Source organism: Pseudonaja textilis, chromosome 3, assembly GCF_049901715.1.
Source record: "Pseudonaja textilis isolate UNSWEBS1 chromosome 3, rPseTex1.2, whole genome shotgun sequence".
NCBI classification, from domain to species: domain Eukaryota; kingdom Metazoa; phylum Chordata; class Lepidosauria; order Squamata; family Elapidae; genus Pseudonaja; species Pseudonaja textilis.
The window spans coordinates 91,065,718-91,188,698 of NC_141992.1; the positions used below are offsets into that span (position 1 = coordinate 91,065,718).

General features: G+C 35.3%; 3 protein-coding genes across 6 annotated transcripts; 2 read left to right on the plus strand and 1 right to left on the minus strand.

The window, feature by feature from the left end:
- Positions 1-6,459: 6,459 nt before the first annotated feature.
- Positions 6,460-114,161, minus strand: CDC73 (cell division cycle 73). Its single transcript, XM_026703223.2, has 17 exons — positions 113,800-114,161; positions 104,147-104,252; positions 97,252-97,321; positions 95,813-95,875; positions 95,672-95,724; positions 94,988-95,076; positions 93,818-94,034; positions 85,855-85,953; positions 85,125-85,203; positions 71,927-71,991; positions 31,757-31,814; positions 28,581-28,616; positions 28,300-28,387; positions 13,692-13,853; positions 13,263-13,363; positions 9,710-9,851; positions 6,460-8,033 (listed from the first exon to the last, which is right to left on the minus strand). Exons 1-17 carry the CDS (start codon positions 113,928-113,930, stop codon positions 7,997-7,999), a joined length of 1,596 nt encoding a protein of 531 aa, XP_026559008.1. The 5' UTR covers positions 113,931-114,161; the 3' UTR covers positions 6,460-7,996.
- On the plus strand, positions 42,511-58,531 carry B3GALT2 (beta-1,3-galactosyltransferase 2). Of its 2 annotated transcripts, XM_087930345.1 has the most exons (3): positions 42,533-42,677; positions 51,500-52,273; positions 56,537-58,531. In XM_087930345.1, exon 3 carries the CDS (start codon positions 56,662-56,664, stop codon positions 57,928-57,930), a length of 1,269 nt encoding a protein of 422 aa, XP_087786471.1. In that variant the 5' UTR covers positions 42,533-42,677; positions 51,500-52,273; positions 56,537-56,661; the 3' UTR covers positions 57,931-58,531. The 2 variants fall into 2 exon arrangements, with proteins under 2 accessions (XP_026559010.1, XP_087786471.1); XM_026703225.2 differs by lacking the exon at positions 51,500-52,273 and having other exon boundaries at positions 42,511-42,677.
- Positions 114,162-114,535: 374 nt separating the features above from the next.
- GLRX2 (glutaredoxin 2) lies at positions 114,536-121,531 on the plus strand. Of its 3 annotated transcripts, none has more exons than XM_026703227.2 (4): positions 114,536-114,675; positions 117,054-117,117; positions 118,140-118,316; positions 119,799-121,531. In XM_026703227.2, the coding sequence occupies exons 1-4, from the start codon at positions 114,671-114,673 to the stop codon at positions 119,943-119,945; spliced, it is 393 nt and encodes a 130-aa protein (XP_026559012.1). In that variant the 5' UTR covers positions 114,536-114,670; the 3' UTR covers positions 119,946-121,531. The 3 variants fall into 3 exon arrangements, with proteins under 3 accessions (XP_026559012.1, XP_026559011.1, XP_087786472.1); XM_026703226.2 differs by having other exon boundaries at positions 114,536-114,599; XM_087930346.1 differs by lacking the exon at positions 114,536-114,675 and adding an exon at positions 114,818-114,841.
- The last annotated feature ends 1,450 nt before the right edge of the window (positions 121,532-122,981 follow it).

Below are 122,981 nucleotides of genomic sequence, written 5' to 3' on the forward strand. Positions count from 1 at the left end.
CTTATACTACTGTCAGTGGCTTTATAGCAGCCACTCTAGAAGTGTGCATTGTGCAGATGCAGTTTTAAGCTTCAGGATGAAAGGCAGAATATATATGTACTGAATATCTTAACTTTAACAAAAGGAAAGATATCTCTTCTGTTTATTGGAATAACCAGTCAAGGCTTTTAGCCCAAACAGAAAAAAATAGCAATAAAAAAAGCAATAAAATGAAGTCTGATAATTGCATATTCTCCTTGGAATATGAATAATTTCTCTTCCATTTATAGATTAAAATATTATTTGAACTGATTTGTAAGCATTATTTTGATGAATTTAAACTACTGTTATCATGGAACTATTTGCTTGACAAACAGGCACTTTTTACTCGCATTGTTTCCTGTATACTGTATATGTTCCATTTCTTTACAATTTCTTTACAACTTGTTATAGGAGGAAAACCAACCTTACACAATATGTTCAGAAGTTTCACTTCTGTTTCTGGTTCTTGCTACTTTTGGAAAAACTTTGTCTTTTGTGGCAAAGTAAATAGCCATGGGAAGGAAAAAAATTCTAATCACTGCTCATGACTGCAATTTTTAATGAAATCTGTGTTCATTATAAGGGCATTAGAATAGCCAGAATTTGAAATCTACCGAATCTGATTTACATGGTATATTGCACCATTGACAATTGCTGCCAGCATGCTGGGTGAACTTTAACCTGCTAGGCCAACAATTCCTCCAAGCAGGGGTATTTAATTTTTCATGAACACATTGCCTTAATAAAGTGCTTGGCATTAGTTATAGCTTCTGAATTAAAACGAGCACAGCCCCACAACATTAAATTTTAAGATCATCATCTAAGCCATTAATTTTAGCCAGCTTCTGTTTTGTGTACAGAGTACTAGCAAGTGGAGGCATATTTCACTGTGCAAGAGCCTGAGAAGCTGTACCATAAAATTTGGTTTTTGGTTGCCAGAGAGAACAATCCGTGTGTTTTATGCATTGATTGAACTGAAAACAAAGATCAAAGACAAAATTGCTATTTTTGTGAACTGACAATGACATAATTATTGAACTCACATTTGTAATTCTTCATTCTACATTCCTATAAGAATATTAAAAAATCAAAATAAAGACAGGTATCTAGACTCAAAAGAGTTCTTTACAAATATGGATAAATGGTGCTTGGAGACTAGAGTGTTTGAGTATTATATAGTTCAATTGATTATGTCATCAAGTCAGCATCACTTCTTAGGTTACCTCCATGTTGATTGATTTCTAACCTGATCCTTCAGATCTCTCAACAGAAGCTCAACTAAAGCCTATGATATGTTACAGAAGTCTTCCCAAGCTGTGCAAAGAAATATTGCTTGACTCATATACAGGTAATCCTCAGGTTACAATGGCAATTTGGGATCGGGATTGTGGTCACTAAGCAATGAGGTCACAAAGCATGCCATGTGATCTCATCACCTAGTGATGACAATTCCAGTAGTCCCAATTGCTATGGCTATTTGTTAAATTTATTTGCTGCCTATCTCGCCATGGGGCTACCCTAGGCGGCTTATAGTAAATAATAATAGAATAATAAAATGACCAAGGGACACAATGAGAATACATCAATATGATAAGCAAAAAGATGGATAGGTGAAGAGCAGAAATCGGGGTGGGTGGGTAAATGGGGAAGGTAGAGTCTACCATCAATCTAGCTAGCCACATCCAGCATGGAATTCCTCCCTCTAGTCCCCAGGCCAATTGGCAGAACCAGGTCTTTAGGCTCTTGCAGAACCCCAAGATGGTACATTTTACCATTTTACATAATCTCAAGATGCACATTTGAATTTTTGTGCATTATTGGGTTGGGTGCACATTTTGCTACATATTGTTTTGATACTGGTCTGTCATTCCTTCCTTCCTTGTGTTATAGATGGTGGAAGCCATCAGCTGATCTCCTAATTTTGCTGAGGCAAATTTAATGTGACTTATGTATTCTACTAACTCAAATACTTTGGCCACCTTATAAGGAGAAGAGCCTAATACTAGGAACGGATGAGGGCAAAAGAACAGGGATGGCAGAGAATGAAGTGGCTGGATGGGAGTCACTGAAGCAGTTGGCGTGAGCTTAAATGGACTCTAGGGGATGGTAGAGGACAGGAAGATCTGGAGGAACGTTGTCCATGGGATTGCAATGGGTCGGACATGACTTCGCGACTAACAACATGTTCTACTAAAGTGATCTATATTTCATTTACATTGATCAGTGGTGGTATGCTACTGGTTTGGACGAGCTGGTAGTAAAAAAACTACTGGTACGGCCGAACCGGTTTCTCTGATGATCAGCTGAAAGGATAAAAGAAGTGACAAGTGCATGGGTGGGTGGAAGGATTGCTCTGAGCTTTTCGTTTCTTCATCCTGTCAGCTGATTGGAACATTAGGGCCTGTGCACATGTACATTAGGGGCACCCACCGAACTGGTAATGATCAAGATCTACCCACTACTACATAAAATACCTTTCAGGTAAATCTCTAAAATATCCATAAAGCTGAATTCCATAGCACACCATGGAGCCCTTTTTTTCTTTCAACCTAGTGGAATGCTGGAAAGAAATGATGTAGAGAAAATTGTGTGACTTGACTGTTGATTAGCTAACTTTCCAAAAACATAGAACAAAATGGAAACAAAAGTGGTATGATGGGAGAAGTTAGCAAAACAAAAGCTAAATTAAAAAATGAGACTTGGGATTATAGAGAAAAACACAGGCAGGGACTCGGAAAGTTACTGACTGTTCCAGTCTAAGCTTACCTACCTCACCAAATCCTGGTGATGTGACTCCCAGTGAGGGATTTCAGCTTGCCTTTTGCTTCCAAGTGCTCATACATAGACCAATATATCAGATACATCACAAGGGGAAAGCAGAAACACACAAACACACACACACACACACACTTATTAAACATAACATTGCTAGGCAAAAGTTAAAAAAAGAATTTCATAATGTTTTTTGTGTTTTCCCCACCTTGTTGAATTTTTACAGAATGTTGATCCATAGAGAGATTTCTGTGAAAATCAATTGCATCCTACCACTTATAAGTGAAACAAAATCAGATTAGAATGTGTAAAATTCTAGTGTAAAATTGAACATGGGATTAAGATTGGAAATTTTGCCGCTCAACTATTGATAGGTGTTATTATCAATCTGTAAGCTGAAATTTAAATAAAAACAAGTTTGTCATTGATAGTCATATTAGAATTTGAAATATTTTTAAATTGGAGGGGATGAGTGGGACCTTTATGAGTTCATATGAAGAAAAGGCTTGAATGTGGATTTTATACGTACAACCAGTTTGTCCTTTTGCACCTGTTGAAATATTATACATTTGCCGTGATGGTACAGTGGTGAGAATGCAGTATTGCAGGCAAGTTCTGCCCACAGCCAGTAGCTTGAATCTGACCAATTCAAGGTTGACTCAGCCTTCCATCCTTCTGAGGTTGATAAAATGAGGACCCAGATTGTTGGGAGCAATATGCTGACATTTGTAAACAGCCAAGAAAGTGCTTTAAAGCAGGGGTTGCCAACCTTTTGGATCCCAGGGACCACCAAATTTATACTTTTAAATCCCCAGGACCACTAATATGTTTTTTAAAAAGCTAATATATTTAATATTAAAAATGTTTGTATTAAATATAAATTTAGTTTATATTCCAAGCTCCAAGGGCTTCTCAGCAGGCATCTGCCTACAGAAGGACTCCTGCCCTTGGTGATTAATTGGGGGAAGGGAGGGGGAGAAAGTGGGCACTCCTTTCAGATGCCAGGTGGAGGATTGAGAGAGTTCAGATCTGCAGCCAAGGAAACATTGGGGGGGGGGACTCTTCCAGCCTCACCTGGAGACAGGCAAGGAAAGGTGTCCCTGGGGGCACTTTGCTCGCTTTCGCATTTCGCTGCCAAACTCAGCCACAGCCAGTGATTATTTGGGGGCGGGGGAGGGGAGAGAGAGAGAGAGAAAAAGCATCTCTCGCATTACCAGGGGAAGAAAGGTGAAACAAAACTCACTCTTTCACCAAGACCTACAAAACACCAATCTACTGTGTTCCAGTTCTTCAAAACCACCAAACACTCTCACTTGCAGTTCCCGCGCCTCCCGGCTCAGTCCCTGATGCACGCTTCCACACACTTGTTGGTGGCAACAACAGTCCCCTCCCCCAGCGCCCACCATCAGCTCTCTCCATTAGTTCTCTACCTTTGAATGGCTCCCGGCTCTCTTTCTTTCCTTCCCCCTGCCCACGCCCACATGCAGGCAGGCAAGGAAAGGGAGACAGAGCCGTGCGCAGCTCTCAGCTCTTCCAGCTCTTGCTGCCTCTCCCCCAACATCGAATCCTCAGAGACACAGGCAAAGCCACCACAGCGGTAGCGCCCTGAGTTGTTTGCTTCTCCACTACTGCTTCTTCTTCCGCCAGCATCACCTCTCTGGGTAGGGCAATTCTTAACTAACCAAGCATGCTAAGACAACTTGGGATGCTACCGTTGTGGCGGCTTTGCCTGCATCTCCAAGGCTTCGATGTTGGGAGAGGCAGCGAGGGCTAGAAGAGCTGAGAGCTGCACACGTCTCCATCTCCCTTGTCTGCCTGCATGTGGGCACGGGGGGGGGGGGGAAAGAAAGAGAGGCAGGAGCAATTCAAAGTTAGAGAACTAATGGGGAGAGCTAACAGTGGGCACTGCAGTGGGATTGTTGCCACCGCCACTGCCGTGTGTGGGAGCTGGTTGGCGCGTGCATCACAGGGACCTGACTCCGGGGTCCCTTGAAGAGCTGGGAGGTGCAAGAATTACACAGCCCAGATTAATTGCTTTGGGGGGGGGGGCATTTCTTCTGCGGCTCACCAAAATTCTTCCAAGGCCCACCGGTTGGCGACCGCTGCTTTAAAGGACTATGGAGTAGTATATAAGTCTATTGGCAGTTTGCATTAAGAACCTCTTCCAATGTATCAAAATATTGGTACTGATTGCAACTGCACATTGTTTCATGTGATCACATGGCCACCACCACACACACACACACCACACACACATTTCAGTGAGTGGCAAAGGCTATCACTCATTCTCAAAAGAAACTAAAGAAGGAATGGATAAGACGATAGCCTGATCTGAATCAGCTATCTGTCCCATACTAACTGAAATAATAGGAAAAAGTAACACAACTCTTAAATGGGGGTCTATTAGCAAATTCAGTTGTAAGCAGGCTTCTCCCATCATGGTTCATATTAGGAGAAAAAGCCCTTTACTGTGCACATGCAGACATTTATTTGCTATCTATTTATGGTCCTGCTGAGAGGTGTTTCTATCAGTTCTGTCCATCTCTGTAGAACCAGTAGCTCTGAAGAGCAGCAGACAAAGAACTGGTTCTATGTCTGCTGATGTTTTTGCTCACCCACCCTCCCGGGCTCTTACCTGATCTTTATTTCCTGATTTTTCAACTTCAGCTGCCAAATGAGGCACAGCTGCAGTTAAAAAAACAAGAAAAGAGGGCTGTTTCAAAGGCTGCTTCTCGGCAGGCAGCGTGCTAATGACGATTTATAACGATTTATAATGATTTATAGGCACGCGGCTCACAGCGGGCAGGGAAGCTTGTAAATCCCGAACCGGTAGTTAACCCTTTCGTATCCCACCCCTGGTTCTGCTGTATTAAATTAAGGGTTCATCCACTGCAGCATTCAGTTTCTGACTAGGAGTAGTCGGACTTCTCTTAAGAAATTCATACTGTATAAAGGTTTCTAGCTTTCAGAATCAGATCAAGGCTGAATTATAATATCTCTTTCTAGATACAATAATTAATTGAACTATGCTATCACCTCATCTTCCAATACTGATTCCTATGTGCGTATTACAGCTTGTATTATATGAAACAGGACTTTGCACTTGAGTAGTTTTGCATAGGGTCTTAGGAGTTATAGCTGCCACTTCTTTCTCAAAAACAATGAGTTTAAATGACTCATGTATATGTACGGTTTACCCTATTCATTCTGATCACAAGCTGTAGAAGTAGAAGTGATTCTTAGATGGATCTGCCTTTCCAATGAAGTAACACACTACTTCATATGTTAAGCTCCAATAGCACTCTGAAAAATAACATCTTTAAACTATGGTCTTTTGGATTTCTATCCACAGGAGTGACAGTTTTTCAAATTACAGTTGTATAAAATGTTAAAACCATCACATTGTAGTTGTTTCTACATTTGTATAAACTTTACTATGTAAAACAACTATTTTTATTGTACTCCAACATTTAAAGGTAAGAACAATTTTAGTTCTTCATAGTGCTAAATGAAAGTGCTGGAAAATTCAATATTAAATTTGATTTCTGAAACCCCTTTTTATTTTGAAGACATGTTGCATCCCTGTTTAGTACACCTACCTAGTTTTGTAGTGATTTTCTTTCAAAAATACTATTACTGTGTATTCTCGTAACAGAAAAACCTTCCTGAAAAGCTGAAAACTTTTATTCTTGCCGTAACTACAATAAAATTGAAATCACAGTCTCATTGTACCAGAAATAAATATGAAAAGAATTCAAAGTATCCTAAAAATCATTAGGAGAAACTTTAAAAAGTTCACATTCCATTAGGAAATGTTACATGATAAACCAGTTAGAGAATGATCTAAAGCAAAACTAAAGAAGGATATATAGAATATTTTACTTTAGTCAAATGCTCAGCATTAAAAAAAAAACATGGTTCTGGATTCAGCACCCCCAGATTATTTCATTCCCCCAAATTCCAGGTCAAAATAATTAGGCTAATTCTGTCTGTGCACTGGTATGCAGCATTCAGCAACTATATTATAAAATACAAACACACAGAAATAACACTTCCTTGCTTTCTTGTGCTCCTTTTTTGATCAAGTAAAACACGTTCTTTGGTTATTAATTTTTTTAAATGGAAATGCTGAGCAGTCATTATTGTAACGGGTGAGAATCTACATTTTCCCAGCTATTGAGATATTACACTGAGCAGGATCCTGCCTTATAATCAGATTTTCAACCCGAGAAGGAAAGTTCCTGCTGCATCTCCTTTTTATACCAGTGCTAAGTCTGGAAAAAAACAAGTTGATAATGATTGGTATACAGTAAAATGTGCTCCTTCTATGGAGTCAAGTCTGGTTCTCATGTAGTGAAAATAATATAGTAATATCAATGGTAAAAACCACATTTAACTACTGGGATTAGGAGAATAGATTTTGCCAATTCTGATTTTTAAAAATCCCAGTTGCCCCAAATATAATATAGTTCTGTATACAGCATTTCAAATATACTTCAATATGCTGGTCATAAGACAACACAATTTTAAAGGAAATATTTGCATGGAAAATGTTGCATTTCAAATGTATTCATAATGACTCTTTTTACAGTTTTGGTAAATTATTATAAGAAAAGAAAAGGTTTTTTCCCTCCCTTTTTTCAAAGACAGAAAGAATATACAATACATATACAGGTTGACAATCTGATTAAGCTAAAGCAATCTTCACTTAGCTCAGTTCCTAGAGTTCTTTAGGCTATAATACCAATCAAAACAAAAAGTTTTTCACGAATGAAACAATAAATCAAAGAACCAAGAACTATGCTTATTTAGAACATCCATCTCTATTTCTATATATACATACACACATAAGTTTATAACTTTCCATGAAAATCAACCTATATTCTATTGAACAAAAAAGTAATTGTAAAAAGTTTGCTAATTTAACAAAATGGGAAAGAAATGGCTGCTATCAAAATATACAATTTGAATTGCAGGCTAAAAGGCGTATGTTATTAAAAAATAGTTTTAAGCAAAATCCCTTGCTTGTTATAGAGAAGAACTGTTGGCCTTTCATTGTAACGTGGTGATCCAACAATGTTTTATAAAAGGTTGAATTATGACTTCTTCTTTATCTGTAATAATGTTCTTCACAAATGCTGACAGGATTTTTTTTTCCTTTCTGGATCACAATAGTTTTCAAAATGAAATGGCAGTCTAGAATTCAGAATCTCAAGTGGGATTTATGCTTGACCATATACCTGCAACATAAAGGGGAGAGAACCCATATTACCAGAGCTGCTACCTACATAAATTTGCAAATTAAGGCATGAATTCTTAAAAGGTAAAAATGATATATACAATTCAAAATACAACAATTCAATTAAAAAGGTAAAATCAAGGAAGTATATATCCATTTGTGAGAGGGAAGAAGAATTATAATTACATTTAGGTATCATCCATCCTAAAAACCAGTTTAGCATAGTGGCTAAGGTCAATTTGGCTAGAAGCCAAAAGAGCATAAGTTCTAATATAACTTCCATTCTTAGATATAGTTGGGTGACCTAGTACCAGTCACTTTCTCTAAGAAAACAAGGAAACCGCTTCTGAAAAACCTTGCCCAGAAAATTGCAGGGACTCATCCAAGCAGTCTCTAAGAATCAGACACAATTGAAGAGAAGAAAAAAGAATCATTCTACTTGCTTCTTAGCATATTGTTTAGAAATGCTTTGTTGAACTTTCTACAACAGAAGACTTTTATTTCCAAACAAATTTATTATCGATTTCCATGTAACTGCATAACTTCTATTATTTTTACCGGTGGTTTGAAAACAATGATAAAGAGGGCAGATAAGATGAACTGGAGTAGTAGTTTAATAGATCTATTTATTTAATAATATTTGTACAGTTTTTCATCCAAAAATCTCAAAGCGACTATTAAACTAGAGGTCAATTGTAATTCTTCAATCAAAAATCTTAAAGTGGTTAATAAACTAAAGTTCAACCACAATTACCGAGCACAAAAACAATGTTTCCATTTTTCACTTAAATGAAATTACACATGGGTCTCTAGTTAGGGACATCAAAAAACAGTATTCTAAAATAGAAAATTCAACTTACACCTTTCTGAAACCAATCTTAATGGCTAAACAAATTCATTAAAGAAGAGATACTGATAGGCTGGGACTCTGTGGACTAAAATTATTTTTGGAAAGGGACGGGGAGCTAGTATTGTTTTCCAAAACTAGTGAAACTTAGATAACATAGACTGCTAAGTGTAAGTGTATATTTATTTTTAATATGAAAATTTGTATATTAAGGGAAAAAAAACCTAGCAGAGTTTTGTATATAGAGTATATTTGGGATCTGGTATATGATGGAGATGAATTTTTTTTTCCAGATCCACTATTTTTAAAAATAGTAACTCAATGTAATGCATGTGAAACTAACCTGATAAAGCATACAGCATCCTAAAGCAGTCCTTATGCTATACTAGTTTATTTATGAAATGTATACACATATAGTGAATAAATTCATAACAGGTATTGCAAATAACATAAAAACAAGAACAAAAACATTTAAAGTGGAGTATTAGAAGTTATAAAATATTCAAAAATATTGACATTTATTTCTTTATTACATTGGTACATCACCCATCTCGCTCTGCAAAATGACTCTGGGAGGTTAATATACTGTATTACATTAAATATATAATAATTTATATAATTTAAATTTATATCAGATTCCAAAATCCAATATGTCATTTTTATTTTATAAATGTATAAAGTCACCTGACTCCATTATGAATCTGGGTTGCAATAAAACACAGTTTTTGTACAAAATATATAGTTTATAAAGATTTTTTTTATCTGTACAGTGATTCCTGATCTTTAGATAACAATACAGTTGTAGCTTTCCCTTTCAGATGGATATTTACCTGTCCAATGTTTCCCAGAATCGCAGGAACACTGGTCTGTCCAAGTGCCGTTTATGATAACTGAGTTCTAAAAGTGTTACATCCCATTTCTGGACATTTGGATCTAGACGAACCTCATCATACTTAAGATGAAAGGCTTTAACTATATAAAATGAGAGAGAAGGCAGAAAAATGAACCAATAATTTCCCAAACCCAAATACATTTTGAAGAATTATGACAGAGAAAATAGAACCTAGGGGAAAGAATATTGTCTAAGCTACTGCTATGGGAGACTGTTCTGATGTCATTTGAGAATGCAACAAGATTTGAATAGAAGTTCCATTTATGTAACAAGGAAATTTCTGACTATCTCAATGTCTGTGAGGGTAGAAGCATTCTCACTTCCATTTCACTTGAATCTAGATGTTCATTACAGCCCACAGAGGAATAGCTTTTCACACAAATGAATTGTTCCAAAGGCCAGCATTATACAAAGAGTGCCACAGGGGAATAAGACTGGAGATATGCAACATACCTTAAGCTTACTGGTCAAGCCATTCATTTCTGACGAGAAATTAATTAAATTTGTCTCTACAGATTAAAAATAAAACAAAAGGCCCTTCCAAGGATTTCAACTCTTTTGTGAAATAGTCCCAACTCCAATTCCTACATCTGGGTTTTTAGAATTCTCTGTTTGCTTCTTACAGGATTATTAGTGGGGCTTATTTTTATTTCATCTTTTCATAAAGCAGTATTCCTTTGTTTTTTGGACTGTCTTTTATCATGGAATTTGTTACAGACAGTTGAGATTCTTACCTAAAGTAGAAGTTACCTAACATCACTTGCCCAATTGGGGACAACATTTTAGTTAATCAAATTCTGAACTGTTTTATTAACTGAATAATATTAACCGAATAATTAACTGATGACTCAAACATAATCAGAGGTTGTGTGCCTCTGCTGCTTCCAAACATATTCCTTCCTCTATACCCTTTAGATTTATGTTAAAAGTCAAAATATTATTTAATATTAAATCCTATAGAAAACCATCCCCAAAAAGTATCATGTAATTTCTTCAGTTTCATTAATTATCAATTACACGATCAATTCCTTTGTTTCCCTTGGTAGTTTAGCAACTAAGAGCAGGAGGAACAAGGATGAAGTCTACCCTCAGCTATGCAAATTTATTAACTGACTTTGAGCTCTCAGCTCAACATGTGTCATAGGATTGTTTTGATGAAAATTTGGGGATACATACTATGAATGCAACCTTGAGCATCTGGCAGGATAAAAATCTAAGGGAAAAAAACCTAACACTAATATACATCAACAGTATATAGACTCCTAATTTACATGGCTACATTTCACATTCTTATATAACCAATGAAGAACTGATGGTACAGAAAGCAGCAATGTCGATCAGGAAACATATGAATAATATTTGAATACTATGGTTATAATCCAAAGGTGGAGGAAAAAATAGCCAAAGATTGCCAGCTTCCTCCTTCCAATAATGGGAATGTTCTAAGTAGTATTGCGCTTAGAAAGCTCCCACAATTGATATTCAAACACTGGTTCCAATCCACATTTGTAAGATGGATCCTACCCACATGGAAAAATGTATTAAATGGCAAGACTCCCTAGAGTGTATTACCTGTGAATTGGATATTCAAATCATCAAGATAAAATATTTGATTATATATAGTGTACGTGTGTATACATACACACACACACACATACACACCTAAGAGCATAACATCTGGTAGCAAATATAGGAAAAGTGGTATATCAACGTTATATATTAAGAATATTCTTAGCATTTTTTTAAAAAGAAGTTTAATCTCATATTCTAGACACCAATTTTCCTTTAGAAAGGAAGTACATTAAATATACTTAAAGTATATTACCTATATCTAAACTAAGAAAGTATGCACCTAACAAATAAATTTATGAATATCAAACTGATATTCTCAGTAGGGAAAGTTTTGTGAATAAGAATCTGTCCACAAAAAGTGATCTTCAAGTTCAATAGGCTTGCATTAACATGTGATTGTGACTAGACCTTTAAAATGGCATTCAAATAAAACATTTATGTTGGTTAAAATGCCAAAATATAAAAGTTTCCACTCCAAATATTAACTTCCTCATAAACATCTGTGAACTGATGAGATAAAGTAAATTATTTTTATAGGAGCACACAATGCAGTCCACAAATAGAAGGATTAAAGATCAAACTTTGCAGACCTATGGCCTAGGATAAGATTTTGGCAAGCATAAAAGCTGATGTGAGATACTGCAGATGAAATCTAATGAAAGAGTTGTACAATACATTTAGACTTCTTGCATCTCTCTGTAATCCTTGTGAAGTTAAAAGACTTTAAGAGCATATTTTCACAGTTAAGAATTTATAATTTATGTTTAAATCATGTTTCCTGGGGCAAATAGAAGATTTTACAGAGAACTAAGAAAGCTGTTGGGATTCAGGATGCCCTTTGATACTGTAATTGAGTTTAAAATGACCCTGAAGAATAAAGCAGAAGGCAGGTCACAAGGTAGAGACTGGCATTTTGTGAACAAATATGAACAAAATCTATTATAATTAAGAAGAATGTCAACTGTTGGGTTAAAAAACATAGATTAGTTATTGACAGAAAACCTGAATACAGCCTCAAGGTTAGATTTGATAATTTTTTCATCACTGATATAGAGTAGGGGTTCTTCATGATTGCACATGCACCTTTTCTATCTACTGTATAATTCTTTGGCCATCTACTGTTGGGGTTCTTCTGTTTGTCTCTTTTAGGTATTTCATTGAAGAAATTTTGTTTCAGATCTCCATTGCTTTGGTTCATCTTTCAGGGGATTGCTTTTTTCAATGATTGCTGCTTCTTCTTTTTCTTATTTTTTAAAGATGCCAGTCTACAATAAATTTTGTAATTTAATATAGGTAAACATGCTTTAAAACCCTGTTAGTCTTCATATTAGAAAGAAGCTGTTTACCTTTGCTAACATTTGATTTCATTTTTGAAGGTCAAGAGCTACACATTTCTAGCAGCAAGAATTGGTTTGGAGATAATATTTACATTATTATTATTTCAACCTTCTCTGTCTTCCTGTTTTCTAAGGATGACTACTTGCTTTATGGTAACACAATGGGAAGACGTCACAGAGATCAATTACATCTTGGTTCTTTTTCAGTTCTTAACCTGACTTCTCAATTCTCAATCTGACTGGTTCTATTGTATTCAATAGCTAGGTTAAAATTTAGGGTCAGCCATAGACGCTTCCCAGATGGCTCTTGGCCAGTTAGTCTCTCTGAGCCCAATTTACCTCACAGTATTTTTTTTAAAGGAGTGTTATGTATATTTCCTTGTACTCATAGAAGAAAAATATAATATAAACACAATAAAAAAATTAATAGAAGCTGGACAGCAAGCTGGGTTTGCTAACTAACTGAATCTTTAATGAGACCACAACAGCTTTGATAGTGCCACCAGACTTTAAGATCAAGACATAACAAAGATAATTTATGAATGAATACAGTGCATAAAATACATCTAAGTAAAACCTTACTTTTTGCAAAAATATCAACAGGTGATCCATCAGGTAGTAACCATGGCCAGCCCTTGAATTGCCAGGCAGGACCTTGGACAAACACAGCCACAACACGATCCCTAAAATATACATATAAAAAGAGAGAGAAACACTCAGATTTCAGTCACAAAAAGTTCAATAATGGATTAAGAGCTCTCAATTAGCTGAGAATGACCACAGTGACCACAGGGGTGCTGTGATGGTTATATATGTTAGGACTGATTGCAAATGACCTTTCCGCACCATCGTAACTTTGAACAAATTATGCATGTAAGGAGGTAGCAGATGGCTCTGTATCAAAAGTAAAATATTCAGGATAATGACTAAAAATACATTATTTATAACTATATTGATTTTAGATTTGGTTGAGAAAAGCAATACCAATTGCAACAAAACACTCTCTCTTACCAATCTTGAGGCATGAGTTTAAGAGGCTGATCAACTACACGATATGGCACTGTAACACTGACTGTAGTTCCACCAGGCTGCATTTGGTCTTTCCTTCTTTGTATTAAAGTTTCATTCTCTCGCTGACAGCCTTGCTTTTTCTTTTCATCAGATGGTACAAACCTTAAAAGTAGAGGTGGTGAAAGAATTAATACTGTAGACTGGTACTGACTTTATATAGTCAAAGTAAAAATAAGCGAGTATCTACTATGGAAACAATTCAGGAGGTGTATTGTACTGGACTATAAAAATGACTTTCTGATTTCTTTTTTAAATATTCCTTGATCAGTATTGAACAAATCAAGTAACATCATTTCAATTATCTACAAGTAGATATGTTAAGTCTCCTGGAGCATAAACGATGAAGAAACTAAACAGATAGTCTTCAATTTGTGACCATTCGTTTAGTAACTATTCAAAGTTACAACAGTACTCAAAAAAAAACCTGGCTTACAACTGGTCCTCGCACTTACAGCCATACAGCCATAGAGTATCTCCATGGTTCCATGATCATAATTTGGATTCTTGGCAATGGGTATGTATTTATGATGGTTGCAGGGTCCCAAGATCATGTGATTGCCATTTGCAGCCTTCCTAGCCACCTTCTGACAAGCCAGATTTGCACAACACTAGGATGATTTACCTAACAATTGCAGTGATTCACTTAACAATTGTGGCACAAAAGTTTATAAAACCAGGTGCAATTCACTTAATAATCACCTTGCTTAGCAATGGAAATTCCCAATTGTGCTTTTTAAATTGAGGACTACCTTTATTGTAGACTAATTTTATCAAGCTAAATCTGGATGCTAATAAGACTTGGTTTACATGTACATCTATCATGCAAATTTTAAACCCGAATTGTTTCTATTAGGTATAATATCAGAAAAACTTCATAAGAAATTTTTCGCACTATAAGATGCGGTCCCCCTAAAAAAGTGGGTGGAAATGTCTGTGTGCCATATAAAGCAAATGTTGTCAAAGCCTCACCCACCCACTGGCCACCATCCTTCAGCCTCTGCCTCCCAGAAATTTGCTTCCTTGCAGTAAACAGCCTGGTCAGCTTCAACATAGCCTGCTTTAGCACGAGCAGCTGATTGGTGATTTCCATGCATCCTATTTTCGGCCTCCGTATGTCCCATTTTCAGCCCATTCCAAGTGACAACGGTTGCTGCCAGATTGCCACTGCCAGGAATTAGCCAAAAAAGGGGTACACGGAGGCCGAAAACAGGACACACGGAGAGGCCATGCAGAGGCCAAAAACAGGGCACACGGAGGCAGCAATAGGAAGCAGTGGCAATCCCTGCAGCCCGGAACAGCTGATTGGCTGATCCAATCGCCAATCAGCTGCTCATGCTAAATCAGTCTGTTCTGAAGCTGACCAGGCTGTTTGCTGCAAAGAGGCAAATTGTTCGGAGGCAGAGGCAGATTTTTTTGGGTTTTTGTTCTCTTCCCAAAAAGCTAGGTCCGTCTTATAGTCTGGAGCATGTTATAGTGCAAAAAATACAGTATGTATTTAATATAAACAGCAGCGACGATTATTTTCACACAATATTGGAAAAATGAAGATATACCACGAGATGAATAGTCAAAAAGATACTAGATTATGCAGAAATGGATTGACATTGAAAATTAAACAGAAAGAGGATGCAGAATATTATCAAACATGGAATTTATTTTACCAATGGTTGGAAAAAAGGGGTGGAGACTAAGAATATAATTTGTATTGTTAAGAAAAAGACATACCCAGACAACACAATGTTTATTACTAAGAAATGTTTTTATTTATTTATTTTAATTTGTCAATCACTTACAAGATAATAGGTATAAGTATATACATAGTTATGAATACATGAAATGGGTACATATAAGAAAAATAAAACACAATAGGACAGGGACGGTAGGCACGTTGGTGTGCTTATGTACACCCCCTACAGACCTCTTAGGAAAGGGGTGAGGTCAATAGTAGACAGTCTAAGGTTAAAGTTTTTGGGGTTTGGGGAAGAAACCACAGAGTCAGGTAAAGTATTCCAGACATTGACCACTCTGTTGCTGAAGTCGTATTTCCTGCAATCAAGTTTGGTGCGATTAACCTTGAGTTTGTATCTATTGTGTGCTCCTGTGTTGTTATGGCTGAAGCTGATGTATTCATTGACAGGTAGGACATTGCAATGTATGATTTTATATACCATACTTAGATCAGATCAAAGACGGTGTAATTCAAGGTTTTCTAGGTCTAGAATTTCAAGTCTGGTTGCATAAGGTATTCTACAATGAGTAGAGGAGTGGAGAACTCTTCTTGTGAAATATTTCTGGACTTTCTCAACTGTGCTACTATCAGGTACGTAATCTGGGTTCCAGACTGATGAGCTGTATTCGAGTATTGGTCTGGCAAATGTTTTGTATGCTCTAGTTAGTAGTGTGATATTACCAGAGAAAAAGCTACGTAGGATTAGGTTAACAACTCTTAATGCCTTTTTTGCTATATAGTTACAGTGGCACTAGTAACATTAGAGCTTAGCACTTAGATCATTAGAGATGAGTATTCCAAGGTCCTTTACAGAGCTTGGATCATCAACAAGGTCTTGACTATTCAGCTTGTATTTTATTTACTGATTTTTTTTGCCAATATGTAAGACAGAGCATTTATTTGTTGAAATCTGAAGTTGCCATTTGTTTGACCATTCTGATACATACAAGATCTTTTTGAAGGGTAGCAGTATTGTCTGTGGTATTAAACAGCTTTACATCATCAGTGAAGAGAACGCAGTTGCTCTTGATATGATCACAGAGGTCATTTATGTAGAGTATGAAAAGAGTTGGTCCTAGAACACTGCCTTGGGGGACACCACTATTGACAGGTACAGAATTTGATAGGACGCTCCCAATTTTGACCATTTGTTGTCTGTTTGACAGGAATGCTTCTATCCAGTTATGAAGTTGTCCAGAGATACCATAAGATTTTAGTTTTAGGAGTAGTTTGTCGTGTACTACTGAATCAAAGGCTTTACAGAAGTCTATGTAGATTGCATCTATTGTTTTGCCCTGATCAAGTTGTGTAGTCCATATGTATTTGCAGTGTAAGAGTTGCAGATTACAGGATAGGTTTTTTCTGAAACCAAATTGTTTATTAGAGATTAGGTTGTTTGTCTCTAAGTGGAGGATAATGGATTAGTTAATAATTGATTCCAGGTGATGCAGTATAAGGAGATTGGTCTGTAATTTTCAACTAGGCTGGGGTCTCCCTTTTTGAAGATGGGGATGACCGTGGCTTGTGACCATAGGTTAGGCAAGGAGCTGGTCCTGAAATATTTTTCAAAGATTATGCTTAGAGGTTCTGCAATGGCAGTGGATAGCTTTTTTAAGAAGTAGGCACATAATCCGTCCGGTCCAATAGATAGAAATGGTTTTAGATTGCATAGTGCTTTTTCAACATTGTCTTCTGTAAAATCGATATGTATTAGATCATTGTTGTCTGTGGTTTGGCTAGGAAATACTGGGCATGATCCATTGCTGTTTACAAATACTGAGCCAAAGAATGTGTTAAAGAAGTTGGCTTTAATGGTGACATCATTGCAGTCTTTACCATTAGGTCCTATCAGGGGTGGGATGGACCTTGAGTCTTTTAGTTTGTTGTTTACAAAATTGTAAAAAGTGCGGGTGGAATTGGTGCGTAGGTTTTCCTCTTGTTTAATGTGATAATTGGTGCATTCAGTCTTTATCTGGTAGCATAAATTTTTGTATCGGCTTTTGAAGTTGGCAACATGACCAGATTTGTTTTTCCTCCAGAGTGATCTCTTTTTGGATTGAAGTTTCTTTATTGTTATGAGTAATCTTTTTTTTTTTTGGGGGGAGTTGTTATTGGTACATACAGTTTGATGACTCTTTCGACTTCAAGTAAAAATATGTTGTAATGGTCTTCAACAGAATTGCATCCAGTGAATAGAGATTGCCAATCAAGGGATGAGAGATCGTGATCTATAAGACCATAGTTGCCTTTTTTGAGGTTATAATTGGGGATTATATCATTGTGATGATTTTTGTGTGGGCTTATGTGATAAAAAAATCAATAAAATAAAAATAATAATATAAAAGACTTGGTTTAATAAATCTTATGTCATGAAGTCTTTTAAGATGGCACACGACACTGTTTCGACTAAGGAAAAGGAAAGTTAGGCAGCCCAGCAATGATCACTGTTTTAGGGTGCTAATATTAAGTTCAGTTTAGCAGCAGATTCTGCTCAATGTCTCTCAAATTAAAATCAATTTCTAACAAATGTATTAATTTATTTTAAAATATTCAACTTTAATATCATCCATGGTGGCCAGAATAGTACTAATGGGTTGACGTATAGTAATTTTTTTCCTAATTTGGACATTTAATTTGTTCATGAAATTTGTTTAAAGTTGGACTAGAAGAAAATATCAACACTACTGTAACAAGACACAGACCTATTACCTAAGAATATGGATTATGGAGTTTGAAAGAATATGATTCTACTAAGATGTTTATTAATATAAATATTAATTATATGTGTGCTATGGTGAAAAAGACAACCTTCTACTGCCAAACCTTTAAATATATATTTATAAGCGCAACAATGCTAATGATTAAACACTATATTTAAACAATGAAATTTATTGCATTTGTTTGCTTTTGAGAATAGCTTCTCCTTAGAGACAGTCAATACTAATGTAATCATAACTAAATGCCCTGTAAATTTCCATCAGTTTAACTAAAGAAATTGAATTTATCAGTATAAGCTAATGTTTGTGGTCTGCTGATGTTTCCAAACAAATATAAAGTTAAAATAAGAAAACCACACACTCTAGACTTCCAAGCCTTTTCAATATAAAATAAATAAAATAGTTTTTGATAGACTAGTATAATGCAAATAAAATCATGCTACTGAAATAGGAAAAAAAAACCTAAAATGTTGAAATATCATTTTAATATATATTTATATTTAGGGAGAAACATGCCATCATATGAGAAGAAATCTCTTATCTGTTTTTAAGTCTTCCTTTTCTAATCACCTTCAAGATATCTTAGTATTTCCAGGGCAATGCAACTGAAATTCTTCTGTGTGCAAATAATGGAGAAATAGCAACTGAGAGTTCAGCAAGTGGTTTCATGTTTTATTAATTTTGCTTTTATAATTTATTTATATTGAAAAAAAGTTTTCAGCACCAATCCACTTTATCTCTTCTATTTCTGGTTGCTTGCTGGGTATGTAACACAAATGATTGTGAAGATCAATTTATCAAGCATAAAACAACCAAATGTGAATTTATTTAGACAGAGAATGTCAACAACCAAGTAACCCTGTTTTAACTTTACATTTCTCTATTTCCCATGTAAATTTTCTCAAACTTTATCTTTACAATAATCAAAATTATGCCTACTGATTGTAATTAGTTTTTAAACAATTATTTCAATTCAAGTTTATATCCTAAAACTACGCATAACTACAAGGTGCTCCTTCCTATAAAATCAAGAATCCTACCTATAAAATCAGGAATTTATTTTTTATTAGCAAATTTATACAGCTTAACATATAATCCAATAAAATATTACTACTACTTTTCCTCATATCCTTCAATCCCATCTTAAACCCCATTATTTCAAACTTTTGCTATCAGTTTTCAGTGTGAGAATCAGAGAAGTTGGCAAACCCTTTTAAAGAGAAAGTCATCCATTCTAATTCAATTCGACAGTGAGAAACTGCTTCCAACAAGCAAAGTTCATGGGGAAAACTGGATTTGTTTAATGACTGTATGACTGACTTAATGATTCACTTATCAACCATGGCAAAAAGGGTGTGACACACTTACTGACTACCTTGATTAGCAATAGAAATTCTGGTCCCAACTGTGGTCATAAATTGAGGACTATTTGTAGAATATATTGCTATTCAACAATAATACTAGAATTCCACAAGGGATGCTATCAATGGAAAGGAGGAAAGATGTGTTTTGGAAGGGAATTAAGACTTGAAGCGAAACTTTAAACCACTTTTGATTTTTTTAAGCACAGATAGGAGATGGGTACTATAACATTTGTGCTGTGATGAACTATAATTTCTTTTTAGACAAGATACCAAAAGTGTATGGAGATATATGGAGATAATTAGGCTTTCAATATAATAAAAGCTATTTGCATATACATGTCTTTTCAATATTTATATCAAATTAATCATTAACTAATTGCTCCACAGATTTAATGAAGAACCCATTTATTTCTCCATAAAAGACAGCACCATTTTCCTTCTGAACTGCATGCAGTTTAGGCAGACATAGTAAGCAGTTTTTTAAATAACTGATTGAAGAAATATGATGGTTTCATTTGATAAATGACACTGCTTTGTATTCTTTTTGATCAAATTTTAGTATGTTTTAACCTATACCAGAATTTTAACCATAAGTGAACACATGTATTTGTGTGCATGTCTAAGGCCTCAGAAAATATATGCCTCAAGAAACCTTGATAGTACACTCCAAAAATATTCAGTGTCTCTAATAAAGTTTATGGATCAGCTAAAATAGATTTACACTAGATTTTTTTTAATATGGAGTAGCAGCTCACAAGCTCTTTTAAATCTTAGTAAAAAATTGCTGGTGAGTCTGGAAAAGCAGTAGAAGAAAGACTGAACATAAACAAACAAGACATAAGAAAGGAGTTCGTTGGTGAATGGGAATTAATTATAAAAAGCCCAGCAAGAAACAATTCAAATCGTTTAAAAAGACTTATCCTTCACTAGCTTACTAATAATTGAAGGCTCAAAATTCTGTTTTCAACATTCTAACTTCATTCTATACTTCATTCCTTCCCCCGCACAACACTTTATTGGGTTTTTCCATTTATACATAATACCATTACTAATTGAACAATACTCTGACAATATATATACATTCTATCCAATTGTTCAATACATACTACTTCCATACCCTCATAACAATTATATACATCATTTACATTTTCTATTCTTATGTCAATTGTCAATCCAGATATACCATGTTTCCCATATTGCATTGTATTCCATGTCAACTTTTCGTTTTAGTTCCATAGTTAATTTGTCCATTTCCATGAACTCGAAGATTTTTTTAATTATTAAACCTTTGGCGCTTTTCTTCCAGTACGGTACATAGGAAATTCTAGCTGCTGTTATTACATGTAACATACGATATTTTATCTTCCTGTTCTAGTTTCTTTTAATTATTCCTAAGAGAAATAGTTCTGGGACGAAATCAATTTTATTTTCAATTATCTCCTCTAACCACATCACTTTCCAATATTTCTTCACTTCAGGGCATGACCACCAAGAATGAAAGAAGGTACTTTGTTGATGTCCACACTTCCAGCAATTTGGTTTTAGATTTGGGTAGATCTTAGCCAATCATGAATGCGCCATATACCAACAATAGAACATTTTGTATTGTTTTTCCTTGTAAGCCGCCAATTTTGTTACTTTATAATTCGTATTGCAAATCTTTTCCCACTGTTCTAAATCAATAGTATGTCCAAAATTTCATCCCCATGCAATCATTGATCCTTCTACAATCTCCTCTGCTCCATCTCATTCTAATAAGTGTTTATATATTTTAGATAATAATTTTATTTTTGTAATTCATTGTCTATTCCAAATTCCTCACTGTCTTTTTTATATCTTGTTTGTATTTGCATATAAGTCCACCAGTTCAGTTTTATTCCCTGTCCTTCCAATTCCTGCCTACTCTTTAGATTCCCTTGTTTGTCTAAAATTTCTATGTACCTGGCCCTTTTCTTAATTTCCGTTATATTGGAGCGGACTACCGCTTCCAAGGGGGATATCCAGTTTGGAATTTTCAGATAATATTTATTTATTATTTGTCTCCATGATTGTATCAGCACGTCTCTTATTCTATGTCTATAAAAGTATAGATACAGTTTGTTTTCTTTATCCCACAGGAAGGCATGCCACCCTCTTTGTAAGTCATGCCCCTCTATTGTTAATATTCTTTTATTTCTTAGATTGATCCAATCTCATATCCATACAAGTATTGCTGCCTTATGGTATAATTCTCAATCTGGGAGCCCAAGGCCACCTCTTCTCTTGCTATTCTATAAATCCTTTAACTTTACTCACAGTAAAGTTTCTTACTTACCCAAACAAATTTAGTAATTGTTCTGTTTAATTCTCTAAAAAATTTCTTATCTAATTTTATTGAGGTTGCTTAAATAAGTATAAAAGCTTTGGCAAAACATTCATTTCAATAGTTGCTATTCGGCCTAATAATGGTAATTGTAAAGTTACCCATTTTTCCAAATCCTTTTTAATTTGATTAAGTAATTTCATATAATTGTCTTCTTTTATTGAGGAACATTTTGCTGTTAAGCATATTCCTAGGTATTTAATTTGTTTTTGTAATTTGTAGTCCCATTACACTTTCTTCTTAACTCCTTCTTCTTTTTAGGTATTATATTTTCCACTAACATTTTAGTTTTATCCCTATTAATTGTGAGTCCTAAGACCTCTCCATATTTCTCTAATTCCTTTATCAGAATTGGACCTGATTCTAATGACTCAATTTAAAAAAAAAACAAATCATCCACGAATGCTTGTAATTTATACTCCTCTCTTTTTAAATTTTTGTTCCTTGTATTCCTGAGTTTTTCCTAATTTTTATTAATAATGTCTCTAGTGTCAAAATAAAGAGCAGAGGTGACAATGGGCATCCCTGGCAAACTCCTTTTGTTATTCTAAATGTCTTGGTTGTATCTCCGTTTATTATGACATTAGCCTTTTGGGAAGAATAAACTGTTTCTACTAATTTTTCAAATCTATCTCCAAATTTCATTTCCCTAATCTGATGTATCATGAATTCCCAATTTAAATTATTGAATGCTTTTTGGGCATCCAGAAAAACAAGAGCCACTTGTTTTCCTGGGTACATTTCATAATATTATAATATGTTCATTACTATTCTGATATTATCTCTTATTTGCCTATACAGCAACAATTTTGATCATTATGTATAATTTCATTTAAAATCTTCATTGTTCCTGCCATGATACTCATAAAAATTTTGTAGTTGGCATTCAAAAGTGAAATTGGTCTAAAATTTTTGATTTGATTAACATTGATACCTTCTTTCAAAATCAAGGTAATATATCATTCCCTCCATGATTCAGCTATTTTTGCAGTTAACAAAGCCTTGTTGCGTACCTCCAGTAGTACCGGTTCCAATGATTCCCCTAATTTTTGATATAATTCTCCTAGTAAACCATCTGTCCCTAGGGTTTTATTTGCCTTTTGTTTTTGGATCACTTCCCTCAATTCTATTAATGTAATTTCTCTATTTAATACATTCCTTGTTTCTTCCTCAATTATTGACATGCTATCTTTTTGAAAATGCTGGTCTATTTTCTCTGTTGCTATTAATTTTTGACTATAAAGATCTTCAAAGTATTTTAGAGCAATCCTTTCTTCTTTTTCGTTATTTTGTAATATTCCTAATTCATCTTGAAGCTGGTATATTATTCTTTTTTCTTTTTTCAATTTATAGGCCAGCCATCTCCCTGGCTTATCTGCATTTTCAAAATAATTTTGCTTCATAAATTTAAGATCTCTTGCAATGTCTTCCTGTTGTAATAGATTTAATTTGTGTTGGCCAAATTCAGTTCTTTAATTTGATCGCTCCCCGGATTTTTTTGCATTTATTTTTCTAGTCTCCTATTTCTAATTGTAATGTGTTTTATTGCCCCCATTTCTCCTTGTTCCTTTTTGCCATGTAGGATATTGTTACCCCACTGGTGGATGCTTTCATCGTATCCCATAGGATTTGTAATGATGTATGTTGTTTTTTGTTTATATTGAAAAACAGTGTTAATTCATTTGAGATTTTTTGAATATATTCTTCTTCTAATAGTATACAGGGGTTCAGTGTCCATCTTTTTCTTTTCTTTTTCTGGCCTTTCCAACTTACTTTAATGGGATTATGGTCAGCCCAGATGTTTGGGGGAATTTCAATTTTCTCTATTTCTTTACCTAAATCTATATTTGTCCATACCATGTCAATCCTTGAGTATGATTTATATGGGTTCAAAATGTAAATTTTTGTTCTGAGGTATTTAATGTTCTCCATAGGTCAGATTCAATTCCTCCATCATCAAAGAGTGTTTGTGGTAGTATATTCCTTTTTTAAATTTCTTATTATCGCAAACATAGTCTTTTGTAGTCTCTACTATTCCATTATAGTCTCCAACTATACATATATCTTTTTGACCTATCTCAACAATTTTTTCACTGAGTTTTTGTAGAATTCTTTTTGGTTTTTATTAGGTGCGTAAATATTTACTAGTAGCATCTGTCTTTGTCCTATCTTTATTTCTAATATTAATATTCTTCCTTTGATGTCTGCATAAATTTGCTTTGCTTCTATTTCTTCCCTAATGTATATACCCCCCCCCCTTTTTCCGCCAGTACAGTGTGAAGTTTCCTCTGTTTATTGAATTCTAAGTACTTTTTATCTTGGTTCTTGATATCTTCTTGGAGTCTGTACTTCATTCCTAATCCTGACAGTATACCCCCTGATAGAAGTTTTCATAATTCTTGTTTCCTTTTTGATGTCCTACTGTGAAGATCCAATAATTATCCAATCAAACATTTAATGCTTTTAATGAATCACTGTCATTTCTTCCTTTAATCCTTCTTTGGCAGATATACACAATAGGTACGTATATATAGGAATGAAATGGAAAAAAGCAACAGAGACTAGGAAGTGAAGTTGGATCCACAACAAAACAGAATGTGGAGTTATCTAAATGAATGAAAATTACTTGAACAGATTATCAATCATGATTATACTGCACACCAGCTTCTCTTACAACAGAGTAAGATTCCTCAATATCTCAAACCTTTAATGGCAAAATATGGTACTTATAGGATGGTAGAGGAACAGTTTTAATAGTAGATAATCAATACAGCTTCATGAGGTGTCAAAAATGAAGTAGAAAAAAGATCAGCGGTAAATTCTACTTGATCTTTGCTTACTTGCCAACAGCCAATATGTGTTATACATATTGAAAAACATCATAAAAGCAAAATATGATGTATTACTTTACTGTTATCAAACTAATCATGGAGACAATGGTCCAACTCCCTCTATATTGAGGCAAAACAATAATGAGAGGGAGTGATTTACAGTAGAAAAGCTGCAAAGACAAGTATTTTAACACTTTTCCACTGCTGATTTTCCTTAACAATTCATTCTGCCCTGTCCCATACTCTCCTGCAACTAAAATTCAAACCCATATTTGTTACCAAGGTATTAGGCAAATACCCAGATAAAAGAAAAATATATAATGAAGTATATTTAAGCTTCCTGTAGAACTTTCATATCCTACAATTTTAAGATAGAATGTTTTAAAGGTTTTTTTTTTACTGATAAACCAACAATTCTGCTGCTCATCTTTTAAATCAATAGAATAAAGCACAAATAGAAAAAAAATGATGTGGTACAGAAAATACAGTACTAATTATAAAATGACACCGGGCAGTACTTCATTACCATTTATTTTATGCAGACTGCTAGACTATACTATTTGAGAACAATTATCTAAATGATGGTGCCTGGATATATCTATTCTTCTCTTAAAATTAAATTTAGAAATGTGTTTTAAAAACCTGGAAATCTTGACAGAGAAATGCCCCAAAACTGGAAAAAAATACCAATCTCAAGTTTTGGGTGATTTTTTTTTTTGGGGGGTTAGGACCAGAGAACACCTTCACTATTCTGATTATATATGACTTCTGAAGCACAGATAAGGAATAACAGATGCAGGATACATCTGTACTGAGGAAAGGTTATTTAGTTTGATTATAATTCCTGTTTTTACAAAGTCAGAATTTCCCCATACCAGCTAATTAGAGCTTCAAGCCATTACAATTTAGGCAAGGTCACTGGTCACTGTTGCAATTGAAAAGGTAAAAGGATAGTTGTCGTTTTTCTTTTAATTAATGTGTTGGCATTCAGTATGGGAGATTTATCTATAAAGTGGCATTGTAACAATAAATATGGACTGTTACACCACATTGTCAACATTAAATTAATATCTTGCTTGTCCTCCAAAACTCAAGGCAGTCAACTTGTACACCTCCTTCCATTTTACATTCACAATTCCATAGGTCAGCCAATATAATGTTTTGGCACATCACATTATAATTTAGATCTGAAAATTATAGTGCATCAGTACAGGACATATGCAGTACTTATTGGTGTTGTTGGATTTATCATTAGTTTACTGAGATGATTTAGGCTGAAAACATTTGCATATTGCCGGTAAAGCAGGTAAGAATGAAGACCTAACTATATTCAATACTGGAATGCTACATATTTGGTTTTTAGAGTCTTATGAATGTCCATCACGTACACTACTTCAGTGCTGGACTTGCATGGTTTATTAATAATGGTTAAATATGCATAGCATGTTCTTTGAAAAAATAAGGAAAAATCAGTTCAAATCTAATGGCTCCCATGCTTAATATGGGGAACTATCTGCTATACATAGAAAAGCTAGTGCAGCCAGGAAACAAAGTAAACTGAATGTCCAAGAACAAAACACCCTAGAGCAGGGGTCACCAAGGTCACCTTTTGGACCTCAGAGTGCAAAAAGCTCACAATTTTAAATCCCAGGGACCACTAATCGATTCTATGGGCATAGCCTAATTTGTGGGTGTGGCTTGGTGGTCATGTGACTGGCTGGGCATGGCTTGTATGTAAATATTATAAATATTTATATAAATATTGAATTTTTTATATAAAAAGAGCAACTTTTACCCAAAATCAGGCAAAGCAGGCAGGCAAATCGAGTCAATCACAGATTCATTCAGAGATCTATCTATCTGCCATTGGCTAGCTCAGTCTGTCACATAAAATTTGCTTGCAAGCAAACTCATAAAATTTGCTAGCAGGCAAACTCGCAAAATTAACTCACAACACAGCATGTATGTAAATATTGAATTTTTTATTTTTTTAAAAAAAGAAACTTTTACCCAAAAGCAGACAAAGCAGGCAGGCAGATTGAGTTGCTCACAGAATCATTCAGTGATCTATCTATGTACCATCGGCTAGCTCAGTCTGTCACATAAAATTTGCTTGCAAGCAAGCTCACAAAATTAACTCACAACACACCATGTATGTAAATATTGAATTTTTTTATAAAAAAAGATCAACTTTTACCCAAAATCAGGCAAAGCAGGCAGGCGGATTGAATCGCTCACAGAATCATTCAGAATCATTCAGTGATCTATCTGCCATTGGCTAGCTCAGACTCTCAAATTTGCTTGCCATGAGTCTGCATTGAATAATAGAACCTTCAATCCTAAGGGAGGTTCAGCTGTGCTTAAAAGGAAAACCGAAGATCTAAAGAAGCAAGAAATCCAACCATTTCATGCTTCCTAGCTAATCTAAATCTCCTGGCACAGCAGGACAAATGATGGTTGGAAAAAGGAAAAATAGAAATTTAGCAGGCAAGTTTGCCGGGTAAGGAATGAGTGGGCGGGAAAGGTTCCCGCGGACCATGTGGGTTGTGCAGCCTTGTGTTTCTGCACAGCCTGGATTAATTGCTTTGGGGGGCGGTGAGATTTGGCCCACCAAAATTTTCTCATGGCCCACCGGTTGGTGACCGCTGCCCAAGAGAACAATTGTCTTCAAAAATAAACCCTTATTTTTGTTCAATTTTGAGTGCATTTCTTTATTTGTTTTGTTGATATGCACTTTTCATATACAATAAAAACAGTTGTTATAAAATGGCATCTACTTCATTTGCATTTATGTACTGATTATTTGTCTCTCATGAGTGACTGTGGGTGGCTTACAATAAAATAAAAACAATACAACAGATAATATAGATTGGGAGAAAAAAATAGCAGCCAAACTTCATAAATATCAAGAAAGTCAAAGGATGAATTCTATTACACTCCTGGGGCCACAGGCTTGGACCAGATTTCCAGGGCCTTGCAAAATACTAGAACAGTGGAGGCTGACTTAATCTCAGGTGAAATGATGTTTATAGGGCGGGTACCATGACAGAAAAGGTCCTGGTGCAGGGCATCACCAGCTGAAGTTCCTTAGCGGATAGTATCCACCAGCTAAGGAACCCCTCCTGCCAGACTGGAGGAAATGGTTATAAACAAGGAGAGACAGTCCTGTAAGTAGCCCAGTGCCAAGCCACGAAAACCTTTATCAGCACCTTGACTTCTACCAAGAAGCACACTGGAAGCCATTGAAGCTGATGGTGCAGTGTACTGCATATGCTGAAAAACTGACACCATTAATTGCTCACACGTCTGCACCAGCTGAAGGTTCTGAATGTCCTTAAGGGAAACCCCATGTACAATATGTTGCAATAATCTAAACTGGAGATTACAAGGGCATGAGTGGACCACAAATAAGGCCTCCAATTTAGGAATGCTGCAAGTGATACACAACCCAAAACTATACAAAGGACATCCTAGTCAAGACTGCCAACGTGCTTTGTTGATACTTGAAAAGAGACTTTTACCCTGCATATCTTTTAGTTACTTACTTGAGATCCTGCAAAAGGTCTTTTGCATTAAGCATAGTAATTAATGAAGTGGTAGCTGCTGGAATAATGATAATTGGTGTTCGAGATCCTATAGGAAGATACATATTTTTAAAGCAAATAAAAGGCAATTTTCATCATCATAGCAAACTTTTCAAGTTCTGGCTGAAAAATTATACTAAAATACAAATTAAAATGCTAATTAATAAATTTATGACAAAATCCATAAAAGCAGATGTCAATTTGATAAGATGAAAACAGCTGTAAAATTGAAAACAATTCACCTTTTTTTTGATTTGGAGGAGGTCTCGCTTGAGAAACTGTAGGAAAAAAAAAGCATAGAATAGCTGTATTAAGTTTTGAATGAATGAAATTTCCCTATTTGTTAATGCTCTCTGCATTTCCAAGGCATATAATTCCAGTGCTTAACATTTCGGAGACAAAAAGGAGCATTGGTGTTAAATGTCTTGGATAGCTGAAGGCTTCGGTGTGGAAGAGTTGCATGTAAATAACATATTATTAACAATAACAACAATACTGTGTTGTTGAACTAACTAAATTACCCCCAAAATTAACAATCATCCTTTACATCTATTTTACTGGCGTATATAAGAATATCCTTTCTTTTGAACTACCAAATACAAGGTATTTGCTTCTTCAATGGACAGTGAGGACTTAACTATCAGTTTTGATTCTTGAATTTGGCTAAAATTATTAACAGTGGATCAATATAATAAAATATATTTTAAGATGTAGTTTCAGAATATAGGAACAATACAGGTAGTCCTTAACTTACAATCATTCATTTAGCAACCATTCAAAAATACACTGGCACCAAAAAAAGTAACTGATGACCAGTACTTTTACTTATGACAGCTGCAGCATCTCCACAATCATGTGATCGAAATTTGGGTCATTGGCAATTTATTATTGTTCCAGTGTCCTGATGTCATGTGATCACCATCTGTGACCTTTCCAACTGGCTACTCTTATAAGCAAAGTCAAAGGGGCAAGCCAGATTCACTTAATGTTGTCATTCACTTAACAACTTCAGTGATTCAGTAAAACAACCATGACAAAAAAAGGTCACAAACTCAAGCACAACTCACTTAACAATTGCCTTGCTTAGCAATGGAAATTCTGGTCCTAATTGTGATGTAATTCAAGGGTTAATCTGTGTCTTCTTTTGTTTCAAAATGTTCAGGAAAACCAATGATCAAAAGCATTGCATTAAGTGAACGTTTGAATAGTTCTTGCTGAGTAAGCAAAGGCTGCTTCAGAGACATTAGGAAAGATATAATACAATCAGTTTTAAAGAGTAAATTAGTGGAACAAAATAAATAAACAGGAGTTTAGCAGCAAAATTTAAGAGGGAAAGTCCTATTATAACCAATAGGGAATAAATAAGAAAACCCTTTTTACTAGTTGTGACTTAAGAAACAGATGTGAAGACCAACTGAACTTTTCAGACAAAACTTACTAGGAAACTGTAAACAATGGATTGAAAAGACAAAATTGAAGCTTGAGATTGACAGAAACATTACCAAGAAATATGTATTTACTTTGAACAAATTTAGCACCAAGGACAAATAAACTGTAATAAAAAATACTGAAGAAATGTGTTGATTGTCTGGCTGAATCTTCATGTATTGTCTTTGATAGGCTGGGTGATTGCAAATGTACCCTTATTTTTCTAACCACATCTCATTGTTTCATTAGATAACTTTCATAGTAGTAGTAGTACAAAAGTTGATACATCTTAATTTAAGCAAAAACATTTGAGAAATTAAAGCATTGCATTCTGATTAGCAAGCTAGTAAAATAGGGGTTTGAGGAAATGATAATTAAATGAATGTACAGATTCATCAACCATTCGACATCTACCAGGAGTGAAGTATCAAAAAAAAAAAATGCCACAGATTTCAGTCCTGGCCCCTTTATTTTTGTATAGGTAGGGCAAAGTTAATTACATTTATGGTTGACTCAAACTGATGATAGGTGACTCTAGAAAAGAAAAATAAAATCAAAATGACTGTAATAAACTTGAAAACTAGACTAAAAATATTGAGGATTGGGTGCTGGCCTTTCTAATACAAAGTAATGATTTAATTTGCTAAAAGGTTTGTGGATCACATCGCACTAACTTCAAATACTTTGTGGTCTACTCTATGAGACTCTATTAAAAAACATATTTTAAAATGATAGGGAATAAATAGATGAAAATACTAAAGAAATGTAAGCATTTTTTTCTAGAGAAACCCTGAGGGAAAGCACCAGGTGCTTTCTGGCACTTTATTTCTTTGTATCCTGCATTATGGAAGGGAAATCTTGATATGGACTTGTTTTTGTACTGATGAAGCTTTCAGTTAATATGTGTGAAATCGCATCTGGCAGTGTGACCTCATGTGCAGCAGTTATCCAGAAATTATCCAGATGTATTTCAGCTCTTGCTATTTCTACTCTTTTCATATCATTGCTTGTCAGTTCCAAGCACATTCTTATTCTCAACAGCCCTGGTGAGATAACTATGACAGGCAGTATGACCTTTCTAAGCACCGCAAAGATAACAAAACCAGTAAAAAATATCCCAACATTATGCTACTTCAAATACATTAGCATTCTATTCTGAAATCAGTTTTAGAAGAAAGTTTAGTAACACAAGATAAATACTTTAGAACAGATGCATAAATATTTTTAGTGATGGCTAGTTAATCAGCAGTTTTTCTTTATTACTGGAAAAAAAATCCTGCAAGTGCTTTTATTTATAAAAGCTAAAATATTTTGTTTTTTGTTTTTAATTGGAGCTGTGCCATTAAGACATTATAGAATTACTTTTTAATAATCAATTAAAGGCATATTCCCCTCAAGTGTCTATAAACCTGAAACCAGATAGTCATTATTCAGCCTTTGAAATACTTATATGATATTCATTATTAAAGTATATAATATATAATATATAATATACATCAAGCACTATCTTCTGAAATGTATCACAAGAAATGAAATACAGTGGGATCATATAAATATTACCACTACTGAAAGATGACTATGTTTTTTTCAGAATATGATCACATCATACTTTTTCCTAGGTTAACATAGTTCTTCTCAAAATCCTGGTTACTGTAGATTAACAAACAGTAATGTGATATGGTAGAGATCCCTAGTATTTTGCATATCTTCCAAAGATTACTGTACATAGAAAATAAACGATTCTTAAAGTACCTGAAATTTACACAATACATATATTCCTGTAATTATTATATCATATTATTACATATACAAGCAAATGTAGATGTATTAATTTTATTTTTATGGGGAAAAGTCATAATTTAAAAATTAAAGTTCAATAGTTTCCACAGCAAGTCAGAGTGAATTTGAAGATGGGTTTACAGTTCTGACATAGTGTTTTGGTTTTTTTTAGTTTATCTTTCATACTATAAGATAAATCCACTGCTTTTACCTGGCCTTGCCACAGGCTGTGCTGCTGGGGTCTGAGTCTTTCGTGCTGAAGCTCCTTCCTATATAGAAACATTATATACATTAACAAAATTACTTGACAAGAGCATAATATTAAAACAATTTATTTAAAAGATCAAGATTTTTTTTCAGCAACCCATTTATTAAATCTATTTTGAAAACCAGAAATAAATTGCTTTGGTTTGGTAGAAGAGTTAGCTAAAGAAATCCAAAAACAGTGAAGACGATGAATGAAATACTGTACAATACTACTCTTTTTAACTAGAAATGGATAATATCCACATCTGTCTATGAAATTTGGTGAGAAATTTGGTGAGAAAGTGCTCTTTCATTAAATTACACAGTAATTATTTTCTTACTTATGTTATGCCAAGTGGTCCAAAGCATATGGGATTACGTGGCCACTTGAAGAATGCATTATAGTGTCAAAGTCAATAAACAGAAGAAAACATAGAAATCTAAACTGCTTCAGAAAATCACTTACATGAATGGTATAATTCACTGGATTTTTTTTCTAAAAATGTCAAGTCACTGATAGAATGGTGACACACTTTCCCCTCCTCCAATTTATCCCCCACAACTAAGAGCAGGAAATCCCAGTGTTCAAGCTTAAGTCTGTGGTCCACAATGTCTCTTTCCCATAAAACAGCATTAAAAACAGGAAAACAGGAGGTACTTAGTAGCTGTGACAACCTTGAAGGAGATTTACAGAGATAACTAGATTAGCCTGTTAGGTATTGCCATGGTTTAAATTGTGTCAAAAGCTATGAAGACAAGCGAAAGCAACAAAAACTAGTGTCATATTCCAAATTTGAAGAAAAGCTCCTAATGTTATTTCTCACATTCCCCTAAATTTCTTTGAACAGTGATTACAATATGTTTTATTATTTGCATAGATTATGTAGTGATGTAGTTTCAGATAGACTGTTTGAAAACATGCATGCATGCATATTTATTAAGCATTATGAAATGCTTTAGCAGTTGTCAATGTGCTCCATTTCCTGTCATTTCAACCAGCTGCAAATTTCTTATTTGTGCATGGCAAATACAGACAGGAATTCTATCTGCCTGCCTGCCTGTCTAATTTGTATGTCTGTCTAACTTGTAATCTCCAAGGTATTTATCTTCAAAAAAATTGCAAACACAAACTGGTTATTCCCCAAACACCTTCTGGAAAGGTTCCTTTTTAAACAATTTCCACAACATCTTCCAAGTGTACGCCAGCCTAACACAATAAGGAGGCTATCCATAAAATAGAGGCAACACCAAAAGCAGAGCAGGGGTTATGACACATGTGTTATATGGTTATGGAGGTTCTCACCCATCCATAACCAGGTACTGCATTTTGCACAAAGCAATTTCCAAGTGATCTGCAAATATTGTTACATACTGAATGCATTGCAGCAATCTTCAGTAGTCATGCAGTAATATAAAGAGCTACTATTGCCAGGCCCAGGAGGCACTTGCTTGCTCCAAGTAGGGCTGTTACGGATACACCAATTAATACTGGATAAAGGCTTCCTCAACTACAACTACCACTTTCCCATACAGCTGCTGTATGCGTATGCGTATCAGCAGCACGATATAGAGGAATGTTAAAATAAATCTGGCAAAAGTCATTAAATAAAATAAAAGATAACTCATAACTCCTGGCAAAAAGGGAGGTATGAGAAAGAAATGCAAAATAACCCTTCCTTGATTCTGTTTAGTATAAGAGGAGGCAGTGGGGAAACTTCCCTTATACTAAGTAACAATAAAGTAGCATTCCTATAAGTAGGAATGCAGTATCTGTTTCCTGTTCTAGCCTATTTTGAAGGATTGATCCTGCTAATGCCCTCTCCAATCTCTCCCAGTGGTTTCATGTTATATATTGCAAAGTAGGTAGAAGGACCAATCCCTGGGGCATGTGTCACAAAGAGGATCCACCAGCATAACTTCTATTTCACCCCCACCCAATGAATTGCTCAGGGAAGGGACAAAATCATCATGAAACAATCAATACTTCAATCCCCAAGTCTTCCAGAAGGTCCAAAAAATTACTATGGTCTATAGCAGGGGTCACCAACCTTTTGGACCTCAGGGACCACTAAACTCATAATTTTAAATCCCAGGGACCACTAACTGGTTCTGTGGGTGTGACCTAATTTATGGGTGTGGCTTGGTGGTCATGTAAACATTACACACACACACACACACACACACACACACACACACACACACACACACCGTGTTTCTCACAAAATAAGTCCGGGCCTTATTTTTTTTTTGACCCCCGAAAAAACAGCTAGGCTGTCTTTTCAGAGATGACTTAATTTCCTCCCCCACCTAGAGCGGCCCATACACACATACCTCACCGCGAGGCCGCTTCTATCGGCCAACAAAAGCTCCCCGAAGGCAGAGTCCCCAGCTGCTTCGGAGCGTAGCATGGCTGCCCCATGTCTCCTCACCTTTAGGCAGTCTAGGGCAATGCAAGCTCCCCAAGTGCCACATCGATCAGCTAGTAGAAGTGGCCTTGGGGCAAGCACACACACACACACACACACACTCCCCTCGCCGCGAGGCTGCTTCTGTCGGCCCGACAAAAGATCCCCGAATGCAGAATCCCCAGCCGCTTCAGGGCGTGGCATGGCTGCCCATGTCCCCGCGCCTTTAGGCAGTCTCTTTCGGGCGATGGAAGCTCCCCAAGTGCAGTCACCAGCCACTTTGGCTGATAGAAGCGGCCTCATGGCGAGGGGAGTGTGTGTATGCGCTTGCCTCGAGGCTGCTTCTACCAGCCTATCGAAGTGGCTGGTGACTGCACTTGGGGAGCTTCCATTGCCCGAAAGAGACTGCCTAAAGGCGAGGGGACACGGGCAGCCACAACATGCCCTGAAGTGGCTGGGGACTCTGCCTTCGGGGAGCTTCTATTGGCTGATGTTCTATCGGTAGATCAGGGTATTCTAGCCTAGTCTACCTGCAGTGCACTTCTAAAGGCAAGTTTTCTCCCACCCCACCCCCGCCCTTCCCTCCCATTTCTCTTCACCTCGTGTAGTTCTAACGAACGATGTGAGAAATGGCGGGGAAACGCATGATTTAAATAGGCCTAAATTTTGGGGGTGGGGCTTAATTTCACCTCATGCCTAGAAATCATGCTGGGCCTTCCTATTGGTGGAGGCTGTATTGTTGGAGAAACACGGTATATATATATATTGATTTTTTTATAAAAAAGAGCAACTTTTACCCAAAATCAGGCAAAGCAGGCAGGCAGATTGAGTTGCTCACAGAATCACAGATTCATTCAGAAAGCTATCTATTTGCCATCAGCTAGCTCAGTCTGTCACATAAAATTTGCTTGCAAGCAAACTCACAAAATTAACTCACAACACAACATGCATGTAAATATTGAATTTTTTATTTAAAAAAAGAGCAACTTTTACCCCAAATCAGGCAGGCAGATTGAGTTGCTCACAGAATCACAGATTCATTCAGTGATCTATCTATCTGCCATTGGCTAGCTCAGTCTCTCAAATATGCTTGCCGTGAGTCTGCACTGAATTTGCTTGCAAGCAAACCTTCAGCCCTAAGGGAGGTTTGGCTGTACTTAAAAGCAGAGCTGAAGATCTAAAGACTAGCTTGAAAGCAAGAAATCCATCCATTTCCTGCTTCCTAGCTAATCTAAATCTCCAGGCACAGCAGAACAGATGATGGTCGGAAAAAGGAAAAATAGAAATTTAGCAGGCAAGTTTACAGAGTAAGGAGTAAATGGGTGGGGAGGGTTCCCACGGGCCATGTGGGCGGTGCAGCGCAGCCTGGATTAATTGCTTTGGGTGTGTGTGCTCTGGGGGTGAGATTTCTCTGCGACCCATCAAAATTTTCTCATTGCCCACCGGTGGTCTATAGTGTACCTTTGAAGTCTTCCAAGATATATAACAGAACCATAAGGAGTAAACAGCCCCATTCAGATTCTGATATAAATTCTAGCCTTAATCTGATAGCAAAGGATTTTTAAAAAAATCTAGTTCTTCTACAGCGCTCCACAACTGATGCCCCACTGGATTTTCAATAGCCTTATTCCCAAACAAAAACTTGGGAGACTGGCATCTAATATGGCTAGGTCCAAGAAACAGGTACATTGCTTGAAGGAAACATAGAAAAGTTTCCTTCAAGTCTATTGACATAACTTCCTTCTCTAATAATATTACTGGTCCATTTCCTGAAGGATGGACATGGTTTAAACCATAGGTCTTATCCATTTCATCAGAGTCTGCAGGACAAAAGGAATCTTATTTAATAGATGCTGCCAGTTATTAATTCATTTAGAATCAAAACTCTGACAATGATGTCTACTTGTAAAGTATATGTAAAAAGACAGCTTCACCTAAGGAAATTTGAAGCTTTATCAGTGCCCACTGGTTGGTTACCATCTGACATAATTATGATGGAGAAACACTGATGGTCTCTGGCCTTATCACTACACTCTGGATCCATGATGGCGAATCTATGGCACATGTGCCAGACGTGGCACGCAGAGCCATCTCTGCCAGTATGTAAGCCGTCGCCCCAGCTCAGTTCCACTGCATATGCATGTGCACCTCCTGCCAGCCAGCTGGTTGGGTATCTGCCACATGTGGGGGGCACATGTGGGAGATGTGCATGCATGCACAGGGGGGCTGAGGGGAGCATTGGGGGGTCACATGTGCATGCGGGTGGAGCGCACGCATGTGCAGGGGAATGGGGAGCGTGGGGGGGAGGTTCGTGCGTGCATTGCATTATGGGTGCAGGCATGTGTGTGCATGCACTTTTGACATGCAATGATGAAAAGGTTAGCCATCACTGCTCTAGACTGAATATATGCTCAATTACTTTTCATTGTCTTCCATTAGTGCTCCAGATGTCATCTGTGGCTATCTTTACAGGGTTTCTCAGAAATCAAAATGATCTGCAGAATTAGCTGTCAGAGGCAACTCAGAGGAAATTTTTGACAAGACCTTGAACTGATTTTTAATCCCAGAAGATAACTAGGCACTCAACAGAATTGCCCACTGGATCATTGAAAAAAAATGGCTTTGAATTTACATGTGAATCTGAGTAGATCTTAAAAGGCAGTAAAACTCATCTAGATCAATAACTGATATGTCAAGACATATTCAATGTCCTGTACCAGTAGGACAGAGATAAATAAGTCTGACATGTCTCTACCTATATGTGCTAGATCTGAGATTACCTGGGACAAGACCATGGATGCCATGAAGGTTGTGAAACCTAATTCCAAATGATGTCCCAGGTGCATGAGGGAACTCTAATACTAGCCTGAGAACATTTGTTTAAGAAAAAGTATTACAAGGAATTTCTATTTCAGTTGCATTTAATCCAACATATCAACTAATGAATAGCAATATTTTTCAAGTTTTGTTTAAAGTCAACTTTGCCAACATAACTTTAAGAAAATAATCTGCATCAATAATAGGACACGCAACATGTAAGTCCTCCCAGCATTTGTGTTAGATGCATCAATTAAAAAAATAAAATTTATAGTTTTAAAATGATTTTGTATGTCTTTTAAATTTTAAATGGGAGGCACCCAGAGTTGGTTGAAAGATGAGCGGCTATATCATACAATAGATGTAACAAATATAACAAATGTAACAAACTAAAGTCTATTCGTCTTAAAAAGTGTTAAGACTTCATGATGAAGTTCAAGAAAGATTAAGATAGGCATCCAAAGTCTAATTTCACTTTCTCTCTTCTTGGTTCAGATACAGAAGAAACCACATAAATTTCAACCACACTGTTTCTTGCTGTCATTAGGGATTCAATGTCAGTTTCTGACAATGTTCACAGCAATCTAGCTCTTTCTCCATGGTACTAGTAGAGTTATGGAAGGGAGGAAGAATAGAAGCCTGGGGCTATTCTTTCAGCCAATGCTGCATGAACTGAATGAGGTGACAACTAAGTGCTCCTAAGCTCCACAGAAGTTTATGCTAGCAGCAAGGAAGAACAGAGTCACAATCAGGAAAGAGCTGTCTATAGAAGTAACAGGAAATTGGGCATGATGCTTTTAGTCTCCTTCAAGACCACAAAAGTAAAACTTGTTTCTACTTCAAAACAGAATGGAAAAACTTAACAAGGAATACCAATAAAAGCTGACTGTAATTCAGCAGGAAGGAAAACCGGGAAAAGGAGGGGGGAGGAGAGTTGAAGATAAAACTAATGACTAGAAACTTAAGAGAAAGCTCTTCAACATTTTATAACACTATACTTTCTAAAAGCATAAACTATTTTATATATACATGCTGCTCAGATATATTTCTCTCAAGCTTGCCTTCCTTAAAAAGGTAAGACAAGTTTCAGATCTCAGAAACCCAATGTTCACCTAAGAAAGCTTCTATTTGTTTAGATCTTTATGGGACAAAGCAGTAAAACATATAAATATATATATATTTAAAATATTCTCAAAACTATCTCAATATACCAATATAACTAGCATGTGTAATAGTTACAATCATTTTTTCTTATAAGGATATGGAAGCAGCTTTTGCGGAGTTCTAGTGAACATTTATTATTTTGCTCCTTTTGCTCAATTTTATGGAACATGATTAAATAACATTAATTTCCCCTTGATTCACTATTTATTTCACTCCAAAGAGGCAAAAATACACTTATATTAACAAGCAGGGTTCAAGAATTGTTCAAACTTATTGACCTATCTCAGGATATTAGCTTGGGGAGAAAGCAGGGAAGAAAAAGAATATTTCATATTTAGAAAAGCTATTATTTAGTAAGAAAGCTAGTGTATAATCCGGATTTATTTCAATATTATTGCAAAGGGTTCATTCTTAAGTTTACATAAGCTCTACATAGGGAGAGATTATTGCAATCATATAACTATACAAATATATCATAAAGTTATAGACTATTAAATAAAAGGCCATCTAGTAGCAGGAGATCAGTTATACCAGTCCTTCTCCATAAGGATTTTTCATGTCTATCATTCTTTGTAATGTTAAATCAGGAGAAAACTTCAAGTCACAGGATCTTCCAAATATTTCCTTCATTATTAACACAACACATTATGACTCTAAAGATTTACACACTACTTTGTATATGGAGAAAAAACACAACTTGCTAAATGTTTTCTAGTTACCACAGCATATTATTTACAATGCTAAGTAAGATAAAACACCAGGATATTTCATTTGCTTTCATGATTTGAGGCACTACAAATTAACAATCCTTAAACTAAAATGTTTATTTGTGCAAAATTAAGATAAAAATATACATATAACAAACAATTTCAAGACAGAAACATATATATTTGAGGACTTACAAAACAACAAGGCTATTCCTTGCTAATACAAGGATTTTGCTTTTGTTTGATTTAGCACACAGGAAGGAAACCTTAATTAATGGAGGGAAGGCAGAGACTTGAAGATCTCCAAATAAAAGATTTAATTGATCCTTGATCTATTCAACTCCACAGCATGAATCTTTATAGTAAATACAGCTGTATTTGTTTGCAATGTATCAACAAATGAGACTCTGAACAATGCATTCAACTTGCTGAAAAAATATTAAAGGCAACAGTGACACTTGTGGCCATCTTTAGATAGTAACTGCGTTTATATGCTTGGAAAGAAATCTACTGTTTTATAATGAAGTCAGCATGTTCTTAAAAGAAAGCTTATACAAATCTTCTAATTATTTTGTACTATAATTAAATGATACCCAAACAACCTAGAATCCTGTTTACTTTTAAAACTCTCATAAAAGATATATTAAACTGTAAATAGACAAAGGTTGCAACATTGATTTTAATACATATATTTTCACAACCAGGTTTTGGAGCAACATACATAGATGCAATGATCAACATGAGTCAATATTTTGCGACAGTGATGAGGTTTTAGGCAATCTAGTTCCCTCTTAGGGAACCCATAAAACCCATAGAAGCTTACATGACAACTTCGATCCAGCTATTTTCTCTCTGCCCAACCCAACTCACGGCAGGGTTGTTTATATATGGAAAAGGCCTTAGGTTCTGAATGCCTTAGGTTCTGAATGAAAAGTGGATGTAAATCTGATGAGCTAATAGAACAATAAATATCTGCATGTAAGTATTATGTTTATATTAATTTATAAAAGATTCCAAATTGTACAATTTTATGAAAGGGTAGTACTCAACTATGAAAACTATAACTTGTAGCTGGGAAATCAATCTCTGTAAGGTCAACAAGATACTTTCATCTTGCTCACTGGAAAAGCAGCGTTTGATACAATTACACAGAATCCTGGTTTTTCATTTATCAGTACTGTACCTATGCAAAATGTGAAGCCCACTGCTGCTTGGCTCCTTTTGCCAGCTAGAACATCTACTAGAATAATTAGAAGTTAACTAAGAAGCAAAAGTTTTACATTTTGTATTTGAATGAAGATTTGTAGTATGTTGCTCTCAATATGATATAATCTTCTTTGTTTTCACTATATATTTTAAGACCGATTGTTCTAACAAGGTTAGAATACTCAGCAATATTTTCATGTTCTACAGCTGCTTCCTATCTTCTTAAAACCAAGAAATACTGGGTTAAAGAAGGTCTTCTCTAGAAGGAAATCACAATTGCACGTCAGTTTCTGTTATCACAGAAAAAGAAAATGTCTTCCAGGTATATTAACATTTAAATCATACTATTATATATTAACATTTAAATCATATGTCTTCCATGTATATTAACATTTAAATCATACTATTTTTGTTTTTCCAGACAGAAAGGTTTCCTTTATGTCTGGAAAAACAAAATTAGTATGATTCAAAAATATGCTTTTATCACATACAGTAGCTATAATTGTAGTTTCAATAGAATTAAAGGTTGGATTTTTTTTCTGGAGTGGGAGTGGGACTGAGTTCAGATCAGGACTTCAATTTATATGCTGCCCTTCTCATCTTGAATGGTACAAAATTTTAATAAAATTTATGTTTCATATTTCAGAATATCTCATAAAACATTAAAAAAAATTATCCACTGACATATTTTTCTTATATTTCAGAGGTGCAAAATACTTCCCAGCAGTTCTTATTCCACAGCTTTCTTCCATAAGGTCCAATCTCAATAACTATAATTACTAGTCTTCCTTGGAGCAAGATCAGGTCAGCACTAACCCTATTTATATTCAGAAAAACTACAAAAACCTGGGCACTTTACAAAGTTGGTGAGTCCCTGAAGAAGCAATGGATTGAAATGAAAATTACACCAGGTAATTTTTATAGTTCTTGGGGCAATTCCATTGCCCTTTATTCGTTTTTTTTTCTTTGTTTTTCTATGTTGTGTATGTGTTTGTTTATTTTAATTGTATATTCAATAAAGTTTGCTTTAATTTTTTAAAAAAATTTCTTATAGTAGAAAATTAGTTGTTTTGGGGATGTGTGCCAGTCACTATTGAATCAAGTTTGATTGAAAGAGCTCTGATTCCTGTTAGCAACCATTTTAATTTCCTGTGGTTCCTGGGGCAAAGGTTTGCCTGTTGGCTGGAGTGTATGAAAGTTATTGGATATATTTATCTGCAAATATCCATCTCATGTGGGTCGACCCATCACCCAGCTCAGGTTGTGGTTACCAGGATTTTAGGCAATCAATACCTTCCTTTTGTCTATCAGCAGCATCCAGTTCCTGGACATTCTGCTATTTCAATAGGTGGCTGCATGAGGGAATTTGGATCTGCCCCAGGAGACTCTATGTTGATGATCTGCATACCTAGTGTGATGGCCTCATTGGAGTCCGAGTTCACAGAGAAAGACAAGCCAGATCCTGGGGCCAACGGAGGTCTAGGGGGAGACCTCATTGGCTGTAGAAGAATGCAGGGAGGAGCAGGACGAGGCATGCTTGGTTTGTTAGCAGGAAAAAATGGGGGTAGGATGACCAAGAGAGGGGGGAAGACAAGGCAGGCAGTGGAGATGAGAAGTGACGGAGCCTCAGGCGATGAGCAAGGACTGCCCCCTCCTGATCCCCAAGCATGGAGAGTGAAGGGGAGGTAGGAACAATGCAGGCTGACCCCATGGCTTGAGAGGAGAGTGCCCTACCCCTCTTCACAAGATACACCGGGGGACTGAGAGTTATGGAGATGCTGTGGGGAGGGTCGCTTGTTGGGAACAAGTGCTGAATTCATGGAGTTTTGTGTGCCGTTGCCGACGTCTGGTGTTCATTGGACTCATTGCCTTGTTCCTTTGCTTCGTTGAACTCATTGTCTTGTTCTCTTGTCCCGCTGGACTTCTTGCCTTGAAGTCTTATGCTAACAGCATATTGCTGGACTACTCACAGCCAGACTCGCAGCCAGACTATTGCTGGACTACTCGCAGCCTGGTCCAGGACTTGCCATAAATGTGGGAGCGTGTTTGAAGGAAAGTTAGAGCAATAAATGGAGTTTAAACTATCAGCTAACTGTATTGCCTCTCTGCCTTGCCCCAGATCATCTCACCTAGATTCTGTAGGTCAGAGAAGCTATATGCCAACCAGACTTTTGTCAAAGTGACAGCAACTACTTTAGTAAAACAAAATCAATTAGATATTTGGCTATTTTACATCTTGTCATTAAAATTTCAACCTATCCAGTCTTTTAATAATGTTAGTTTGTTCTGAGTCTGATATAGCACTGAAAGAATTCATCAGATTTCTTTTTCCCAGAAGGTTATCTGTGCAGTGTCTTGCAATAGATAAACTGTTTATCTTGGCAATAATCTATCAGGAACTGGCAGAACTGGTATAAAATGTCCTTGAGGATATATGTAGTTGAGAGATCAGATTTATTTTTTAATGTGACAATACTCTTTGGCCAGTTTGGCTTAGGAGTTCCTCTGAGCAGATCATGTTTTACAGATATTGAAAAAGTATGCAGAAAAGGTCTCATTTAAACTACTACCTGGGCATTGCCTACATGTAAGTAAAATTCACTCTTGGCCTCTACAAGATGGAAGCCACTCAGCCTGCTATAAACTAATCAACTGTTTTTCCATTGAATAGTGACTGAAGATAATTGTTCTTTTTAATCCCTATCATCTTTAATTTGTTCAATTATTTAATATTTCTACAATGATTTGTTTAGGCTTTAGATAGTATTTGTGATTTAAAAGTCTCTCTTGATTACATGATCACTGGGATCTGTTTCTCACTCTCATGGACGTGATTTTGCAGAGTGGTCTTTTGACTGGTTTTCAATAAGTTTTAAAAATAATTCTTTTAAGGAATCCACTCTGATGTTAGGTGTGGACAAGTCAAAGATAGAGAGAACCAAATGTTTGTGCTATCTGAAAACTTTGCCTGGTTAGAATATCAGTTATGTTTTAATCTTTTAAATTTATCAGGATAGTATCAGCACTACTGTCCAGTAATAACTGCAGCTGCTGACCAGATTGCAGTTGTATTTTCTGAAGGAGAAAATCTCCTCCATTGAAGAGGAGAGATCTATAAGCTGTTGCGTTTTTGACCTCTGCTTGTAAATCCCACTTTAAAGCATCATATCCATCATATGGACCTGAGGGAATAGAAATACTTACAGGAATTGGCTGCCTGCTCATTTGGTCACTGTCAATTTTCAATTGTGCATTTGGATATAACTTGTTATAATGCATACAGTGAGTCTTTCTTCTTTCTCCCCTGATGATTAATAATGTCCTAGAGTTTGTTCAACTCTTTTCTAAATGTCGAGGCTTCCAATAAGGAAGCAGAGGAGCGGTACAGGTAGTCCTTGACTTACAACCACAGTGGAGTCAAAATTTCTGTTGCTAAGCCAAACATTTGTTAGGTGAGTGGTGCCCCATTTTACAACCATTTTTGTCACAGTTTTGTGAATCAGAGTAGTTAAGTGAATCATGTCATTGTTAAGTGCAACTGTCATAAATATATGTCAGTTGCCAAGCAGCTCAAATTTTGATCACATGGCCACGGGGATGCGGCAATGGTCATAAGGGTGGAAACTGTTCATAAGTCACTTTTTTCAGTGCTGTTGTAACTTCAGCTTTACAAGTTGTAACTTCAAACGATCACTAAACAAATGATCATAAGTTGAGGATTACCTGTATCTAAAACAATAGGTTAAAAATACAGTGGTAAAGAAGCATTTTTTCAGAGGAACTCTTTATGGTGGTTGCTGCCTCTGCCTTCTTGGGTCCTCCCCACTTCTTATGTATGGGCCAATGTATTGTAACTAGTTATCAGTAGTTTATCATTTCAGCATTGTTCAGACCAACTGTACATTTGATGTATAGAACCTTTATAGGCCATGGGCCTCACAAGATCATTGAGTAAGACTTCAAAAATAATAATAGATGTAAGCTAAATTTAAATTTAATTAATATTAAATACAGTTAAGTTTTACTCTCCAGTCACATAACAACTTTCTTCTTTTATCATATTAAAAAACTTGGAGGTCTTGGGATCTCAGATTGTATAACAGATATAAGAAATGAGACTAAGTGTTACCAAAGTTATTGTTCATGAAAGTCATGGATATTTATTAGTATATTTTCAACAAACTGAAATGTATGGATACAGTATGTGAACTATTAGTTCACATTATTTTTTTTCTATGGATAGCAGATGTCTACTTATTTATACTTTTTTAATTCCATCCTTATTACTTTATTAGTAATCAAGGTGGCAAACATACATAATATTTCTTCTTCCTCCTATTTTCTACACAATAACTCTGCGAAATGAATTGGGTTGAGAGAAGTCATTGACTCAAAGTCACTCGGACACATTCATGCCTAAGGTGGGACTAGAACTCAAAATCTCCTGATTTCTGTACCATCCACTTAACCACTACATCAAACTAATTCCTTTTATGTTCAAGTAATTAACTCGTGGGTCTTTTTAAGAGTAGAATAAAGTAATAGACAAAGTAATAGACATCAGATTTGCTAAACTGAATACTTCACAAGTTGGTGATACATTTTTTCCTGAAATACATAAAAAAACAAAACAAGAAAAGACTGTTTATATACAGTTTTTCAATCATACATTTTCCAATCCCTTTATATAATAAAAACATGAATTGCAAGCATGTTTCAATAAAGTTCTCTCTGATCTCAGTAGGAAAGAATTTCACACATAATTCCACCCTTGAGCAAAGGAACAAGCTCAACTCATTTTGTGCCCGATTGTCTATGCAGGTTCTGAATTCTACTCAGATAACAGCTGCTCAGAAGGAGACAGTAGCTCATGCCAAGCGATTCTTCTAGCAGCTGAGCTAGAATCATAATATGAACAAACTTCAGTTGACTCCTCTTGCCAACATCAAAAAAATTCTGATGGTTTCGGCGTAAGCAAAGCACAATCTCCCCCCCCACAACCCCCAACCCCCCATCCCTCTCATCATAAATCTGGAAACAGAGCAGAATAAGAAGCCATGCCCAGGTCAGAAGTTAGGTATTCTTACTACCAAGTATTTTTTTTTTAATCAAGTAATTTACTAGGGTGGAATTGACTGTAGTTTATAGCTTTCAGTCACAACAGTCTTGGTATCTAATTAATATTGCAACACATTACTAATCCATATAGTACAGAATAGTACATGTGCAATGATCTACACTGACAGGAGGAAATACTAATCCATTCAAGGTGTGCTTCAGTAGAAAGCTTGCATTAGGCCCATCTGTTCAATGGTTTGATCCTATTTATGACTATGCAGTTATTTTTCAGATTCTTCCTCCCCATTTGCTCTAGATTTGAATTAAACCTTAAAATAATGGTTTGCCTATTTAAGAACACAAACATAAATGCCGAAAGATTGTTTTAATACATTATTACAGTTTGAATTTTCAATAAAAATATGGCATATATAGACATATACCATGGAATTTTATTCAGAAATCTACTTAATGAAACCTTAGAGCTATTGTAAATTTTGATCAATAAATAATCTTGACTACTATTTGAGATATCTGAGTATCCCTAAATAGGTTACGATTTAGGCTACTAGCAAGAATGAACTTTGGAGTGTATTCTAAACTATTTCTAGGAAATGCATTTAATAGAAGCCAAACCTGGAGTTTTTAGCACTTTACCAAACTTCATATAAGAAACACTATCAGTCTGTGAATTCAAAAAAGAAAGTAGGCCAATTTATGCATCTGCTATGTTTTTCATACAATCTGTTGATAAGGATATAAAAATGAGAATAGTGTGTCTCTCAACAAGAATTAAATAATAAAAATGTGTGGCTTATTTAAATGCTTAATCTTATTTAGATATCATCTGAGTATTTTATCAGCTTTCTTTTAGCAATATTCCCCTCAAATATTTATCAGAAAAAAAACTTCATCTCTCGATTCATGTATATTTTAATATAAACTGTGTCTCATAATTTGTATTCATTTTTAAAAAAATAAAGGCTTTCATAATGAAGACGTATATTACAAATGTATCTTCACTATACATTTGGGATAACGGCTGACATCAAGGATTATTAAAAGCATGAAAAACCTTTTTCACAACCTTTGCCACTTCACAGTTCTCAACATTCTTCTCTGTTAATAGGATACTAGAGTGAGTTAAAAAATTTAAACTGAAGGGAAGGGAAATGAAAAACTAGAAATACACACATCATTTTGATTTAAACGTCCCTGGTGTCATGAAAACCTGAAATTAACACTATAATTTGTTACCACTGATGCAAAATATAAGAAAGTATTAACCATTTATTGATTCACATGTTCAGGAGGAGGGTTTCTTTTGAATGAAAAGCTCATGAGTGAAGTATTTAGCTAGATCTATATGAAACAAGACATTGTAAGTCATATACAGACACTAACCTTATATTTGTAGTACTTGGTTATAAATAGCAACCCTCTTCTCCACAGTTGTGCACTTTATTGGATTACTACCCGATTCATTTCATTACTAACCTAAACAATACAGGTTTGTCATTATTAATATGGCTCTACTGTTTATTCCTGTCTTTGCCAACATTAGAAACAAAGTGGGTTTGACCTTTCCTTAGAAGGTACTGAAATGAATCTGTAAAGAACCTCTGTTCCTTGGAGAATTGGAAAGACTAAAAGGATAGACAAGTTTATGTTCAACAAATTTTGAAGATGCACCAGATAGATTCCATTTTTAGGTTGATAGTTCCTCTGTAGTCATAGACAAAAAATACATCAGTGAAGAACAATGTCATTCCAAAAAGGGGGAAACAATCTTTGAGAAAAGAACAACTGGAGGTATCATCTTTGAATCAAATATATTTTACTGGGGATGGCAGACTCTTGGTACTGTATATGACAAAAGATATAGGCAATTGTATTTGCTGCAAGCATATAAACCGTAAACTGACTTATTTGCTTAACATGATTGCAGATTATCTTACACCTTCTTAATAGTCAAATAGATAGCACTGGGGTGTACTCTACAGTTAGGCTGTATATTAGCAACATTAATATGGAAAAACAGGTGAATTAGGTTATTATGATACAAACTAAGTATGAAAGGCTAGAGATGCATCAGACATAATATTAGAAGAAAATGGGGCAGAACCATTTCATAAATGAATTCTGGGGAAAGGAATATGCCAGAACAATTTTTTCTTAGGTTTCTCAATGTGTGGGTGGGTGGAAATAGGTAATAAAATACAATAAAGCATGACAAAATAGCGAAAGATCAGAATAGCCCAAAGAAACATGAAAAAATTGTATAAACCTAAAAATCTTTTGAGAAGAGTTACCATGGACATGTTTTATGCTTTATACAAACTCAAGTCTTCAAATCCAGATGCAGGTGTTCAAGTAATTGGCCTACAGATTCCTACTAGACCAATTGAACAAAACTGAGGGAAAAATATTCTTTGTTTCAGAACAATGTGTTATCAGGCTAAACAATGTATTCAGAACACATTGTTCTGAAACAAAGAATATTTTTGCCTCCGTTCTGTTCAGTTGGTCCAATAGGACCTGGATCACACTGTAGTCCAGTGTGCCTGGATCACATTGAATAAATGGGTAAACTAGCATGACAGCTAGAGTAATGTTGCCAATGCTGTTTGTTTGTTTTTATGATTCAGAATGTTATTTTAGGGCACGATGTGATAGAATTTGTAGAGCTAACTATTGTCAACAAAAGCATTCATATGAAATTTTAGACAGATACACATGAGTATAGCTTCCCCTCCTCTCATAGTTCCCTATTAACTTTCTCAATATGATGGACCTTGGAGAAATGAATCAGGAATGGAGCCTGGAGAATTAGTGGGTTCAGAGGGTTTAGTTCACTTTGGATAAATGAACATCTATTCTGAATTATCACACTTCATTTTGTGGTCTGATGTGACCATTTTGTGACCTTGATGAAATCCAGCATACCTACCATGCCAATTAATTAATTAATTAAATTAATTATGACTCCTGAAAATTTCATAGTTGGATACATACATACATACATACATATTCATAAAGTTATATTTCTACAAATATCTTAAATATGTTAAGCATTTATATTTACCTTTCTAGTCATAGCAATCTATATACTAGTATACTATTTTTTCTCATAATCATTAATGGGGGAAAAGGGGCAACAATTTTTGATCCAAGATATCTCAAGTTGACTTACTTACAGAATGTGTCCAAAATCTAAGACCCATGATTCCAAAGGGAATAAAATCTGAGAAAGTTGTGGCTGCTTCAGGGAAGAAGGAAGCTTTCTGATGCTTCCTTCCAGCTTCCCACAAGAAAACTCAATATAGAAGTCAGCTGGAAGTTGGCTTGCTCCCTCTCTCATTGTTGTTTTGCCACCTGTGGTCATTCCATTTTTTTCTGTTTGGTAAAGAAATATTTCTGAAAGAATAACTAAATGGGGTGCAGGCTGTCTGAGCTCTGAAGATATTATACATAATATGGATCTGATATCACGACATGAGAGGTGATTATCCAGAATCAACCATCATAATCAAGGAGTTCACTTTAACTACTTCATTGGCTGAATTACATAGAATGTTAATTCTGAAGCTTGCACACCTAATAAAAGAGTGTATATTTCTCTAATTATTAGCATGAATTATTTATTATGTTTATATCCCACTTCTCACCCAGGAGCTAAAGGTAGTGCACAAATGTCTTCCTCCTAATTTTTTCTACAACAACAAACTTGTAAAGTTTGTAAGGGCTGGGAATGACTGGTCCAAAATCACTCAGTGAATTTCTGGGGCTGAGGCAGACTAGTCCCTGGGTCTCCTTATTCTTTTTTTTTTTTTAAACAAACTTTATTCAGTTTTTCACATTAAAAACAAAAATCTCTTTTTAGTGGACAACATATTTCCGGGTCATCATTTTTACATACAAATATGATGGCAATTATACATTAATATATGCATACTTAATTCTATTATTGCCTTTTCCATTCCAAATTTTCAGTAAGGAGTGAAACAAACACATTAATTCTGGCCTCTTTCATTAATCTCAATCGATTTTGTTTCATTTCAATTATTTCAAATATAATCCTTTGGTATTTGTTTTCAAACATAAAGATAAACAATATGTGTTTTCATAATAATATAATAATAATAATAATAATAATAATAATAATAATAATAATAATAATAATAATAATAATGTTTAATTCTAAATTCTTTCATTAATCTCAATCTAAACATCTTTTTATTTCATTTTAATTATTTCAAATATAATCCTTAATATTTATTTTAAAAATAAAAATAAACAACATATGGGTCTTCTTATTCTTAATACATTCTTATTCGAGCTACTTAACCACCACACTGGCATTCATAACATACAACAGACACAACACATAAAATAGAAGTAGAAATAGAGGAAAACAGATCGACATGTTTCTTATGCCATTATATGCAGGAAGTAGTTAAAACAAAGTCATTTTTAAAAAAATAAGTGATCAGGAATGGAGGAAGGAAATTATAAATCTGTTACTGAAATCTCTCTACAGGATATACTGATCAAAAGCATTATTCAGTTTTAAAAAGTATCAGACATACACTTTTTCTTTAAAAAAATGAATCAAAGTGGCTTCTGAAAAAGTTCTGAATTTGTAATCTTTTAAAGCTTTGAGGAATGTCAGTAAATAAACTATGACTGTTAGGAATGATAATCACCTAACAGTTGGGCTGGAAATATATAAACCAGGATAGTCATTTAATACTGTATCTTTAAGAGCATGCTGTAATTGTGATTGGCTGAGGTTCCTCCAACGGCCATAAGGTGGAGCCGAAAACCTGGTTTCTTTCTCCTTGCATTTCCTGTATTGCCATTTTGCCTGATTGTCGTTCTGCTTGGATTGCTGTGAGTCTTGCAACTGTTAGCAAACTCCGTTTACTGAACTCTGTTTATGATACTTGACTTTGTTTTTGGATTATCCCTGGACTGATACTTACTGCTTTAACTGTGTATGATTTGGACTGTTTGTTGGACTTTGTTTACCCGTTTACTGGAAGTAAAACCTACATTTTACTATTCAGTGTATCTATATGCTGGTCGTGTGTTACTCAACAGCACTCTCACTACGTTTCCCTGACTGTACTCATTCTCCTAATGGGGGATACCTCAATAATGACTATCACTAAGTGTTGTATCTTATGTTTCTTGATGAATGTATTTTTATGTACAATGAGAGCTTACGCATCAAAGACAAATTCTGTGTGTTTCCAATCACATAGCCAATAAAGAATTCTACTGTAAATGGGTAAAACAATATTCTGGCAACCACTGTTCATTTGGATTTGCAAAATGTTTTTGACAAATTCCTTCACAAAAGTCTCCTAAAGTCACGGACAATTACATTAGGATATATTTTTTTAATCTCAGAAAGAAAATTGAATGAGGATCTAATTGTAAAAATGATTAACCTCTAACGTTTACAAATGTTTAACATGATGCCAATCTTAAATAGAATAGCTGAAAAACTCTTTCTCGTTCAAACTGCACTGCAAACTGTGGCTCATACTATGAAGTCAAATGGCAGGAGACTATAGAAAATATTTTTTAAAAAAATGTATTTACACAATTCACAATTAAAATTATTTTATTATCGAGTAGTAACTTTAATAAAAAGGAAATAGAAATAAATTTATAGAAAAAAAGCTATAAGCACTGCACTATCAAGAAGGTTATATATCCCTATCAAAGTCAATGTGCCTATTTAATCTCAGTTGAGATGAAGGAATCCAGTAACCACAATAACGCTTACAGCACAAATCATCATTATTGCAATGACATCATGATGCAAATGACATCATTTTCCCTGCTCTTAGATGTGTATAAAAACAATGATGCTTTTGTATTCAAGTCTGGCTAATGGAATTCTTTAAGTGCTTTTTAACCACGTGGAAATAGAATGCTTCACTAAATAAACTTTTGGCCTCTCTTAAAAAAAAAGAAAAGAAATGGATATCAAATTATTACTCTGATGATGTAATTGTTTTATATATTTAAAATATGGTGAAGTTTAAACTGACAGAAGCTGTTTTGATTAACATTTCAAAATAAGGCATGTGTCTAATATAAGCAGATAAATTTACCTCAAGATAATTTATAAAAATCTCAAGATAGAAGGTAAAAGTCAATATACTAAGGAGTTTGCATTTATATAATGCAGAAATCTGTTTGGATTCAGGAAAACTAATATCTGACATTAAGACATGTTTAGGAAGTGGTAATGTATAGACTAAAGATAAAGGAAGGTAATTGGGGAAAACACACTGATCTCATCAATCCCCATTATCTCTCATTTTATTCATTCAGTGCTATGCTGGATGTGTGTATTGTCTGTTGAAGAGAAGCAAAAACAGTGAGCTCTCTCTGGCTGCTCTCAGATTTAGTCCGAATGAATGCAAACTGTCACGTGGGACATAGCCAAGCAATGACGTGAAATTCTGCTCCGTCAGAAGACAGCATCTGTCAAAAGCCCACATTTAAACTGCTGCCTTCCTGTGCAGCAGCTGAGGAACTACGGATTGGATTTTTCTGAACAAAACCTTCAGCTAAATCCCTTTTCTTCCTCACATCTTTCAACTCATCCTTTTTGGTTACTGCCTAGCAACAATGAAGAAAGTGGGCTAAATCTTATTATCAAATGCCGGAGAACAGCTTCTGATTTTAGCTAGTTCTTGCTGCTTTGCCTCACATCGCCACTAGAAATATGGATACTGAAGAGAGAACACAGCACTGCATTGTCCAAGAAGGGAACCACCAACTGTAAAAGCTTCAATGCTTCTATTGTCAGCACTAGCAGACAATGTCTGCAAGGATGGAAACTAGAAGTGCTGCTTCCGTCTCTTGAGAGTTGACCACAGAAAAATCAAGAAAAGAAGGCTGGTGATCAGGGAAGGAAGCAGAGCAGGAAGCATACAGATGGACACAGTGGATACCTTTAAAAGCAGTCTCGGGCAGTAGGCTGTTGGGGGGAGGGAGATTAAAGCATGGCTGATAGCATCTTTTTGGCTGAAGGGATGGTGTGCCAAAACTACTTGCAGTGGGCTTAATCTTTTCATGCTACAAATGGCCTGAACAAGGAAGGTATGTCAAATCATTGTATGATATTTCATTCAAGTGCATGATTTTTTAACAGAATAGAGAGCATTGTCATCCACTCACTGAGAAGTCAGAGTTAATGCTTCCTGGGTGATTAACTGTTTTCATGTATATATTTATATAATGTATGCAGGGCTTTTTGTATGCACAGCTGATAAAAATGTGACTGGATTGAAATGTGCTTGTTAAGAAAACCATCATTTGTAGTCCAGTGCTAAAACTGGGGAGATTAGAAAAATGAGAAAGAAAGGTGAGGAAAGACTATTAGCAAAAACAGTGTTATATAAAAAAATCTCCTTCATCCTCTCTGTGTTAAAAAAAAATCAGCTAATTAAACTAGGAACAATTTTACTCTTACTAGTGTTTGAGTAACACTAGTAACACAGCTACGGTATTATGTGACATATTCTGAAAACCATCAAAGAACACACTTAGGCAATCCAGTAAGTTCAATAGCATCTTCAACCTTTCAAGGTTTGATTTACTCCCTCAGCCCGTGCCATCTGATTATTATTAGCAGCCACACCTGATTTGACATACACAATCCTCCGAAAGGGCTCCAAAAAAGGAGGATAGTGATTTGGGATTTGAGTATTAGGATCAACTGGGCAGATAGTAATATCAATAACTATTAGAATTCTCAGAAGGAAGCATCAATATTCTATTTCCTTCAAGATGGGGGTATATATCACACCATCCCAAGTTCTGAGTAGCATGTGATGTTTTGAGCTGCACAGTAACAAAAAGCTGTTATTAAACAACGATATTGCCAGGAATCCTAGTCATTTAAACTGGATGGTTTTGTTTGAAATGCTTATTGGAAAAAACACAGGTTACTTATCTGCAATAAAAATTTAAGTCCTCAATCTATTGCAATTTTAACACTGCTTTACTGCCTGAGTCCTTCTCTTCCAAAACCCAAGCCAACAACTAATAATATATCATTAATGATTGTTAAGCATAAATGTGTTTTCACTGCCTTAAGCAAAATGCATAATAAAAAGTAAAGAAAAATGGAAAAATCTGGTTTTGAGAGTATAATAGGACAAAATCTGAGGTAAATTACAGAATAGAATAAACAGCCTGAGAATATGTATATTGAAATATCTATCACGTATAATGTTTAAAACTCCTTAGTCAAAATAAATTGCTTTACATTTAATGGATTTTTATTTAAACTATTCGGATTTTAAAATGACTAATGAAAATTCCTCCACCTGTTAGTCTTAATGCAGGTATGTTAAAACTTATATGAGACTCTATTTAATACAGACATTAAAAAATTTGCTCTGCCTCATATATCAAATTTCATTCTTCCTTCTTTCCCCCTGAAATATTCTGATTACTGACCGGAGCGCTCAAGAGATAAAAATAAATTACGGGCAACTTAAATATGCAAGTCCATAACCAAAACAAAACAACATCAATTTAGCATTCAATCTGAGCTGAGCACCTGAAACTCGAGGAGGCATTCAACATAGTTTTTTTAATGTAGGCCATGATCCAAAGTGGCCCATTTATGATCAGAGAGCAAGCACTAGCTTCCACAGTTTCATTCTTGTTTATCTCAGTGCAATGTAGTTTCCTGACCCTCAAGAGTGGCTTTTAGGGATGCTTGAAACTGAGAAAGATCCAGAGTACATGTGATGCTACCTACACATAGTATCTTGGATCCTAAACTATGAACATTTTGCAGTCTGCGGAGAAACCAACTTTAAAATTTATATGCATCTATGTTTTGACACCTTATACTTGTAGGCATATTAAATCTTAAAATAAGTGTCCTCACTAGTTACAAAATTGTAACATGATGCATGCAAAAATATAAAGTAACTGATATAATTGTTACTTTTCTTACAAAACCAATGTAATTGTTTTCAGCTAAGATTATGTTAAATATTTTATGTATTCTTTCACTGGATATAATGTAATAGTAAAATCAATTAACACTGAACTCACCTTACATATGCTTTAAAGAACAAAAGATTGTCCTTTTCTGTGCACTATTAAGTGTATATTACATATAGATGTAATGAACAAATACAGGAGACTTCGTTCAAATAAAATCTAGTTCTAAAAAGACACAGTTTAGAGGAAGTCCTTACAATGTCCTCCACATAGCTACACCAGTTAACTGTATCTCAAGTGGTTAATACATATTTGCATATACAAAAAATCATCTAAAATATTATTTTCATTTTATTAATTTTTTTAATTAAAATGTGTAAATTATAAACAAGAAATTATTAAAATATAATGTTAGAATTTATCCACTTATTGTGAATATTTAATCTTGAAACCTTTCAAGTTCAAAGGGACAACTTTAATAGGATATTTATTGTTCCAGGGAAAACAGTTTTAAGAATTTTAATTTATAGCTCAAAGATGGTATAAGTTTTACAAAGATGTACAGCATCCTACAATCCAAAGCTAAGCCTACTACTTGCTCCGCCTAGTGGTAGTTAGTATGATGAACTGGAGCTTTTGTTTTGAATGACAGAAAATACTTCTTTTGAGACACCAAAAGATTTGCTATGTGTTCTATACTGTACTGGATTTTCCAATATCTACTGGAAAAATTAAAAGACTGAATTACCATTTATTTCAAACTGTTTTTGCTACTGTATATTTAAGTTCCTGTTTGATGAAACAACCTGTTTAAGGACAATTTAACATCATAATCTCATTCAATCACATTCTTTTTAAAATGAGAAACTGACATTGAATTTGCTATTTATGCAACACTCCTTTAAATTAAAAAAAAAAACCAATATAAAAGATAAAAGATAGCAAAGCCATTAATTATAGTATAAATTTATATTTTTAAAAGTATTATTTCTTATTAAAATATTCATATGACTTTTACTTTGCTCAGAGCCCCAGCATTTAAAACAATGCATGGAATCACAAATCAATTTATATTTTGTTCAAAATGGCTCAGTTGAGAATAATGTCATGAATTTTAATATGCAGTATCATGAAAATTCCATATTACCTTTATTCTAGAATACAAAAATGAAGTAATAGTAAGAAATTATAAAATGTTAATTATGATCTACTAAAAATATTTAAATATTGCTTATAGTATCTTATTCATCATAAGTATGTACAGCTTTTCTATTAAGACTGGTTTATTTCTAAGAAATGCTACTAATGGGCAGAGGGAGTAGGTCTGTATGTGCAAGTACATAGTTGAAATCCCAAATGAATTACAACAGCTTTTAGAAGCTAAAGAGATATTTAATGTGATTTTTTTGAATATGATATAATCATGTAAAGAAAATAATATCAAGCTCTATTATAACTTTTTAAGAACATTTGAAAGGGTCAAAACCAGTTACGAATCAAAATGTTCAGTATTTGTTAATTCTGAAGGATATTTAAGTGAGTTATGTGCATCCTGAAAATTAATTTTAAAAAGTGCATCTTCTCACTGACTTTCTGGACACAGGAGGGGGCAATGGAAACAAGCGAAGCAACATACTGTGACTAACAGAGTTCTGGCATAATTAGTCATTTACGACTGTTCCTCTATCAATGTATAACAATTTCTCAAGAGACACTGAGACTAGATACTGTGAATCATACTAGGTAATGCATTCATATTAGCTTTAATTAGTTCTCATAATCCTGCCATTGGGTACCAAGTTCTTTATATTTGATCTTTAACAAGAACTCTTCGTTTGTAGTATGTTGAAACTTGGTTTGATTCAAGCCATTAATCATCTTGCTCCAAGCACACCTATTTTAAAATATATACCCCAATATGTAAGTATATGGGATTGTAGCAACCCTGTACATTAAAAAAAAGTAATAGCTATACTCAAGGCAGAAGGGATTCTTGAGGATAGAAAGTTTTAAAATCACGGAACATAATCTTGTTTTGTATCAGTGCCACATACTAAAACAAATTGCACAAATCAAAAACTCAAGAACAGCAAACTGGGCAAGTATTCGGTATGGATTTGAAGAATGTGAATTCAAAACATGCAGGGCTTAGAACTAATCAAGAGATTTTGGGAGTAATTTATCAATTATAAAAAGGGAATAAATAACCAAGATGGTTTGAATGCCAAACCAATAAATAAGAAATAATTTGAAAATTTGACAGTAGTGCCTAAGTTACTAACGTCATTTCCTCTTTCTGTTAAAAAAAAAAGCTCTTATTTTTGATATGCTCCTCATAAAAAGATCTTTGAAAGCAACTTTTGAAAACTTATTCACTTAAATCTCCTTTGATTTTTGCAGAGCTCCCCAGTCACTAGCCATCTCCCTATAAAAGACGCAAGATGAATTCCAGGAAATAGCAGTGGATTCCAAACAAAGAAAGCACTTCCTTCAATCACTCATATCCATTATTGGATACTTACAACATGCTTCAGTGGAGAAGGCGGCATTGCTGCTTTGCCAAGATGACCTGGAATACCAAACGGTCTCTCTTTCGCACACACTTCATTGGTCTATTTTCTCTTGTGTTCCTTTTTGCTATATTTCTGTTTTTTAATCACCATGATTGGCTGCCTGGGAGAGTTGGATACAAAGAAAACCCTGTGGCATATACTACACGGGGATTTAGATCAACAAAAAGTGAAACAAACCACAGCTCCTTAAGGACCATTTGGAAAGATGCAGTTCCTCAAACCCTGAGGCCACAGATGATTATTAATCCCAATGATACGGGAATGTCACCTCAGGGAGTTACTGGTTTAGAGAACACACTCAGTGCCAATGGGAGTATATACAATGCAAAGGGAATTGGGCATCCAGCTTCATATCATTTTAAATACATCATCAATGAGCCTGAAAAATGCCAGGAATCAAGTCCATTCCTAATACTTCTTATAGCTGCAGAACCAGGCCAGGTGGAACCTCGGCAAGCTATCAGGCAAACCTGGGGAAATGAAAGCCTGGCACCTGGGATTCAAATAGTTCGGATTTTTTTGCTAGGTTTAAGTATTAAATTAAATGGATACCTTCAGCAAGCCATCCTAGAAGAAAGCAGGCAATACCATGATATTATCCAACAAGAATACTTGGATACTTATTACAACTTAACAATTAAAACACTCATGGGGATGAATTGGGTGGCCACTTACTGCCCAAATGTTCCATATGTTATGAAAACTGACAGCGACATGTTTGTAAATACAGAGTATTTAATACACAAGCTTTTGAAGCCAGAGCTGCCTCCCCGGCAAAAATACTTTACTGGCTATCTAATGAGAGGGTATGCACCTAATCGGAACAAAGACAGTAAGTGGTACATGCCACCTGATCTGTACCCAAGCGAACGCTACCCTGTATTCTGCTCTGGGACTGGCTATGTGTTTTCTGGAGATTTAGCGGAAAAAATTTTTAAGGTTTCACTGAGTATCAGACGGTTGCATTTAGAAGATGTATATGTAGGCATCTGTCTTGCCAAACTGAGAATTGACCCAATGCCTCCACCCAATGAGTTTATCTTCAATCACTGGCGGGTTTCTTATTCCAGCTGTAAATATAGTCATCTAATTACCTCCCATCAGTTCCAGCCTAGCGAACTGATCAAATACTGGAACCACTTGCAACAGAATAAGCACAATGCCTGTGCCAACACAGCAAAAGAAAAAGCGGGGAAATACCGTCACCGTAAACTGCACTAGAAAGGACTTTTCTAAAAATACTGCAAAGTGTAAAAGACAAATCCAGTTGAAAGCATGTACATACAGTAGGGGGGAGAAGTGATGTGCTCAAAAGGGAGATATTTAAGATAAAGCACTTAATGTGTGAAAATTATTTTTTTAATTTAAAAAAAAATTATCTAATTCTTTAAAATATTACAAAGGAATATTAACCAAAAGGTTTTCAATGGCAGGAAAAAAAGAAAAGGCAGTATCAAGATATTTGTGTTAATGTGCAATAATAAGCATGCACAGCTTGGTGGTACAATTGCTATTTTATGTGCCAATAAAATTCACTACGCAAATATTCTATATTAATTTTTAAAAGATAAAAAAACAATAAAAGAGTGAAAAACATAGCTGAAAAAATACAAATCAATTTCCTCCCACTGACTGAAATTTCAGCTGAGTATACATAATTTTCAAATATGATTTTATGTGGCATTAATGCTATCAGAGATTTTTAAAAAAACTCCCTTACTCCAATAGAGATAGTATCATGGAATAAGAACACTGACAATTATGTAAAATATAAAATCTCATACAGATTACAGCTTGCCTCATAAAAATATTCTTAATGAACTGTTTTCTTGTAAAACAAGTCCTTTCAATAATGAAAACACTCCAAGATACACCATTATTTCTTGACAATTTTTATCAAAATAGAAAGGAACTACTTTTAGAGACTACAGTGAGAATATACTAAATTCAAAAGCTGTATTTATGTTTCATTTGGAAATTATGTAACAATCTACATGTTAAAAATATTTAGGTATGTCTCAGGTTTCCTGTGATGCCATCTATTTTTTTTTAGTTTATCTAACAGCACCCACCCAAGAAGAATTACTCTAGTAACTGAAGTGTACAAAATATATTATCCTATATCCCACAACTAACAATGTTTTCCATAATGACACTCAAACTGAACAGAAAATGGTTTGTAAAACTTTCAGTTAAATCCTGACATTTGGTGAATAAGTAGGTTTTAAAATTTATCAATGAGACATGGAGATTCTATTAAGGTTCTTTAACATAACTTTTCTGCTGCTTCAAATTGGCAAAATTCATTAATATAAATAATATATTGTTTATAACTACACTTCAATCTTAGAAGGTATTATTTCAAACGTCAAAGATTTGACTCAAACAAAACAAGTGCCATCATCAGGAAACTCAACTCAGTCCTTCTGAATGCTCATGGAAAGCAGATACCATATTTGCAAAATAGGTAAATATTCTCCAAAGGTTTCTCTTAATACAAAAATCTAGGCTACTACCAACATGAATAGTTTCCAACTTCTGTCTTTCAATCTGGCATGTCAGATGTTTTAGTGTATCAACATAACCTTGTTTTGGGCAGGAGTTGACTAAATGCTTTTGTTCAGCTATTCTCAAACTACAGTTCCTATAGTTCCTTTCCATTAGCAATTGTGGCCAGAGTTAATAGAGGTCAAAAACAACCAGAGGGCCATGAAGCACCATCTACATCATTCTTGACTTAGAAATGTATTTAACAAAGTAGCAGTTAAATGAAAACTGGAAAATAGAAAACTCATATTTATCCCATCCAATGCCTTTCTGAATAACTGATACTATAACCCATCCTATTTCTAATGTGGAATTGCAAAATTCCACTGGCTGTTTTTGCCTGCGATGAATCTAATTAATTATGTATACAGTATTCTTATTACCTACAAGCATTAAAAACTACTTCATACCCAACTTGGGAGAAATTGCTTCATTGGTTTACTAAGTACTTGTGCTGGCTGAAATATGAGCTCATTAAAAAGAAATCAAGCCATAGAAAGTTGGGGAAAAAGTATGGAACATTCATTGTTCCTATACTGATGTAGTGGATTAACATGGGAATGCATAATTGTACCATTTTGTTTGTCCCCATCCTCCATTAAATAAATACTGTCAGATGATAGTCCTACACAATGGGTTAAGTTTCTCACTCATAATAAAAATAATTATTACTAGAAAAGCAGGAAAAGCAGTTTCCTTTAAATCATACAACAAAATCTGTCTGAAATCAGATTTGTAGTCATAGATACCGCTTTACTACAATCTGATTTTTATATTTCTTAACTAAGCCACATTTTGTAAGCATTAAAAAAACCCCAAAATGTTCAGAATTAAAATATTGTACATAATAATGGGCAATTATAAACCAATTTACTGATAGCAATAGCAAAAAAATATTTAGTTTGATGGACTCCTTCTGACAACAAAAACTGTTAGGAGTATAGTTCCAATAATGTTCTGTCTTAATCTTAAAGAACAACCCTAAATGTGAAACAATGCAGCAACAAACTTTTAAAATATGAAGGAAACCAGCTGGAGTTTATTTACAACCAGCAGAAAAAATGAAAAAAGAAATAATTGTATTTCTGGCTTATTGGGAATTGCTTCTCTTTATTCTCAATGGATTGGAGCCAGAGAACGTCACATTGATCGTACAAGTTCCATAAGTGGCTTCCTCTCATTCCCAAATCACACCACTGAATAAGGCTTAGAAGTGCTGCATTTCAATTGAATAATTTCAGATTTTGATACCTGTTATCTGGTCTGATGATAAGGATGGGTGTGATTAATTTCCTAAAGGCATTCCATTTCAAATCTGAACCAATCTCCTGTATTTTTTTAAGGGGGGGCACCAACTTTGCTTTTTTTAGGACAGCCTCATGCCAAATTCAGTTGATTAGGAAGCTGAACTGCGATCCTGGCTCTCAAAAGTGAGCTTTTTGGAAGTAGAAAAATATAACTAAAATAACAAAAGAGGCAGTAATCATCTACATTTGAGTGCTATAAATAAGAATTCATTTCCTAAAATCATTTAATAAATTAACTCAGTTACTGGAAAAAGGTAAAGCCCAACTCTTGGTGATCTATTGACATCTATCATTTCACAAAGCAGGATAGCTGAATTATCATAACTATAAATAGATAGACTATCCTAATGCTTCAAGAACACAAGTGCCCTGATAATATATGTAGGGTTGACCAAAGATTTTGAAAGGGTCTCTTAACCAATTGTGTTAAACATAAGCAAAGCACTACTCCTCAAAGCTACTGTGCATTTTGAAAATAGTGTTAGCCTCTTTGAAGAATGTCCACAATATTCTAGGGTTGCTGTGCCTAAGGAGGTATTATACTTTCCTGACAGTCCCAATAGAAGAGCTGTATGTGCACGCATAGGCAGAAAATTAGATACAGTCTTGAAAAGAGCAATGTAAACCTTGAAAGGAGGATGGTGCTTTGATGCATTGAGGAAGGATGCTTCACTCATTATCAACATACTCTGCAAACCATTTCTTCTGCATAAGCCTATTACCTAGTAACTAGCATCACAAATACCAGTTTTCACATTACTTTGTGATAGCTGAGAGCCATATATGACATAAGTTGTAATGGGTGAAAAATTATGCAAAAAAAAAATGAAGCTGGATCTCACTTGGTGGTGATAACATTTTATATTTTTGAATAGTTTTTAATGGAGTGCATGCCACATTATTTTTTAAACTGTATGGTATTTTTCCTCTCCAATGGGACAGCAATTATTTTCAGAAAGCCTTAAGAAAACAGGGTGAAAGCTGCTTTTTAACTCATTCAAGGCAGAATGGAGATATCTCCAATTCATAATTCTCCCTAGAACTTTGGCCTCAACATATGGGCTAAGCCTAGCTCAGTACCTTGCATGAAAAGGAAACCATATTATTTATATTCAATCATTTAGTTGATTCTTTGTGACCTGATAAGCAACAATTGTTGTTTATTCATACATGCATACATACAATTTATAAGCCATCTGACTTCCAACAACTCTTGTATCAACTACCATTTTACCCAACCTGGAGAAGCTATGAGAAGATAGCCCAGGCTATCTTATTAGCTTAAGGACTAATTTTCTTTTAGAGCATCACTATATCAATAAACTGACAGTGATCCATATCCTTTATGCCAATATTCAACAAAAATACACAATACTACATTGATAAAGCATAACAGTTTTCCATGCAATTTTCTATTCCCTTTGCGTAAAATCCCATACATTATGCTGGATGTAATCTGCTAGATATTTGTCACTGAAGAATTCATTACATTCTGTCTCAAAATTGGAATTTAAAGGAGTCTTTTAAAGCTGAAAATTTCTACCCCCCAAATAAAGAACAATTTGTCTCCTTCAATAAAATGTAAAAAGAAAAAAAGCTATGAATACTATAAAAGCAGATTCTATAGGCCTGTAGCTCAAAAGCAAACATCCTTTTCAATGGCATGTTTTTCTATTAAACTATAGTTTCAATAAGCATAAACATCTATTTTATTTAAAAATAAGAAAGGCTTTGGGGAGCAAGGGATAAAATATATGTTGTGATGCAAACCTTGCCTCTTATATATGTGTATGCAACATCACAATGCAAGAATTTCATCATTTGGAATCATCATGGCTAACTGTGGACACTTATGCACAGGCCTGAAAATGTTGCTTCTGCCCCCTCTAGTGATGTTACGACATTATTACTACATTCTCTGCAGATTTAGGAAACATTCTGAGCCTTTGAATATAAATCAGGCATTTCTCCATCTAGACGATTCACCAAAATTAGAGCAGGGCAGAACACCAGGATCTGACTGATAGTCAGGAATAAACTATCATAAAGACAAAACAACAAAACAAGGTACTAACAAATGTGCCTGCCTAAAGAGTTCTTCACCATGAAGCATGGTTTATGGCATGTTTAGAGTTTACCAAGTTGTGAGTCCAACATAAAATTTTGACCAAGAGCATTTTGATAATCAAATCGGATATTTTTCTCTGGTTTGTTCCACTGGGCTACATTCAATCACCATCACCCATAATTAAGTCATGATTATTATAGTTTTTAAACATGTAGCTGTTAAGAAAAGAATGATCTGGTCAATGCATTGACCAAAACTTTAAAAGTGCACAAATATTTTGTGTATGTATAAATGTGAGCACAAAAGCAAAAATAACTGATCTTATCTAAAAAATATTGTCTTCATTTCATTTTTAATTTTTAATTTCCTTGTTTTCCCCAGTTACACAACCACGGGAGTAAATTAATTAGCATTTTAGGACAATATTCCATGTAGTTAATGACATGGACTATCTTCCCAAAAGTTTATGATTATGGAGTGCTTTTTGGGGGGGTATTTAATGTACTTATCCCTTAATTATGAGATTATGAAATTATTCTTTCAGTAACATAAAATCCTGAAAATAAATTACAATTACACTTATTTTCATGTAAAACTTCCAAAAATTCAAATTTGCACTTTAAATTCATCATGAAAAACAGGAAAGATAACTGTTTTGATTTGGAAGTAACATTGCCCCCATAAAAAATAACCTATTTAAATTTAACTTTAAGTCAATATCTGACTGTGAGAGGAAGAACACACTGTGAAAAAAATGCCCAAGCTTCTTCTCTTCCCATTGTTGTCTAAGAGCTTGCCCTTCCCTTTTCAATTTAAACAGCCTCTGCCTGAAGGAGAAGAATGGTGGAGAAAGAAAGACAAGTAGGTTTGATAAGGAATATGGGGAAAAATGAAAAATTGAGAAGAAAAGGAAAAAAATTCAGAACTGAGTTGAAGACACCAGAACTGAGTAGTGGAGAAGCAGACCCAGGTATTAGCTGTGGGGCTAACAGAAGTGACAATGCTATAACTATTGTAATGATGACATGAAATAGTAGCAGCTTTCCCACAGCTAGAAGGGATGGAGAATTAAGATAGATCATCCTGAGAAATAGAAGAGACCTTGTGAAGCCAGCTAGAAGTCTCCTTCATCTCAACAACACTCACCCAGTGCAGCCACAATACCACCCACCAGCTAGAATTTCCTACTAGAACTTCTTATGAGTCATTGGTAGAAATTGGACTACCAAAGAAGAACCTACAACAGCAACTATGGCGTTGCTGCTGCCACCTGGACAAACCTGCAGCAGCAGATGACAATCCTATTAATTCTTCACCCAGCAATTGGTCCATAGAGACTATGAAAATGACTGTGGAGACAGTGAGTTGTGAGAAAGCTCATAATGGCTTAGAAAGTAGAACTAGAACAGATTAAAAAGTATAAAGACCTCAGGGATTATAGCATCCTTGAACACTCTTCTACATTTCATTGCTAGATTTCTAAATTTTCATGTTTTTTGTAACCAAAGACAGACAAAAGGAAAGATGGAAGGGCAGCAGCTAGGATGCCGTCAGGTGGGAGAAGGGGAGGGAATTCTTCCACATTTGGATCAAAACCCAGACTGATTTAACTCTTATTTGATGTATCCCATGGGTTGACCACATTAATTTGGCAAACAACCATTTGTAGTATTCCCATTGAAGAGGTATTATTAGGAAAAATGTAGAAAACACATCACTGACCCCTAAAAGTTTAGCTACTGAAATGCTTTATAAATGCTTAAACAAGTAAAATAAAATGTCATATTTTTTGAATACGCATTGCATCCTTAAAACAAACACAAACCTGTGCAGTTGCTAATTCCAGTGAAGGAAAACACAGCAGAGTGAGAGGTCAACTTCTATTTCCATGTCAAAATATCAAACAGCTTTGCTATTACCTTGATTGCAGCCATATTTAACAACACTCTGAGTAGATATAATACTAGAGGAGGAAACTGACATGAAAGCATAATAGTAGGTTGATAATTCTAAAGTAAATCTACATAGAAATCAGTCAATGAATATTAAACTACAAAGGAAACAAGAATATACTAAATGTTGAAGTACATTTTCATTTAAAGGTGAAATGTTAATTGTGGCTCTTAGTGAAACTCAAAGCAACTCAAAGAGATATAAACTAACTAGAGAATGACAGCACCCTTTTCATAGTTAAATAGGTGGTTCTGGACAAATTAACATATTGTCATCTTGTTCTCATGATGTTATCCCATGGCAACAGTTTTAAGAAGCCTCTTGTAAGTATTTAATATCTAATAGTTTCACAACAAAGCCAGCTAAACCATAGTAGGGACAGAATAGAACTAAGATTCTGTAACTCAGAATTGCTGCATATTAAAACTATTTCCCTGGGTTACAGTGGGACTTAAGCCTTATGAACAGAACAATTCATGAATATTGATAACATGTAATCCTGCTAAGTTTAAAAACTATTAATTTATTAAATTTATAGATGCACAAATTTATATGACATTGGGTGGTATAGAAATACATCAATAACAATAATAACAATGCAGACAATATAAACTCAAAGAACATCTGGGGAAAAAAATCAATTAAAGAAACAAATTAACAACCAAAATAAATACCTCACAGAGGATCTACCCTCCACTCTAATCAAGAGTCTGGGGACAAACCCAAGTTTTAAGGGCTCCCTTAAGCAGTATTAGCAATATTATCTTAGATTGCTCCAGATTGCAGTGCTAATTGGAGATTGAACAGGGGAGCTGTACAGCAAAGTATCTCCAATTAGCACTGCAATCTGGGGTAATCTAAGGTAATATTCTTTTTAAAAGTCCTCATTCAGTCAGGTGGACTCTATTTTCTGATTTTGTGGACTGTCCTCCAAAATGGTTTTTAAGATGGTCAACTTCTCTAATAAACAATTTGGTTTCAGAAAAAAACTATCCTGTAATCTGAAACTCTTACACTGCAAAAACATATGGACTACACAACTCGATCAGGGCAAAGCACTAGACTCAATTTACATAGACTTCTGTAAAGCCTTCGATTCAGTGGTACACGACAAACACTCCTAAAACTAAAATCTTATGGTATCTCTGGACACCTACATAACTGGATAGAAGCATTCCTGTCAAACAGACCACAAATGGTCAAAATTGGGAGCACCCTATCAAATTCTGTACCTGTCAACAGTGGTGTCCCCCAAGGCAGTGTTTTAGGACCAACTCTCTTTATACTCTAAATAAATGACCTCTGTGATCATATTAAGAGCAACTGCGTTTTCTTCGCTGATTATATAAATCTATTCAACACCACAGACAATACTACTACCCTCCAAAAAGACCGTGACTATGTATCAGAATGGTCAATCAAATGGCAACTTCAAATCTAACAAATAAATGCTCTGTCGTACATATTGGCAAAAAAAATCAGTAAATAAAATACAAGCTAAATACTCAAGACCTTGCTGAGGATCCAAACTCTGTCAAGGACCTTGGAGTACTCATCTCTAATGATCTAAGTGCTAGAGCCCACTGTAACTACATAGCCAAAAAGGCAATAAGAGTTGTTAATCTAATCCTACATAGCTTTTTCTCTGATAATATCACACTATTAACTAGAGCGTACAAAACATTTGCTAGACCTATACTTGAATACAGCTCATCAGTCTGGAACCCACATCATGTATCTGATATTAACACAGTTGAAAAAGTCCAGAAATATTTCACAAGAAGAGTTCTCCGCTCCTCTACTCATTACAGAATACCTTATGCCACCAGACTTGAAACTCTAGACCTAGAAAACCTAGAACTATGCCGCCTTCGGTCCAATCTAAATATAGTATATAAAATCATACATTGCAATGTCCTACCTGCAAATGAATACTTCAGCTTCAATCATAACAATATAAGAGCAAACAATAGACACAAACGCAAGGTTAACCGCACCAAACTTGATTGCAGAAAATACGATTTCAGCAACAGAGTGGTCAATGTTTGGAATGCTCTACCTGATTCCGTGGTTTCTTTCCCAAACCGCCAAAACTTTAACCTTAGACTGCCTACTACTGACCTCACCACCTTCCTAAGAGGCTTGTAGGGGGTATGCATAAGTGCACCAATCGTGCCTTCTGTCCCTGTCCTACTGTTTCTTTTTATTTTTCTTATAAGTATCCATCTCATGTATTCAAAACTATGTTTATTCTTATACCTGTATCTTGTAAGCAATTGACAAATCAAATAAATAAATAAAAATAAACTTTTAACAGCAGCAGTAGTCTCCAGCCATTGCTTGTACAGCCGCCATCTCCCAGATGCAAAAAATAAAAAATGGCAGGCTCTTGATCATCCACCTCCTGCACTGAGTGCTCCTCTCCTCTGTAACTGTGCAATTTAGAAACTTTGATGAGAATGAGATCTAATTCTTTAATCTAGCAGCTATCTATCTTTTCAGGGCCAAAGAATGTTGCCTTACCCATCTTGTCTATTTTCTTGTCACTCTTCATTTTTTAATGGCTTTAGCAGCAGTACTTTTGTATTTCCCTATAGGTCCTCTTTCTGATATATCATGAGCAGAGCTTTCTCTCAGTCCACAAATCACTCATATTACAAGGGCATGTGATTTTTTCCATGGCTTCTGACTAAAAACAATCAATGTTCTTGCTCTTCGTCACTTCTTCTCAAGTTTTCATACCCTCCATTTTCGCAATCTAAACAAAATAATTAAACTAGTTTAACTAAACTTAGAGCTGTGGTGGCACAGTGTTTAGAATGCAGTACTGCAGGCTATGTCTGCTGATTGCTGTCTGCCTGCAATTTCAAATCGAATCTCACCAGATTCAAGGTTTCCCAGATCATATTTTTGGTTCATGTTCATTAAAAGATCCTGATGATTTTCATGTATATTTCTGCACAATATATACATATTCCCTATCCTACGCTTACATTTTTAATTCCTAATCCCTAACCCCCCATCCAAATATAATTATACAGTATTTTGTATTTGCTTCTGTTGAAATTCATCTTGCTGGTTTTTGCTTAATATTTCAACTTGTCAGGACCCTGCTGAATGTTGCTATTGTCCCCTAAGTTGCAATTGCTATCCTACCCATCATCTGCAAATGTAATCATCATATTCCTAATATTTTATCCAAATCATTTATTAATATGACACCACTTAATATTTCACTTTTGGCTTAATAAATAGCCATTCACTCACTGGATATGATAGTTCAATTAGCTCTGTTTCTATCTAAAGTTAATATAATTAATGGAAAACTCTGTTGTTATAAAGCCAATCCATAAATTTATGGTTTCCATACAAGCATGCAAAGCTAATCTTTAGGATATAAGTGACCCACTCTTTAGAAGTGACAGGATTATAATGGAGATATTTATACTTACATTTTGACAACTCTGAAAAGCAGTGTTACTATATAATTATATTTTTACTACTCTTACACAATTGGTGTGTGTGTGTGTGTGTGTCTGTGTCTGTGTCTGTGTGAAATATTGATGGATCAAATCTTTAATAAATACCTCAATATAATGTTCAACTAATATTTTGAATTTGCGTAAATATTTAAATTACAGAACCATGCTTTATTGAATTTTCTTATTTCAACCCTGCTATTTTGGTTGTTTGAAAATATAGTGTACAATACTTAAAACAGGATGAAATATTGACTGATAAAGAACAGCTAAAATTTTCTAAGCTTAAACTTTCTGGAAAACTACAATAATGCATACTTGTACCAATGTAAAAAGGGCAGACTGTTTCTAATTTTCAGTGCATTTCCAGACAAGCTAAAGAAATGCTTCTTTGAGTTGACCTTTGTAGACAATATCAGAATGTTAATTTGTGCACCTGGTTATTCAAAATTCCCTAGACTCATTTTTTACATACTGTATGCTAATATTATAAATAAATCACAATACTTTACTTGGAACAACTTACATTCTGAAGCAATACCTTTAATACCATCAAACAACAACTCCCTATTTCAAGTCCTTGAGAAAGAATTAACAGATGGATAAAAATTCAAAATTTAGTTTAAATATATGGCTTATTGTACAACCATCCATCTAAAAATAATAAATATACATGCTAGACTTCAAGAAAGCCAATTCCAACAAGCTTAGAAAAGTATTAAGTGAGACCCTTTGATCAAGTTGAAGGCAGGATGGGAACATCTTAAAAACAAGATATCAGAAATATAATCACACACCACTTCAGTGATAGGAAAAAATGTTGGGGACACTTAGGAAATTTCTATGGATGCGCAGGAAGATTTTGGCTGTGTAAGAAATTGAAAATGAAGTTGCCATGGAAGCAGACCACAAAATATCTAATAATCACAGAAAGTAAATTAGAAACAATAAAGTACTAAAGAAACTTCTGCTTGCAAAAGAAGTTAAAATCAACAAAAAAGGTTTTCTTGGCTATGTCAAAAGTAAGAAGAAGAAAAAAAAGAGGGGCCTGGTGTTTCAAGCAGATGCCAAGATGGCCAGGGTTTATGTGGGGATGTCACAATGCCCTAGCTCCTTTGCTTCAGCCCTTTATTCACAAAGGGGAATTATATTCCACTGGACCAAGCAAAAATGCAGAAAAAGGAAACTGGTAACCCAAGATAAACAAAGAGATATTACAAAACCCTTAAATATCTTTAAAGTTGCCAGGGCCAAATCAGTTACACCTGAAAGTCTTGAAGGATGTTGTGGACATCATTCTGGAGCCCCTTTCTCTGAACTTTGAGAAATCATCAAAGACAAATTTACTTCCATAAAATCAGAGAAGTAAATGTCTTTATTTTCAAAAAGGAGAAAAACAGTAACTGGTCAACTTGATGTCAGTACTGGGCAAAATGCTATATTACATTATCAATACCAACAGACTTAATATGCAACATTTCAAACAGAATGGAGTGCTGGGCAGAGTATCACTTGACAGAATGCAACAAGTCAAGGCAAACAAGCTTAATCTCCTTTTTGACATATACCAATTTAGTTCACTGCAATAATGTCTGAACTTTATCAAAGCATCAGGCACTTTGATATAGATCCTAGTAGAAAAGATGGAAAAATATGGGCTAGATTATGTTACCATTTGATGAACACAGAATCAGATGAACAACTGAATTCAATGAGTGTACATCAATGGCTTGGTGACAAATAGAAAGGAAGCGATAAATAAATAACAAATTATGTTCAAATTATTTATAAATGACACTGATTAGAAAATGATTATCAAATATGTGAATATTTGTAAAAATATAAGGATAGCAAACACTATGGGAGGAGAGCTTGAAGGTGTAGAAGGATTTTGATATGCAGGACACTGAGCAAAAACTAGGAAGATTAATTTCAACAGGGATAAATGCAAAGTCCTATATTTGTGTGGGACAAAAGAAACAGGGAATGTAGGAAAAAGATTTGAATTTTCTGATGAATCACAAATTGAACATAAACTCGCAGTGTAATGAAGCTGTGAAAAAAAAATGCAATCCTAAACTGCATCAACAGAAATATAATGTCAAGATGAAGAGATGTCAGTGTTCCCACCTGGAATACTTGTCCAATCCTGGGTGCTATATTTTTAAAAAGATATTAAAATGTGTATCTAGAAAAATAATCAATAGAGCAAGGGACTGCGAAATAATATGAGAGAACATTATAGGTATTGTGTTTATTTAGTCTGAAGGACAGAAATTTGTGAGGAGATACAATAGTTTTTTTTTCAAATACCTGAAGGGCTGCCATATAGAAAAGGAGACAAATTTGTTCTAAGTTGTTCTGGAATCCATGACAAGGTTTAAATTACAAGGATGAAGATTTAGGTTGAATATGGGGGTGGGGTGGGGGATCTAACTGTAAGAGCTGTTTGATTATGGAACAGATTCTTCAGGTAACAGACTCTTCAAATCTGGAAATATTTAAACAAATACTGGATATGGGCTGCCAGGGATAATATAGTAGTTAATTTTGGTCCTGAGCAGGCGATTTCCAAGGGTCCTTCAAATCCTTACATTCTACAGAAGATTTTCAAGACTTATTTGCAAAACTGAAACTAAACATAATCATTTTCTATACTTATTACATATAATAAGCACACAAAAGGAAACTATAAATTCAATAAGATGAGTGATTTGCAATTATGAAATGACTTTCATTAGCAACTTCACAGAGTTCCTAAATCTTAAGAGAATTATAAGTATGAGTTACAGTTAACCACTGTCAACTTAATGTTACATAAATTACAATTCATATTTCCTTCAGCCTACACAACAATTGTAATCTGTAGATATGTCAAATTTGAGAAAATAGAATGATCGTATATAATCCTATATTTTTGTTATTTTCATTAACAGTATCTAAGCAATCTTCCCCTCTCATGTACCTAACCTATGGTCACACTAGTATCTTGAAAATAATTAATGTTCCCAACAAAACATTTTATTCGGGATATCTAAGAATATTTTGATTGGTATTCCACATAGTACATAAATTAGGTAAAAATCTTGGTTATTTGTTTAATTTTAGATGCTTTTTTAAAAAAGTCTACAAACTGAACTGCAGGAAGACTTGGAATTACATAAAAAATGGGAAAGTTAAACAAGTTAACACTAATTGGTTCTGAGACAGCCATATTCCAGGCATTATTTTATGTTTAAATTAGTGAAAGTAATCCAAAAATAAATGCAGAGATTTTTAGACAGAGTAATGGTGTCTATTCATCAGTTACGTAGATATACAGATGGCAAAACTTTTTAATGAGGATTTTATATTAGTTCTGTATTTTCTGTCCTACTCGCATGAAGATCAAAATAGCATTTGTTTGTGAATACTAAGCCCACTTCCATAAAAGTAGAGATATGAAAACAAAAACTCAGACTAAAATATTTTCAGAATGTTCTGATTTCAACTGTTCAGGAAATAGACAACATGGACACAAATTTTCCTTCTGAAAGTATGTTCATTTATGTGGAACTGCTGTTATTTAACCTGATAATTTGTTACATGCCAGAATATATTATAAATATAATACTATTAAAAATTCTACCATTCCAGGAAAAAAATGGTTCCCCAATGAACTGCAGAATTCAAGAATGTCAAAGGAGAAGGAACATATAACCTTAGCTATATACAAGCCTGTCTCAGGATAATTTATGTTTGTTGCCATGCAACACAGACATTTCTCACTGTAGAAAGCAATACTGAACATCTGTAAGAAACATTTTGAACATTTCTTCACATAGCATTGCAACAAATAAACTCAGCCAATATGGTTAACTTACCGTTACAGACTTCAAAGTCATTCCATGGTAGGTGCCCATAGTATCAATCTTGAAACCTTCCGTCTCTATGAAATTAAAAACAAAAATACCCCAAAGTTTTAATGAGTATTGTCATATGTAAATCCTACAGCAACTAAAACAAATCACAACAAAAGAAACTGATCCAATGTGAATTTTGGTTTTGTTTGAAAGGAGAAAAGGCCACAGAGAGAATCAATATTCTTATGATAGTTAAATATATCTCCAACAAACTAAATGTTCAGATGGTTTGGAACAATGGATATTAGTAATCCATTTCTTTGCTTTTCTATTCTCTTCCATCTCCAGTAATAATTCTAGATTTTTTTTATTCATTAACTGAAATAAATAGCTATTATGCTGCTGAGCAATTTCTAATCTTTTAAAGCATTCTTAGAAATTGGTAAGTGACTGTCAGGCTTCATATACACATTTGATTCAATACCTTTCATATACACTGCTCAAAAAAAATAAAGGGAACACAAAAATAAGACATCCTAGATCTGAATGAATGAAATATTCTTATTAAATACTTTGTTCATTACATAGTTGAATGTGCTGACAACAAAATCACACAAAAATTATCAATGGAAATAAAATTTAGCAACTCATGGAGGTCTGGATTTGAAGTTACACTCAAAATTAAAGTGGAAAAAAACACTACAGGCTGATCCAACTTTGATGTAAGGTCCTTAAAACAAGTCAAAACGAGGCTTAGTAGTGTGTGTGGCCTCCACGTGCCTGTATGACCTCCCTACAACGCCTGGGCATGCTCCTGATGAGGTGGCGGATGGTCTCCTGAGGAATCTCCTCCCACGCCTGGACTAAAGCATCCCCCAACTCCTGGACAGTCTGTGGTGCAATGTGGCGTTGGTGGATGAAGCGAGACATGATGTCCCAGATGTGCTCAATTAGATTCAGGTCTGGGGAACAGGCGGGCCAGTCCACAGCATCAATGCCTTGTGGCTGGAGTTTGTCTTGCAAGAACTGCTGACAAACTCCAGCCACATGAGATCTAGCATTGTCTTGCATTAGGAGGAACCCAGGGCCAACCGCACCAGCATATGGTCTCACAAGGGGTCTGAGGATCTCATCCCGGTACCTAATGGCAGTCAGGCTACCTCTGGTGAACACATGGAGGGCTGTGCGGCCCCCTAAAGAAATGCCACCCCACACCATTACTGACCCACTGCCAAACTGGTCATGCTGGAGGATGTTGCAGGCAGCAGAACATTCTCTATGGCATCTCCAGACCCTGTCACATCTGTCACATGTGCTCAGTGTAAACCTGCTTTCATCTGTGAAGAGCACAGGGCGCCAGTAGCAAATCTGCCAATCTTGGTGTTCTCTGGCAAATGCCAAACATCCTGCACGGTGTTGGGCTGTAAGCACAACCCCCACCTGTGGACGTCGAGCCCTCATACCACACTCATGGAGTCTGTTTCTGACTGTTTGAGCAGCCACATGCACATTTGTGGCCTGCTGGAGGTCATTTTGCAGGGCTCTGGCAGTGCTCCTCCTGTTCTTCCTTGAACAAAGGTGGAGGTAGCAATCCTGATGCTGAGTTGTTGCCCTCCTCCACATATCCTGATGTACAGGCCTGTCTTCTGGTAGCGCCTCCATGCTCTGGACACTACGCTGACAGACATAGCAAACCTTCTTGCCACAGCTCGCATTGATGTGCCATACTGGATGAGCTGCACTACCTGAGCCACTTGTGTGGGTTGTAGACTCCATCTCATGCTACCACTAGAGTGAAAGCACCACCAGCATTCAAAAGTGACCAAACTATCAGCCAGAAAGCATAGGAACTGAAAAGTGGTCTGTGGTTGCCACCTACAGAACCACTCCTTTATTGGGGATGTCTTGCTAACTGCCTATGCTTTCCACCTGTTATCTATTCAATTTGCACAACAGCATGTGAAATTGATTGTCAATCAGTGTTGCTACCTAAGTGGACAGTTTGATTTCACAGAAGTGTGATTGACTTGGAGTTACATTGTGTTGTTTAAGTGTTCCCTTTATTTTTTTGAGCAGTGTACATTTTCTGATTATCTATTTACCTAAATAAATAAATATTACTTTATATTTTTGTGCTAGACATAATAACCACATATTTCCACAATTCTTCTCCATTACCTTATGGGCAAATTTTCATATTTACTTATTTTATATATTTATGCTGTTAAATTCTGCCTGTATTAGAATATGTTAACATTTCCTGTTCATTTCCCTATCGTAAGTGGTATCTTCTACCAAGATACATAAATGCATTTATTTGCTCTAGTTTTTAGCATTTATATGTAACATTGAATTGTTTACTCAATTTTTCTTAACTATCTTGCTCTTTAATACGTTATTCTTCAGATGCATATTCCTCAAGTCATCATAACTTAGTGTTGTGAATCATTCAGATTCTCAGTTGACAATATGGCAACATTTGCATATAAAACAAGAGATAAATTCATGTTCCCAACTAGTGTAAAATATGGAATAGATCTGTGTAAAAACAGATCTTCAGAGTAGCATTATATATTTATCTGTAAATATTTTTAACACTTACATAAAACATTACAGGTATTCCTCAACTTACCGTCAGTTAACAATGTTTAAAGTTACAACAGCCTTGGAAAAGGTGCTTTACTACTCATAAAGCACTTCTGATTGTTATAAAACTTTACTGACCCTCTCATATTCACATGCTTATGATCTAGGTGCTTGGCAACTTGATTGTACTCAGAACTGGTTGCAAGTGCTTTGCAATAAAAGAGCAGTCCTCTTCTGTAAATAGAAAGGAATCAAGCTCCTCTGATCCAGTGGAGAAACAGAGTTCAGATCCCAAAGATCCAACCTCCATACTTTCTGTCCACTGGAGAAGTTCCTTTTTATGGATAGATGAGAGCTAAACTCATTCAGCAAGTGAGGAAACATTCCCAGTTCCCAACTATCAGAGCTCCTTTCCTGCAACCTGTCCCAGCAGATTCCTTCTGTGCATGTAGGGGAGCTGAATTCAGCAGGTAGCTCTTTCACTCATCTGGTTAACAATCCAGGTGATCACTTAAGGTCTGCATCTGGGAATGCCAGGACTGTGATCATTTACTGAAGCAGTGAGATGGGCATCTTGGTTAATGACCACTTTGTTCAATTATCCAATTGTGGTTGTAAGTTAAGGTCTACCTGTACCATATCTTAATTCCTCTCAATGTTGTACCATTTTCTAAACTTGTCCATTTACTCTGAACATATATGACTGCAGGGGCATTTCAATCCCCCTCCCCCAACCTATCTTCTTCCCATCTCTTTTGCTGGCTTGCACAGTGGCACATTTCAGTAGTGATGACAGCACTGGGACTGAAGTAGAGGTCCAGGGCCTTTAGCAGTTTTAGCCAGCTGCCACTTCCCCTAGGTCTGTATTTCCCTGCACTCTTGCATATCCTCACTGTGCTTCCTTCACACTTCATGCATTCCTTTACACCTCTGCACATCCTTCTTGAGTCTTGGAACACTTCCCCTGCATCCTCATGTATCCCCTTCCATTCTCCCCTAAGAGTTGCAACTCTCCTATACCCGGGACTTGCAATTGTCCTCTACGTGGGACTTGCCAGCTTCGCTACTGACTTGGTTCTTTGAACATAGCAGGAAGTCATCTCACCTAATGATTACGGGATTCAGTTAATGATAACAACCCAAACTACAGGGACTGCCATTACTAAACAATGTGGTAACATTTTACAACTGCATTGTTTAGCGATGGAAATTTAGTCCCAATTGCTGTTGTAAGTCAACAACTACCTGTATCTCTGAATGGCTACATTTTCCTATACTTTTGTCTCATTCTCTTAGACAATCATTCTATACTTTTCTCTCATTACTTCAACTAAAACAATAATTCCACCCTCCTTACTCTCTAAGTAGAAGTTATTGTTTTGGTCCTACTTGTATGATATGCAACATTCTTAGCTAACAATATTGGTCAGTTTCTGGCGCACTTGGGCTTCTATGAGCGAACATATAGAGCAGTGGTAATCAACCTGGTCCCTACCGCCCACTAGTGGGCGTTCCAGCTTTCATGGTGGGTGGTAGGGATTTGGTCCCCTACTTTATAAATCACCATTACTGTGGAACCGGTGGGCAGTTAGAAAATTTTACTACTAACAGAGATACAGAAGTGGGCGGTAGGTATAAAATGGTTGACTACCCCTGATATAGAGGATATCTTTCTTGAAGGAAGGGTGGTACATTTGCATGAAATTACAAATAAATTATGAATGACTCAAAATTGTGATTATAATTATACACAAAATTCTATTTCAGCAGGATTTATTTCTACAAATAGGCTTTAAGACAGGTTAGCACAGTTGGTATCAGTAATGAGACATGCTTTGTACTAAAGCTGTGAATAGGCAGGACTTTTAAAAGAGCAATTAAACTAAACCTGGCTATCAACCATAGTATTGGCCTCCATTAAATAACAATTCTTTGTGTTGATATCACAGAAAGCATTGGATAATTTTATTCAAGAATTCAAAAGTACACATTGTAAAACTGAGTTTTACAGGATAGGATTCAGGATAGAAGAGCCTGCAATATGTATGCAGATTTATTTCAACAATATGCAAGAAATAATATTTTCTCTAAGTAAGTCTACAGACTGAACCTTCCTTAAGAATTTTTTCCTACCATTCTTACCAAGGTGTACAAGTAAATTATAATAGTTATAAAACCGGTGAAATATGTTAGAACTAGCCATGAGAATTAATAGGAGTTTAAAGTCTATGTTCTCTTTGGCTGAATTAACCATTTAGTACTGAAGTTTGCAGATGATGTAACAGTGCTTGGTCTCACTCGAGACAACGATGAATCTGCATACAGACGGTAGGTTGAACAATTAGCCTTGTGGTGCAACCAGAACAATCTTGAGCTAAATACACTCAAAACCATAAAAATGGCGGTTGATTTTAGGAGAAACCATCCTATACAACCACCTCTTACATACCAGACAACACAGTATCAACAGTAGAGACCTTCAAGTTTCTAAGTTTTATCATATCTCAAGACTTAAAATGGACATCTAACATCAAAAACGTCATAAAAAAGGCATAACAAAGAATGTTCTTTCTGTGTCAAAGCTCAAACTGTCCAAAGAGCTGCTGATTCAATTCTATAGAGGAATTATTGATTCTGTCATCTGTACCTCTATAATGGTCTGGTTTGGCTCTGCAACAAAACAAGACAGACACAGACTTCAACGGATAATTAGAACTGCAGAAAAAAACATTTCTACAAACCTGCCCTCCATTGAAGACCTGTATACTCCACAAGTCAAAAAGAGGGCTGTGAAAATATCTACAGACCCCTCACATCCTGGACATAAATTATTTCAACTTCTTCCCTCAAAACGATGCTATAGGGCACTGCACACCAGAACAATTATACACAAGGACAGTTTTTTCCTGAAGGCCATACTCTGCTAAACAACTAATTCCCACAACACTGTCAACTTATTTACTAAGACTGTATTGCTATTATTCCTCTCATCCTTCCTAGTACCTATCTCTTCCCACTTATGACTATAACCGTGTTGTTTGTATCTTTACAATTTTTAGTTTTATTTGTTTCCTAGTACAGTGGTCGCCAACCAGTGGGCCTGGGACCACTGGTGATCCATGAGAAAATTTTGGTGGTCCGCAGGGAAATGTCACCCCCAAAGCAATTAATCCAGGCTGCATGGAAACACAAGGCTTGCGTTGCTTGCACTGCGAACATGAGGTAGTGAGGCGAGGGGAAGAACTTGCCCCACTCGCCCAACGTGCCTGGCCTGGCCTGGCCACCGGGCTGCTTCTTTCCACTTCTTTCTTCTTCTACTTTTGGTTGCACGCAAGGAAAGCAGCAAAGATCTTTCTTTCTCTTTCCCCAAACTCCATCAGAAATGAGTCTCTGGGATCCTGCAAGACATCCTGCTCCAAGAGGCTGCGCAGGCATGACAAGTCTCACAAAGACTCATTTCTGGCGGAGTTTGGGAGAGAGAAACAAAGACTTCTGCTGCTTCTGGTGCTTTGCTTGTATGAAGCCAAAAGTCTCTCTCTCCCCCTGAGAACGAAGCTGGAGATGGTATCCTGCGATCCCAAATAAAGAATGATTGATTGGTAGGAAAACGGAGTGGGGAATTTTCCTGCAGACTTTCTGGGAGCATTTTTCCCAGGGTCTCTGGTCCGCGGGATTTAAAATTATGAGTTTGGTGGTCCCTGAGGTCCAAAAGGTTGGCGACCCCTATCCTAGTATGATTTGATCGCTATGATTATCACTATGTGTTGTAGCTTATGATTCTTGATGAATCTTTTTCCTTTAAGTATACTGAGAACATATACACCAAAGACAAATTCCTTGTCTTTGTATGTCCAATCACACTTGGTCAATAAAGAATTCTATTCTATTCTAGTTGTTGTCCTAAAGCCATAAGGAAAACTTACTTTGAAATCGTTTAATAATTTAGATTTAATTTGATTTCCTACTTTGATTCCTTCTATTCTCTGTTTTATCATCAGCATAATTAAACCAGGGCAGTAATTTATCAGGAAGTCATGGATTGTGATAAAAATTATGTTGCAACAAACCTTGATCTGACACATTCTATCTCGTAAATACAAATGAGCAAAACTGTAAGATCTGTACATGACTATATATGGATCTCTAGGTATCAATGAAGTAAGTACTGGAAATAAATAAATCCTTCTTTGAAATCAAATCTTTATTAATCATCCTGATAACACACTGGTTCCCTCCAATCATTCCAGATGACATTAAAGCCCTTAAAGTGGCCAGTGAGACATAGTGCACATTGGTTGGAGCAAGGTGTGATGGTACAAGCAGCCCCAGAGTCCCAGCATAACAAAAAGTCCCATTATTGAGATATAGTAAAGTCTAAGAATGCTGCCACTCCATACATGGCCAGAATGGTGATCTTAGCGAAGGGAAGGCAAATAAAGACAACAAAAATCAGGTGGAGGAGTGAAGGTGTCATAAATGTGTATAGGCCTGGCTTTTTAATCATGTGACTGTCCTGGCTGTAAGTTTGAGGGCTGCCACAAATTCATTTTTAGTGCCACTTTATCTTTGAATAGGTATTCAGTGGGGACTACCTATATATAAATGTCTGTATAAAATATTTTTGCAAAACATATCAAAACAAAACCAAGTAGAACAAATATCTAGTCTGGAGGCTGAGGAACAGAGGTAGATATTACAATCTTAAATAATTATTTCATCTTGCTTTCAAGCCTAGAATCATTTTTAGAGATACAATTTTGATAAATAAATAAGTAGTTGAGATTATATAGCAAATGCTGGGTAAAAAGCAGTATGAATAGTATTCTGTCTCTATACATTCCCACTGGCCTTTTAAAACTGACTCTATTATCTTGGAAGAATGCTGAAGAACTATAGGACAATGCAATTCAACCATTCCACAATTAGAGAAGAAGGTCATTTTTGTATGCGGTTTGGATTGGTGATACCAAACTTTCTCCATTCAAGTAAAAGAGCAATTTGGGCAATCTGAGTCAAGAAATTTAAATAGGGTATGTAAAATATTATGTAAAGGAAAAGTCTGGCTCCAAAATATACTTCTTTATCCCATCTATAATTAAACTATTTATACTCCAATCAGCTGTTCGTATTAAAGAAAGCATAATTGGGTCCTTATTCAAATAGTGGACACGAAAAATAAAAATACAGAACACATTTGCAAGAGCTCTCTTTTGACCCTCACATTACAGACCCTTTGTCTGTAATGTAATCAAAAGTAAAAAGCCAGACTGTCCAGAATTGAGCCTATAGTTTGGTATAATTTTTTTTTCTTGGCTAAAGTTTACTTTAGTTCCTATAGTATTCTTGTTAACTGCAAAAGGCAGCTATACATCAATGGTAGTTGAATATTACAGAAATGGTACCTGAATTCTATGTTATCTCAGCTTGTACCTTTTTCTAGACTTAAGGTTAAAGAAGATATCAGACAATGGACAGAGGATGCCAAGTTTCACAATGACTTGAACCAAATTATTCATCAGCCATTCCAGAAGACATGCAGACTCATCTCTGCAAAATATCCAGCTGGATTTAGAAACTTGTTCTTCAAAGTACTAATCTAATAAAATAACCATTACATGGTTTGAGTATTACATGAGTGAACATTTTATCTGTCTCTGGATTTAAGAAAATAGTCTTAAAGTCTCTGAAGTATTACTCTGGTGTCAGAACTGGGTTTTTTTTTTTAAAAAAAAAGTTCTGTCTCACAATTAATGTGTTCCATAGGGTTGTATAATGAGGCTGTGTAATAGGGCTGTGAAGATCTTCACGGGGATGCTTTATTTGGCAAAATTTCAAGTGAATGAGCCTTTGCTGCAGAAGCCAGTTTCTGGAGCAAAATGATCACGTTACTTTTAAAAGCAAAGCAAAATGGTTATTTTAATTTTTTTTAACTAGTTAATAAAAACAACACTAATATTGTATAGTACTTGTAAGATTTTGAGGGTTTTTATTATGGTTTATCAAAACAAATGTTGAATGGTTCTAAGAAATGAATACTTGCAATTATGTAAGTTTGACCTAATAGGTAATTTCCTATTTGGATTTTTCCCCCCATCAAAGTCAGCATCGATATTACTTCTAAAAATTAGAGACCTATAGAATACATATTTCATACACAACCCTTCAATTTTTCACAAAATGTTCAGTCATAAAAATGCGGATTATCTGCTTGACAGAATCCTTCTAAAAGAAAATATGATATAGAATCCCTATATATACAATTGTTATAAATTATATATTGAATGTATACAGGCCAATTTTTATTATTCCATCAAAAAAAATGAAACAAATCAGAATGAGGCCGTGGAAACTCAACACTACTGATCTTTTAATAGCTGAGGCCACCATAGTTAGAAAGCAAGCTTCATGCTACTCTCATGCCAATTATTCCTTTACTTACTTCTATGAAGATAAAGCTGCTTTCATGTGTATAGAGAAATATATAGAAAAAAATCTGCACACAAGGACTCTCTTCTAATGAGGGTAAAACTCCATCTTCAAACATTGAGAGAGAGAAAAGTCTTAGCTTGCTGACAAGGATCTAACAGAAAAATATTTTTAATGAATCTTAAATATACTGTTTTATTCCATTTAGCACATGCAAATATATGTCCATGTGACATCAGATTGATATTCAATCGCTGTCTGAAAGCAATATGGAGCTTTTTATTTCCTTATCCTTTTTTTTTCTTTTATCTATTTTTACATTCATTATATTTTGTATTTGAGCTTCAACACATGACTTTTCATAAATGAACAATTAAATAAAACCATAGATGAGTACTTGAATTGGCTTTGAAGATAAAAACAAAATTTAAAACCGTTAATAAAACTATCAGAATTAATTTGTATGAAATGAGAGGATAAAATAAACATTACAGATAATATAGTATTGAAAAGATACAGAAGTACTAAAGCAGCATCAGCAGCATGGACAACAAGGGCAATAAAACAAGAGAGGATAGTTGTCATTCTGTACTCTTTTTACAATTAATCCCATTTTCCATACATTTGGTATGACACAGAATAAAATTATTTTGATCAGGTAGTAACTACTTCAACCCCCCAATTTTAAAAATGTGGTTTTTTTTAAAAAAAATGATTCTATATTTAACAATTTCTGCCTGTTAAACTATGAGTGTTTATTAACAAAATGTGAAGCTATGACAATAAAGCTAGTGGAGAGAAAAATCTGTTGACCAAAACTAATATCTATTATTTTCTTCTAAATTAAAGAAATTAAACATCACTGCCTTATCAGAACGCTTATCATTTTTCAGCTTCATATTAATTACATGGTCCTAAAGTCACAATAACCCTAAGGACAAAGGCAAAAAATATACTGAAAGTAGCATATACTGGTAACAGTTTAACTAAAGGTATTAATTGGATGACCTCTTAAGAGGATGGAGGGAGGTTATGGAAGAAAAAGGCTGGGCTTACAATGTACATTAACTCAGTTTTTTAAACAATCACTTATTAACATGTTGTGGTGGTGATCCATCAATAATGCCTTGGAGACAGTTATGTATATAAAATGTAAACCAAAATTAATAGATTTATGGATTATGTTTTGAGAATCAAGGAATTCAAGGTGGTGTCATAGAAGATGAGCTGTGATTTTTTTTCTGACTACAATCCAAATATAATATTAATAGCATATTAGTAGTGGAGTAATTGCTTTGGGTTCTATGCATCAAGTTAAGATTTTTCTACATCAGCTAGGAATAGCATTTGTCATTAGACAAATGGGTGGAATAGCAACAATCTTCCTGGATTTATTTTAAGTGAAGTAGATTCTAAAATAATTGATCTTTTAAAATATTTTAGTGCTTGTCTGAATTAGTAAATAGAATTGAGTAGGAAGGGACTTTAAAAATTACAAATTGTTGCAAAATTTATAATTTTAAAAAAATCAATTATGGAACAAAATCACAACTAAAAATATCAACTAGAAAAGATCATAAAATCCCACAATTGAAAAAAATGTTGCATATGAAACCTCCAAAGAACGCAAAATCCTGGATCAGTACTGTAAGACTGTGCTGATTAAATAAATTGTCCATGACACACATCAATAACTTACAAATGTATTCTGAAAATCTAATTTCAAGGCATAAATACAGGTATATTTGTGGGTACATTCAGTACATTGATTAAAATATTGTTTACTTTATTTGCAGCTTGCGTAGCCTGCTTCAAGTAGAAAATTCTAGGCAGCTGACAATACAGTAAAATAATATAAAACAATGCAACACAATACAACGACTCGAACACATTTCACCAAGATTAATGTCTTTAATAGGCAACTGAGATGAAAGATTGGGTGGAACAGACCCAATCTGGCTGCACTGAAGTAACATAACTACCCTGCGTGGACTTGCCCAAGTACAGATTTTTTAAGTATGGGGGCCATATTAATAAAAGTTATAACATAAAATTATATCACCATTACTCATCAGATGACAAATGAAATGAAAAAGGAAATTGATCGCCAAAATAAAATAAGCAATCAGTATTTTTAAAGGACCATGAGGTTATGAACTTTTCATTCCAACTACCCTCTTGTACAAATAATGTACAAATCACAGTTTTACTCTTCACAGAGAGAGAGACAAAAGAATTGACAGATATTCCAAACAGAAAGAACAAGTTATTCATGCCAGATTATGATGTACACTCCAAATCCTTGCTAGTTTTATAGATAATAAGGTAAACAAGACATTTGTGTGGGTAGGCCCAGATTAATAAGTATAAAAATACATTCCTTTGCAGAAATGATTAGTTTCTATATAATTGTTTGCATATGTATGCACATAAATACATAGATCTGAATCTGTTAGAACAGCATAAAAGAAAAGGTACATAGTTTTGACTTAATAAGTGCTGTTTTAAGCAGAAAATCAGAAGGTATTTTTATTAAATACATGGTGCTTAATTTTGAAACAATTTCTTCTCATTTCCCAGTGTTGTGTGAAAAATAAAATAAAATATATATTATGGACATTGTTCCAGAATCATCATCTTTTCAGTTCTTAGCTTTTATCAAACACCCATAAGCCTCTCAAGAAATGTTTGCAATATAGAACAGTTAATTGGTCGCATCTCATATATACAGAAATACACTAGGAAAATAACAATGGATGAACTTGAACAATTTAATGGTTATACTTTCTGAAAATCAGAGTGTTATATGCATGTGATATAAAGGCAGGGTTTTGTTGAATAATAATTTAAAATATCCTGGATATATCGCTAATAGAAAAGTAAAACATAAAAGATTATTCCAGATTTTCTGCTTCATACTTCCAAACAAAGCCCCGATTGCTCACTGTTTTAGCAGAGGTGAAATAGAAAGGTGATTTTGGACTGTATCTAAATCAACATTGTATAAAGCACAAATCTGGGAGAACACCAAGCTCTAATTCATTACAGCAACCAATAAGCACACTGCACCACTGGTCAAAAGATCCCAGCGGAGATTATACTAGCTGAGACTTCTCAGGAAACAACAACTGAATGAAAAATTGCTGGTGACTTTATACTGCTGCACCATAGAGAGTATTTTAACTTATTTATTGCACCTGTGTATGGTTTGCCAATTGCATAGGAGTAAATAGGAAAACATTCCAGAGGGTTAATGTCATTGCCCAGAGGATCAATGGTTGCCCTCTCCCCTCTTTGAAATAACTTTATAGCTCCCGCTACCTTAAGAAAGTTCAAAACATTCTTAAAAATCCACCTCATCCTGGATACCCTTTTCTGAACTATTACCATCTGGCAGATGGTACAGGCAGGGGTGGGCTTCAAAACTTTTAGCAACAGGTTCTCTACCTAGTTGCTGGGTAGGCATGGCCATGGTGGGTGTGGCCTGCACCATGGCAGGGGAGGTACTTTTGTCATCCCTGGGCTCCAGAGGCTTTCCTTGAGCTTCTGGGAGGGTGAAAATGGCTTCCTGGGCTCCGGAGGCTCTCTGGAAGCTGGAAATGGGCCCGTTTCCGGCCTTCTCAAACTTCCAGGAGGCCTGTTTTTCACCCTCCCTAAGCCTCCAAGCATGCCTTGCATTTTCTTGCATCCAAAATGGGCTGCGTGGGGACTCCTGAGAGGGGCGGGGTAAGAGGGGGCAGCCAGGAATGGGATTTGGGAGTTCTCCAAACTGCAGAATCTCAGCTAGAGGGTCTCCCGAACCTGTGTGAACACTCAGCAGCCCACCTCTGGGTGCAGGATAATAAAAACAAGGACCAATAGGCTGAAAAACAGCTTCTATCCCAGGGAAGTAACTATATTGAATTCTACTATATAGTGCAATATTAATGCAATATTGGGTTTCAATTGAATTGTACAGAATGTGAAGGATGTGCGTTTGTGTTTTATTTTAGAGTTACAATGTACACTGAAGATGGAATTTAATTTGGTTGTACGAGGTGCAATGACAATAAACTAAACTAAACTAAGTATACTGAAAAAAGAAACAAAATGATTAAGATGGCATTTAGTTTTTTAATTCCTTCAATATTATTTGCAAGAGTCAAAACTGGCAATTGCAAGAATTTCAAAATGTGTGTGTTTCTTTCATTGTGGTATACGCTCTTACCTTCCTTTCCTTTAAATCTTTCCTGATCGTATCTGTTATAGGCAGCTGGAATAGGTTGCTTGTTTCTTAAAGTTGGATCCTGAAAATAAAGGAAAAGGGGATTTTGTATCAGTTACATTTGTTTGCAAACATTTTATATTTATGCCTCAATAGTATAGATAACAGATAAATCATTTAATATATAGATACCTTCAAAGAAAGTTAACTTTCCATCTAACTTACTATGTAAATATTATACAAAAACTCATCAGAAGTCTCCCGTTTAATGTCTTCATAATTTTGGTTGCTGAATTAAGTGGGCACTAAGTGAAGAGTCTCTCTCTTATATACACACACACACACACACAGACACGCTTCAGCAAAATAATTTCTAATTAAACATATTTGAATTTAGGTGTGATAAACATTGAATGTAGATGCCCATTCTAATGACTCAATACACTTCAGTTCCTTAACCTTAGGAAAAGCATTTAATTTAAAATCTCATGTATACCGTATTTACTCCTAAGTGATTATTTCTATTGACTTAATTTGAATAAAATATATCAAAGTGAATTGCTATGACAAAACACAAAGTGTTAAATACTCTATATAGTTCAAAATTAAGTACACCTACATAATAAGCTTTTTTTCTTTGACAGAAGAAAAATGAAGGCAAACAAAAAAGAAAGAATTCCCATTTTTATTTTTTCCTTAAGAAAGTAAGATTTTTTTTCTACTGCTGTATTACCATTGGTGCAGTATTTGGTACTGGTCGTTGCTCAGGTGCACGGCCTTCTTCTCTAGCTTTGACTGACTGAAGAATTGCAAATATATTCTTGGCAAAGTTCTAAAATATGAAAACAAATAATAAAATAAAATACAGTGTTTTACATCATTTCAGAAACCATCAGTTGCACAAGTGTGTTGCAAACTATAAAATGAATACTCTTTAAGAAATCAGAATATAAATAACATTAAACACTATTAAACATGCAGCTTACATAGAAAATAAAAATGTATTCATGTGTGTATTTAGTGGATGAAATGCAAGGTGTTAAGTTTCATTCCTGGTGTTACTATTATCCTGGGGAAGGTAGAATAATTTAACAAATCCCATGGCTCAAGTGGAGCAAAATATTCACAGCAGACATATGTCAGCTACTTAAAATACTCTGAATATATTCTTAACCTGAACATAACCTTCACACTTTAGATTCTAAATTCTATATGTTAATAGTTATGGCTAAAATATAAGTATGACACTGGAGAAGTACATAACTGTATGCAAGCCAACAAACCAGTGAGTCAAGGATCATCAATACAGAATATAGGAATACACACATATTAACTCTGTCTGTAAGTGTGTATGTTTTGTATTATAGCACACACACACACACATATACACACACATATATTCATGTATGTATGTATGTTTTTGTAGATTTTCACAGGTACAGGTATGCAAGTCTTGGTGTGTTCGGGTCTTTTCCCATGTAAGATTGAGAGTATCTTGGTGACGTTTCAACGAGGTCCCACTCGCCATCTTCAGGCTGGTGCTTTCGGCGAAGATACTCTCAATCTTACACGGGAAAAGACCCGAACACGCCAAGACCTGCATACCTGTACCCGTGAAAATCTATGAAAAACACACACACACACACACACACACACATTCCTATATTCTGTATTGATGATCCTTGACTCACTGGTCCATTGGCTTACGTACAATTGTGAATTTCTCTAGTGTCATACTTATGCATACACACATGCATGCATGGTGGTGAAATAATTTTAAATGTAGCTGAGAATAAAGATGTTCTATTTTCAGCAAATATAATGTAAGAAATTCCTCTCTATTGAATTACTTCCTCCAATGGTTGTCAACTTTTTCTTCATCAGGGACCCCCTTTACATACATTTTTTGGCTATGGACCACCAAGACTTAACTCAGTATTTGTGATGACATTGTGGCCCCCAGGGTTCCATGGACCACAGGTTGAGAACCATATTGACTAGACTGCATTTCTTATATTTAATGAAAATAGAACAATTCCCAAACCCACCTACATTTAAAAAGATATGACAGTGGGGAAAAGTCCTCTTCTGCATACATATCATCAGGGTTGGGATTCTACCAGCTCTGTCCGGCTCTACAGAACCGGTAGTTCTGAAGAGCAGCAGACACAGAACTGGTTCTGTGTCTGCTGCTGTTTTGTCCTAACTGCCCACCTGGGCTCTTACCTGTCCTTTATTTCCTGCTTTTTCAACCACACCTGCTTTGCGCGGCACAGCTGTGGTTGAAAAAGCAGGGAAAAGGGGCTTTTCCAACCGCTGCGCACCCGCACACAGCACTGCTCAGCTGTCTGGGCAGCTCAGCAGGTCATAAATTGCACTCGCACGACACAGAGCAACAGAACCGGTAGTTATACCGGTCGGATCCTATCCCTGCATATCACATTTTCAACAAGGCTAAGACTGTTCCATTTGGGAAAAATAGACTTTCTTTCTTTTGAATGGAATAGAATCTACTGTCAATCATTTAAAGAGTATGACAAGATAAAGTAGATTATCATTATGCAGTTCCATATTATGAAATTACTTTATAAACTAAGTATAATGCTTAGTTTAAAAACATATATTCTATTCCTTTTTTCCAAAACAAGAAAAAGGATCCCACCTCAATATATATACAAACAGGTAAAAGGCAAGAAAAAAAATTAAGCCTTGAGAGCAAGTTAAAAACATGTAATATTTAAAGTGGGGGGTGGGGATTTCTTTTAACTATGCTGAAAGAGAAGCTACATAAGTGAAATGCATTATTCCTTTTAGGAGAAGCTTAAAAATGACAAATTAGCATTTTATAAAAGACACATATTTAACCAATTTGCATCAACTCTCAATATGCACTTCTTGAATGGCATATGTACACAACAGATGTCCTCCATTACTGTTAATTCTAAGTAATAATGAATGTATTCAGCAGATGAGCTCTATTAAAAACATTTGTAATATACTAAATGGCTCTATCTTATTCATTATCATTATGAAAACATTAAAAGCATAACAAGTAGATACATACTATAAGTTTATATAAACATCAGGGGATCTCATGTTTGGGAATATTGACTATTTAAAAAATTTGGATTGCTTGTACTGCTTTATATGCTTAACTTTCATTTTTTCCCCTTCTTCAAAGTTAGGTAAACAGAGGTAAATTAATTATAGTCTGCTATCAACATATATTTAAGATTAAATGATTGCTAAATATTCATGAGAACTTTTTAAATAACAATATGAAAAATATAGAACTAATTTGTGGTGCCAAAATGTAATGTTGTTTACTATGCCAAAAGTTTGTTTCAACTTCTCAAAAAAATAAAGAAGAATAACATATTGAACATCTTGTCCCATGAAGTAATTTCCAGTAGTTGGAATTAATAGCAGTGGCAGAGGAATGAGTAAGCACTGAATTATAATTATACAGCTTACTGTAATACAAAAGCTGTGTTTCATTAAACAGATTCCAAAGTAACAAGATACCATATGTTAAACCTCTCTGGGCTAATGGAGATACAACTGCTAACTGCATTTATCAAACAAGGAACCATCCTAAGACAAGCCTTACTTCTCAGAAGCAGGTTTTTCCCCTTCAAATTTAATTACATTCAAATTAATTTAGTGGTCCCAATATTAATTGCATAAGGCATTAACTATTCTAAACAAACTTGCTCAAAAGGCTGCTCCTACTTTTAATTTAAATGTTGTTAATATACTGAACCATTTATTTGTTTAAAGTTAATGTCAAACTGAAATTTAAAAAAAGTAGATGAAATGCATCCAGAAAACCATACAAAACTTTTTAAAACATAAATGTTATCATGGCTCATCCACCATTCTGTCCCAAGGACTTGAAGAACAGCCAGGTTTTCAATGCCTTTCTGAACATCATCAGGAAGGGAGCAATATGAAACTCTGAAGACAATGATGCTCCAGAGAATTAATGCTAGGGTCTATAATTGTTTTCCTGAGGTTTAAACATTAGTGATTGGAGATGAACAGTATTTTACAGAACTGAAGTTTTCAAAATGCCTTCTCAAAAAGTGGGATGGAAACTACTGGCTGCTAGGAAAGGGGAGAAATCATGAAAAACTACCCAGTGTAATTCTTACAATCTGTTTACCTGTAGGATGTTCAGAGAAGGGACATAATTCATTGAATTCATTCCCCAAGCACCCTTCATTCTCACAATCTAAAGGGCTTTTTAAAGTTTCAGAAACAGCATGTAAAATATTCTAAGTATCTGTGAGGAAGGGATAAAGGAAAAAAATAAGCAAATTCCTTTCTGTGATATTTAACATTTTGGTATTCAAAATCTGAATGCTTCAAGAGTCTTTTGTCAGTGCATGCTGTGCTTTCTAGTTGCAAAAATGATTTCTTGGACCGCTCCTGGAAATCACAGTATGACATGAGCTTCTAAAGGACAACAGAGAGGCCAGCTTTAAATGTGAATCACTTCCATTGGCTTTTTACTTTATCATAGAATGCTACTCTTTGAAATGCCTTCCTACTTAGAAATGCCTTCCTAAGATGTGTGTTTTATTGTCACCAAAGGAAAAACAGAAACTTCAGGCTCGTGGTTCCAGCTATCACTGGCAAAAACAACTGAACTGAACTTTTACTTCAGTGATGACAATGCATTTCCCAGGCTACATAATATCAAAACTGTATAATTTTTAATTAAGGATTTTGATTAGAATAGTAAAAACTAATACAAAATAAACTCAAAAAAGCAAAGAAAATAGAATGAAAAAATAAAAAGTGGAAGCAAAAAAGAAAGAAAATATATAAAGAAGAAAAAAAGGAGGTTAAGAGATAGAGTAAGTATCATATAACATTATAAAGATTTAAGATACCATTGTATACTAAACATAAGAACTTTTTAAAAAATTCTCCAGAAATAAGCACCTTTCCCCACCCTGGTCAAAGGAAATAAATCTACAACTGAACTGAGCACTGGATTTAAAACACTTTTTCAAGACCACAAAGCAACATACAATTTTTAATTTACTAATCTTATTTAGCTTATAGCTATAGAATTGTTGAAATTAAACATTAATCCATTCTATCAAGAAAGTTTATTTAATTTTTTTGGATGAAGAGTTCTCTCTAATAAATTTCTCCAGGATTCCTGTAACCACCAGTATATGAATATTGGATTTGACTGTGATACTTTGCACACAAAGTCCATGCATTTAACATGCATTGTCAAGTTTAATGTACTATATTTTATATTTAAAAGTGCTCAATGTGAAATAAAAAATGAATTAATTCCATAAGCACTGTACTTAAAAGAATCAGGAAGACCCTGCGCAGAAATTAATGTTCATATCTTTCTCATTTACCGTATACAATTAAGACTTGTTTTTAATAACAGAAGTTTATCTGGTCAAAAGTGAGGCTAGCTGAAAGTAATCAGGAAACTTTCTAGTAAATGTTCTTAAAGCCATAAGCTTATTTTTTTTAAGCCACTTGAGTTCAAGTGATGGACTGAAAATAATGGATCTCTTGAATTTCTAGCTGTTGTTAGATAATTAATTCTTTTCACAAATGGCAATGAAAAGTGGTAATTAAAAAATATCTTTCATTCAGAAAAATGCTTGGATGCTCATTCCTTTCTATGAAGATGAGCAATTTAAAACATATTTAAATAGTATTAATTTATGTAAAATAGTTAAGCAGTGATCAGAAATACAAAAGCATAGTACAGCTGGTGGAAGAGCTCCGATTTTGCAAATACTAAGTTTTGTAGTTTGATCGTATGCATATTTATTCAAATGAATTTTGAGAATTAAATCCATGCAATTAAAACACAACCATTTTGAAAAGTAGATTACAGCAGATTTTTGTGTTATTAATCTATTTGTGTAATATATATTTTTTTCATCAACAAGGTAATATAAGTCCTTCTAACTGACTTTGCAGAAGCAGGCTGTGGTATCTCTTCTCTGTATAGCAGGCACTCCTATCTGAAAAGTACTACATAGCCCTGAAATACTGAGAACTCTAACCACAATCCCAGTGAACAAACATCAGCTTCAATCAGTGTGCTTTCACTGTTTCAGAAATCAACTCGTTATTTATAGTTCAAATGACTGAAAGACAGCTACAAAAATCTGAACACGTGATAAAGGGCAGCAAAGACAAAAAACCTTTAGGTCATTGCTGCCATCTAGTAACTGACTAGTTTTTTGCAGTTAAAATCTGATAGCTCTATTGCACGGTAAAAAATGAATTATTTTAAACTCCCTTTTCCTATGTAGTATTTTAAATCACCCTGATATACAAAATTTTAATGTAAAATGTTCGAAACTTGAACATATACAGAAATTTACAATCTGAATGATTGGCCACAGGAACAGATTTAGTACTTTAAAACCTTGGAATTACAATAATCACATATATCGCTGGTTAAAAATCTTAACAAATATGTAACAAGGCTACCATCTAGTGGTCTGATAGAAAATAAAAGTTTAAAAAAATGTCCTTTTATATTTCCTAGGGAGAAACATATTTTTTTTAGTATATAAACAGATTTTTAAGAAGTATTTCAAGCATAAGTAGCAAAATGGATTAACTACAAGGACTTTTCAAGAAACAAAGCTAAACTAAGCAGTACTATACTTATTACAGATTCTTTAATTATCATTTGAAACATTCCAGTCTACAAATCCATTCAAGAGTGCAAGAATTTTAGATAAAACCACAGTAATCAAAGGTCTCTTTAAAGAAATATGTAAATTGAACAGAGATTATAACTTTCCATTACTACTCTGCTACCAATAATACAAAAAATTAAGGTGAACTTGCACATTATTCAGAGAATATGTACCTTGTTTTAAACAAATGAGAGGTACTTAGAACTAGAATAAAGTGGAAAATAACCTGTAACTAGTGTCATTCTGAAACAAATATGAATAATGAATACAAGAAAAATCTTAACACTAGTTTCCAAACCTAATACGGCAGTTAAGTGAGCATAAAGAGGTTATCCTTTGTCCTCTTGTGGCTTGTCATGATATAATTTGACATAGATAATACTGCGCTGCATTACAGTAGAACTTCTGGTCACGAACTTTGATCGCAACCCGATTTGGTCGTGACCCAAACCTAATTTTGCAAATTTGACGCTTACAAAAAAATGGTGCAGAAGGGGAAATTGGCCACCACCACCCCCCGAAAAAAGTGAATTTTTGGATCGGAACCAGATTTGGTCATGATCAGAAGCGTTCATGACTAGAGGTTCTACTGTATTTCAAGAATAAACAATAACACATACACACACACACATATACATATGTTGGTAGGTGGATATATGCCCAAGTGAAGCCAAACGTAATCCCACTGAGGATATAACCCAACTATAATGTACAGATAATCCTCAATTTACAACAGGTTGCTTAGCAACCATTCATATGTATGATAGGAACCCAAAAAAGCTACTGCCATACACATACTCCTGGTCACTGACCATATCTTGGGCACTCCGCATTTACAGCTGTTTGCAGGTTCCTGCAGTCATGCAACTACCATTTATGATGTTTTTGTTGGACTTTCTTCCAAATTTTGGCAAAAAAAATGCTCCCCAGTGAATAATGGGTTTGCTTAATGACCATATTTGCTCAATTACAGTGATGTTTGCTTGTGACCCACTGCATTTGCTGAACAATACAACCACTGCAAAAAGTTTGTAAAATCAGGTGCAGTCACATGGTGACCCGATATGGCTGAAATTGTGGTCTTCATTATGGTCATTGAGACTACCTATATATTTCTCAAAAAGATATATAAAGACTGCAATATTGCAAGTTGACGACTGTAATCATAAACTTTGTTCAATGCCTATTGTTAAAAAATGCTAGCCAATGATTACATTGCTTAGTATTTAAAGAATTCAAATAGGATTTCAGGGTAGGTAGTAGGTAATAGATAGACAATATTGCAGTTAGATGTGAGATATAGTAAAGTCTCAATGGGAAATGGGAGTTTGACAAATTTATTTTTGAAAATCAGAATTTTAAACTCTTAGGGACTAAATAATAAAATCTAACAAGGACCACACTTCCCTCCACAAATGAATTCAGAGTATCAATAATATAATTACTGTGGATTGCCTTAATGAAGTTTCTTTAGTAAAAAAAAACCTTCAAGTTCTAAAGAAAAGTGACTAGCACATTTCCAAATTAATAACATTGTAAAAGATAGCATTATAAAAATAAACTGATTATAAGCCATTATTAATTTTCATTCACAAGGCAATAATACATGTCTTTAAACAGGATGCAAATTTAATCTAGGATGATCCAAAGATAAATCGCATGGACTATTGTTTATTTTTCTATCATCCATTAAAAATGTGAAAAATACAAATTCCAAATCCAGGATAGTATATATTATACATGCAATTTAATCATAGAACAAATCAGATTCTGATTATTTTTAAAAAACTAAAAAGTTTATTTTCATACAGTTTTGTAATCCAAAGCTTAGAGTAATTCTCAAGATGGAGCTTTAATATTTCTTAGTTTTATTTATTGTACTTGTTATTTTGCATAAATTTTCTCTCATACATTAATGTGCATTGTGTTCTTCCTAAACAGTGAGGAAAGAGCATATACTTGATATCAGATAAAAATATAATAATCCAATATTACCTTGCCTGTGCTTTGTAAAATGGTAGTTCTTGTCCTCCATACTCTTTCCCTGCTAACAATATCTCTAGTAACATCAACTTCGGCATCAACAAAACTTCTCTGTTTAAGAGCAGTTATGTCATCATCTAAATCTGTCTTAATTGTGGCCCTTTTCTTGGCCATAATTTTGGCTTTGATAGCTGCGATTTTTTCCACCGACATGGCTTCAGATAAGGATCTAGGGGGGAAAGAATAGTTAGAAATTGGCATTGGCAGTTCAATCATGCTACTAAACAAATACTTCTTGGTAAACTATTAATCACCAAGATTTATAATAGAATTTCAATTTTATCAGTAGGCAATTCCAAAGAAAAAGCTGTCTTTCCTCCCAAGATCATCCTTTAAATACTTTTATTTGTATTGTGAAGAAAATGAGTATTGTGAAGAAATTGTATTGTACTGTATCGTAAATAAGTACTGTGAAGAAAACATAACTAAGAAAATGAAATAGAAGGGTATTTTATGATTGTTATCTCAATTCCATCATTAAGTCTAAAGATGTAAATATTCAGCACCTCATTCCCACTGTTGCTCAGTGAGAACAGAAGTGGAAACCAGAAATTTTCTGATTGTTTTCAAGTGATGCAAAAAGCCTAGTTTAGCTAATTTTTTTATAATAATGAGAAAATATTCTAATATTAGGTAAAACAAGTTAAACAGACATTCAATAGTATTCTCCTACGCTTAGAAATTTCTTTTGAATAGTCAATATCTATACTTCATCCAGTTTTCTAAGGACTGTAATTACTTTGGGACTGTTGAACCAGGATTTGAAATAATTGTTTAAACAACTGGCAAATTGCAATTTGTAAAATATATGGTTTATTCCTACTACTTTATTCAACCAGATTCACACTGAACAGCCAATATAAAAAATGTCAGAGTATTTCTTTAAATGAAAAATACTTTATCAGGACATCTGTTAGTGGTATTTCTAATTGCATATTATAAAATGATATAAATTATCATTTTTAAGTTATTTTCTACCACTACCATGTTTTTAATCCCAAGATATGCTGAATTTTAACAATTTGCCATTTTTGCAAGCACAAATTTCAGAAAAAGCTAGTAGTCATGCTATTGTTAAGGTAATTCTTAAATTAGCAATAGCACAAACAAAGCAAAACTTGCCTGATCTGCTCAGTCTGCACGATGCCTTCCTTGTGTCCTTCCAGCCGAGCTGCCAACCGTTCTTTGTCAAGCCGGACACACTCTTCATCCTTATAAGGAGAATTATTGCTCATAAGATCTTTATTTCTTACTAGAATAAATAACTAAGAGTCGACAAACATGTGAAACTGGAACATTTAAATTAAAGACTATCACAGGATGGTCTTCTTAATTACTTTTTAATAGCCAGTATTATCAATGTTTATAGGAACTATTTACAAATAAAAATCAAGTTAAATTTCAATCGTTCATTCTACCCAGAAAAAGTTCAGAAAGAAACTTAGAAAATATTGATCTCACACTGTGCAGTTGAACCGAATAAGAATTACAGTACTGGCAGTACTAGTTCGGTAGCTCTAATCATTTTTCATTGATCAAAAGAGCTAGCCTACCCACACCGAGTGTCAAACTGAAGAAAACTACAGAAAAATTCAATGAAGCTAATTCTAGTCCTTTAATCAAGCACTGAATTTCAAGCATTGCTATTTACAGTTCTTAAGTTGTAATTCAAAAGGGATGACTTGCCTTCATATTTACATACATTCCCTATGGAAGAAAATAATGGAAGAAAAAATCTGAATAGTTTTAAAACCATTGATCAAGCTTCATCTTATTCCATTAAAACCTTGCATGAAACCAATTTACCTCTATTCTTGGTTTCTTAGCTTCTGCTAATATTTCATCAGCTGCTCTTTTAACTGCAAGAAAGAGAGAAAATAATAAGCATTAAGGAGCAACTTTAAAAAAAATTCCACTAATAAAATATTTTATTAAGTTAAACTGTACCTTGAGTAGATCGCTGAAGACCTATTTCCAATGGTGCACTTCTATCTATACTTGACGATGTTGCTAAAAAATTTATAAGTACAGAAAAATATGAATGTTTTTAGAATGTTCAAAATTGAAGCAGACAGGTGAATAGAAAAAAAACGAAGCAGTAACCAGACTATATTAAAATTAGAACATGAATTCCCTACATGATAAGCAAGGTTGACTATGTGCCTATGGAAACATCCCTTACTATCCACTAGGCTTCAAGTTAATCATAGCACAATGTTCATGCTTGATATTCACGTTTGATATTTCCAATATCTTGCGGAATATCTACATTAGTCGTTTCCAAATAGTGAACAAGACTGTAGGTACTGTGAGACTACTTCCATGACAGAGAACTGGCTTTAAGCAGTTTTCTAATATCAGCAGAACTATCTTGGTACCCTTCCTACCAGGCTCCATATCCACTTCACAGTTTAAAAATAATAATAATTAAAAACAATGGGGAATCTAACACACTACATAGAATACATTACATTAAATATAATTGTTAGTTACCAAAAGGAACACTTCTGAGTGCCACATAGTTCCTACTGTTATTTTTTTAAAATAAAATAGGAAATAATAAGAAACAGCAATCTAATGTTCTGTCTGATAATGCCCCCACTAAAATGATAGAGCCAATATGGTGTAAAGGTCAAGGTATTTGACTAATAACAATGTGATCAAAGTTCTAATCTTCCATCAGTCACAGAAACTTCCTGGGTGCCTTTGAATCAGTCATTTTCTCTTAGCTCAACCTACCTAGAAGACTGTTCTTATGATGAAAACAGGAGGAAACACTACAGGTGCTACCTTAACTTTTTGTACAAAACATGGGATATAAATCAATCTCATTCATTTATCTCTTAGTAAATATGCCCTTTTCAACCTGACAGTGACAATATAATGAAGCCCTACATTGGAAACTCCTGAGTAAAAACTAATTCTAATACTTGACTGACCAAAAAAATATATAGCAAGAAAGTAAATAGTTTTTCTCATCAAACACCACTAATATGTGATGCTGACTGGAGATGGATAAGAGGAAAAGAAACTTTTCTTTTTTTCTGGACCTTTGCATTTTATTACTGCCTTTTTCATACTGAATTTTTCCAGGACTTTCTTCTTTGGGTTTTAAATCAGGCCCACAGAAACATTCAGTGAAAGAGAAAAGAACTATTCAGAACTTGTTTTTCTTTTTTAACACCAGTTTGTTTTATATTTTACACCAGATTCAAATAGTCTTATCTAATCAACTAAAACATTTGATTTTGTATTTTAATTTCTGACAGAAGGACTAAAATTAGTCTGCCTTTTAATATAAGAGAAACTATTTCATTACTCATAAGTACATGGTTGTATTTTTAGGAATAATACCAAAATAATAAGCAGTTACGTTTTTGACTCACATGTTTCCCCATTAAGATATGCAAGGAGATCTTTTCTGTCAGGTCTTCTTACTACAGGAATGTTTTCAGTCTGAAAGGAATAAATAATTGGCTTAATTCAGTAATGTAAAAGTCCCAAAATTGACATTGTTATGAACCCACTCAATATACTTAAATCTTAGCTAGACTTTCAAACCTACTAATATAGCAAAGCAAAAATACAATGCTAAAATCTTTAAAGACATATTAGTAAATACACTATCATTTACATGATCATATTTTATCAGCAAAACAAGCTGATATGTAATTACATTCATCAAACAACTGGCTGACACTAACACTAAGAGTATTTCTGTATTGTTTAGGTATAACACAGAGGTGTCAAACTCGCAGCCCGTGGGCCAGATGCATCATGCACTGGCCATGCCCACCCCATTTTAGCGAAGGGGGGAAAGTCACGATACATCACATGACGACAATGTGGCGCTGCAAATTTGACACCCCTGATATAACATTCGAATATTTTAAAATGTATTTCAAGAATACTTGACAAAAGAAATAATTCACAATTTTTTTCTGCCATTTTTGCAAAGATATCTCCCACCCGCATCTAAGGTTTGTAGATGAACTTAAATCACTGCCTGTCATGGCTTGAACTAGGTGACCATATGGTAGAGCTACTATGCAACTGAGACAGAAAAATACAGCAGTTTCAACAAAAGCAATTAGAACCTTTCAGATCCATGTGCGGAGATAGTCGCAGAACAGCTTCTTTCAAGTGCAGTTGGCATGTTCAACTTGTGCATACTGGGAGAAACTTCTGGTTACTTACTGTTTGCCCTCTGAAATAACTCGGTTTTTAGGAAGACCAAGAAGCTGAGGATCAATCTGATTTTTATTAGGAATCTTTTTCATAAAATTGTTGCTGCTGCTGCTGTAAAACAGCACCCACAAGTCCCACAAGATTGTCCATTTCTGAGAATTATAGTGAATGAAGACTTGTGGGTGCTGCTTTATAGCAGCAGCAGCAACAATTTCATGAAAAAGTTTCCTAATAAAAATCAGATTGAACCTCAGCCTCTTGGTCTTCCTAAAAACCGAGTTATTTCAGAGGGCAAACAGTAAGTAACAAGACAGCTAGTTTGATTGTTTTTATGATTATGGTTTATGGTCTTAGAATAAAACACAATTCAGTTCTTACCAGGAACATTTTGTGCTGCTTCTAATTATTATAAAAAGTTTAGTTAAATATTGGTTTTTTAGAGTGTTCAGTACATTTTAAGAAAATTTATAAATACCAAATATTCATTTAAATTAGAGAGATGATGTTCTTTGCATGGAAAAAGTTGCCATTTTTTTTTTACTTATTTGATATATTTTCTCACTTTTTAATCTGTTATTCAATGCACTCCCCCCCTTTTTATTACGTTTATATTTTAATATTTGTGATGAAATATAATAAAGGTATTTGTAAAAAATGTTTTTGGGCTAATGAAGCTTGAAGTATTATGTAATATGATGTTGTGGCTTGGCATCTATAGTTTGAATAATAATGAGTTGCAGGTAGTACTTGACTTACAATCAGTTGCTTTAGCAATCGTTGCAATAGATCATCCAAAAGCTACTTATGACCTGGTTTTGAAGTTACAACGGCTGCAGAGTCTCCATGGTCATTCATCCTTATGACCATATCGTGTTTCTCCAACAATATGGCCTCCACCAATAGGAAGGCCCAGCATTTTTAGGCATGAGGTGAAATTAAGCCCCGCCCCCAAAATTTAGGCCTATTTAAACTATGCATTTCCCCACCATTTCTCACATCGTTTGTTAGAACTACACGAGGTGAAGAGAAATGGGGAGGAAGAGAAGGGTGGGAGAAAACTTGCCTTTAGGAGCGCCATGCAGGTAGCCTAGGCTAGAATACCCTGATCTACTACCAATAGAACATCGGCCGATAGAAGCTCCCCGAAGGCAGAGTCACCAGCTGCTTCTATCGACCGGTAGAAGCGGCCTCGGGGCGAGCACTTGTGCGCACTCCCCTTCCCATGAGGCCATTTCTATCAGCCGATGGAAGCTCCCCAAAGGCAGAGTCACCAGCCGCTTCTATCGGCCAGTAGAAGCAGCTGGTGACTCTGCCTTTGGGGAGCTTCCATGGCCGATAGAAACAGCCTTGTGGTGAGGGGAGCGCTCATAAATTGTCTTTGAAGCTACCAGCGGGGCAGGAGAGAAAGCACACGTGTATCTGTGTCTGGATAAAAATTGTGAGATTGCGACGGAGGGAATGGGAGAAAAGGCCTTAGCCCAAATCTGTTCTTGTTTTGCTTTCCTGCCCATTCTCTGATCAATCTCTCTGGGGCAGCTTTTGGCTTAAAATCGCCCAGGTCTCCCTCAGCTAAAGGAGAGGAGAGGTCACCAAAGACCATCCCTAACCTCCGCCATTTGAGGGGACCAAACTCATTGCTTCTCAAAGTTAGATCTGCAAGCTTTTCAAAAGTTCTTCTGAATGCCTCGGACGTCCGATGAAATCCAGAACGTCTTGTTATTGAACTCAATCAAAAAAAAAAAAAAAAAGAAGAAGAAGAACCTGCACCTCGTCACCAAGTCCCTGGTTTTACGGCTCCTCTCTCATCCCAAATTATACCCAAAATAAGGGATTCCAAGGCTTGTGTTGGTTAATTGGTTAATGGCCACTCTTTCAGGCGCTCAGAGAGAGAGAGAGAGAGAGAGAGAGAGAGAGAGAGAGAGAGAGAGAGGAGGCGTTGCTGACGTTCTCAGACTCCCCCCAACTGTCAGCAAGGCCACCCGTGAGCTATGGCAGGATTGCCTCGGATCATGTGCAGAGTGCCTTCGCCGTTCAACTCCCCTCCACGACTCAAAGTTCATACTAAAATTAGGCCTTTCCAACCAGCCCCTGCAAATATTCGTCCCTCACCAGAGCAATAGAAAGGACAGTTTAGCTTCTCCCTAGCCCTTCTTCACTCCAGCTCCCTCCCACACTCATGCTGTGGTGGCGACCCTTTCACTCACCCCACTTCCCCACCGCATTCCCACGAGGACCGCTCCCGCGTCTCCTTTCCGGAGCCCGCCCAATCTCCCTTCTAAGGGTAGCTGACCTCTGCTGCCTCCTCTTCCCTCCCCGGCTCCCCAAACCAGCGGCGGCAGCAGGTAAAGGGAGGTTGGCTGCCCTGGGACTTTGGCAGGGTGCCAGGAAAGGTCTGGCCTGGAGAGGGGAGGGCGGCGGTGGGAACCCTGAAGATGCTGAGACCTTCCCTCGCCAGAAGGGCTTGGCTGACCCAGTGCAGGGACAAGGGCTAGCAGGGGTGGTGTGTGTGTGTGTGTGTGTGTGTGTGTGTGTGTGAGAGAGAGAGAGAGAGAGAGAGAGAGAGAGAGGGAGAGAAAGAGAGAGAGAGAAACTCAGCTTGCTTCCCTTCTGCTAAGAAAAGTTTGCAACTGCTCTCCCACGTGTACTCTCCTCGCCACGAAGCTGTTTCTATTGGCCGATGGAAGCGGCTGGTGACTCTGCCTTTTGGAAGCTTCCATCGGCCGATAGAAACAGCCTTGAGGAGAGTTCAAGTGGGGCACTCCTCTCAGAAGCGCCCTGCGGGCAGCCACATCTCACCCCAAAGCGGCTGGTGACTCTGCCTTTGGGGAACTTCCATTAGCTGATAGAAACAGCTTCGTGGCGAGGTGAGTGCACGTGGGCGCTCGCCCCAAGGCCGCTTTGACCGGCTGATAGAAGCAGCTGGTGACTCTACCTTTGGGGAGCTTCCAGTGGCGGCCTCATAGAGAGGTGAGTGCGCATGGGGTGCTCTAGGTGGAGGTGCACATGGGGAAAAAAATTAAGTCACCCCCAAAAAGACATCCTAGCCATTTTTTCAGGGCTCAAAAAAAAAAAAAAAAATAAGACTCAACCTTATTTTATGAGAAACACGGTTGTATAAGAGATGCTTCAACAACCCCCAACCCCATGTCACCACATCACACCCTGCTGGCTACCCACAGGCCTTGAAAATAAGACAAAGACAGTTAAAGGAATTGGTTTAAAAAATTCTCACTTTTACCCGATATCACTTTTAGGTAGTTATTTGAAAGGGGATATTTACTCTATATTATAGGGTTTCTTTTCTTTTTTCTTTCTCAATTATCATTACTTGGGTAGGAAATATATTATTTTATTAAATTCGTTAACGAGAACAACTCTAGGAAGCAATACAGCAACAGAGGTGTGAATGTAATATCATTATCTGATTTGTCTTTTAGTATATGATATATTAATTTGCTTCATTTTTTATTCTTTTAAACTTCCTGTTTGGTTTTTACAAGACATAAATTAAATATTTTCATGATTTCAAAAACTGAACACTGGATGGGACTAAAGATTATATGTAGAGACCATAAGATGGTGCAAAACATTATGACAATAAAAATACTGAAAACTTCTGAAGAATGGAATCAGAAAGTAGTGCAATATTAATAACATCTGCTATTATGCGAGACTATATTCAAAAGATGTTATTGAAGAATTGTCAAATGTAGAAGAAACAGTATCTGACAAGTTAGAAATGATATTGAAAGTAGCTTTTACAACTGACAGGCCAGGAGAGAGAGAGAGAGAGAGAGAGAGAGAGAGAGAGAGAGAGAGAGAGAATGAGAACCAATCAATCAATTCCATTTTTGGTTTTGATTGAACTTTAATGGTAGTTAATATATTTCTTTTCTTTTTTGAAAATTTTATTGATTTTTGAAAACAAACATAAACAAACAAAACATAAAACATAAAAACATAAAACATCTTTTTTGAAAGCAGCATAGTCCGGGGTTACATCTCTTTGTACAGACACAAATTCAAGTTCACGCTCATTTTTATATTCCATTCCATATCTTATTACCATTCTACATTTTCTATATAGCTTCTCCCCTCTTTTAACTTTCTTAATTTTATTTTTTTTATTTATTTCATTTCAATTCAGATCATTATACTTATATTCTTTGTCTGTCCTGTTTCAGCTGTCTATTATCTTTTCTCATTAAACAAAATTTCTCCTGTAATCACTGATTGGAGTATGATGCCTTTATATCTTTCCCCTAAAATTATAACACTTAATATAATACATAACTTCCATTCGGATTCTGTTTGGTACTTTCTAAAACTACACACTGTATTTTAAAAAAAGAAAAAATTATAAATGTACAATATAATTAAAACAATCCATACCAATCCAATTCTATCATTAATATTAATATTCATTTAAATCTTAACATTTTACACATTACTTTTCAGATAAATATCATACTTCTATGGGAACACTTATAAACTTTCCAAAGTTAATTCCCCCCCCACTTCACTTATATTTTATAAAACATTGAGTAATTTCCCGTTCCTTCCTAATTCAATTCTCTCATTTATTTTGTTTCATTTATTTTGTTCACAAAAGTTTCACTAAATTACACTGACTATTTTATCCCTCTTTTTAATCATATGTTGTTTCCAATTTTCTAACATTATTTCTATTACAAATATAACAATACCATCTTATGTACCTTCACAGAAGCCCTTTTAGTTAGATTTTCACCCATTATCTCTGAATAGGTCCTGTTTCTTTACATCTTGCTCCAAGCCTTTGTAACTTCTCTTCCTTTCCTTCTTCCCTTTCTTCTTCTCTCTCCCATTTTTACCCCGTCTCTCCACCTCCATTGCCCTCTTCTGTATTCCCCTTTTCTGTTGCTTTGCAACATTATATCCACTTTTCAAATTATTTTTCCCTTTTTTGGTTGTTTTTTTAAGTCTTAAATTCTCCATTCTCTTTCCCCCTTTCCCCTTTCTTCCCCAGATAGAGTTACTTGTTCATTAAAGATGGCTTCTTCTTTGTCCCAATATTCTTGTTGCGCAGTTTTTTCTTGTTTCTCGTAGCTACAAATCGCCATTTCTAAAAATTGAAAAATGGAGCCAAAGGAGCCCTTCCCTTCTTGTATCTCTTCTTCATATTTTTTAAATTCCATTTTCAGTTCATCCAGAGATAGGGCCATTGTAAAAAAGTTTAAACAACCACCCAATTGTTTTTAGTCATTCAAATATAATATCCAAAGGTCCCAAAGTCACCAAGTAATCCAAATACACACAAGCTGCTTCTTTTTACACTTTCTTCTTTTTTCACTTTCTCTTCCTGGGGTTACTATTTGGTTACAAAGTTCCAGTTAAAATGTATCTTTTAGAAGTCTTATTGAGATTTTACATTAAATTCTTTTGAAATCCAGGCAGTCTCTTCCTTCCAAATCCTGCCCTTATTCTTTTCCTCTCCCTTCCTACTTATAGACAAAAAGGATTTTTTAATGTCCAGAAATCTTTATTGTCCCTTTGGCATTTAATTATATTATATTTTTAATTATATTTTAATTATTGGTGCCTAAGCAGATTTTTCCGATTTCTTATTCAGCTAATGGTAGTTAATATATTTCTGACAAGTCATCTTGGGCAGGAGTAGTTATTGAGTGGTATATATTTTCAAAGCTGACCCAAATCTTTTATATGTAATTAAAATAAATTTGAAGATTATTTATATCAATAAAGATATACTAAAATGTTCAATATAGTTTCAATTACATTTTTGTATGCTTTTAAATAACTGCATGTGACAGGTCAGAAGATGGAGTTACGGTTATTACTGTACTCCTGTGTGTAAAGTCTTTTAACCAGAAGATTTTTTAAAAAAATTCAACTGAAAGAGTCCCTAAACATATAATCATAAAAAGGTTTGATAGAAAGTGGTTCAATAAAAAGAATGTATTGTAAGGTCATGATTTGTGATAGTTCAATTCCTTAGCATAGAAATTCATATTCAGATATTATTCAATGACTAACTGGGGAAATGGAAAACACCATTAAAGAAAAAGTCAAGCTCTCGAGAAATTTACTTACTGCTGCACGACGGACATAAACAGGATGTGAAAGATGTACATTATTCAACAGGAACAAAATTGAATCCAATGTATAATACTCCCTTGGCTGGCCTTCTTTTCCTGTCCTGCACAGAGTAAAATAAAAATTCGTTTATAAAACTGCTATAAAAGGAACATATACCATCTATGTTTATGACCATAAAAAGCAAGAAATATGAACTAATAAATGACTATCACTACCAGTCCATATTTTGTTTTTTCAGTGCAAAAATGAAGAATAATCCTTATGATTTCACTCAAAGGATAATTATATTTTCTTGCAATTTCTCTTTTTTCAACAAACACAAGAACTCTTCCAACTTTCATTCAATGAGACAATGTCCTTAGAAATTCCTCTTCTTTATTGGATAAAATGGCTAATTACAGTTCAAATATCTGGTGGTTTGCAACCCTTCAATTTGGGAGCCAAAGCTGGATTTCTTGAAGCAATGTATGCTTGTGTCCACTTTAAATATCAATAAAATCTAAATCAGACCTCAATTATTATTATTTGCCTACTGCCTTGCAGTCTAGGCAGCTCAAGATTACTATTTTTGTGGCAAGCTGCATGCCTTCATTGTTACTATATTGCAGAATACTTACATTATCATATCCCTAGCAACCTGCTGCATTAAAATATTATTCCCAATTGGATTTGAAAAATGTCCCTGAAAAAATAGCTTCAAAAATTATCACTTATACAGCTAAGTAATAAAACAGATTAAACACAATTAATATAATGAGAGCAGGTATCTATAAATATTGACTAGATCTGTGCCTTGATGAGACAATTCTCCACAAAGTTGTTTAGGAACTCAAAAACCTATTGTTCAAATGAATTTGACTGGCAATCTACATATTAGATATGGATTACGAATAAAAATCTATTTTCTTCTCTGGACATAATGAATTACATACTATTTGACACGTGACAATTGATGCCAGCACACAAAACTCCTAATCAAAGTGACATTAGCACTTTTTAAAAGCAAAAGTATATACTATAATAATCTTATAAATCTTGACATACAAGTAACATTCTGCACTCTGGACTGTCTGTCACAGCCTGTCAGACATTGGATACCTTTTTCCATAAACTACGTTACTCACAATCAGTGAAATATGATAAGGTTTAATGCAGGGTTTCCAATCACGATCAATAGTAACAGTAACAAGGATGTGTTCAAAGTCAGCGTTGAGAGCAATCGCCTCCCAATGCTGTTCTTATACCCTCTCCCCAATTAACACATAACAGCACCACCCATTAATTACACCCATGCACCTCCACACCGTGCCTGAATGATTCAATCTCTCCCCCTTCCATCCCAGACTCGTATCCGCTTTCTCCAATAAAGGTTAACAAAGCATAAGTGCTCCCTGGAACCGCCCTGCAGCGGCTGATGCAATCGCTAATCACCGCCCCGCCCAACAGCTGACTACAGTCTTGAATTGCCGATAACCGACATGGGAAGCAAACCGAATTGTCTCTAAACCGCTGCCAAGATGCAGGCTCCAATCCACATGGCAGGACGGAGCTGAATACGTCACACTGTCAGCTGGAATGGAGCGCTGTCACTAACAGCCATTGAATCGTTGTCAGCCACTGAAGCGCCATCACTAACAGCCATTAAATCATTGTCAGGACATTCCGGTAAAACCGGAACAGACCTGACACTATCTATTGTTTTAATGATAGATTTATTTATTAACTTTAGCTACACTTTCCAATTGAATCTTTCATTATTTGTTTTTGTAGACTTCTTTCATTTTTTACTTGGAACTTCCTATGGAAAAACACATACATTTTACAAACAATAAATAAACTAATGTTTCAGCTATCCTTTTAAAATAGAACTAGGTTATTGAGATAACAGATAACAATATTCAAAGTCTTACTGATTGGCTACTACCTGGTTCATTCTCATGAAACAAACCCAGGAAACCAAACAAAACCCTGGTTCTCATCCAGCTTCATCTATAAAGTTTCCAGAATAACTCTGGGCTTTAATCTATCTTATGGGTTTTTTATGTGGGGTAACACTGAAGATGGAAATGCTATGATATTGCAAATGAAAGGAATGATGAGATACATCTTAGAAAGATTCCCCACAAAATGCTGAAGTATTTTATAAATACCTTATGCTGGATATGATTACAAAAATATTTATAAATTGAGCAACAGAAGGATATGTTGATTTGTCAATATATCAGTATCTGATTGAAATAGTGTTTCTATTTAGGTCACAATTGCTTATTTTCAGAATTACAGTAACAGCTGACATTAAAAACAAAGGGGAAAGTTTTATTTTGACATTTTCGTAGGAATTAAGTAGTGAAATATTTCTAATATAGCATCTGAATACTTCTCTTGCAACTGATGTGGATATTTGAAGAAATATCATAGTAGATGAGAAAGAAGAGAGAAGAGAAGGGTTTTGGAAAAAAACATTTTTAAGATTACATTTTTTTAAAAAAAGCTAATTCAGTATGCATTTATACCAACTCAATTCTAATGATTTATTTGCATATCTTCATAATATATGACAACATATATTATTTTAAAATATGATTTTAGCTCGTTATTAATAAAGATAAATACATAACAGGTTTATTTTCCCAGAGAGAAGTGTTTTTACCACTGTATAGTGTACAATGATGAAATAGACCAATACAAACAATTCTTGCTGTTTATTTTTTCTGCATTACTGGCTCTTCTACACTTTCTCCCCAGAGAGATAATGATAACCAGAATTTTAGAAGTATAAATACAGTTCAGACAGGGATAAAAATGTGGAGGAAACATTGCAAGGAAAATTTACAGGTAATGGAATTTTTTTTATAGTTATCTACTAGAAAATGTTGACCAGCATAATAACATACGCACTGAGTGAATCTAAGCTGCATAAAATACTCTTCTAAAAGTTAAAAATACTGAAAATGTCACATTTTAAATTCATTGGGTAACATGAACTATAGTAGTGAATGTTACATGGTTGCAGTAAGGTTAATTAATTTACTTTTTTTTTGTTCTTTACACCCTAGTCAATTTTATAAGTGCAAAGTAAACAAATTTGCCATGATTCAACAAATCATTGGCAACTGACTGACATTAATGACAGGTGAAGAATCCTACAGTTACATGATTGCCATTTAGAACCTTCACTGGCAGCTTCCATCAAGCAAACTCAATGAGGAAGGCAGAAGAAATGTGCAAATGGAAATTATATGACATCATAACTTAGAACTGTACAGGCAGGGGTGGAATTCTACCGGTTCTGTCCACTTCTGTAGAACTGGTTGCTCTGAAAAGCAGCAAACAGAGAGCATACATAGAACTGCTTCTATGTCTGCTGCTGTTTGTGCCCACATGGGCTCTTACCTGACCTTTATTTCCTGCGTTTTCAACCGCAGCTGCTTTGCGTGACACAGCTGCGGTTGAAAAAGCAGGAAAAAAGTGCTCTTTCAACCACTGTGCACATGCGCAGTGCTACTCAGATGTCCAGGCAGCTAGACGACGATATACACACGCGCAGCAAAATGTAAAATCACCGAACTGGTAGTTACACCGGTCAGATCCCACCCGTGTACAGGATTTGCCTAACAATGGCAATTAGAACTTTTGCAACTCCTGTCAAAATCAGTGAAAATATGTGATGTTACACTTTATAGCCAAGTCACTTAGTAATGTAATTACCAGTCCCAATCACCACTGTTGACTGAGAAGTATCTGTAGAGCAGACAACCCGTGTTCCGGGTACATTAAACAATGCCATTGTGCTGGATCTAGGAGTTGTGCATTCTCTCTGATCCTTTCTGCCCCATGGAAAAGTGTTTGTCTGGAAATCCAGATGGCCTCAATCCTGTTCACCTTTTGCAAGGCTTTGAAGGATGTTTTTCCAGGCATTTGGCCCAGGCAGTTAGGTAAGCTCTGCTATTGGCATGGTATTTTTGATTGGAAGGTTGCTAAAAAAAAGAAAAAAACTTGGGTAACATTGGCTGTGTCCAGATGCTAGAATTGCTGTTTTAATCCTTGTATCCACTCAGAATCACTACTGTGTGATTGGCACCCCTATAAATTATTTAAATAAAGAATTAAAGAGCAAAGTCTTCTCTAGGGTCCTAAGCAAACAGGGACCTACTGGATTGTGGTGCAGAGAAAACACTGAATACATTTAAAGCAATCATCAGGAGATAGGAATATAAGGCTTTTTCAAAGTTAAGACAAGGCAAAAAAAAGTATCTCAATTCATTGTGGATACAGTTTAACCTGTCTTCCATCAGCTTCAAAACTCATACCATTTCAAGGGTTTTGGGTTTTTTTTGTTTTTTTTGGGGGGGGGGGTGTGTGTGTTACACTTATAGGATTGAAAAACATAACATTTTTGCCTTGGGTGTGCTGAGTTTGGATTTCTGAGTGTTATTTTAAGTTTACAAATGGATTTTGCCCATGCTTGGGTGATGGTGTGGCTCAATAAATTATAGATCTTTGAAAGAGTTGGTACTACCAAATAAGCTTTTAAGCTGCACTAAGATCCTTAGTTGTGAATTTTTATTCAGTAAGCAAATTTAAAAAAATAAAGAAGATATATTGAAATGTTCAGAAAATGTGAAAATCCTATTAAGAGCATTTTAAAAACTCCATTTAGATTATTAAAATCATTTCTTTAAAATTATCTTTTACCCCCACTGCTGGATGAACTAATTAAATTCAAGGGAAATTTGGAGCATTAGATTGTGTCCAGTCTGAATTTCATAATGAACATGGAACACTTGGTTAAAGGAAACAGCACAAAAGAATCTTTATTCCTTATTGCCATGTGTTTATTCATTTACTGTATATTTTTCAGAATAAGACATATATTACACAGGATGGAATTAAAAGATATATTACACTGGACAATTTTTAAAATCAAATTTTATTTTACTAAACCAGTTCCTCACTCATAGCCATTTCTTTATTTACTTGTTTCCCTTTGATTTCATTAGGGTATGTCTAAGCCAAGGAAGGAAAAACACTGCAAAAGAAATCAGGTGTTATTGTCCAAAATACCAATTTATTTGCTCATATTCAAATCACAACCATATGCCAATATTTTAAGAATACAATAGATTAAAAATATAAGCTATTTATAGTGTGGGTTTTTCACATGAAGCACCAATTCATAATTTATTAAATTGAAATGATTGAAACAACTTGTTAAGACCAAACCATCACTTATGAACAGCAATACTAAAGTTAAGCCATTTTTTAGAGGAGGGGGAGGAGGAAGGGAGAGGGGGAGAGGGAAAGACAGTATAACTTGTGATATAGGCTTATAAATACTGGTTATAAAATCAAATACTCATGTTAATGATTTATGATTAGTATAAGATGCCTCAGAGAATAAAATCTGCAGCATCAATAGGAAAAGTGGTTGAAGTCATTCTATTTCGAGATTTAGTAACATACATAAAAAAATAAATCTAAGAATACTTCAGCCTTCAGCCAAATTTTATCTGGCAAACCCATTTCTACATGAAATCCATACTAGCTCTAATCTAAACTCTTCACTAGCACAGAAACAAACTTAACAAACTTTTTCTTTATAGCTTTAGCATACATTAATGACTGCTTACCTATTTTACAGGGTGGGAAAAAACATGGTTTAACTATAAATTTATAAAAGATTTATTTGTCCTCAGAATTATAAGTAAGATTGTCTATAAACATCAGAATGTACAATTCAAGTAAAACAGGGCAACTTCTGCTTAAAAGTTACTTTCTGGGTTACATCATTAACTCCTACTGTATCCAACACTGGATCACTTCAAGATTAACTTCAAGAAAAAAATTGTAGTTTTATTTTTGTATGTTTTTCAATTTTTACATTTGATTGTTTTAAAAAATGCAGACAGAATTTTCAAAATACAGTAATATGATTACATTTGCAATATAAGTACAGTTTCAAAATTTGAATGTATACTTGGTTGTGTCAACATTTTACTGACTAAACTTAATTTCTTCTGAATTTACCATGACTTAAATTCTATTCACTACAAACTCAGCTAAATAATAAAGCACAAGCAAAGAATTTCTCCTCAAAGCATTAAAATAGCTGCATATTTAGAAAGGTTTACAGCTTCAAAGACTGTCCCTGGTTGTCTGAGTGTCTATGTCCATATGTAGTTTACTCTTCACTGGCAGTCCTAGCAGAAATGTCCATACATGCATACACACAGACAAATGGAACAATGTTTGAAGCTGCCATATTAATAAAGTCCATGGTCTCTCATAAGCTATGCTTATTTTAATAAAAATATTTTTACTGGATGTTCTCAAGTTTGGCATTATCTAACATAGAAAAAAAATCAATGTGTTAAATTTCCTACCAAGTTATTTGACAGAGAAATAGAAAAAAAAATATTTAAAGTGAGTCTTGGAATGCAAACTTAAGAAAAATAGTACATAAAGGAAAAAAATTTTCTGAGAAAGAGTACTGAGTATCTAAAAATCTTTTAATCTTATATTTTAATTAATCTAAATAACCTACAGTTTTCAGAGCATACAGCCAAAAACAAATGTTCATTTCTTTCACAGTAAGCTCTGAGTTATTTTGTAAGTTCATCAACTGGAAAAGCTGCACATATGGCAAATATATAATCAATGATTGTAATAAAAATAAAATAAACACAAGTCCAATTATAATAAATGTATTACTTATTAGGAAAGCTCGCCAATTAATACATCTACAGTATTCTCTCCCATTATCTTAAGAACACAAGGGATTTAAAACGCATTGAACATGCTATAGATACCAAATAGTAAATACCAGAGTGAATCCTGAGTATATTTTAATTCAAAAATCTTGCTCAGTCATGAATGCATTAGGCTGCCTAAGTTCAAACTTCGTATCTCAGACTGTTGCAAGGTTTTTATAAATGTTTCATTTTTTTTTAAAGAAAAGACAAGTAACAAATTTGTTCATATTTAGAATTGAACACATTTATATAAGGAACAGCAGCCATATTTTGGTCAACTTCACAAGAGACCAGAGATATAGGAAGTATTATTGTAACTGTATTACAAATGTAAAGGACTATGAGTGAACAGAAACTTCCTAGTGAGTTAACAGCAAAGTCAAGACTTGAATGTAAATCTCCTAAATGCAACATCTATTAGACAAGATAATGAGACTTTACATCTAGTTATCTAGAACAAAAATGACAGTGAAAAGGCAAGTTTGAACAAAATAACTGTAAAAACATAGTTTTTATAGAACTATCTAGAAAAATGTATCAAGCGCAGGTATTAAAGGAAAATAAACCAATTACAAGTACGTTGATGTAATTTTTCATATATATGTACAAATATATATTCAAGGAGATCTAAGGAACATAAAGCTCATAGACACCGCAAAAAAGTTATTTTAACACAAAAAAGGGTATTACTCACTGACTATATTTCTATAGAGAAGATATTCACTATATAAAAACATACTATTTGTTTAAAGTAAGAGAACTAAAATCAAGTTCAGTTTTTGTCACAGTTTCCTCAACTACTACTTTTATAGTTTTGCTATACAATTTTATAATATTGCTTCTAACTCCTGATAAGTAGTTATGTCAGAGAAACTAAACATCATGCTTATTCGCAGAATTCATGATCTAAAAAACAGAAAGTGTAGTTATCAAGCCCAAGAACACAGATCAAGCAATGCTGTGAAAAATATAACGAGTCACAAAGATAAGTTCATAAAAGGAAGGTATTTGAGAATACAGAACAAAATACAGTGTCAGTATGAGATACACACATTATAGCCCAGGAGTTCCCTGAAGTTATGTAAATCACAAACATGTATACTAATATGGAGATGCCTGGTTCATTCTATGTAAACTGAAGTCTTTGTAAAGTTTTAAGGCTTTGCCATGAATTCTTGAAAAATTCCTGTCTGAAGGTTTTTGATTCTTTCTGGATACCTTTGTATAACTCAATCTGTATTTTTCAACTTTGGGATTCATAATTTTACTTATAATATTCTACTTTCAACATTAAATCCCAAAAGAAATTGAAGGTCTAATAGAGGCAAGATATTAAATCCCCAGAGCTTACTGAAAGCAAACAAATCATGAAATAGATGCATGTGAAAGTTTGCAAAGTACTCAAATATACAACTGCTGCCCTTTTAAGCAAAAAATATGTAAATGATCATCTCTTTTAGAACTACTAGATTTTTCTTGAAAAAGATGGAAATTTCCAGAAATCATAACCCTGTTGAGATAAATCAATGAAAAATGTTTTTAAACGTTCTAAAAAGAAAAAAAAGTCTAATACCTTGCTCTTATATTCTACTGGTTGACTATCAGCAAGAGACAGATAAGCCTTAACTGAATCTAACAAACCTTTGCAAATTGTCACTAATGTTCAAATTATGAAAACAAAGAATAATGTCAAGTTTACTGGTAAATTACTTTTCTGTAATTGCCAGGAGAAAAGCTGTATTAAACCAAAGTGATGTTTCCTTCTACAGACAGAACAACATGAAGTTCCTAAAGGCCAGATGGTTCAGTCCTAAAAAGATGAATATAACATTCAGGTCACCTCAATTGTTTTTTATCCAGATCTGAAAAGTGGTATCCACATGGTGGTTTGTATTCCACCATGTAGTCTACTCTTTCAAAGGTTCCATAAAAGTAATGGGGGCTTTAAAAGAAGAACCAGACATGTTGTTTTTTCCTGGATCCTCTTCTATATTTTCAAGATGGGGTGGTGGAAAAGGGATAACTATTACTATCACAATACACACACAGAGAGAAAGAAACCTACCTATTTTTCTTATCTTCATTTTTAAGTGCTTTGGTTTTATTGTATTGCAAACGGTTGCTGGGGTGCATCCAGTTTCGTTGTACTTGTACAATGACAATAAAGTTCTTCTAATTCTAAGAACCAAATTTACCCACTGTGGCAAGGGACATGTCCTTTCAAGCTTTTAACTCTTGCATCTTTACATTCTGCTAGGCACACAAAACTCCCAGATTATCAAGAATATGCAAACTTCTGCTCCAAGTTGACTAGATTTTACTTCCAAGTTGAGCCCAAGTTAGTGGGGGTGCTAACTTTATCTGTTCTCGTGTCTTTCCATGGACCCTACCCGTGTCTTTCCATCCTAACGCTCTGAACAACTTAACGCCAAGCAAATCACATTGTCTTCTAATCAGGCTTTACAAAGTGTCCCCCCCGCCCAACCTTGTCTTCCAAGCACTATGCACGAAGGTTGCTGCAACTCCACATCCCGTTTCGGGGGACTACTACTTCCTAGTTAACCTGGAGGGAAACAGGTGCGGCCACGACCGGCTTTAGAAAGAGACCACCATAAAGGCTATTGGACCCAAACCCCTCCTCCGACGTCCTGAGCCCGAGGTGGCACAGCATTAATCACGGCTGGGCAAACTAACCCACTCGGCGTCCCCGGACGGCTTAGAAGCAGCTCTCTATTCCCTCAAGGGGAAGGAAGCATCGGCTGAGCCAGGATAAAGCTTCTCGGTCGGATCCTGCAGGAGGACATCGCTGCACCCCAGCGTCCCCTTCCCATTCGGAGCCTATCCCGCCGCCCCGCCCCCCCACACACACACGGGCGAAGCTTCTGGCGGACTTACCCCCAGATGACATAGTTGGTCTTGACGTTCTTGGGCCAGGAGAACTCGCCGAAGATTACTTCGTCGCCTTTCACCACGATCTCCTTTTTCTGCGTGTTGTACTGGCGCAGCACGCTCAGGACGTCCGCCATCGCCTCAGCCTACTTCGCTCGCTGGCCTCGAGACCCCGGAGACCTGCCTGCTCCAAGTGACTTCCCTCGCGCCGCCTCCTGGTGCTGCACCTTCCCCTCCTCTCCGCTCTCTCGCCCCGACAGCCACTTCGCCTCCTGATTGTCAGGCAACGCAAACCGACCGTCCGACTAACCGAACGAACGACGGACCAACTACCCCAGCCGCCGCCGCCGCCGCCGCCACCACCACCACCGCCAATACCGCATGCGCAGAAGGAAGAATAGTCGGAAGGACCCTACCAGTCCGCCTACCTCTGCGCCTGCGCTCAGAAGGGAAGGGGGGGAAACCCAAAACCACACCTTGACCCCGCCCACGACTGGTTAGAAAACACCAAGAAACGGGAGAGCTGTCTCTTTCATCACTGCGTCCCGCCTCCCCTTCTGCTCCCTTCAACCGCTCACCGTCACTCAGCGTGATTGACGTGAGGAAGAGCCTGTCGCAACGCTCGAAGGGGAAGTCGCGTTTCAAAGGAAGGAAAAAACGAACAGGCAATGGAGTAGTTAGACCTTGGGTTGTTGAGGGCCCTTGGAAGAGAAGAAAACCTGTCTTCCGGAGGCGGAGCCTCGGGCGGCGGCTGTTCTTATTTGGCTGATGGCTTTGTGGGTGCTGCAGAGGCTTTGGGTGCTGAGGTTGGTTAATTGCGGGATGTGCGCGAAACGAAAAGCGGCTTGGCTTGATTCCAGGGGCTTGGCTTGCTGAGATGCTGTAAATTCTCCTTTGTTCTATTTTGCCAGTGAAGGCGCTTTGTAAAAGATTTAGCTGTATCTATTTGTGTAACATTCACCTTGGGTTACCCGAAGGTTTGTTCTTAGTCAGCTGGCATTTTATGGGTGTTTTATTCGTGAATAAATAAAACCTGGGCTGTATGCAGGTGAATATATTCGGCCAGGATTTAGTTTTGAACCTCGGGTATTTCCTGTCATGGACAGAAAACAAAAAGTCTTAGGCATCCAGTGCAGTTGCTCAACCACTGATATGCAGCTGTTTGGCCAGGCAGCTCCCGTTCCCAAGAACTGCTTAGCAATGATGGTTTGGGGGATGATCTTATTTTGAAATCCTTCCTACAAAGGTGGTTTTGAGCGGGGAAATTTACGTTAACTTACAGAATATCCTGGCTGAGGAGATGTAGTCAGATGCTTAGTTTCCTGGGCTTCACACTTTTATGTTTGAATCCTAAGATGCTCCGGAAGTGTGGCTTTCAGACTGGCTTTGGTGATTTTATAATCTATAGTATTTTATTTTACTTGAATTTATGGTTTAACCATTGTTCCTAGGGTTGTTGTTTTTTTTTTTTTTTGGAGTCTGGTATGTCTCTTCTTTTTATCATAAAGTGGTTATTTGATATTCGACTTTTAGAGTTAGAACTGCCTACATGTTAAAGGGGCTTTGTCACTATTATGTACTGTACTGTAATCCAATTTAACTGATATTTCTTTAATTCTGTAGAATCCTTTGTTTTCAAGCTAGTCCTTGAATTCTTTGTTTTCCAGCTATAATATAGCTGGTCCTCAACTTAAAATCATCCACTTAGTGATGGTTTGAAGTGCCAATGGCATCAAAAGTGACTTATGATCCTTTCTCAGACTTATAACCATTGCATGGTCATGTGATCAAAATTTGGATGCTTGGCAGCAGGAATGTATTTATGATGATTGCAGTGTCCCAAGATTATGTGATCACTTTCTGTGACCACCTGACAAGCAAAGCCAGATTTACTTAACCGTGTTACTAATTTAACAACTGAAGTGATGCACTTAACAACTGTGCCAAGGAAAGTTGTAAAATGGGGCAAAACCCACTTAACAACTGTCTTGCTTAGCATCAGAAATTTAGGTCTCATTTATGATCATAAGTCAAGGACTACCTATATAGAAGAATGATAATTTTAGAAGCAATGAAGTTTACTTTTTCCTTTAGCTTATTGAGTAAATTCTGTTTTAATTTTCATGGAGGTGGAAAACAGAACAAAAGATTGGGCGTATATGTAGACATCTGTACATACTCTAAATTTGGAAATGTAATGCACAGTTCAGATATTTTTGTATTTGGTGCTAATATTGTGAAGCTGAACAGTTCTGGAAAATAGTTTACATCAGTCTAAAACAAATTTTAAAAGCTCAATTTCTTTATAACTTGCAATATTCTTAATGAATTTTACTAAACCATAACTTCCCACTTAGTATACTGAATTTTATTTGTACTTGTTAACTGCTACAAAGATATTTCTTACTAGACAGGATATTTGATTACCTTTGTGGAAGAAAGACTATGTTATATTTTAAAAGTAAATGCAATAGAACAGAGGTGTCAAACTCACATCATGGCAGAGTCACAATGTATCGGGATTTGTTTCCCCTTTGTTAAACCAGGTTTGGACATGGCCAGCGCGTGACACCGGGAATTTGACAGCCTTGCAATAAAGGATAATTCAACTGGGAAACAGTTTCTGGATTACAGAGTTTATGTGAATTTGTATCACATCCAAAAATTGTGTTTCTTTTTTACATGGCCATTATTTAAGCCTTGTAGGAATTTTTAAATCAGAATAGAGTGTTAATTTTATAGATGAAATATATTGTAATTTATTATAATTTATGATCTCTATTATTTTAACAATTTCTGGTATTTATGCTCCTTTGTAAAGCTTTATGGTGATATGTAGATTTTTAAGATTATATTATATAGTCAGTCATTTATATATAATCAACCATTTATACCTATTGTAATTCCAGTAATGAAATTAAAAACGTTTTCAGTGATACTTGTAAATCTATATCCATATGCCTCACTATCACTTTTTATCTCTCTCTTCTTTTTTAAAAAACTTTTTTTCTTTAAAATATTTAGTAAATGTATTTTTTTAATAGGCTACAATATAGTAATTCTTAATTTGGTATTACTCCTGTTAATCTAAAACTTTAATCAAAATTAGCTGTTCTGTGTATCTAAAAAGATTAGGCCACTTAGTTGGTTATTTTTATGAAATTTACAATGTAACTAGTTGTAAGGCTGCTCTTTAAATACAGGATTATATTATAAGCAGTCTGTAATATTCATTGCAATGTCTTTTTTTTTCTCTTTAGAATGGGGAACAATGCATCTGCTACTACAGCGATATCTAATACTGCTATAACAAACCAAATAAAAGTGAGTAAATGTGGTTGGTCTATATCAGGGGTGTCAAACTCATGTCACAGTGGTGTCACGTGACATATCGGGACTTTTTTCCCCTTTCCTAAACTGGGAATGGCCAACATGAGATACATCCGGCCCATGGGCCAGGAGTTTGACAGCCCTGGTCTAAATGCTGCTTCTTGTAGGACAGGGACTTTATTTTTTCTAAAGTATAAAATGTAATTCTGAGTCGTGTTTTGAAAGTCAAACACCTATTGTTATAGCTAAGAAGTTCCCCCAAAATTATTCCAGCTATTGGTTTTTTAGTTTTTCACTCTTTCCTGTTTCAAAATGACAGGAGATTGTACTGTCAGTTTTTTTGCCATTATAATTAACTCCCCCCACCCCAGGGCAGCTTAAAAGATTTGAGAGATACATATGGTCCTAAAACAGCCATCCATTCTACACCAATATCTTTTAACAGTACTGGAAGTGTGTCCTAGTAAAGTAATTCAGTCTAAATTGTTTGTTTTAATTTTTTATCAATAAGCCTTTTGACTCAAACTTCTGGCAAGTAGCAGAAATGCAATAGATTCTAACACTTTTAATTGGGAGATTTAGTAGTCCTGTTCAAATTAAATAATGAATCTGTTAATGAAAAGTGGAAAGCCTTGTTAGCAATACAATAGTACTTTGTCCATGCCCTCCCTTTTAAATGAAAACATGCTAGCTGATTCATTTGTTAGTTTTGGCTCAACTGGAACATTTTAATTATTTGAGGGCGTTTTGTGTGAGTAATATTGAAGGCTATAGATATGCATTTTAACACGCAAGTATGTAGAATGTATTTCCTTGAGAAGTTGCTTTTTCTCCATTATACAAACATATTTAGAGCCAGACATGTTTGTTGAATAAGGTACAATTATCTGGATTCACATAAAATCCCAAACACTGATGTTAATTTCGATTTCGATTGATTTTGAATCTAGCCATAAATTCTTCCAGTTTCCCTTATGCATACTTCGCATCATGTCAATTTTTATTTCAACCCATAGGATGCCATATCAGATAATTGTGTTGTGATCTTCTCAAAAAGCACTTGTTCCTACTGTAAAATGGCAAAGAAACTATTTCAAGAAATGAATGTGAATTATAAAGCCATAGAACTTGATCGATATGAAAACGGAAATCATTTTCAGGATATCCTTCATCAAATGACAGGCAGCCGGACAGTGAGTACTATATTTTTTAATCTTTCTTACATATGTCAGAAAATGATTATTCCATTTCTGGATAATATTTTTAAAGCAGTACATACTTTATTACATAAATTGGGCAAATACTAGATGATTTCAGATTTCAGAACAACTACCACCCTTAGTTTGGATGAGAGGACAAAGCCTGCATAGAGTATCCTGTGGGTTTCTAAGTTTTCTAATTCTGGACTACTCCATTTGTAAGAGAAATCAGCAAATACAACTGTAGTAGTTCAGAGTTAGCCCACAATTTTAGTGAATTTTACCTTACCATGTCATTCAAAATGGAGTGATGCGGTGGCCTAGAGATGGAGCTCTTGTCTCACAATCAGGAGGCTGAGTTTGATCTTAGGTAGAGGCAGATATTTCTCTCTCTGGGCACAATGAGAATATATCTGCTGAACAAAACTCTACTTTGGTGACAGGAAGGGCATCTGGCTATTAAACACTGCTAGCTCCATTCAGTTGCCCAGACTCCACCCTGGCAAGGGATTATGGGATCATTAAAAGATGATGTCATTCAAAGTGATTCATAATGTAATAGTTACTACTCAAATATAGATTTCTTTTAAAAAAATTCTATAATTCCTATTTCTTGCAATAGCTGTTGCCTTGAACAAATTGCTGGAATGTGACAATAAGAGAGAATATGGCTTTATGTTCTACTTCTAGCATTGAAGATACTGTATATGACTGGGCACTTTGCGAAATATATTTACTGAAGAGAGATTTTGTCTGATAGAGTAAAATTTGTTTTGGCCCTTTTTTACCATATATTAAAATCTGTGTTATATATTGGTTTCATTTAAACAGGATTTCATTATGAATCTGCTACATGAGTGCAGCATTTTGATGTTTTAGCAGAGTGGATTTTTCTTCACATAAGACTACAATCTCTAGCCTTGTAAAAACTAGTGAGGCATTGTTGTAAAATAGTCATTTTTAGAATGAATATTTATACTTTGCTTATATATATATATATATATATCCTTGTTCAGCTTATTTGTTTCGATTATAGCTCTCAATCTGAACTTGACAATTTGAATTCTCTTTGTGAATTTAACCTTTCAATTTTAGACCATTGTTGAATATTATCTTTAAATAAAAATTAAAGTGCTAACTTGAAAAAAAAGTTATCTCTATTTAGTATTTCGCTTGAATTCCAAAGGGAATCTGAATAAAGAATCCAAAGAATGCTCACTGCTAGAGTTAGATTGGATTGTGTAAGATGCTGCCCTTGGATGTTAAAGAAAAGCCACTAACTTCTTGCAAGTCTCAAGGTTTTTTACAGTCTTATTCCTTCATTTTTTGAAAGAATATCTCCCTTGATTCCTTAATAATATAAGTAGAAGCAGTATTATTCTACTTAATAATATAAGTAGAAACACAGGTACTATAGTGTATTACACCCATGCTTGAACAATATGCTTATAAAATTCATTTCTTTATATTCAACAGGTTCCCAGAATATTTATCAATGGAAACTTTGTCGGAGGTGCTACAGATACGCAGCAACTTCACAGAGAGGGTAAACTCCTTCCATTAGTTCATCAGTGCCAGATCCAAAGAGAGAGAAACTCAGTACATTCATCTGGTTTTCCTTGATTTTTTAAATAAAATGTGACAATCTTTAATTTATAAACCAAGATTTCACTTTAGCAACCTATCTGTACAAAAATGCTTCAGTAACTTTGAATTGTCCCAAAATATATTGGCCATTAAATACATAGGTTGAAACAGTACAGGGGTTGGTTCCTGGTAGAAAACCAAGCAGCTAGGCACACAAGTGCTACAATAAACCTTATCATATTAAATTAATTCTGGAAACTAAGTTTAAGAGCTATGCCAACTGCATGGAAACATATAGCAATACTTCCCAGGATGATTTTGGCATACCTATGAGCACCTCCACAGTAATCAGCTATATTGTTTGTGTGTGCCCCCTTTCTTTCAAGAAATTGGGCATTGGCAAGTTGTTATAGCAAACAGAAAAAGTGAAGAGAGACTTGGACAATACAAAATCAGCAGATGGAATGCTGGAAATAAGACACTGGGATGCAGATAAAGCAGTCATTGACTCAGTTATTTCCTTCTCTTCAACATATGTCCTCTTTATTTGCTTCCTCTCATCTTGGAGCTTGAACTTCTGGTTAGCTGCAGCAAATGAATCTTTATGCAGTTAAATACAAAGAAGGCATCTGCCTCTTTTTAAAGATTTATAGAAAGGGAATGCCAGCACATTGGCAAAAAGTAGCTCTGGAGAAAGCAGAGAATATAGATTGAATAAGCCATTTTGGATGAGATATATACTAGTTTTATATATGCCGAAGTTCTACTTTATTTGTATTTGTATTTCTACTTTAGTTCTACTTCGCTTGAACCTACATGTATACAACTGAAGTTTTCACTGTCAATTTACTAGTCTTTGTGCTTAGCAAGTACAATTCTGTAAAATCGGTGTTCATTCTCAGTAGACATCATCCCTGCCCTTTTCCCAGTTTAAATATGTCCAAGCTAATCTATCCTTGCCTGATTAATATTACAGTTTATTTTGACAGTGTGTCAGAATCACCCTTTAACAACAAATAACATGAAGGACTTTGGAATTAGGTATCTAATTCTAATTAGGTAAAAAGCACCTCATCAGCTATATGTAGCAGATGCTAGTAAATTATTTACAGATGGGTGAATGTTTTCAAAATTGTTCTTGTCCAAAGTGACAAGAATTTTTTGTAAATTTATGTCTAGATTGTTAAATGACACATCATTATCAAAGCTTCTTGAAAACATGACCTCTTTGTGGCTTGCAATTGGATTGATGTTTATGAAATAGTACTTTATGGGTATATGAACAAAAGGATTGTGACTTAAAAGTTTCTCTTTGTGTAATATATTTGCATTAAATAGTACCAAATATTAGAATTTTACATCCATGTGTTATGATTAACTGCATTATAAGCTGCATGCTTATGTTATAAAGAACCAGAGTGTGGTTTTTTGATTTCCACTTTTCAGTCAAATATTATATCCTAAAACATTTACAAATTTAAAAAACAATGATGGGATATAAGAGATAGTACTGTAATGGGCAAATTAACTGTTTTAATGAAAGAGAATACATCTAACTTTGTTTCTGTCTGGAAACCATGTCTGGATTTTGTGTTGAGATTAAAAAAATATTTTGGGATTTACTGATTAGACAAGGTTTTTTTAAATGGAAATAACTAGTATAAAGTATGAAAAGAAAAAGGTTGAGGCTGTAATGTTATGTTCATTCTACTGCACAGAAGAGTCAGAAGTTAATGTTTTTTCTTTTTTTGTCCCTTCATCCTGCATTCCCCTCTTTCCTACTATTTTCAGTTATATATTTCCTGTAAGCCAACTTGAGTCACCGTGAGCGAATAGGTAGCAATTTAAAATTTCCAAATAAATAAATGTCAAGCTGTGAATGGAGCAACAAATTATATGTTTCTTAGTGGTGAACCTGATTAACAGTTTTATTAATCTAAAAATATAAAGTTAAAGGGATTATAGCATGTTTTGCCTCCAAATTTCTCTTTCTCACAGATCACAAGTGATCAGATATAGACAGCTCAGACCGACCAACCCACCCACCCATCCACATACATACATACACACATACACACACACACTAATATACACTGCTCAAAAAAATAAAGGGAACATTTAAACAACACAATGTAACTCCAATTCAATCAAACCTGTGAAATCAAACTGTCCACTTAGGTAGCAACACTGATTGACAATCAATTTCACATGCTGTTGTGCAAATGGAATAGACAAAAAGTGGAAAGCACAGGCAGTTAGCAAGACATCCCCAATAAAGGAGTGGTTCTGCAGGTGGTGACCACAGACCACTTCTCAGTTCCTATGCATTCTGGCTGATGGTTTGGTCGCTTTTGAATGCTGGCGGTGCTTTCACTCTAGTGGTAGCATGAGGCGGAGTCTACAACCCACACAAGTGGCTCAGGTAGTGCAGCTCATCCAGGATGGCACATCAATGAGAGCTGTGGCTAGGTGTGCTGTGTCTGTCAGCGTAGTGTCCAGAGCATGGAGGTGCCACCAGGAGACAGGCCAGTACATCAGGAGACATGGAGATGGCCATAGGAGGGCAAAACCCAGCATCAGGACCACTACCTCTGCCTTTGTGCAAGGAGGGACAGGAGGAGCACTGCTAGAGCCCTGCAAAATGACCTCCAGTGGGCCACAAATGTGCATGTGGCTGCTCAAACGGTCAGAAACAGTCTCCATGAGGGTGGTATGAGGGCCCGACGTCCACAGGTGGGGGTTGTGCTTACAGCCCAACACCATGCAGGACATTTGGCATTTGCCAGAGAACACCAAGATTGGCAAATTCACCAGTGGCGCCCTGTGCTCTTCACAGATGAAAGCAGATTCATACTAAGCACATGTGACAGACGTGACAGGGTCTGGAGACGCCATGGAATGTTCTGCTGCCTGCAACATCCTCCAGCATGACCGGTTTGGCAGTGGGTCAGTAATGGTGTGGGGTGGCATTTCTTTAGGGGGCTGCACAGCCCTCCATGTGCTCGCCAGAGGTAGCCTAACTGCCATTAGGTACCGAGATCCTCAGATCACTTGTGAGACCATATGCTGGTG

Excerpts from the sequence above, each read along its gene's own strand:
- GLRX2 (XM_026703226.2), top strand. The coding sequence starts at position 114,562 with ATGGCTTTGTGGGTGCTGCAGAGGCTTTGGGTGCTGAG. Across the intron at positions 114,600-117,053 it reads CAGAGGCTTTGGGTGCTGAG|AATGGGGAACAATGCATCTG; the intron begins GTTGGTTAATTG and ends TTTTCTCTTTAG. Across the intron at positions 118,317-119,798 it reads AAATGACAGGCAGCCGGACA|GTTCCCAGAATATTTATCAA; the intron begins GTGAGTACTATA and ends TATATTCAACAG.
- B3GALT2 (XM_026703225.2), top strand. The coding sequence starts at position 56,662 with ATGCTTCAGTGGAGAAGGCGGCATTGCTGCTTTGCCAAGATGACCTGG.
- CDC73 (XM_026703223.2), bottom strand. The coding sequence starts at position 113,930 with ATGGCGGACGTCCTGAGCGTGCTGCGCCAGTACAACACGCAGAAAAAG. Across the intron at positions 71,992-85,124 it reads AAGATTTAAAGGAAAGGAAG|AGACGGAAGGTTTCAAGATT; the intron begins GTAAGAGCGTAT and ends TTAATTTCATAG. Across the intron at positions 13,854-28,299 it reads GACCTTTTGCAGGATCTCAA|GTTTGTACCATCTGATGAAA; the intron begins GTAAGTAACTAA and ends TCTACTTTTAAG.